This window comes from Coptis chinensis, chromosome 5 (genome assembly GCF_015680905.1).
Source record: "Coptis chinensis isolate HL-2020 chromosome 5, ASM1568090v1, whole genome shotgun sequence".
NCBI classification, from domain to species: domain Eukaryota; kingdom Viridiplantae; phylum Streptophyta; class Magnoliopsida; order Ranunculales; family Ranunculaceae; genus Coptis; species Coptis chinensis.
The window spans coordinates 58885539-59029717 of NC_141460.1; the positions used below are offsets into that span (position 1 = coordinate 58885539).

Below are 144179 nucleotides of genomic sequence, written 5' to 3' on the forward strand. Positions count from 1 at the left end.
CATCTCACGATGGTTCTTCATCTTCTGGCTCCAGAAGGCGTGAGCGTAGTAGACGTAGGACGGATGGTTCTGGACCTTCCTCAGCGCGTGGCTAGTTCATTTGTATTATTTTTAAAATATTTCCCTATTTTAGTTTATTTTTATTCCCAGTTGTAGTTAAGTAGTTAATATTGAATTCTGTGTTTGTTTATTATTTAAATTTAAAGTTGGTTTCATTTTCAGCATTTGCTATGTTGTTTATCGTGAATCCCCACCCTTCCAACTTGTTTGGGGGTGGCATTAATTATTTAGCAATGTTTTTAATCATATCCATGGATTTATTTTTTCGAAATATTATTGCATGCTTGATAAACTATCGGTTGTATACGCACCATGCTAATAGGAAATAGCTAGAATTAGATACTCTTGGTTTGTGCAACCTTAAGGTTTAGAAATTGGATGATTGTTATTTTTAATTCCAACCGAAAAGCTATCGGTTTGATTTCCAAGGTTGCCTCTCGTCTGTTTCTATTATTGGTTTTAGAAAAGTTTTCTTTTTCCATCATCTTGCCTTCACAATTTGGGCAACTTGCGGAACATAAGATTAAGAAACTTGTGTGATATAAATACGTGGGTTGCTCTACACTTCACACTGCACCACTATTTTCTATCACACAAGAATTAATCAAAGGGCGCACGCCCCCTATTTGCACTAATACAGAGCACACCGCCCTCGTGTCGGTTCCCGCAATTTTTTCTTCGTCGAGAGAGGCGTGCCCATACCCTCGACAAAGGCTATTACAAGCGTGCATGCGCCCTCACCTCAACATACCACCAGTTCTTTTTTCTGGAGTTTTCTGCATTCACTTCAAGGAGTCCAGTACTATAATTGTTGATATGAAATTTCCTATAATCATGCCGGAGCAGTCCTTTGAGGAATTGCTCAATAGTGACACATATGGATACTGGTTCAGCGATAGGATTGTGCAGTCAGGATGGCAGAATCTACTGGTAAGTGCCAATGACTCTTATTCTCCTAAACTTATTGCTTATTTCTATGATCATTGTAAGTTCTTTTATCGATCGGATGGGGAACAAGTGTTCTCTGTCACCATTGATGATATAACAATAGATTTCAAAGAAATTTTTGGTAGCCTTTCCTGTTGGGATGCATATGCCTGCTCCCCGAAACTCATAGGGCTATATGTTTGATAATATATACCTCTATAACTATGAGTATTTCCAAGAGACTTATGGGGCAGGGATTTTTCGTGTAGAGGACCAAGGGCATCTTAATGTAGCCCTTGGTAGCCTGTCCCTTAACGTAGGCATTATCATGTTTTTTATCATGCTGAATATCTTAGGGGAATGGTAGTTTTCTTCTGCGAATAACGTCGTCGGTGATGTCTTCCTTGCTTTAGCTGAGGGACGTATGCTATATGACATTCCCCATACCTTAGTGTCAAGTTTAGCACGAGCCCATAGTATGAAGCATAAGTACCTTCTTATGTATGTCTTAGTTTGCCACATCATGGTATGTTTCTTTCCAGATTTTGCATTCCGCTACACGGATTAGGTTGGGGTTGATATTATGCGACCCACCAATTGCATTATACGATATTTTGGTACTCATTGGGTTGCCCCTTACACCACATCAGACCGAGTAACACTTAACAGGTTAGTAAGGGTTGATGATACATGGCGTAAGGCCTAGCAAATTATCATGGCTTGGCAGGATGCAAAGGAACCTCATTTCTTTATAGAAGAGGAGGACAACGTTTAAATGATGGATATGAGGTAAGTTTTATTTTTTGTTAATGTCTACTTATGTCCCAAGCAATTTAATTTTTGTTATTCCCATAACGGATGGAACTCATATAGAGTTGCGTCTGTTTTTCTATATCTATAGTTGTATGTTCTAATTTGTTTTGCAGGTGTTCTAAAATTTTCACTATTTCCATGGTATTTTCTATCCTTCTTATTTCTATACTTTGATGACAAAGCATGTTTTTGTTTGGGGGTAGCATAGAAACACGCGTAACTTAAGGTACCTATTAGGATATATATATATGTATAATATGCACTTGTTTTCTAGTAAAAAAATTAAAAATAATAATAAGTATTTATACTATGCAATTAGGAATATTGGTATTGTTTCTTTTTCTGTAATGATAGTAGTCTAAAAGTTTCACTTTAGCTCTTAAATTAGAATAGTTTTTAGAAACTTAGGTTAATATGTAGGTAATAGTCATTGCATCTTTCTATAAATATATTGCATATATGAGCATCTATGTTTGTATTGGCAGCAAGTTTCTGAAATCTAGGCTAGAGTACTTATTCTACAAATCCTGTGAGAATATAGCCTAAAAGCCTTATGAGTGAAATATCTGAGTAATGACACAAGGGAGATGTAAATTCCGAATAGTAAAATCACACGTACACTTGCTTGATCACTATACCATATCCTAAGCGAGAATTTAGGCCCTTTTTGGATTGATATAGCTAAAAATTCAAACCTATAAGAAATTATTTTTCGCTAATCACCCCTCTGAGCCTTTCTTCAACCTTTTCATAAACCACAAATCATTTACCCTTTTATAAAAACAAAATAAAAATAAAATCAGCCAATCCATTTTTTAATGAGTCTGGGAATAGAGATGAAATGAAGAAAAGAAAAGAGAAATACCTGTGGAAAACCAAGAATTTGTTAGTTGCTTCAAATAAGAAAAGAAAAGAAAGTTTCCATCCAAAGAAAAAATAAATAAATAAATAAAATAAAAAGTTAGAACTCCAAAAAGAGAATCAAATGAGTCAAAAGCTAAAAGAGAAAGAAAGAAAATGGCTAAGGATGGAAACAAAGTGTAGAAGCAAAGTAAGAACAAGGTTTTCTCTAGTTACATATTTTGAAGACTCTATTATCTCAGACTTGTCCTTTTAAATATCCATTTATTTCCTTCTTAAAACCATCACATAATCCCCGCAACACCTAATAAAGTCCTCTAGCTCAATTAGGAATAGGTTAGTGTGATAGTAAGTGGCAGATGTGTTTAATCGACTTCAGCTTCCTTGTACGTCATTGAGATTGTAAGGTAAAGTGTGCACACTTTGCACTGGAGTGAGCGAAACTTGAGTGGAAAAATCATAGTGTTTTTGTCTTGATATATTGGTGTGGACTTACTTAAGGACGTTATTCCAAAAGTTCAGAAATGGACATGTTATTGCATTTCATAGCATAGTTCATTATATATATGTTTATCCATAGATGATTGATTATTATGCACGTATTAGCTTAGGTTTTGAATTGATTATTCTGTATTCATTGCTAGTGAGATGTATAGATTTCTGAGAATAAATAAGGAAACAGTAATTTTATTTCTTAGTCGTTGTAGTATAAAGGAAGTTTGTGAGTATCTTCTCTAGAAAACTCTCACGAGGGTATAACTCGTCTACTAGGGAATTCCTAGTGGTTTAAGGCCTTATTGCATATGGTCAATACAATCACACTTGGTGAAACAAGATTAGTTAGAACTCCATTTTTTGTCACTTATTTTAATTTCTCATATTTGCTTGAGGATCATCAAAATGCTGTTTGGGGGTGGTTTGATAAGAGCCCAAAACTGTAGTTTTAACCCCTTAATAATATTATATTTGGACCAATTATGTTTATAATAAATAATAGTTAGTAGTGTTTACGTACTTTTGTGTATTTCAGGCTTGGAGTCAAATACGTGAAGAAATATGTCACTTTTGCAAGAAAAATGAGAAAAGGTTGGTTGCTAAGAAGTTCTATGGTTAAAGCCCAAGTTTCAAGGAGAAAAAGCATTTTTAAAGCCCAGTCAAAGCTGAAAAGTCAAAGTTAACGCGGGCAGAAATCGAGCAGAAAAGTCAATAGAACTTCCGTAAGCCGTATCTTTGGACTCAGACCTCGAAATTGAGCATATTATATGTCAAAACGACTGGCTGGGAAAGAGCTTTCTAATGTTCTAGGCCTTGATCCAATCAGAGGAGTAAAAGTAGATGAAAAGGCTATTTCAGTCATTTCTAGCAGAGAAACCCTTTTTGGACTTAAGTAATTAGGTTTTGGGCTTGATTTAATGGCCCAAAACATAGCTCCAAAGCCCATGCACGAAATTGTAAACCTAGCCCTCTCATATATAAAGAGGAATAAGGCATAACTCTCAATATACTTAGTTTTTATTTCTTGAACTCTTTCCCATTAATTAGCTCTCTCTCTCTCTCTCTCTCTCTCTCTCTCTCTCTCTCTCTCTCTCTCTCTCTCTCTCTCTCTCTCTCTCTTTAGTATAACCTAATTATTGTTCTAAAACCTAGCCTCCATTAATAAAACCAAGTTATTGCTATTGTCTTCATTATGTCTTATTCTTCTTCTATTAATGATAGTCTAATAAATCTTAGCTAAACCTCCATTAGAGGGGTTTGATGAAGCTTTGATGAAAACTTAATATGTTAGTTAGAATTATTGCTTATTCAAGAGTTTCAATCTAGAGGTTAGTTTATTCACCATGAGAATGGGTTAAACTTCCTCTCATTCTAATTATTATTTGGTTAGAGATGCCATGAATAGTTAGGGATCAAATAATTAATCTTTATTGGTTTGGGTTGCAATAATCCACACTAGCATATTAGGAATTTATCTAAGTGAATTTCAAATCCCCCTAATCCCTTCTTCCCATTTAAAATCTTCGTAGTAATTTGCCTTAGTATAAACTAGACCATAAAATCTTCGTAATTAGTTATTTTTATCATATTAGTAAAATTACAATCAATTGCTCTCATAGATATACGTAGAATTGTTAAAACTATTGAAACTGTTACTTCTAAACAACTATGAGTGAAACGAAATCTTTACTCCACATATTGCATGATAAACGAGAGTAGAAACTTTGATCTAAGACTAGAATAATAGCTTTTATTTCTTCCTAGTTTAATTAGCTAAGTAGGAGTAAAACAGTTATTTTTAGATAATCAGAGGCACCTAAGTGTTGCTCTACTTGATAAAAAAAACATTCATGGAGATAAATGAAAAGTAGAACTTATTGTGCTGATGCATAATAGGACTTATTGTGCTGATCGAGATTGCACATAGTTGACACTCTAGACACAATCACACACAATCACACAATGCAGTAATGCACACTATAGACGCCATTTCATTTTTCATAAACCAACTTATATATTGATTAATTCACAATGCATATCTCATTTTCAAAGTTGGTGTTAATGTAGGCAAGTTGATATGAAACTGAAAGGGGCCTTCAATTAGGGAAGAAATCAGTTGAGAGTAGGCATGGTAGCCTAAAGAAGCAAGGAACTAATGGGGTCAGAAGAGAAACACCACAAATTCCACGAGAAGTGGGGTGATTTTAAAACATTCCAAATCTGAGGTGTTAAAAGCCCTGCCTCATTAGATTTAAGCAACCTTTTTGCATTTCTTGCTGAGATCCCAAGTCGTAAAGTGTGGCCGACAACAAACAACCAAAAAAATGTCGGAAAAGCAAAGAAAAGAAAGACCACATAAATGATGCATGTTTCAGGGCTTGCTATGAGGCCTGCATGCAGTCTTAAATAAATATTGAATACATGTTCTCTAGAAAATCTCCTTGCCAAGTCTTCAAGTTATGCAATCAAACTGAATTTTAAATTAAATCTTCCAATGAAAATAGTATACCATACACACAATGTATCTACCAAACACTATTGGGGCACTACATATTCATCTTATTTATCACCATCCAGTTAGTACAGAGTTTTAATAATAGTTCAACATTTGACAAAACATCTCTGCCTTCCTTGAAAAAAGCATGAAACAAAATATGCCTACAACTTATAAGCATAATCCTCCATTCCTTCAAAGTTTTTCTAGCTACCTTCCACATCCGTTGTAATCTCTATGCAATATTTCTCTCAGAAAGCAAGCATTATAGTCAGTGAATGAATTCCTACCATACTTTATACCATATGTTTTTTGGTAGCCATTAAAATAGGTAAGACATATGCAATAAAAAAAATACTCAGTCCATAAGCATGCACACGGTACCCCACTAACCTAAACGCAGTAACAATTTTATGAGTCACATATTTCGAATACATAGTAACAATTAAAATAGGGTATGAAACAAACTCACAAATTGTTGAGCCGAAACTAAGCAGAAAAAAAAATTGAAGAGACAAAAAAGGAACATAACAACTAACAAAAAATAAGATAAAAAAAGATGCTCTAAAGAGCAAACCCAAGGGGCGCTTTTAACCTCTAAATATTGAGCTTGTCCTTTATCCTAATTTTTTCTAACAACTGTTAAGCAAAGTGCAAACACATTGCCATGCATGTCTTTCAAACTATGAAATGAAATATGTGGATGTGTTCTCAAATTACGGGCCGCATGACACAAAAATTCAAAATGGTTGATGTGGGTATATAACCTAGATGGATGAAGAAGCAAATGAAGTTCAAAGGAAGCCACATACAAATAATAGAAATTAAACCTTAGTCGCTAATTACAATCTCATGTAGTCACGTACAACCTCGTGTGGGTAATTAATACTATTTATCCAACCAAGTTAGTATTCATTAGTGGTTGTGTTCACTGTGGCAGCACAACTCCCACGAATGAAAAAAAAAAGGTATGCAATAACGGAAATACAAATAAACGTGCACATGAATCACAAATCAATTGTCACGTAGGTGTGCACCTATTGATACCCTTTGCAACCAGGTTGTGTTTCCTCTAGAGATGCATTTTTTTAGGGTTAGAAATCCTTCATATGGGTAGCAAAATTTGAATAAATCTCTACGCATCTCTATAGATGCTCTTGTGTAGTCAGTCCTAAATCAACTCAAAAAGTTTTCTTAATTCACGTATCATAATGTAATCTCAATTGAAGAAATAATTAACATGTTACTATAGCACGAATAGTATACATACCTGAGCATTTTCCGCAATTCAATTGCGAAATTGATATCATACCCACTCCTAATGAATTTCAACTACTATTTGTTGTTCCATAATGACTATAAAATTTAAAGAATAGAAACCCAAATTTAAGAACATAATCAACATGAAGAACATTGATTTTTGCAGTTAAATCGAGTAACTTAGAATCGCTCGCTTAAAAGAAATAAATTCAAATTGTACTACTTTAAGGGGGAAATTACTTAGATGATTATTACCTTTCCATATACTAAACATCATCCAAGCTTTATTCAACCTGCAAATCATTTGGCAAGAGTAATAGCATAGAATCTTCAAAGAAATGAAGCAAACTTTAGGGATATAAAGTAACAAATTGCTTATGAAAGTTTATCCCTCTAGAAAACTGATGTCCTTGAGTCCAATTCAAGACCGCTTACTATTGTTATCACACCTACAAAGCCTATTATCATCCAAACCCAAGAATGTCGATGCTGAAAAGTCCAACTGAGACCCCTTACTATTGTTAATATCATTCCACTTTTTCTCAAAATTCCATTATGAAACCATCCTCCCCATTTCAATATCAAGCTGATAAAGCCCAGTCAAATGAGAACTAACCTCATAATTAGAAGAGCTTTTTTCGGTGTCGAAACTAAATGGCCAAAATGTGAACCAAATCTAGAAATCCCATTATCAAACTTCACATAAACACCCTTCCATTAATCCCATTACTAAAATTCTTAACAACCTTAACACTAGAACCACCAAACAAAAAACAATTCTTCAAAGTAGCTCATGCCAAACTCTGTATTCCTCCTCCTTGTGCTACCTCCTCATACTCCTCCATCAAATTCTGAGTAGCCTCGCCGACCCACCCCCATCTTTTACACCCTCCCAAATCGAAAATCATTCGATACTCTTCTCTATTTAAAAAACTTCATTGCCTAAACACCCAGACACACAAAATCCACCCTACATTGATCACCAAACTTTTTCAACAGTTTCATGACGACGACCATTACTAAACATGCAAAAAAATGGACTAATAACATTAAAAAAAAACAGTAAGAAACGAAGCAAAACTTCATTTCGTCAAGCATGGTCGACTAAGGACGCGTAATGTAATCTGTAATGTAAAACTTACCTGAGACTTTACTGGTTAAGACAGAAAAGTGAAGCCCAATTTAACTTTACTGGTTAAAGCACATTTTACCATAAGCAACCTTTCCAATTAATGGTCAAAGTCGAGTTTTGATTACTGGACTTGATCAGCTGCAAGTTCGTCATTGGACCTGTGTTAATAACAAAAAAGTTACTTCATTGAGGCATTTTAAAAAACAATATTAAAGATTAGAATATAAATACTTCTATTAGGCACTTCAACAAACAGTCTGGGAAGTTTAATTCTAATCCCATATATTTAGTAAAGAAAACAACAAATTAGAAATGAAGAACAAAACCAAAAGATAAAAAAAAAAATTGCTTAGCCAAGAACAGAGCATGTGATTCAAGTGAATTGTAAGACCCCTATTTTATATTTACATTATCTGCGTACCAATATTTAATATTTTCTGTATTTGACTGTATTTTCTGGTCAACGTGCTAGCATGTGGAATACCAAATAGTTAAGGAGGGAATACTAAATAGAAATTTCGAATAATGATAAGATAGGAAACTAGCATTTTGAATTTTGAATGGGGGTAATTTATCTTTAATTTTTGGTAAGCTTTAAATAAAAAGGAAACAAGTTATTAACTTAAGGAACATAATATATGATGATTTGTTAATAGAAATAATGTTTCCATAGTTAGGATATAAGAATACTTAGTAATTTGGAAGTTAAGGAGAATATAGGGTGTCTCCGGAGAAACTTGTTTTTCTGGAAAAACCACAGACAACACACACAAACTTAAAACGGAGAAGAACGCGGATTTTTGGCGAAGCTGGGATTGGTTCTCTTTCTTTCTTCGATATTTTTCTGTTGCCGATAACACGAGGTGAGTAGTTTATTTTTGGTTTTTCCGTTTATGGACCACGATGGAATGCGTCAATATAAAAAAAAGCTGATTACGCTTCATATTTCGTTTTCATATTTGGTTTTACGCTTTTTTCTCTCAAAAAGAGTATCCTTTATATGAATGTTTAAAACCTTAGTAGATTGGTATTACTGTCAACACCATTAGGTGGTGGGGAAGGGAGCCCCCCCTAACCCTCCTCCTCAAAAAAAAGCATTTAGGCCATTTAAGTTTTATTTTACGTGTTTGAACTGTTTTGTGGTATGGTGGGTTGTTGGGTTGAGGTATGGTGGTAGTAGAGAGTTTGTGGGGGGTTGGAAAAGCTCCAAGAACACTAAGGGCGGTCGGATCTAAGAATTTGAAGTGTTTTAAAACTGAAAATCGGTGGTTGAGTGGGGAAATAAAGTCGTTAGGGTTTTTCACCCACATAATTTTAATTAATGGGTGGTGTGTGAAGGCTTTTGGGGGTGGGCTGGAAGGAGCGGCTGTTGCTTCTGCGGAAGGGATGACCGAAGCGATCAAAAGTTGTTGGGACTTAGGACTAATTAGTGGTGGGCGGACCATTTTTTGGTTGGGCGGTTTACAAGATTTAGGTGGGCTGGTCCTAAAATTTGAATTAGGTTGCATGGGATCTAGTTAAATTTCTAGTTGGGCCGGATCGGTTATGGGCGGGTTAAACATTTAGCTAGTCGCTTAGGACCGGGTTCAACTCTTTTTAAATATGGGTTTGGGTGAGGACCGGTGGAAGGACCACCGGTTAGGACCGTTGGACCGCTGGGTTGATTTGTTTAAAAAAATGTTATAGATGGAATTTATGGACCCATCCGATGATAGGATGTGGGTGACTCTTGTATAAACTTGTTTGTCGAATCTAATATAGATTTGACATTGATCTTGTGTAAATATTGCACGTGAAGATAGAGAGATTTTACGGTGAATATATATACCCTTGAATAAACTTCGTAATAACCTAGCTACCACAACTCATGTGATTTGGCCCTTTCCGGGCGTTTGATTAATCCAATGGCCTTCGGCGACCCTTCGGCGTTTGATTAATCAAAAAAAAAAATCGCAATTTTATGCCGAATAGTGGCATTACTTACATAATTGCTTCCGTGTGAGGATTCACTTGTCAGGCATCATCCCGGTAGTTTACGCACGAGTGGTTCATTATGTAAGGGGAGGCATGTGGATGTACATGTTCGGCGTTGGGTATTGTGGTAGCCAGAAAACTAGGTAAAACATAGAGACGAACTAGGGACACTTGATAAATGTTACCGAATGTTATTTTTTTTTCCTTCGTGGATAAACCAATTTATGCTATGATTATCAAAAAAAAACTAATTATTCTTGCAGAGAGGACCCACTCTGCGATAGAGCATGCATTACGGTAAGTATTAGGATGTCATAAGTTATTTACTCATAGTTAGAAGCTAAGGTGCCTTTATGAAGGAACTAACTACCTTAAGCTAAAGTAACCGATGGAGGAACTACCTGCCATGTAAAGAATGAAATTTTATGTATATCTATATGGTTTTCTAAGGCTAATACCAACATTATTTATAATGTTGACCCGATTGCATGTTTGCTAATCGGGTGTGTTCTTATATGAACATAGTCGATCGGCCGACAGGGGTTAGGCTGATGTTAATGGTGGCGGGCTGCTTTCGGGATTGATGTTAGCATTTATTTTCAATAAGATGTTGTTTCATTTTTCCTCGAGAGATGTAGTGGAAATTTGTTGGGGACATATGTTTAATTTATTTTTCCGTATTATTATTAAGTGAAGAAGTTGTAACTTAATTCTGATCACAAGTATTCATAATGATAAGTGGATTGTTTTGAGTATTTTATTATATTTGTTTTCCGCATGTGTTATTATTCATTAAGGGTTATGATATAGTTTGGGTTTTGAGGTTGTTGTCACATCTCGGATATCGAGGAGTCGGATATCATTTATATTATCTGATTTATCGAAATTCGGGGTGTGACATGAATAATCAAATTAAAGTTAAACCAAGGGTACTTAGACACGAAAAAATTATATCTGAAAGGATATCGTGTTGATCGAGCTGCACAACTTGATATTGTTCTCACAAACAAATTGGCTAGGTTGCGTAGCCAGGAAGATGAATGATCTAGAGAACAACTTTTTGCACTTGGTCATACATCGTGGCAGCTGTTTTTATCTTTGGTCGTTCAGATTTTGTTTCTAAATCGTCCTTTAAACTCATGAGCTGATTGGACTTGATGTGAAGGTATTTCTAAGGTTGACGAATTAGCACTTATGATCTCTCTCTCTCTTCTTGTGCGTTAAGCCAACTTGTGCTTAGAAGGAGTAACACCAAGCAGAGTTGACCGTGGAGGTATCTCGACAACCTCATGAGCTAATTACACTTTCATGTAACTGTTTGTTCATAACTTTTATTTTGTAATCGGTGAAAAGTTAAATACATCACAAATTCACAATATTAACGTAAGTAGAAAATAAATATTGTATAGATTGTGGAGTTTTACAATTCATGTAAGAATAAAACGGAACCAAAGGGGAAAAAAAAACCTTGAAAAAATACCTCAGCAATTGCAGCACGATCATTAGTAGAAGTAGTTTGTGTCTTATCCATGCCAAGAAGAAAATGGAAAACAATAAAAATTTTATAAGAACATGGCAAACTACAAAATATTGATAAGCAATAACTTGATGAGCAAAAAACAAAATAAATATGATTGCAAATAGTTAAAGAAGGCATGCACTTAACTATAATTCTCTACTAGTTTGATATTTTCCTACTTAAGTTTTCACCAAAAAATATGATAGAATCACATGACTTTATCAATTTGAATCAATAGCTCAAATAGATAACCCTTGCGGCTTTGCTTATTAGAGGACTTTAGCAGGAATAATGAATTGCAAGGGTTGATATTTTGATGTTATCTGAAACCAAAAACAATCTATCTAATCAATAAGTAAAAAGAATTTCTAAAGTAACGGTTTCCATTTCATAAGTTATTTTTATGTTTTAGGCTTATCAATTGAAGTTGTTGGCATATCTACACAATGTAAAAGCCAATGTAATACATACATTTTCCCTAATAAGCTTTTGCTGGTAGGTTTGATACAATTCATTACATGATATTGTGAACTATATAAATTGTGTAGATATGCCAATAGCTTGTTACCACTAAAATCATTAACAAAATAGTTGAGCCCTACTTTAAAAATCAATAAAAAGAAGAATTCACAACATGTGAATATATGATGAAAAGCTATGTTTCTTTCATAGTGTACAGAAGTTGATATCCAAAAAACTCATTCCCATTAACACCTATCAATATCAATTGGAGATTGGGTAAGATATACTACCCGTTCAACAAACAAAACAGATCCTTTTACTTGTAGTTAACTTCAAATTCTAGACCAAACCAACCTATGATGAGATTAGATATTTATATAAGCAGTATTGATAATCAGTAATTTAGGGTTTTGTTCTTTTGAGTCCAAAGTCCGTAAAATGTCCGATTAGTCAAGTTACCTTACTCACGTGTAGCATAGGCCGAGTAAGGGATCGTCCAAACCTTAGGACTAGGCAAGGTTCACAACTGGATTTACAGCTTTAAAGGATTAGTGAGTAGGATTTTAGTTTATTTCTTATGTTGCTCAATTTAAAACTTGGAATGCAAGTTAACGTAAAATTACAAAAATTGTTTTCTAAATAAACTAAATAGAGAGAGAGATATAGGAAGAAGGTTAATCATAATCATGCAAAGTCAGTTACAAAAGTTTAGAGTACCTTATCACTACAACTCTAATCCGTCTCGAGTTCGTAGACAACCCGAAACGGCATCGAGTATCGATCCCTAGTAAGATGCACTCATCTCTGAGTTCATCTCACTAGCATGAGGAGTTGATTTAACATTCCATCTCTGGAATATCACTTCAGCTCCTGGTTTGATTATACACCAGCTGGACAAATCAGAGGGCCAACTGCCACCATAGGGTCTCGCACGAGACTTGACCTAGTGTTAACTGGGTCGCTCGTGAGACTAGTCTAGAGAATCAGCACTCCAAACTTGGTCAGACTCAGTCATTTTGGGACCGGATGTATAATCTAAACCTATTTCCTAAGGAGTGATTCTTGACTACTAAATTGCAGCATGATCCTCAATGAGCATCATTAACCCTCCTCTTGGGAGGGTTAATGAAGAAATAGATGGTCCTAGGATTGATTTGATGTATTGTATGTATGAACTGAAAAGTGAAAGGAAGTAAAAGAAGAACTGGAATCTAACTTGAAGAAATAGATTTTATTAGAAGTTAATACTTCCTATACCAACCTAATATAAGCTTCAAAGAAAGGAAATACTAAGCATGAAAATGTAAAAACCAAAATGAAATGCAAGAATGAATGTCTCCTTTCTCCAACCTCCCAAAATATATATACCCCCTCTCTCACGTAAATCATTCCTACATTTATTTCACATTTGTCTTTTTGTTTCCAAAAAATCCAAACCTTTTTTCACAAGTTTGTCTTTTTGTTTCCAAAAATTCAAACCTTTTTTTTTTCACAAGTTTGTCTCTTTTTTTTTTCTTTTCAACAATCAAGTCATGCATTTATTATTTTGTCTTGTCTTTTCCCTGCAAGGTGTCACCAAAGTTTCCATAACTTGCCACTTGTCCATGCATGATGACTCATCATTTCTTGTGGGCCTGCAGAGTGGGTCCACGTGCTGTGTCTAGTGGCGGCCCAGATTTTGGCATTTTTATAACTTTTTGTTTTTGCGTAGAACTTGTTGCCCTGGTCGTTCTGGCAGTTTACTTGCCGAAATCGGAGTCCAGGTTTTAAAGATGTGAGCTTCGGAAGTTTGCTACTTCTTTATACGTAGTCCCGTTCTGCACTGGTTTTGTCCCTTTGGAATCTTTGGCTCTAGTCAGATTTTGTTGGGCTTCATTGGGGCAGAGTAGTGATAAGAGCCCAAAACTATAGTTTTAACCCCTTAACAATATAGTTGTTAGACCAATTATGTGATTAATAATATAGGTTTATTACTAATTACATGATTTTGAGTATTTCAGGCTTCGAAGTTGAATAAATGTAAATTTGTTACTAATTAGGTGCTAAAAGGAGCTAAAGTGATTGCTATGAAAGTTCTATGAAGAAATCCCAAGTTTCATGGAGAAAAAGCCCTTAAAAAGCCCAGGTCAAGCTATTAAGTAAAAGTCAAATCGGATTAGAAAGCTCAAGAAAAGTCAATAGAACTTCAAAAGGCCAGACCTCGGATTTGGGCCCATTTTATATCAAAATGACCGGCTCAAAAAGCTCTTTCTAATGGTCTAGACCTTGACTCGATCAGAGTAGTTATAAGTTGGTGAAACCTTGTGCTACAGTAACATGACCAGAATTGAAAGTCTTGGATTCAACAAATTGGGTTTTGGGCTCGATATTTTGGCCCAAAACATGGCTCCTCAACCCATACACGAATTTGGGGATCTAGCTCTTCTATATCAAGAGACAAAAGCTAAGGTCTTAAGCTATCTAGATTTAAACCTAGTTCTAGTTCTAGTTCATAAAATTTAGTTTTGTAATATAGAATTAGTTTTAATTCATTAAATTAGTTTATATATATTAATCTAGTTAGTTGTCAATTTTATTAGTTGTTAAAACAAGAATGAATATGATTAATTAGCTAGACCTAGATTAGAAAATAAATTAGCTTAGACTCCATTAATTAGTTTTATTACCTTGTTTTTAATTTAGTTATTGAATCATTGATAATTCTTCATTAGATTAATAAAAGTCAAGTTATTGTTCTTCATTATGTTTTCTTATTATTCATATTTTAATGATAGTCTAATGAATTCTAGCTAAACCTCTATTAGAGAGGCTTGATGAAGCTTGAATGAAGACTTGATGTGTTAGTTAAAATTATGTATTTAAGAGTTCACTCTAGTAGGTTAGTTGAGTCGCCATGAGAATGGGTTGAACTTCCTCACATGCTAATTATTAGTTGGCAGAGATTGTCATGAATAATTAGGGATCACAATTAATCTCAATTGGTTATGATTGCAATAATCTACACTAGCATATTATAAATTTATTTAAGTAAAATCAAATCCCCCTAATCTCTTCTCTATATATTCTTCTTTATAGTTTATTCGAATCACATTCAATTGCTTAGTTAAATTATTATAAGTTAAATTCATATATTAGTTTCATAGTATAAATTCACATCTATAAATATTGCTCTCATCATTATTCCCTTATGTTGATTAATTAAATTCGTTTAAGTCTAGATAGATTAAGAGTGGAACGATTCCGTACTCTATATATTGAATGAATATATATGTGAGAGTAGGAAATAAATAATTGATACCGTAAGAATAAAGTTAGAGTAATCTAGTTGAGTTTTTACATGTTATCAAATGGCGCCGCTGCCATTTTAGTTCCCTTTAGATTTGTGTTCGTTAGCATTGTTAGTCTTCCCAAAGTCCCATTAAACCCACCCACTCGTGTTTGATTCTAACTGTGGTTGTTTGTTTCAGAACTGAATTTTTCCTTATAGGAATACACGGAGCGCACCCCGCACCTTTGGTAGGCAAAGTTTGAGCGCCCCCCGCGCTAAAGCGCCTGGAACTCGAATTTTACCTGAGCGCGACTTGCGCCCTACCAAGCAAAGTTCGAGCGCCCCCCGCGCTAAAGTGCCTGGAGCTGGAGTTTCACCTAAGCGTGACCAGCCCTCGTAAAAAGCAACGAAAGTTTAACCAACGGTACCCAGCTCCCTCTTACAACCGCCCAATTTTCATTGCTTAGTATAAACTTCCATTACTTAAAGTTATTCAATGTTTCTAACTTGTTACACACAATGAGCTCGCGTATACAAGATGATATTCATAAGCAAAGCAAGGAGGCATTCAAGTACTTCTTTCTTCCACTCCTCGCATCTCCTGTTAGAGGTTTATACTAACATATCAGGATTGTTTTGAGTGTTGTAGTGTTTAGTTAAGATTGGTCTTAGCCTTGCATGAGATTAAGGTCAGGTCGAAGAAAAACGTCTAATGTAATCAATCGTCAACGTCAACACACATGCCTATCTAGTATACCACACGTCTATCTAGAAATTTATAATTAGAGTTTCGTTTGTATATTAATTGTCCTAGAATATCAACAATTATGGCATATCAATATGTAGACGAGCAATCATGTGATTATTATGAAAACCCTTCACCATGTTCATGCTATGGTAGTCCTGACCATTGGGCTTCTCATTGCCCATTATATCAAGAGTTTGAGCCTACTATAGGATATAATAATAATTATGAGCCTCAATTTTCAAATTTTTATAGTAACCCATACAATCAAGAGTTTTCTAGTCATCCAAACTATTCATGGAGTTCCACCAATAACAATCAACCAGCCATTCAACCTCAACCTAACCCATCTAGTTCGCCACCCTTCCCAGACCAAATTTCCCAAACTATGTTTCAGAACCTAACTATGCTTCAGAACATAGCCCAGATGATTTCCATGATCTCCTCACCTAACAAAGAACTTTCAACCTTGCCAGAGATCGACACACAACTAGAACAACCTTCCTATGACCCTCCCATTAACCATTATGTTGACTCCACACCCCACCTGAATGAGGAAATTCTTGAAGACGACTCTTTAGGACATGTTTTGGATGACCACTCCAATTTGAGAGATGCCACCGAGGAACCTCCCATTGATCCATCCGAAGATGAATATAATGATGACACATTAGAAGATATTTATAAGTGTGTGACAGAGGAAGAATTTGATAACTATTGGCATTCTCTTAATATGGACCCTCCTATTGAGCATGTCCAGGACTTTGTGTTTGCTAACCGCACTCAGCTGGATGATTCCTTGACACATTCGAATGATGCCATTAAGGATACTTATACTGTTTTAGAGGAAGAGAGTGAGAAAATAGAGATTAACAATTATAATCTAAGGCATGAACAAGTTAATGTGCAAGAAAAAGAGGAAATTATATCTTTAGAGCAATGTGAATCTCAATTTAGTTTGGCAGCTGAGGAAATAACAATGGAAGGAATAGATGACTTTCTTAAGGATAAAGCCACGAACCACAACCTTGTGGATTCAGCCAAGCCAGATGTAGAGTTCTTAAGAGCGTATGAGGATCCACCAACTGATGAACCACCAATTGAACATCTACCACCTGAGTTACCACCTCCTATAATCCAACCATCTACCACAACTAAGCCATCCATTCACCCACCATTTAAGAGGAACCTCGAATTTGCACTTAAGCCTATTGCCTCAGAGATTTTTTCAACCCTCACAGTGAAGAGTGTTTGCCTAGCACACTATGAGTACACCATTCCTTTAGTTGAAAGCCAAGCTTTGACCGAGTGTAGTGAGAAACCTAGTTTGTCTTATTTTTCCGTATCTAAGCCTCATGAAAGACATCAGGATCCAAACTTCATTCCTTTCTCACCTAAAGTATTTCTAAGTCATCTTTTGGGTCATTCAAACTTTTTAACACAGCTACAACATGATGGTTTGCATATGTTTTTTGAGGGGTTGCATAAGTTTTCTTTTATTCTTCTGCATGATTACTTCCAATTATACAACTTCATTCTGTTTGAGGGTGTATTTAGTATCATGTTTTTGTGGCTAGATCCCAAACTCTTTTGACTACTAGTTTATAGTTGACCACACATCATCTATTCTGTGCCAACCCAGTTTCTTGTTTGTTTGGGGGTGTGCACCGTCTAGGGGAATCTGACGTAAAATGACCCCACATTAAGTCTACGAGAATCTGACTTTAAAAGACCCACGTTTTAAAACAAATTTTCAAACCTATTTTCAAATATTTGTTTGGGGATGGGGTGTTTGGTTTTTCCATTCTTGATCACTCAAATTCCTATTCTTATCCCTTCCTCATCTCGTAGCTAGATTTCTTGTTGTTTGTTGTGTTGATGTCGTTTTTATTGTTTTTAGTAGTTTGGATGTTAAGTTGTTAAATTTGAATCCGGTAGTTAATTATTATTTGAATTTCTATTTTAATTTAATTTTGTTCTTGTCTAAGCATGCGATGATTTTTGCGTTAATCCCACCTTCCCGAATTGTTTGGGGGTGGTATTATTTCTTTTAGCATTGTTTTTATATGATCCACAATTTTAGTAGTAATTTTGTGATGATTGTTGGGAATGTTGCCGATATTGGCATGGCTATGATTAGATATTGTGGTAGGATGAAATTTCAAAGAGTTAGGAAGTTGTTATTCTAAATTCAATCTAAAAGATATTAGGTTTGTTTTGGAATAATGCATATGGGTTGTTTCCGTTTTAGGTTTTGGAAATACTTTGTTTCCGACAATTGCCTTAAAGCTTTTTGGCAACTTATTAATTCGTTTTAGAAAATAAAACCCTATATAAACTTCCTTCATTCTACACTCACAACCCACACTACATCTCACTTTCATCTCTCACCTTTCACTCCCAAGTTTCCCTTTTTATTCTTCACTTCAGCACTCCAGCTATACGGAGCATGCCCTGCGCCTTAGTGAGCGCACCTGCGCTTGAACCGCCTGTTCTTCAATTTAGACCTGAGCGCACCCCGCACCCTCACAAGACCAAATCCAAGCGCGACCCGTGCCTAAGTGCCTGGAACTCGAACATAGCCAGAGCGCAACCCGCGCCCATACAAGGCATAGTTTGAGCGACCCCCGCACTCTTACATCCGTAGGCACGAAAAATTCCGATTTTTTGTGGGTTGTTCCAGGATCGTTTGCAGCAATTCTAGAGTGCATTTATTGAAATGAACTCTCCTGCATTCATACCAGAATAGTCTTTTGAAGACTTGTTCCAAAGTGACACCTATGGTGCGTGTTTTCGCGAGGTAATCATACAAGTAGGCTAGGAACCGCTAATGATAAGACCTGATGAACTTTATTCTCCTACACTTACATCATATTTTTATGATAATTGTAAGTTCTTTGATAGACCGGATATGTTCTCCATCACCATTGAGGATGAAATGATGGAAATTACCAGGTTCTTGTTAGCCTTTGCTCTCGGACTTGCTATGCCCGCTGAAATACAAGACTCATAGGCCTATTTGGTAGGTAATATGTACTTCTATTACTATGAGGATTTGCATGAGGATTATGGGGTAGGAATCTTTAGGATAGAGGACCAAGGGGACTATAACGTAGCCCTTGGTAGCCTGTCCATGAACGTGGGCACTATTATGTTTTGGATAATGCTAAACATTATAAGGGAATGCCGTTATTCTTCTGCGAATGACGAAACTTGTGATATTTTCCTTGCTTTAGCTGGGGGACGTATGCTCTATGATATTCCCCAGACATTAATGTCTAGTTTAGCACGAGCCCATAGTATGAGGCATAAGTACCCTCTGATAAGGTTATATACTAAAAGCATTACTTTTGTATTAACTCTAATTCTTTATATTTTGAATGAGAATCATATGGACAAATGTTATGCATATTATATATGCTATTAGTTATATGCATGTGTCTAATACTTTATGTTGTAGATGATATGGTGTGAACACACAGAAGATCATATCATCAGTACCTTATAAAGTATAAGTAATCGTTCACAACCTAGATGGATTTGGACAAACCATTAGTACGGTTGTAGTATAATATGGTATTAGTCTATCTTGACTATAGGATTATACTAGTACACTTTGTGTGTATTGAACAGGACCAAGTGAGGTTGTTTCTCTTTATACTGATTATATAAGAGAACAAATGCCTCTGTTATTATGGATGTTTGTCCTCCTAATCCGGATATAATAACAGGCACTTACATGCATTGTACATTGCTTTAAATCATCAATGAGTGAGATTCATTTGTGAATCAACAAACTCGATGGATTGGGTAATGACATTGTATGTAAGGTATGATGTTGATTATAGAAGGAATCCGTGTCCCGCAAGAAGTCGGGTTGATGATGTCCCCTTGAGGAGCTCAAAAAGATTGTCATGTAAACCCTGCAGGTGGATTTATTCCGACATGACAATGAGGTTGAGTGGTATTACTCAAGGACATAAGAAGTTGATTAATATAGTTGTCAGTAACTTGACTTAATCAACGGATATTTGATATCTTAAACACGGGGAGATCAACAAGCATATAATATGGATCCCATAAACGCTGACACATAATTTGCGATTAGGGCGGTAGTGCAACAATAGCCTTTAGTGGAATAAGCCATTTGTTGACGGACTTGGGCCGTGTGTTCTGGGCGAACATGGGAAGCCCAAGCCCGTCAGGAGGCCCAACCCTAATTTCTCCTCATGGTCCCTGTTGTAGCCTATAAATAGAATACTTTCTCTCTGGCTGAAATTCACTATTCACTGGTTCTGACAAAGAGGCAAGAAAAGTAGATCTGAATTCATTTCTGATCTTGAGAGAAAGAAGGGGATTGGTAGATCGTTGTCCACACAATGACCAATCTATTCTAAAGGAATACAATAGAAGATCAAGGGGTTGATTGTTGATTTGGATTCACAAAGCTTGGATTCTTAGAGTTATCAAAACCGGATCTAAAAGGTATGTTTTCCAATCACAAATCGTGGACATCCATTAATTCCAATGCGCGTGGTGTTCGCGGTTTGTAGAAATAGTCATTCTGAAATAACGGTTCCTACACCTTCTTATGCCTGTTTTAGTTTGCCGTATTATACTATGTTTGTTCCTTGTTTTTTGTGCCCGTTTCATGGATTGGGTTGGGGTCGACATTGTGCGACCCACCAATCACTACACCATAACAGGCTATTTGCAACGGCAAAAAAGCGTTGCTAATAATTTTCGCAACGCTTTTTAAGCGTTACAAATATGGCGTCGGTAAAGTGTTGGAAATATTTGCAACGCTTAAAAAGCGTTGCAAACAGAAATTTCCAACACTTAAAAAGCATTGCAAACAGAAATTCAAAGCGTTGCAAACAGAAATTTCCAACACTTATTATAACTATTTCGTACACATATTTAAAACATTTGCAACGGTTTTTTATTTCACAAACGCTTTTTAAGCGTTGGTAATTTGTTAAAATTTTTACCAACGGTTTGTAACCATTGCAAAGTTGTTAGTTAATTTTTAAAAAAAATAATTTAAAATTCATTTGTAACGGTTATAAACCGTTGCTGATGGGTTGCTAATAAAAAAATAATAATTTCTCATATTTTGTAGCGAGACCAGCTAAACCTACAATAACCAATGAATACAAGAATGGTTTAGACAAATATATATATATATATATATAGCTACAAACTCACTCCAAACTGAAGCAAACAAAATTAAGGACAGAAAGCAAACTTCCCACGAAACAAACCACCTTTGCTTTCAAAATCTTCCCTTCACTCTAAGAAGTCCTTGGCATCTTCAAACCCAAAAAGCTCAACGCCTTCGCATTCCCCTTCCACGGCCACAGAAACCTGCCCCGCCACGCCCTCAACCCATCGCTCTAGCAGTAGCATCTCCTTGTGCACTCTCCGACTAGATTATCAATACAATGAATAGCCATTAGAAAATAACAATGCAAAGAAAAATTAAAAACACTGTGACTACCAAGGATGGCACTGTGACTACTAAGCGAAAAATACAATACAAATCACTTGTAAACACCAAGTACTTCAATTTTCCAAGCAAAAAAGTACATTACATTATGCTTACAACTAGCTAGAAAGACTGGTTTATGCTTACATTACATTATGCTTACCAGGATCAAATAAAGACTGGTTTAATAGTAGGAGCTCGTCATCATCACGAAAGTCAGATGTTGACTTATCCTCCTTCTCACGAAGCACTAGAGATTTCACTGCAGAAAAACTTAACCCTGCCCTCTCTTTGATAGGTGAAGAATTTCTAGATGATGCCAGGAGATCTTTCATTGAATTAGACTTTGCAGATCTGTCAAACAAATAGAAACGGAAAAAACGAAACTATTAACTTACAGAATTAGCAGATCTTAGAGACACCCTCTTTTCTTTTCTTGATAGAGATCAGTACCAAGGCAGCATAGTATACTTTACACCAAAACATACAATAAGACACAATACAAAATCTCCTACATATAATTAAACGGACACATGACTTGACGTCTAAAGGGGGAGAAACACTTACTCAATTGTTGTTGCCAATTGCTTAATGATAGTTGTAGAAGGTATCACATCCATGTTTGACGCATTTAAGTCTTCTTCTATGTCGGGAAAAAATACTCTTTCTGACCCCTAAAACCATTAATTAATGTCTACACACCATTGACTACAATCTAGCATAACATGTACACGATTAACCTTTTCGAACTGATTCTAGCATAACATGTGCTAGTTAAGTGTAACACAAACTTTAAAAAAGAACAATGCTAAACATGTATATATTCAATTTCATGTACATATGATGCTCGGACAGGACAAAAAAAACACAAAAAACAAAAACAAAATAAGAATAGACATGTAGCTAAAAGCACATGTAAAACTCAACTTCAATAACCAAAACTGGAAGACAAATGAGCTTACCTGACTTTTCTTAGTGGGAATTGTAGTGTTCCTGTTGATCAACTTTGTGAAGATACCACCCGAGTCTCAAGACCTAGGGATAGAGGTGTGACATCCAAGAGAAGAAGCTCCTTGACATCTCCACGGTATGCCACCTTGTATTGCAGCACCACCCATAGCAAATGGCTTCATCGATTCACTCCCTTGCTTGGAGCCTTCCCAAATATCTCTCACAAACTCTTGAACTTTGGGAACTCTCGTCATCCCTCCTACAAGAAGTACCTCACCCCCACCTCCTTGGTAGTAATACCAAAGATCTTTCAAGCAGCTCGACATGGGTTTCTAGTCCTCTCAATCAAGTTGCTAACCAAAGTCTCAAACTTTGACCTAGTTAGTGTGATATTCAAATGTTTTGCACCCGATGCATCGCAGTGATGAAAGGCGGGTTGATCTCGATCTGTGAAGTGGATGAGAGTTCTATCTTAGTTTTCTTAGCTGCTTCTCGAGCCTCTAGAGGGCCAACTTGTCTTTTGTAAGATCAATAGACTCACTTTCTTAAACTCATTCACCAAATATTCCAAAGTAAGGTATTGTCAAAGTCCTCCCCACCCAAAAAAGTATCACCATTTGTTGATTTAACCTTGAATGAGAAGAAATTTTTTGTGAGACTCAACTTAAAATCAAGCATAAAACAATTCCTAGAAAAGATAACGACTTAGAACCCATACCTCAAACACACCATTGGAGATTTCCAATATGGAAACATCAAAAGTACCACCACCAAGATCAAAGACAGCTATAAGGCTCTCCTTGTTATTTACTCCATAGGAAAGTGCAGCCCTTGATGGGCTCATTGATAATTCTCTCTACATTTAATCCTGCAATCCTTCCCGCGTCTTTAGTCGCTTGCCTCTGGCGTCATTAAAGTATCTTTGAAACTGTAATTACAGCTTTGGAAACCGACTTCCCCAAATAAGCCTCTGCGGTTTCCTTCATCTTTGTCAAAACAAAAGCTCCAATCTAACTTGGTGAATACTTGTTGTCCATTGGCCTCAACCCCAAGCATCTCCATTTGGAGCCTTTACTATCTTGTATGGAACCATTTTCATTTCTTTTTGTGTCTGTGGATCATCAAACCTTCTCGCCAATCGGGCGCTTAGTCCCGAGACTATGTTTGTGGGGTTTGTTACAGATCGACGGCTTGGTAGGAGTGCCAACGAGAAGTTCCCCTTTTGGTTGAAGGCTACCACTAATGGAGTGGTTCGAGCACCTTCTCGAATTTTCAATCACCTTTGCAGACCTGCATACATGACAAGAACAAATAAGAAACAACCTTAACTAAGTAAACTACTGGAGAATTGACAAGTCTTATACCTTCCCTTCCATGACAGAAACACACGAATTGGTGGTACCCAAATCGATACCGATAATATCATTTCCAGCGGGCTTTGAACCGCATAAAAGTCGAAACTTAGTTATTTCATCAAAGAAAGAATATAGAAATTAAAGAATAGTTGTAGTGGATATCATAACAACTCTCTCTTATACCATCATGGAGGTATAAGCGTATAACCCGCCTTTACTCTGCTTCAGGTATAAGTGCACAAAGCAGGAAAACAGAGGAGAATTAATTAATTAACGTGATCAAGCCAATGATGTTCATTTAGTTTGTAAATTTGTGACGCCTCAATCATTTTCTTTCCTTTGCGAATCAAATATGTTTGTGTACAGAACAAAAATAATGTGTTGCATTTGCGGCAACTTGAACGAGAGGAGCTAGGGAGGGTGTTAAAGAAAGCATCCATGGATGATAGAACAATCATTCTAAGTTCTAACCACCCTGAATAAAGCATGGGCAGAACCAGGGTCCATGCTTGACCTCTTTCTTGAGAGTTTTCGCATAGGTGAAGGGACATCCGGACTCTGAACCACCTAGTTATTGTAGCCATGGACCCAACCACGTTTTTTAGATGCAAGTCCGTACATCCACACTTTGTTTCTATCTCACAACTCCCCGGTGTTGATTTTTCCAAAGATAAGCGGTTCATGTCCGAGGACTATCCGAAGCTCATGTGGAGGAGGATCGACTTTTTGCGGTAGTTCTTGAACTGGCTACAACTTTGTTTTCACGGTATGGATTTGTTTTTTCAATTCAGTCTTACGTTTGATCGAACGCACAAACTCGCATTTCTTCATAATCGAGCCATCGATGGACTAGACCGACGAATCAAATTCGGTTTTTGTCACTCATAATCTTGACCCAAATAAAAGGATACACGTCACTACGTCGGTGGTACACCTTAATTCAGATCTATCTTCATTTGAAGTATAACAGTTGCCCGCCATTGCGGGATCTGCGATATAATGTGGCTTAGGGACCCATTTCCCCACTTTGACAATGGATGAAATTTATATTGCATGTGATATCTACCAAGGCAATTCAAGTGACAAGAGGAACATGGCGAACGGAGGGTTTAACTATGTAAAATCAGTAATGGCAACCATAGAATTCTACAAATACTGGTACATGGCAAGACTCCTCCACGACAAACAACATGACCAACTAATCAACTAAAGAGAAAAACTCAATTGCATGAACATCAATGAGCTGAAAATTAGAACAAATACCAACTATTCTTCAAATTCTCTCTAGTTTCAACTCTTTCCCCAATAAGTGAACACTTCGTAACAGAAACCAACAACACTTCAACACTAACAGTAAATTGAGATCGATGTACCTCAACAACACACATTCCATCATAATCTAACCATCCATCAATCTAAAAAACAAGCTTAAGCAATTCAAACTAAAAACATAACAAAACATTAAAACAAAAGAAACTCGATTACCAGAAACCCACGAAAAGCAGTTTGAATCCGGATAGCAACCCATTCTTGCCTCACAACCCCCGAAATTTTTAGGTGGAGCCACGAACTATAGTAACAACAAAGAAATTAAAAGCATCGGCAGTTGAAGAACACTAAGAAGTCTCTCAAGCGGCTCTATGATGACTTCCTTTTGAAAACCTTTTCCACCACAGACTCAAATCTCCCGATGAGCTTCTCCATAGTTTCCACTTCTTGTTCTTATTACCACTAACCTTCTCCTTCACAAAACAAAATATCCAAACCTTAAAACTCAGTAGACAAACAAAAACAAGAAGAAATGAAACAAAATGAGAGTTTTTTTTTCCAGCTTACTTGGTCATCTTTTTCTGGTTTTTTCACACCAACTATTGATTTTAGGCATTTCCCTGAAGCACCCATTGTTAAAAATCAGTTCTTTGAGCTGATTCCACCTTCAAAACTTCAAACAGAGAGAGAGTGTGTGTGTCCTTTCTCTTCGACCCGACCCTTCTATATATATATAACACGAGATTAGTCAGGAAGTAAGAGAAAGAAAATAAGAAAGGGAAATTTCAAATACCTAACCCGATTTCAACATAAAGTCGAACAATCGGAAGTCTCGATTAATTACGAGCTTTCACGGCTATCGTCCCCTTTCTCAATTAAATCAGTAGCATCTTGAAGCGTTATTCTATTCTAGGCACATCTCCTTTTTCTTCACCAGCAAAGATAAAAAAACCCTAACCTAACCCAGCGGCTGTGAGAGAGAATGAGAGGTTTTCTATTTTGACATACCGACGGCGATTTCTTTTTTGTTTCCCTATCTTTGAAATTTCGAAGTTGTTTTGGTTTTTTGGATTTGTAACACTTCTCCAACGCTTTTTAAGCGTTAGCAATTAATTCCGAAAATTCACTCAAATAAACCAACGCTTTACAACATTGCCAACGCTTTTTTAGCGTTGGCAATTTACTAACGGTAAATAAACGTTGCAAAGCAAAAAAGGTGCGTGTTGCAAATATCCTATTATGGTGTAGTGAATTGTATTATTCGATCTTTCCGTGATATGACTTGGCCGGGATGGCAGGTGCAACCTTATTGGGTTACCCCCTACAACCCCATCCGACCAAGTGGCGCTAAACAGGTTAGCAATTATAGATGATAAATGGCGTGAACCCTGGCAAATCACCATGGTGTGGCAGGATGCGAATGAACCTCATTTCTTTATAGAAGAGGATGAGGACGACGCTTAAACGCTGAAGATAAGGTAAGTTTTTAGTTTCAGTTAGTGTCTGTTTATGTTCCAAGCAAGTTGATTCTTGTTAACCTCATAACGGCTGGAACTCATATAGAGTTGCGTCTGTTTTTATTTTTTCTATATTAGTATGTTTTAACTTTGTTTTGCAAATGTTCTATATTTCACGCGTTTCCATGGTATTTTTCTACCCTTTTTATTTCAATACTTTAAGGACAAAGCATGCTTCTTGTTTGCGGGTGGCATAGAAACACGTGTAATTAAGGTATCTATTAGGATATATATATGTATAATATGCACTTGTTTTCTAGTAAAAATTTCAAAAATTCAAAAATAAATAAAAAGTTATGCTATACATTTAGGAATATTGGTATGGTTTCTTTCTCTATGCTCTTAATAATCTAGAAGTTTCACATTAGCTTTTGCTTTAGAATAGTTTTTAGAAACTTAGGTTAATATATAGATAATAATCTTTGCATCTATCTATAAATATATTGCATGAGTATCTATGATTGTTTAGCAGTAAGTTTCTGAAATCTAGGCTAGAATACTTATTCTACAAATCCTGTGATAATATAGTCTAAAGCATTATATGAGTGAAACATTTGAGAAATGACATAAGGGAGAAGTAAAATCCGGATAGAGAAATCACAAGTCCACTTGCTTGATCATTATACCATATCCTAAGCGAGAATTTAGGCCATCTTGGATCAATATAGCCAGAAATTCAAACCTTATGAAATTATTTTCCACTAGTTGCCCCTCTGAGCCTTTATTTAGCCTTTCATAAACCGCAAATCCTTTAACCTTTTACAAAACAAAATTAAAAAAAAAAAAAAAAAAAAAAAAAAAAATCAGCCTACCCATTTTTTGAATGAGTCTGAGAATAGAGATGAAGAATAGAAAAGAGAAAGACCTTTGAAATCAAGAATATGCCTACGCTTCAAATAAGAAAAGAAAGTTTCCATCCAAATAAAAAAAATAATAATAAAGAAATAGAACTCCAAAAATAGAATCAAAGGAGTCAAAAGCCAAAGAAAAAGAAAAAAATGGCTAAGGATGGAAACAAAGTGTAGAAGCAAAAGTAAAGAACAAGGTTTTCTCTAGTTACATAATATGAAGACTCTATTATCTCAGACTGGTTCTTTTTGAATATCCATTTCCTTCATTCTTAAATCATCACCTAATCCCCGCAACACCTAATAAAGACCTCTAGCTTAATTAGGAATAGGTTAGTGTGATAGTAAGTGGCTGATGTGTTTGATCGACTTCGGCTTCCTTGTGTGTCAATGAGATCGTAAGGTAAAGTGTGCACATTGCACACTAGAGTAGCGAAACTTGAGCGGAAAAATCAAAGTGTTTTTGTCTTGACATTTATGTGAGGACCTACTTAAGGACGTTATTCCAAAGTTTCAGAAACGGACCTGTTAGTGCATTTCATAGTATTGCTCATTATATATATATGTTTATTCGTAGATGATTGATTATTATGCATATATTAGCTTAGGTTTCGACTTGACTATTCTATGTTCATTGCTAGTGAGATGTATTGGTATTTGAGAATAAATAAGGAAACAATAGTTGTATTTCCTAGTCGTTGTAGTATAGATGAAGTTTGTGAGTACCTTCACTGGAAAACTCTCACGAGGCTATAACTCGTCTACTAGGGAATTCCTAGTGGTTTAAGGCATTGTTGCATATGGTCAATGCAATCGCACTCGGCGAAATGAGACTAGTTAGAACTCTATTTTTGGTCACTTATTCTAATTTCTGATATTTGCTTGAGGACAAGCAAAATGCTGTTTGTGGGTGGTTTGATAAGAGCCCAAAACTGTAGTTTTAACTCCTTAACAATATAGCTGTTAGACCAATTATGTGATTAATAATATAGGTTTATCACTAATTACGTGCTTTTGAGTATTTCAGGCTTCGGAGTTGAATAAATGTAAATTTGTTACTAATTAGGCGCTAAAGGTGCTAAAATGAGCTAAAGTGATTGCTATGAAAGTTCTATGAAGAAAGCCCAAGTTTCATGGAGAAAAATCCCTTAAAAAACCTAAGTCAAGTTGTTAAGTGAAAGTCAAACCGGATTAGAAAGCTGAAGAAAAGTCAACAAAACTTCAAAAGGCCATATCTTTGGGCTCAGACCTCGGATTTGGGCCCATTTTATATAAAAATGACTGGCTCGGAAAGCTCTTTCTAATGGTTAGACTTTGACTCGATCATAGTAATATAAGTTGGTGAAACCTTGCACTACAGTAACACGACCAGAATTGGAAGTTTTGGATTCAACAAATTGGGTTTTGGGCTCGATTTTTTGGCCCAAAATATTGCTTCTCAGCCCATGCATGAATTTGGGGATCTAGCTCTTCTATATCAAGAGACAAAAGCTTAGCTCTTAAGCTATCTAGATCTAAACCCAGTTCTTGTTCATAAAATTTAGTTTTGTAATATAGAATTAGTTTTAATTCATTAAATTAGTTTATATAGATTAATCTAGTTAGTTGTCAATTTTATTAGCTGTTAGAACAAGTTTTGAATCTTAGAATAAAATACTTAGTTTATATTTCAATCTTTAATTTCAAATTCAATCTTGCATTCATAGATTTAGTTGTTTTAAATTGATAATTAGTATTCATAATCTTAGTTCTAAATTAGTTTAAATTTCAATTGTAATCCATTTTGAATCTTAGATTATTGTTAATTTAGATTAAGAAAGTTTAATTACTTATTCAATAATGACTTGTTTTTACTGTTCTTGGTTTAGAAATGATAGTATGATGATTCAAGGCTAAAACCTCAATTAGAGGGGTTTGAGGAAGGCTTGATGAAAACTTGATTTTTGTTAGCTTAGAAATCATCGTGATAATCTATTCAATTCTAGAAAGTAATTAGTTCACCATGAGAATGGGTTTTATTGCGTGACATGCTAGTTATTATTTGGTAGAGATTACCATAAATAGTTATGGATTAGATTTACCAGTTTGTTATGTGAAATCATTAAAATTTGGATTGCGACATTTCTTTGTTAGTTGATTAAGTCGAGTTTGTATGAACCGTTATTTCCATAATGAATATTTCTACAAACCGCGAAAACCCACGCGTAGCGGAATTAATAGGGTTCACGGTTTTGGATAGAAAATCATACCTTTATATCAGCTTCTTGATATCTCTGAGAATCCAATAGCTATGAATCCGAATCAACAATCAACCCCTTGATCTTCTGTTGTATTCCTTTAGAATAGATTGGACATTATGTGGGCAACGATCTACCAACCCCCTTCTTTCTCACAAAGCTAGATCCAATTTTGGATCTATCTCTCCTTGCCTCTCTTTTCAATCCAGTGAATAATAATTTCGGCTAAGAGAAAAAGAATTCTATTTATAGGCTACAACAGGAACCATGAGGAGAAATTAGGGTTGGGCTTCCTGACGGGCTTGGGCTTCCCATGTTCACCCATAACACATGACCCAAGTCCGTCAACAAATGGCTTATTCCACTAAAAGTCATTGTTGCACTACCGCCCTAATCCCAAATTATGTGTCAGCGTTTATGGGCTCCATATTATATACTCGTTGATCTCCCTGTGTTTAAGATATCGAATGTCCGTTGATTAAGTCAAGTTACTGACAACTACATTAATCAACTTCTTATGTCCTTGAGTAGTACCACTCAACCTCATTGTCATGTCGGATCAAATCCACCTGCAGGGTTTACATGACAATCTTTATGAGCTCCTCAAGGGGACATCATCAGCTCAACTTCTTGCGGGACACGGATTCCTTCTATAATCAACAACACACCTTACATACAATATCATTACCCAATCCATCGAGTTTGTTGATTCACAAATGAATCTCACTCATTGATGATTTAAAGTAATGTACAATGCATGTAAGTGCCCGTTATTATATCCGAATTAAGAGGACAAGCATCCATAATAACAGAGGCATTTGTTCTCTTATATAGTCAGTATAAAGAGAAACAACCTCACTTGGTCATGTTCAATACACACAAAGTGTACTAGTGTAATCATATCGTCAAGATAGACTAATACCAGATTGTACTACAACCGTACCAATGGTTTGTCCAAATCCATCTAGGTTGTGAACGATTACTTATATTTTATAAGGTACTGATGATATGATCTTCTGTGTGTCCACACCATATCATCTACAACATAAAGTATCAGACACATGCATATAACTAATAATATATATAATATGTATAACATTTGCCCATATGATTCTCATTCAAAATATAAAGAATTAGAGTTAACACAAAAGTAATGCTTTTAGTATATAACTCTATCAGAGTTAAGGTGGAATCAATCTCCGCCTAAGTCCTTATCATATTATCAATTTAGTATTCCGTAATTAAAATATCATATCTTATTAGTATAATTCACATCGTAGTATAAATTTCCACAGTACTCTCATTGACTTTGGATAGACCGATAATCTTAGAAAATGCTAATTCTAAAGAACTAGGAGTGGAACAAATTCTCTACTCCAACTCTATTGCGATAGCACCGAGAGTAGATAACTTTGATAAACCTAGCACGAAAATAGCTTTAGTTTTAATTGCGTTTCAGTTTTCGTAACTTATTCGTGGGTAAAACTATTATTTTACTGTTATCAAGTTGGAAGACTTCAAGTATGCACAATATTCCCATACTTTAATGCAGGTTTTATCATCATATTGACGTTAACTGCGAAAACCTGCAAAAGAATGAAAATATAATTATTTCATGATTATTAAACACATAATTAACCAAAATATTATGTCTCTACGGGGTTTAGTATTACCGTTTTGAGTACTTATCAAGTATCTCAATAGTATATTTTGGATATAATAAAATATTCTTACTGCTTTTTGCATCAAGAAATTCATACTTTTAGGCTTATAAGGATTGATTTTGTTCAACATGCCTTGTATTTTAGCTTCTTTTTCATCCTTCTAGTTTTGTTTTGAAATGTTCTCATTGCTACAACTGTTTGAGCATTCTCTCATTCAATATTACGCTAATCCTTGCATCTCCTTAAAGCATAACCCTATACACCAATATAATATATTCAATCACAAACCAGCAATGAGATTATAAGGAGAAGCACTAACCTTGTAACTTGCTAATCCATCTTTTTCGTCACACTGTTTGCTGCCGCATATGAATTGCCTTGCCAATTAAGTGCAATGCAATGAGTCACTTGATCTTTTGGAAGCACTACTCTTCAAATAAAATAACTAATAAAAACCACACTGTAAGTTTGATGAGAAAGAATGGGGTCCACAAAAAGAACATGAAAATAATAAATTACCTTTACCAGATATAACTTCCTTCTCTATCCTCCACCTTAGCCCAATCTATCAACAAACCATTATAAAAAATTCCACATAAATAACAGTGATGGTAGAAAATCAATGCAGCATTGACACATTTTATATATAAGGAAGTGAGGCATACCTTTCCCTTTTTGTATTTTGGCATGTCAGCAATGCAATATCTTCAACAGATTTAAGGATAAACTAAGACCCTTCAACGAACCCTCTCTCTTACAACACAGTATAATAATGATTTTCTTCAGTAACCCTCTATCTTACAACACAATCAAAGTGAGCAGTCAGTGTTGAGGAGTACGTCAGTGGAGTTTGGCCTCCAGTTAATAGTAAGTTGATTTTAATTAGGACTCAAAACCCTTCATCCGATGGCCCAACTTTTGTACCCATGATGCCAAGATTTGATCAGATGTAGACGCTTTCATAACTCCTTAACAAGTCAGATCAGCTGAGAAGAACAAAGAAGTAGTTTACGCGACTCGTGAACGTGTTCATGTAAGCGAAGCGGTATGGTTCGAGGTTTATATAAGAGAAGAAAAGGTGTTGAAGGGGATTTTTAGAAAAGATGATGAAGAAGAATGGAAATTAGAATGTGAATGTGCATTGGAAAGAGAGTGTTTCAACACGATTAAAGAGGCGGAGGTTTCTGTATCTGCAGGACACGTGGGGATAATTGAGAAGGTTGATATGAGGAAAAGAATAGCGTGTAGGAACTAGGAATAAATGAAATACCATAAGAAACTAATTTGGTTTATGGATTTTTTGTTTTTTCTTTTAAATTTGATGAAAGTATGGAGTTTTTGGGTTTAAGAGAAACCGAAAGTCTTAAGAGAGTTTATTTGGCCTTGTTCTCTTGTTTTGGGTTTTAAGAGAGATGATAATAATTTTGACAAAAACGAAGGAGAATTAAACAAATACAGGGAGGTGTTTCTAATTATTAGCACCTCCTTTTTGTTAGGAGTCACTAATATTGCTTGGATTGGAAAATAGAGCGATATAGTGGTCAGAGAGAATATGCGCGAGTTTATATATCGAGCAGGTTCCATTTACCATACTTTTTATACTATAGTTTATACTATACCCCACAACTTCACCTACAACACAAATTATAACATAGTTTTTTATAGATGTGTTCAACTAACCATGAAGATCACCTTTATAAAATTTCAACTCATTTGATAATGTTTAACCATGTCAAAAGATGATTGCACAATCGAATAATCTGAGCCATTAAAAAAAATTCAAATTTGACAATGATTTTGAACTAGGTTAAAGATTTCCAAATAAGATGAATTTTTGTGTAGATTAGTAGATCATATCCACAAAGTATTAGTCCTTAACTCATTTTGTAGGGGGGGGTGTGGTATAAACTATGGTATAAAAAGTGTGATAAACGGAACCTGTTCGTATATATATATATATAACTATTCCTTACATCATCTTCTCCAAACCCATCACTTTGCTTTTTTCCACACTCAAAAGTTTGAGTCCAATACAGAGAATACAATTACACTTAAAATTTATCATTATAGTCAAATTTGGGTTTCCATTTGTTTTGGGTTTGTTTGTTTATTTGGGAGTCCAATATAAAGCATGAATTCATTTTGATTGTCGAAGCAAAGTGGGAATCCAAATAATGCCATTGTTGTTTCTTCAATCTTCATCTTTTTTGTTTTTTCAAAACTGTTTCTATTTTAGTTTTTTATTAATTAATTAAGGTGGTAACATGACTTTCAAAAACGGGGTCGTTTTAAGTGACACGTGCTTAGCTGTGGTTAGGCCCGAAACAAACTAAGCATTCTGAAAATTGTAACAAAAATGGACTCGTACAAGAACATATGCGTATTAGCGTATAGCTATGGCTTATCGAGGGGCCTTGGATGGAAATACCCTTGATCATTTTGGACAGTTGTAGAGATGAGAGATGTGTTGATAGTGATAATGAAGAGTTAGGGTGACCATTTTGACATCCTTAGTCTATGAGTAGGTCACACCGTCACACACCCACATGTCTAATTTAAGCGAACCGTAACATCACTTTAGCCCATGGACCAAAATATCGATGATATATCCGATATATCGTTGATATATATCGGTATTTTGGTACAACGATATCGATATTTCCGATATATATCCACCGAATATAGTATTTTTTTCCGATATAAAAGTTTATATCGCCGATATAATCGATATATCCGATATTTACGATATATATCGTTTGACTTTTTGACAATTTTTTAATATAAATCCGATATTTTCAATATATTTATTTCCGATATTATATATCTGATATTTTTGATATTTTAAATAGTTTGGACTGATTACCAAAAAAATGGATATATCCAATATATATCGGTTTTTGAGTACACCGATATATTCATCGATATCGATATTTTGAACCTTGCTTTAGCCTACTTAGCTACTTTCGGCAACCAATTGTCCGCAATACTAGTACAACCAAATCGAATTTGTATTGTAAATATGTGTTTGCCTAAAAGGAAAAGAACAAAATTATTCCACAATGACACTAATGTCCACGACCCTAATTAAGAATTGTATGATTATCTGTATATATATATATTTAAAAGGTATACTTTAAAGTTTAAAGTAATGATACTAATTATTATTCGATTATTATTTGATTCCCAAATCCCCATTTTTATTATCTTTTTCCTAAAAAGAGGGCGTTCTTCTAATTAAGCCCACACATTTTTTCTTTATTTCCCTTTCTACCCTTGACTCACTATTCCTATTGTTACTACTACTCTTCCGTGCATGCCCCATCATTCTCTTTCACATTTGAGACTTGCTCTCATTCTTTGGAAAAAAAAGTAATAAAAATCAAAACTTTAATAATGTCTGGTGAAGAAGAAAGTGGCGGGGTTGTTTCTTCTGCTAAATTGGCTCCTGATTTATCTGTTAAAAGGCCAAGAGAAGAAGAAGAAAATGGTGGTGGTGGTGGGTCTGTTTGTGTTGAAATGGAAGATAACAATAAAGAAGAGTTAGCTTGTTTCTCTTCTTTGATACCTGGGTGGTTTTCTGAGATTAGCCCAATGTGGCCAGGTGTGTTTCTTTTCATAAAAATCTCTTCTTTATTATTAGTTTTTGTTTGTTTGTATTCACTTTTTACTGTTCTTATATTGGTTAAAGAATGTATAGTTTAATTGTTTTTTTAATTCATTTTAGATGGATTGTTAAGAGTTTTCTATAGTTTCAGAGTGTTCATATTGGTAATGTTTCATTGATTGGTTTTGGAAGAATCAGAAGTTGTTTACAGTAGATTTGTGTGGGTTTTGTGGTGATGGCTTGGAATGGATGAAAGAATTTATGTTATAAGCATTCTAGAGTACCCCCTGCGCACCGGTACGCATGAATCTGGGCCCTTGCAAAGTACTTCGTGACAAGTACTTCGTGATGCAATACACACGCACCTCTTGCCGTGATGAGTGGCCTCGATTCTTGCCACACCTACAGCCTGCGTACAGTAGATTTTCTCTTCTTTATATTGAAAATTTGCAAATAAAAGTGCTAGTGCTATGACCAGTCCATAAATTATTAATGTTTTCATGCAATTTAAAAGAGTGAGGACTTTCTTGAGTGCCTAGCTACTTGGCGTTTCCTGTTTTTTCTTCTTGTTGCTTATCTTGGTCTAAGATAAATCGTTTACCAGACATGCTTATTTTCAGAAAGAGCACTCAGTTATTAGATGAAGTATGTATTTATCTTTATATTAATCAGCCTAAAGCATTTCTGATTTTGTACATCTTTTATCTGCTCCTTGTCTATATATATATCTGTATCTTCAACTAACTCACAAGTTCAGTTTTGAAGCTTTCAGCCTAGTTTAGCTTTAATATTGAGATTTTATTGTTAATACTTATTTTATTCATAGAATCAACTCCCTAAATTGTTGTCTTTCCTTATTTGTCTATAGAATTAAGAGAACACTAGCTTGTCGAATTGATAAAACTTCGTTCTCTTACAGGAGAAGCACACTCTTTAAAGGTAGAAAAGATCCTGTTTCAGGGGAAGTCCAATTACCAAAATATTGTGGTATTTCAGGTATTGATGATGCTTTCTAAGATGTCAAAGATTTATTCTTACACCTTATAAAATTATATATCATCTAATGTTGTCGGTTTTCTATTTTTACTTTTTCTTTTCAGTCATCAACATATGGGAAGGTGCTTGTCTTGGATGGAGTCATTCAAGTTACCGAGAGGGATGAATGTGCATATCAAGAAATGATTGCTCACCTTCCACTATGCTCCATACCCAACCCTAAAAAGGTTATATTTTCTTCTTTTATGAGATAATGATCTGATTACATCATCTGTCTGTGTGTGCGTGTGCGTTTTTTAACTACTTGCTTTCATAAATTTGTTATTGTTGATGCAAATTTGAATACCTTGATTAACTTCTATAACGATGGGAGTCTAGCTTGATCAAATACAATGCACAGAAATCCTCAAAATCTGATATAAATTGGCTCCCAAACTTGCTTCTTCAGCTCCGAACACTTCATGAATTAAAGTAATTTTACCTTTTATATAACAGGGCTGTGCACATTGAGTTTGTCATGTTTGAACATGTGTTTAGAAAATAGGGCCGCTGATTTATATAATAAAGAAAATTCAGTTTGTATAAAATCAGAGCTTCAGCATTGTTTCGTGCTACCGCATCTACTATAGAAAAATTCAAACAAATTATTCGTCATTCAAGTAATTTCATTTTCTGTTATTGTTTTGAGGTTCTGATGCATATACTTGTTTTGATAGTTAGAACTTTATTCAAGCCCCTTAAATTCCCTTTTCTCCAGTTAAGGGTGGGAATAAAACACATGACCTTGGGACCAACTTTTTAATACTTGATCAGCAGGCCACTTTCTAGCTCTCATGCATAGCAACAAATGGATGTTAGAATGTAGTCATGTAAACTATTGTTAAATATAAAACTCATCAAATAATAACTTAGATTGCATGAACATGTTACAGATTACCTACTCAAATGTTGGCATCCTACTCAAAACCAATTGGCAATGAGTGGAGTGGCCCCTGGAGTTTATACGCTTGTTGGCTAGGCTTTAGACTCCCGATGTGGGTGAACTTTGATTTTAGCGGGCGAAGGCACACAATGGCCTTTATGGCCAAATACTAGAATAGCATTGCTCTGATACCATCTTAAACTTTGGAGCTTCCAACTCAAAACCATTGGCTATGATTGGAGCGACCCCAAGAACTTATATATCTATCATCTAGGTTTTAAACGCCCAATGTGGGACGAATAATCTCAAGAAGTTCTTGCATCTGTTAGTGTTGGGTATTTATCCTCGTTTCCAAAGAATGTCCCAGCTTGTTACTCTAGTTACCACTTGTAAATTTAATCAAAAGATTTTTTGACTTGCATCATGAGTGTTCTTCTAAAACACTATGGTACAGATAAAAACCAGCTTAACTTTTTTTTTTCTTATTCAAATTAATATGGTGGATGTAATTGATGTTCTGCATCAATAACTGTCTAGATAATGTTAATCAGCATGTCCTTTTCCTTCAGGTGTTGGTTATTGGAGGAGGAGATGGTGGTGTTTTGCGGGAAGTGTCTCGTCATTCTTCTGTCATACAGATTGATATATGCGAAATTGATGGGATGGTTATTGATGTGAGTAATAGAATTCTTTCTGATTTCCTTTTTTCCCTTGCTTTCAAGTAAATGGAGAACTCTCTTGCTCATGGAAGACTGAAGGCATGCCTAGTTGATAAACTAAAACTTTCCTCGTCTCAGACACTAGAAGATATTGATAGATCTTTGATATTTCTCTTTTTTCTCTCCCTTTCTCGTTGCCAACTAGAATACAATTACGGACTGCATGTGTTCTTAGCATGTATGTTTATTACAACTTACCAGCAGTTACTGGTGTTGGAAGAAAACTGAGCAACTTGGTGTTCGTCACAAATCGTGATTTTGTTTCTTCTGAGCCAGGTGTCAAAGCAGTATTTTCCAGACCTAGCAGTTGGATATCTAGATCCCCGTGTAACCCTCCATGTTGGCGACGGTAATATTTTCTCTCACAAATTCTCTTCTACTGCATATAAATTTGCAATGTTGCACACTCTATCTGTTTCTTTATTTCCTTGTGTGCCCATCCTGTCAACATTGCAGGAGTTGCGTTTCTAAGGGCTGTTCCTGAAGGTACTTATGATGCCATTATAGTGGACTCCTCTGACCCAATTGGTAATGTTTTCAGTCTACAACTTACTTCATGTTTGCACTTACATAAGAGCTTTTCTTATATCTTACCTCTTATGGATGTCTTCAATCAGGGCCTGCACAAGAGCTTTTTGAGAAACCCTTCTTTGAATCAGTGTCAAAGGCGCTCCGCCCTGGAGGAGTTGTCTGTACCCAAGCTGAAAGCATATGGCTTCATATGCATATCATTGAAGATATTGTTGCAAACTGCCGTGAGATATTCAAAGGTTCTGTGAACTATGCATGGACTACGGTTCCTACATATCCGAGGTGCATAAATTTATAAATTTATCATATCTGGCATTAGAAAAAAAATTCAATCAGTAATAGAAGAGTAAGCTATTGTTGATGGTCCTTTTTATTGCAGTGGTGTCATTGGTTTCATGCTTTGCTCCACTGAGGGGCCACCAGTTGATTTCAAGCATCCGGTGAACCCCATAGATGAGAACGGAAGCCATACCGATGTAAAAGCACCCTTGAAGTTTTACAACGCAGAGGTGATCTGGCTTTCTTTCCATTTTGGCTCTTGTCTATTCATTATCCCGCGTAGGTTTTTCCTTTTCTTACTTGAGATGGCCTTTTCAGATACATTCTGCTGCATTTTGTTTGCCATCTTTTGCAAAGAAAGTGATCGAAGCGAGGCAAATGAATTGTAATGCTTGGTAGTCATCATGCGGCTCCTGTATGACCAGTGAAGAGAGATTACTTATTCACGTCTCAGATGAATGTCCAAATTAGCATTCGAGCAGGAAAATAGGTTCCCCATAAATTGTTACTGTCCCTTAAATCTTCACATCTTTCTTTCAAGAAACTTTTCTAGTTGAACTATCTTCTGCCTAACAATTGTCTGGAAATTATGTCTCGCATACAAGTTTGCTTAGAATTAGGTAAATAATCTCCAAATTCTAGCAAATTACCAAATTCATTTTAATCTATGGGGCTAGCAAATTACCCAATGGCTGAATGTAGCAGAAAAATCATAATTATTCGCCATTGGGAAATAATCTCAACCCATCCACTTTTAACATCAAATACGATCAGTCAGGTGTAGGGTTTGGGAATAGTGAATCTCAACCTTGTGTGTGCGCGTTTAACTTTCTTGCTCAATGTGTCTGCAAATCGTTTGGCCAAAGTCTACATCGATTGATTGTGAGATACACACCATTCCTTCTTCTCCCCTCAAATAAGTAAATGCAACCAATAAAATGAGGTTGATGAAGGCATCTTCTTAAACGCGTGCTCATCCAATCAAATTGAGGTTCTGAAATATTGATGACGGTATATTCTTAAACATGCACAAATCTAAATTTGCGAAACTGAAGGAAGAAAGAAGGGTGACCGAAGAAGGTACATTAGGTTGGTTAAGCTTATTAAGTTCAAAGAACTTCGATTAAGTGTCTTCCATGGAGCTGAGCTGAGTTGTCAATCCTTTTTTGGAGGGCCAGAAAAAGAGCTGAGCTGTCGATCTTGAAGATAGTGATACTCAGTTTTTTTTTTGATAAGAATTGACACTCAGGTGGCGAGACTAGAATACCAAATTGCAGGGATATACTTGCTTCTTTTTGGGTCGGTCAAGCTTGTTAACTGAACTATATAATAACCTGAGCCCGAACGGATTCTAAAGCTCGCTTAACAAAATAGCTGAGCCTGAGCACCCAGAAGCTCGGCTAGCTGCGATCAGAATCAAAACCTATTTACTTGGATAAGTGCCGAGGATATACATACTCAGTTATAAGTGTGGATAAATGCAATTTATATAACACCTCAGATAATCATACGAGTTGTGCTGGTTTACAAGCTCAAAATGAGCAAGGAATTTATATTAATCGATCCAATTTACAATTTTTTACAATGACTCAGATTAGATACTAAATACAAAAATTTCCTCTTGGCATCCTCTTTTTCTGTCCACGTCTTTGCCGAACCCCAAAACCCAAGAAAAGGGAAACTTACAACTCTCAAAAACATGCATCAAACACCATGACATTGCCCACGACATGCATCATGAAAATAGCGAGGTTAATAAAAGTCCAGTGTGCCAGAGATGGTGATTGGTGGATCAATATCGATTCGAGTTGCTTTACCTTCTGTAAGCAGTTGAGGCAATGTATTGGCTTCCTTGGCTGCAATTCCTTCTGCAGTCCAGATGGTGGCATGGGGCCACTGGTTCTTGGAGATGATCTTCTCGCCAGCAACTGATCCGGGACGGACTTCTAGTGCCGCCAATTTGTCAGAGAAGATCAAAGCAGTAAGATCAACTGGGACATTTTGGTTGCGGTACACACCATAACTAGCAACAGCTGTAACACCGTGAGCTTTCTTGTGAGCAAGAGTTACATGAGCTTTTCTGAGATAATTGTTCATGTCCTTGCCCTTGAGAAAATCTTCAACAATGGTGTTCTTCCGGCCAAACTGTATAAAAAGGAGAAATTAAGAGATTACAATTTCATATGCAAAAAGGTAGAGTGAAAAGAAAAAAACATCTTGTTTTGGAGAAAAGACAGAAAGACAGTTTCACTGCGTACACTTTCAAGGAATGTCTTGATTTCTGTTACGGGTAAAGTTACTGCAGCAAAAACAATGGTGCCAAACTTCCTCTTCTCAGTGCTAGGTGTTGAAATGCCACCTTTAGCAACAGCTCTCAGTTGTTCCAGCACTTCGTTTACAGCAAGATCAAATGGCACCTGAACAGAACGGGATCAATGAACTATAGTGACCACACAATTTACATCCATTATCTTCTTTTCTTTCTTATATCTTAATCTGTGTGTCTTTGTAATCTAAGGTTTGTTTGAAACATAGGCATCAGATTAAGCATAAATGCTAATCAGTATGCATCACATATGCATCCACCATACTTTACAATATGCTTTAGTACTTGCAACAAAAAAGTTTAAAAAGTTTTGGGCAAACTATTGTTTTTGGTACATCAAATTAACTAAACTAGCACAAACAGTGACAGGAAGCCAACATCCTTTGAATACTGACCTGAATAGCATTGAGATACTCAGCATTTCCAGATAAAACCTCCTGCAGTCGCTTCTCCCAATTAGTCCACTCTTTTGAGTATGATCCTTTTGTGGATTCCAATCTAAGTTCCAAGCAGATTTGTCACAAATAGCAAAAGTGAAGACGAATTCAACAAACTATAGCGCAAAAAGATGCCAGAAAAAAGGATAATATATATAAAGACCAAAAAGGGAACGATAGGAGTACCAAAAATCTAAGTAGTTTCAATATGGGATCATAAATCACATGGGCAGCCTGCCAAAATAGAAGAAAAAGGAAATGGTGGACCTACCTCATCCAACTATCTACTTGGAAATCACAAATGAGTCAGTAAATTTCTAGTGATAAATGACAAGTAGAAAAGTACTGGAGCAAGTGTACTGCATATATAGTATTTTCATTAATTTCAGATGATTATTTAATAATCTTTAGTACAAAACCGGCAGTTGAAAATTCCGATATTCCTGATATGGGGGCTGCTATTTATTCGCTCAGATCTAATTAATAGAAGCATTCTGGAAATAAGAAGAGTAATATGCTTGTATTTTGATCATTCTACTCTTAGTATACAATGTTGTTCATAATAAATAGTTCACTTAGGATACTCAACTCATAGTCCGGTTCTAGGGTATTCACATTACTAATTATTTCAGAGTAGTGCGGGATTGAAATCTATTAACATCGAAAAGGTAAATTACTAAATCTCAGTTCACAACATATTATCCTGACAAATTTGTGAAATCTCAGATAGATACATTTGATTCAAAGATTCTGACACTGTACGCATAAAAATCCCAATTTCTGTAGATTGTTTTTTTTTGGTTGAAAGTCGAAACTACTTGGAGGAGGGTCTTTATGTATTTTAACCCCATTCACATACTACGGTTATGCTCTTATCTGTAACTTCTGTAAGAGCAACGCTGTATTTAACTGATCTAAGATTTATAAATATAACGACGACCTCGTCTTGAGGTTAACTCTTCTCATTTATTTCTTTTTGGCATCAGAGCCAGCCTAGCGTTTGTGTTCTCTACTCCACAACACTGCTGATGGCACCACAGCTGCTGCTAATTCCTAAAACCAACACCTCCACTCACGTTTGCCTCCGTGCAGCAACCCCATCAGGGTTCTCTGACCCATTCACTCCATACAATGAGGTCATTTCAAGTTCAATAGAACTTCTCTTCTACTTGTGAAACCTTGCTTGTTGCGGCTGGTATTGATCATTTCTTTTACTTTTCTGCCGCTGGTCCTGAGAATCTTATAAAGCTAGTTGCTTCTTGCTTGGGCAACTACATATTGCTGGTTAGTGCAGAAGCTAGTATGCTACTTGCTGTTTTCATGCTTGTGCCAGATTTTATTAGATTAAATCCCTCAACAGGTCAATTTAGTTCCTACTGTTACTCTGAACACGTACTGTGTGATCCTATTTCTGCTATCGTGTGCACCGATGTTTTACACACTGCTATTTGGTTCAGCTGTTGGCCTGCTGCTAACAAAGTTATGTTCTTCTTAATTCCTTGCTGGTATTCATTTCTAGGTATAATTTTTCCATATTTTCTGATTCAATATTTTGTCTTCTTTTTCTGGTGACCCGGACGTAATGGAAGAAATCAAAGCAACCGAAAAAACCGATATCAGAAGAATGACAACAGAGATCTCAATGATAATCTGAATTTTTGAGAAAAAAACCTCCATTTCTCCGAATCAAGATTTGGTCATTAATCACCTCAATAGACGGGACTGACACCAATACTCACACTGACACCTTGGAAATATTTCTAATTTCCTTTACTCCAATAACTTCCTTATCTGTTTTGAAAACAGTATCAATCAGTTTCTGACTTACTTCTATCAAGTATAGATCCAGCTTACAAATAGTATCAGTAAAAGCAAAGTTTGTTAAGACATTCTAATATAGATCTAAATTAAGAGTGAGTCTATATCAACGGCTCTATTTGATTCAAAGAGTTAAGATCCCGGGAAAATAAAGGGAGTTTTGAACAACATACAGATAAGTGAAATTATGGATTTATGGGTAGAGAGTAAACACTTTCATGGGTAGAATGTAAAGAGAGGACACCAAGGGTAAGATATCCAATTAATGTAGTACTCTTTCAGAAAGACTGGAACGGGTGGAGTAACTTTCTCTTCTTCCCTCTTTTCCTGTGCTTCTTCTCTCATTTTTCAAGGAATCATGGGAACAGCCCATATAACAGAAAAGACCAACGTGCCAAAAGTTTCATGCAAACTCAATTCCAGTATGTGATACAGTAAAAGCAACCATGACTTTAAAGTGTTAGAATTTTCACAAAAAATGCATGCTTATGATTGTATTAAACACATTAACATTTATGCTGCCTGCGAAATACATTTGTGTACCTACCTTCCATGTCTTCTAGTGTGAAGCTTGTATAGATTTATGCCTTCCTCTAGTACATGCTTCAAAGGACTAGGCAGAGAACTCCTGCAATGCAAAGTAGTCAACCGTGAGAACATATGAAATAAAATGGCATCCAAAGACAAACGCTAATTTATTTTAAGCTATTTACTAGGAATCTGCCATCAGCCTCACCACACAAATCAAAACCATGCCGACACACTTTAAAATGCTCTGTGTATTGTTGAGAAATATGACTACTAGTAAGTTACAGTATATGTGGTTGCTCCCTCATTTCCCAATGAATTGAGTTGGTAGGAGTCAGAGTAGGTGTTATATTCCTATTTCAGGACATTGAGTCTATGTAAAAGTATCTTAATTGAATAAAATATTTCCTTTTCTAGAATCTAAATCGTATCATGTTTATATTTCCTTTTCTAGAATCTAAATTGTATCATGTTTGCTAGTGTCACGTCTCATGAGTCATTAAACAGGCTTAAAGAGGCTTGAGAGGGAAAACTAATGATCACCCCAAGCTTACAAAGCAAAATCCACGATTCACAAACTCCAACAGAAAAATATATGCATAGCAGGAAGATTCCTCTAGCAGCACGGATCTATCAAACTGAGGACAAAAGTGATGACACAGGTATTGAACGGCTGTTGGTATTAATATACAACAGTGCCAAGACATGATATAATTCCATAGCCAAATAATTAATGAATTAAACGGACCTCAGTCCAAAACACAGATCAAAATTTTGCTGAATACCCAAAAAACTGGCGTCAAACATAGGCAATGAGCTAAGCTTGGTGAGTCGAAAAATCATCATGTATTGCTTCCAATATGGAACATAGTAGGTTCGGCTTGGGTTTCACCATTCCCAACCACATACTTAGCAAACACAACATGCCAGACCAGCCCCAAACCAGGGACAATCTTCAATCCCAAGCCCATCTATAAACTTGCTACAAAAATGTGTACCAGCACTAAATGGCACTGTTTAACCCGAGGAGGTTTGGGTTGTCGTATCAGGAGACACCTTTTCAGACTCTTTATTGTCTTTAGCAGAAGCTTTTCGCACCCAACCTCCCATGGATGACCCATAGTTTAAAGATAAGCACCAAGGCTTACACCTCGAGGTGGGCCTCAAGCCTCATAGACACAATACGCACTGAGACTATAGCCTTTTTGTTAGCTGAAGAGACTTACTCCTCACGCTAATGAGACGTAGCTTCCATACCTTTGCCCCAAGGCTTAAGCCTCAATGCAGCCCCTTTTCCAGCTCTTACTTTTTCATTCCTTGTGTTAAAAAGGAAAAACTTATTTTATTAAGCATAAAGATAAAATATTAGTCCAACTCTATTTAGGGTAGGTTGGCCTAAACCGTTAGTTAACTCACAATCATCCCTAAAACTATCTCTTGCTTTCTTCAAGTTTTATAGGGTGCAGCTCATCAATGTCAGTCGCAAGGTAACGCTTAGGCATCAATAATGTTTAGGCTTGTTTAAGTAAGTTTGTTCACAATATACAAGGTTTTCTATTTTTTTTTATTTATATGTATGTTTTCTAGAATTTTTCAAACATTCCCTTTTTCAAATTTAAGGCTTACACCTCTCAGACTAGCCTCAAGCCCTGAGGCTTAAAGGTCTCTTTTAAACCTTATCCGTAAAAAGTTATATTCATTCACAATAAAAGTGTTACAATCAAGATTAGCAAGGAACTAGAGTAGGTAACTACATTCCCACATAATCTTGAATCAAAGATTACAAAACTAGTGTATCCCAATTCCAAAATGAAATCAAGAAATCTCAACTCCCGAAAAATGGAGACTCTCTTCGACCAATCATACATTAGTTCCTTATTATCCACCAAAATCTTGTGCATATCCTTATCCTTGTTCTCAAACGTGCGTTCCAGCCATATGCCCCACACTATTGTCACCACCAAGAGCCTCTCTAATCCCACCTGGACACCACCAAGGTTTATTATAAAGATGAGATGAACACCTCTTGTATAGACCCCCGCTTTGTGGCTCATTAAGCCCACGGATCCAGCCCAAATCAATTAAGCCCAAGGGCTTAATCCTAGCTACACCCAATAACTGGTTTATTTAAGAATATGTCCAGGTTCAATATTGTAGAAAGATAAGGATAAAAGTTCAAAGAGATAACAATTCTTGTGACACAAACAAGCACAGTCCTCTTAGGACTCAACCTCTTCATTCATATAAAAACCATTTTTTCTCATAATATGAACTACGTTGAAACTTGATCCCTAGATAATAGATCTTGGGTACGTAGGCCGCCATTATCTTGGTTCAGTTTCATCTCCCCCAACATCAAATTCTTCTGTTTCTTAGTGTGTTCTTTATCATTTTCTCTCGTTGTGTTGAAGCAGGTTGTTGCCGAAACATAATTGGCGCCATCTATGAGTTTTTTAGAATCCATTATCACGTGAAACAATCAAGATGGTAAGCACAAGAAGCAGACCAAATAGTCAACATATTCCTCTTGCCAATAGGAATCGCAACCCTAGAAATTGAAGTCGGCCAATGCAAAAACCGTTGAACAATCGAGTTGCTCCTAGTGGTAGGATAAATTCTCAACATCCAACCGCATCAAATAAACGCCATCGCAAACGACCCAAGATAAAAACGCCACCCACCCCTAACAGTCTTGCAACAAGAAAACCTACAAGTCAGTAATCCTCTACGCGGTCCGCCATTCGTCCATGTCGATCCTTCAGTTGACATGGATATGGACGTAGACATTACTCTCACACCAACTAACGGAAAAGGTGATAGTAACAGCCAATTCACCCCTAATACGGTTGAGCGTGAGTTACGATGAGTCAAAAATTTAAATAGGAACATAAGAAGGAAGCTGGCAAAGAGGCAAAGGCCGGTGGACAATGTTGCCAATTCAACAACATCAAGGCAACCACGCAGGGACGCAGGCCATTCCAGTGTATAGGACCGTCTTAAAGATCCACTTCATCGTCCTCAGCAACGTGTTATTTCTCAAGCACAATCAAAAGGAAAGGAAAGCTCCATAATTTTTGTTTCTGATTCTTTCAGCTGCTTTTTTTTTGTTTATGTTTTAATGGATTATCTCATTTTGAGAATCAAAAAATGGTTTTTTCTATATCCAAAATCAATTATGGAACTCATAATACATTATTTGTCATATAATAGAATATCATAATAGTTGCCAAATGGCCCCTAGGATACTCTTCACGTTAGTGCTTACCACCAAAAGTTTCTAAAAACTCGTATTGTGGTTGTTATAAGTGAGAGGATAAACACAACAAATGTATGTGGTCCTAGAACATCGAATTGTGAACATAAAAATATTTCTTTAATGATTATTAATGATTGGTGTGTTCACATATGAGTTCTCACTTACATCTTGAACATCAATATTGTAAGCTATAAGAACAAATTCATAAAAGGATGAATTTATGTATAACTATCAGTATAGAAAAATCCCATATTATTACATGGAAGTATACCCACAGTACTTGTGTCCTAATTTTTAGGATTTGCAGCATATTGTATCGGATACAGTGTTAACCTATATCCATGCTTCCTAGACTATAAAGTATAGCTATTTGCCAGACATAGTACCTTTACATTACAAATCTAAGAGAAAGTATCTTTACCTCTCAGCCTTGATTAAAGGCATTTTGATAACTGTTCCAAAACGCTCCACCAATTCACTCTCAAATTCTCGGCTGTTCTGAAAATTTAGTCAAAAATAGAAAGTTACTAAGAAGACAAGGCTGGTCAGTGCGCAGAGACACTATAAAAGTAATAATGGAGCATTTGTACACGTACTTTTCCTTCGTATAGGTGGTAAAACATTAGCAATACATAACCAGCATTTGGAGACATCTTGTCGAGATTTCCCTTCAAATATGTACAGCACAAGAGAAAAAGGAGCAGCTTTATTAGGTGCATACGATTATATGAATCACAGATCAACCATACACGATTATAAAAGATAAATATTTTACCGGGTGATTAACTCGCTGAAGTACACGAAACATGAAAACAGCTAATGCATCAAGAGAAAATGGATTTGAATCAGTTCCTGCATATTTGAAAACACGTACATTAAAAGCTTAATACAACAGAGGGCATGTCAAACCAAGCACAAATCAGTATCCAACGATACATGATTAATCTCAACCTTATGAAAGTTAATCAGTCACTTGCTAGTGAAGGAATAAAACAATCACACAGCCAGGTAAATACATGATAATGGCATAGTGATGTACATATGTTAGCTCAATATTCCTTTAACATATAAACTTTAACATAACAAAAGAATTACAGTGTTAGTATGGCTAAGAAGAAAGATTGTTAGTCAAGTATGAGAGTGTATACAATTAGCCCTAATACACTGAGATAGGTGGCAACAGACTCAAAATAGAGCTCAGCATGTGTATGCATGTTGTATAGGGCTGTCAACGGGCCGGACTTGAATAGGACTTACCTATGTACAAGTCCCATCCAAATTATATTTACATTTAGAAGGTCCAAGTCCCGGTCTAGGTCCCGTTGGACATGATCGGATTCGGGCCTGGCCTAGGTTCAATAAGGTTACATGGAAATAGTATAAAACACTGAAATAGAGTGTAGTAAGACTCAAACCCAAGCCTTATATGTGGCACTACAACACTAATCCATCAAACCTCTTAACATTTTATGTATACTAGTAGTTACAAATGTAATACTACTTATTTGAAAAACTAAAAAAATAACCTTAGTTTTCAGGCCGGGATATTATCGGGTCGGACGGAGATATGTCCATAACTGGCCCAATAGTCTTATCGGACAACATTTAAATTCTAAGTCCCTATATTATCGGTTCGGATTCAATCGGGCTTCGGGCCTAGCCTGGCCGATTGACAGCCCTAATGTTGTATCACCTTTGATATGCCTAAGCCATACAAGTCAAACTTCGTTTTTTCCTCATATGTACAAGTTAAAAGTTAATAAAATCAGAAAACTGGTACATTAAAGAGACAATGGTAGCACAAAGCTACCTCCTTAAGTCCCAATCCCAAGGCCCCATACACCCGAAAAGAATCTACACCCAACAAGTAAGGAATAAGTAAAGAGAAGATAGAAAAGGCAAGCTACACATAGTGAAGCAAATTAACATCCAAAGATCTAGCAACATCACCATCATGTCCCCGCACTCCTCAAAACCAACAGAAACACCAGCAGTCAGCAATGAACTGCACCAAAACAGATTTGATTCTGCTTCTATCTTCGCACTGCTCTAGAATTCCCCTTCTTAATCCTCTTTATCCTCGTCTTCCTCATCTTCTTCTTCGGTACAACTGAATATCAAAGATCCAGCTCGTCATCCTTGCCATCTTCCCAAATCCCAATTATCTAGGTTCACCCCCCATCCGAGCTGGCTGCCCATGTTTTTGTCTTTCTCCATTCTTCTCTTTTACCACTCCAAATGCACCAGCCATTTCTCAGAGTACAATGGTGTTCCAGAAGTGAAATGGGAGACCGGTTAAATACACACATCTTAGCTTCCTTTGATACCATTCAATTGTTAAACATTTTCATCAGAAGGCTAGGGAAAACCATCTTAACCTAATTTAATGATTACTAATCTGGGCTATGAGGTCAAGTTATAACAGCTCTACAAATTGGAGCAAGCATCTATCTGATTTAAAAGACATACAATCACAAAAATACATTTCATAAACACAGGGTACAAACCTGGAGAGTCTGAAATCACTGGAACAGCAGAGGCTCTTGTGCTACGGCACATATCTTCAATCTGCAGTATCATAATGTGATTATAAGAAGAAACTCTAGGTAGAATTACAAGCAATTACTAGAACAGTATGTATTTAGTATTTACCTGTCTCCAAACTTCTTCATTTGGCGCATTTTTATCAGCAAGAGTTATAGCATATGGTTTTCTCCTGCGTTCGTCTGCAACCTTCGGCCAATATTTTCCTGTCAAAGGTGCAAGAACTTGGTAAAATATACTTGCATAAAATATCCTGGTAAAATATGTTTTTAGTTTTATTTTGTTTCTTTGTAATAGTAGGCTTTCTCGGCCTACTTTCTTTTCACTTTTAATGAGATTTCAACTTTACCGAGCAAAAAAAAAACTTCTAATAATTGCTTAAAAATACATGTCATCGCCCAAAAAGTAATTCAGTCTTCACAAACTTTAGTGGAAACCTAACACTACTACATGAACACTTCAAAAATAACCGTACCGTATCATACATACAAAATACATTCTTATCATCACATTCTTGGCTTAGATCAGCAGATTTTAACATTAATAGTAAAATTGTATTGTTGTTAATAGAGAAGAAGTTTGAAGAAAAAAAGGATACAGCCTTATTAGTTTTGACCTTGTATCACTTCAATATATATATGAAAAATAAGGGTTTACAATAATAGAAACTGCCTAAAATATTCAGGTCGGGGGGCTGACCCCGAACCCCCAATGGGCCACCCGCACACAACTAAAGTTTCTATTAATACTACAGACGCATTCAGATGTAGAAAACTGCTAAATTACTTTCTTGTATTACAGGCAAATAGTTCTCTACCTAGGATCAAGGAAAGATCCTAATGTATAAAATTGGGTAAAACTCACGAATTCCATAATAGAATATGCGTGGTAATATGCAGAATGAAAAACCAAAAAACAAAAAAAAAAATCATACAAACAAGGAAAGCTCCAACGTTTGTCGTTCAAACATAGATAAAGCTTCTTCACGCATGCGGTACAGCAGAAATCCAGCTTCCTCCAAAGCAGCAAGTTTGCAGAGACAGAAGTCGTCATTAATTATAATCTGTGTACGTCTTTGACATGGTTTTGAAATGAAAACACCTAACTGTAAAAGAGATTCTCCATATATTTGGAAAACTAATCAAAGGGTCAAGAGAGAGAACCTTCTCATACCATATGGTCGCTACATCAATTTCATAATTGTAATTGCCTTGTGTTATTTGCAGGTTATCGAGTGTAGCTCCTAGAGGTCTAGAATGGCCTAATGAAAATGTAATGGCTCAAGTATAAGTGGCTTTATCATTTTGAGAAGCGATAAAGCAACTTATCTATGTCGTGTTAAGCATACTCTACAAATCAATTCACTCTAACTAACACGACATACTGCAAAATTTTAATCCTATCATTATCACAGGCTACAACGTCTCCAAATGTTTTAGCTTTACATTCTTCAAATCTTGAAAGTGTCACAATCAGTGATCTTCAAGCCAAATGTTTTCATGCTTAATGATAGTTGAAAAAGACTAGAAGATATAGATGTGGACTGAGGAAAGAGAAGACTTGGAGCCTCGTGCATCAGCTATAAGATAAGGCTCTCATTAGAACCCCGAAAGAGGGAGAGAGGAGAGGGTGGAGGTGTGGGTTACTACAGATTAAATGTTCAGACAACAGAAATAGAAATGGATTTGAATGCTTAAGCAATCTTTCCAAAACAAAGTTTGTATACAATTTTCTAAAGTCGGTCATTGCTATTCCTTGTACACAGAACAACAGTTCTATCCAGCAGAAAAAGTCAAAAATATAATTATCCACTTCAAGCCAACAAGAAGTAACAACTACCGTTATACGGCAAAGATGTCTGCCTAGGACCTAGTAAACCAGGCCCTGAAGTGAAAATGCATAACAAACATAAACTATTTGTTTGGTTTTGGAGTCCAACCACTACACAGTTACTTGCTGAGAATCAAAATATGATAGTTCACAATGCAAATAAGATAATAAGACTATGTATTTACGAACCTTTTATAAGGTCACCCATGAGACTATGGACAGGTCGGTCATCTCCAAGTCCACCGGGAGCATTTAGTATTTCCTTGCATAGAGCAGACTTGGCACAGCCTGGAATTCCTGTATACAATTGCAAAGTGATATTATAACATAAGAACTAAAATTATGGACAGGTCAGTCATCTCTAAAAAAAAATTCAAAACAAGGATGAAATCATATAACATAAAAACTAAAATTAAACATATAAATGGGAGAAAATCTACCAAAATACATTTATCAGATAAACTGAAACTTGTCACTAAATATTAAATAAAACAATATTAACTTTGAGCAACGAACTAAGGGTAGACAACTTGCGGGGAGCAGTCATGGTTGATCCAGACCTAATTTGTTCACTTGAGAACTCTCCGTAATCAGACTTAATTTAACACACCAGATGATGTTTCCACCCGGTGAGTAGATGGAGAATGGAGGGTCAGATACAGCAATTATAGGCACACCATGACCTTGGGACTATTAACATACCACCAGCAGTCCCACAAGGAGCTGCTTGTGTCACTTCTCACCTACCTACGGCCACCACCCCTCAGGATGACATCTTGCCAGATTGTGTCATCCATACCCTCTCCATACAGAGAAGAGTAGACCATGTCTGTGCCGGCTAGAAATCTATACTAAAAAGAACATAAACCTCCCCTATATAGAGGTTCTTAGATCGTGGGGTCCCAACTGTCCCTTAGAAATCTAACAGTGATAAAAGAACAAAACTCACCCTCTATTTTTTAATATATTACAATACACTCACGGAGGTTACGAAGAAGTACCAGCAGTAGAGCTGAGAACTCTACGACAGGAACTTACCAGGAAAGAATACAATTAAGCCCTCATCTTTTGGAACTACATCCATGACTGTAGAACTAGGGCTTGATGGAGACGCTGCGCGTTCTGCTTCAAGGTCACCCTCTTCATCCCTTCCTCCTTCAATAATGACTGTGAAATCTTCAGCCCTAACAAAATTTCCAGCGGAACCAATCAGGGCCTGATTCTGTGGGCTGCGCTTTGCATACTGTTCAAGGAAAGGTTCAGCTTCATTGAGGTATATGGATGATGAAAGCTGCTTGTTCCCACACTTCCTTCGTATATAAGCAGCCCTTCATAACCAGTGAGTAGCAAAAATTCAGAGCTAATGTCACAACAAAGAGAATACAGAGGGTACATTTATAAAGAGCAGATGCATCAGACTGGCATAAGCGGACAAATAAATTACCACTCATCCAGTATCTTGCTAAGTTCCCTCTGCTTCCCAGCTGAAGTGTTCCACGTTTTCATTTGCCTGTACATGCAATAGAGTTCATTCCATTATCAATAATTTATATGGGACAACACTACAGGGAAATATCAATGTCAGGCAGTGGATATGAAGCTAGAAATGAGATTTGAAGAGCACAAACAAGAAAGAGCATTTGACAAACAAATACTTCTATTGGACACATACCACAAGAGTTAGGACTAAGGAAAAAAAATCACAAAATAAGAATTATTAGTCACTTCATGACAAGGCTCTCATATTAGACTGAGAATTTGTCTCATTTATTATTGGAATCATACATCTCCCAATCTTGTTCTACCAAATTCGTCCTATTAGAACATTCATGTAATTAAACTTACCTTAAATAGTAGGCTTTGTATGCTGCTGGACCTTCTTTGAAGAGAACTGACAAGCCATTGCGAATCAAAAATGTCCGTAACTAGATGAACAACCAACAGTCATAATCATAAGGTGAGTATCAACATAATTTACTCAGCAGGTGCAGATAGAAAAAAACAAAATGATAAAACAAATCCCAAGACCTCAAGAATTCTAATCAGTATCTAAGCCAAGCAATAATTACATGCTTTTGCATCAAATCCCAACCCAAGTAATACACAAATTTTACAGATACACTTTCAAGAATTCTCAAAAGTCAAATATGAAGTCGTCACCACGTTGTGAATGTTGTCCTTCCATTGTTGACCCAAGTACTGTTTTATTTTTCCCCACATAATCATATGTTTTGCATTGAGTTTTGCAGTTTTACACAAAGGCAGAGGACAAACATCACACCATCACCAGAAAGCAGGACAGACAGCAAAACACGGACTCAACATCCCCAGAGACCCAAAAAACAACACCACCACATCCTAAACTATACTTTTTGCTAAGGGTACCCTTTTGGTAGGACATGCTTTTTGTCTAAAAAATACATTTTTTGTTAATTGGTAGGACCATAGGACACATCCTAATTTTAACCACTGGCCCCTCCCCCGTCCTCCTCGTCTCTGGCGGTGAAGGTGAAATTTGATCCCAATACCTTGGATTTGGACCCAGAAGGCTTGACCAGAAAGACAACTTCACACCTTGGGCTGACTTACAAGTATTACTGCAACTATTTGGGTCCTTATAGCTCAGATCAAAACTGTTTACTTCCTTAAATCATAGAAAGCATTAATACTTTCAAACAACTCCAAACAGCTAATTAGACTGATCCACTTGACCACTTCCATAGACAGTGAACCTATATAAGCTTCAATATATCAAACAACTCAAGTCATATTTATTCATATATTAATCATGCGAACCTTATATGTGAGAAATTTTAGCTTGATCATCAAATTTGCATCTTCATCTGCTAAGCCTTCTGTTGCTGACGTACTTATGTTAGAGTGACCATTGACTTTCATCACTAGTACATTGCTTCCTTTTGAAATTTCAACTGCACTCTCCTTGTTTGCTTTGAATAAGTTTATGTCTACAAAAAAACCTGGAGAAAACAGGAAATATCAGCAACTAAACCATCTATAATGAAAGCTTGTAAACCAAAATAATACATGATGCCATTCTACATTTGTTTGCTAAAAAAAAAAGGAGTTCTATTAGCAAAAAGAAACAGACAAAATCCTGATTTTCAAAAAGATAGGAATTCCATCTATTCTTAATCTCTGAGAAGATCAACAAGAATGGTTCCAAGATGCCAAAGGTCATTTCACAGTTAGATCTTGCCATCTTGGTATAATGCTATTATAGGTCCACTCTCTAATAAAGCCAAATGGTTGGCAGATCATCTACCAAAATGCTATTGTGTGGATATTAAGAAGAAACATGGATATTGAACTTTTGAGATGTTTAGTCCGACATGGGATATGCTAAGCCACGTATAAAAATATATAAATCCTAGGGCTTCTCCACTTATCACAAATTGGTTTCAAGTTGGATTCCCATTTTTAATAGTGTAGTAGAGCAGGCTATTGATGTTGGCCCAAAGGGCTTGTTGTTTACTCCACGTCACCTAAATATGTTTGTCAACTTGTTAGGCACAAGTAATGGCACACGTGAGGGGGCGTGTTGAGATGTTTAGTCCCACACAAGATATATTAAGCCATGCATAACAGTATATAAATCCTTAAGCCTCTCTACTTATCACCAATTGATTTTAATTGGTTTTAAGTTGGATGTCCATCTTTAATATCGTATTAGAGCAGGCTATTGTTGTTGGCCCAAAAAGGGCCCGTTGTTTACTCCACGTCACCCAAATATGTTTGTCCACGTGTTAGGCTCAAGTAATGTCACACGTGAGGGGCGTGTTGAGATGCTTAGTCCCACATAAGATATGTTAAGGAAATCATAAAAGTATATAAATCCTAAAGCCTCTCCACTTATCACCAATTGATTTTAAGTTGGATGTCCGTATTTAATATGAACAAAAGGAAAAGGCGGTGCATATCTTGGTAGGGGAAATCTAGGAGCTTCTATTTGATTGAGCATGTGCTACATAATTGTTAACGAGTGTAAGATTTGTTGATTTCATGTGCAATTCGGATTGGCTAGTAAGATGAGCGAGCTCTTTAAAAGGGAATTGGGGAAGTTTGAGTGTGGTAGCTCCTTGCTAGTTGGACCCAAAACATTGTAATCTTTATGATCATTATTATTAATACAACGCAAAATCTACATAACAAAAAAAAAACTTACTTTATCCTTACTATCCCTTGAATATTTATTTGGAGATCCAAAATTCTTTCTAGAATCTTATTCTTCTCTTGGTGTGTTGTGTTCGCAAGATCCTAACTAGACAACCTCAGGAAAAGAGATTGCTCATTATCTTATGCATCTGGGGAATCGGTTGCTCATATTCTTATTTTATTGCTCCTCCTCTTATGCCATTTGGAGTTACTTCCTTTGCTCGGCTGATATACATTGGGTGGGTCCTACCTCCTAAGTTAGCGTGTTATCTCTTGTTTATGTGGCCCAATTTATGTTCACCTACAGGGACTAAGAGAGTAAGAGGCAGACGTGGACTATTATTCACTTCGGATATACTATGGGCATTTTGTTGTAGCATAGTTGGAGACATTTTTAGGTGATTCCACAGATAATTCTTATGGTAAGTTTGACATCAGAGTACGTGCATAGAAAATGATTTTCATATGGTGTAATGTAAGTTTGACATCAGAGTACGTGCATTACTTTCTTTTCATGTTGACCACAAAGGACGTAGTTTTCCAGGAAGCACACCACAAAAAGAAACTACACGAAAAACATAAAACACAAACAAGAATGGAACTTATAGAAGGATACAATAAAGTTCAGCAATGGGTTGGCAGGGATTGTAAAAATTGGGTTGCAGCTTCTTGTTCTGCACCATTGTATGTTGTAACCTCTAGTCCTAAATGTTCTTTCTTGTACTGTAATGTTGCCAATATTTTCGCCCGTTTGTCTCAAAAAAATTACCATCGTCTAAAGGCTTTTGATCTAATGGCATAATCGTTGGCCATACATAAAACGAGTAAGTCTAATTATCACCATCATAAGAAAAAAGAGTTTACCTCTATACAGCGGCCAGAGTCCAGTATTGAACCTGAAGCACATCAAATCTCCATCAGAAAAATAAGATCCAAGCTAACAGTATAGATGGATCCAATATGCAAGGAATAACCTTGAGCCTATTTCACAAGGGAAAGTTACTCATAAAATCAGAAAGTAATTATAGGGTACTCAAACAACACCTCATCTCTTTCTGGTACCGCCTGAAAGTTGAATCACTGTGGACATGGATTACCATCTTAAAGTGAAGGTTATCACTTGTCATAGAGGAGAACTTGTGGAAGTTATGGTAACACTTGAAAGCAGCTGGAAAACGTTTTTCCTTCATTAAACGGATCATTTCCTGGTGCAGTTGGGGAAAAAACATATTTTTATAACTATAGGACAATTACGATCAATAAACCACCCAAAAACATATTTTTATAACTAGAGTTTATCTTTTATTCTATTTCTATTTTAAATCCTTAGTTAATTAGAATTAGACTAGCTTCTAGTTTAGTTTCCCAAGTTCTATTATGATTAGGATTTGTTAACTAGTTCTCTATATAAGCAGATGTAAACCTTAAGATTTTCAGACTTGATTATTATTATTGAATTAAGAGAATTCGTTTTTATTCATTAAACCCTAGTTTTGGGTATTTTTATACATTGTGTATCTATTGTTCTTGCTTCCGCGACAAAGATACATCAAATTGGTATCAGATTCCAGCAAATTTCTTGGTTCTTTTGCTATGGCAAATCAAGAACGAGATCGTGGTAGACCCCCCGGAGTTAATACAAGGCTGAATCGAGTAGAAGACGCAATTTTGGATATGCAAACGATGATGCAACAGATGATGCAGAATCAGAAAGGCAAAGCAAAAGCAATTGAAGTTGAGCAGACTTTAGAGATTGAAAAGGTAGCAGATGACAACTTAGCTACCCACGACTCCAATCTTGATACTGACTCCGCCAATTCCTCAAGCTCCTCACGCCCTCAGCTCTCGCATCGTTGCCATCATGCACCCTCACGCCATAACTCTTCAGCTAAAGCTGTCGATTTGGGTGTTTCTCACAACCCCACACAGCAACAATTAGACATTCAAAACAGAGAGGAATCACCTTTGACCCCATCATCTCCTATTCGAAAAGATCGGCGTCATCTTCCTCCTATTATTCCTTTTCAAGGCAAGGCCTTGGAATCTCCGACCTATTATCAACATGGAGGTGGTGATAGAAATCTCCAACCATCGCTGCGAGTTCGCAATCAGAAGCACAAAGGTGGTTTGCTACCAACAACTCACTATCTTCAGGGTCGACATACGTCTCCTACTCATCAGCATCGTGGTTTGACTCCATCCCGAGAAAGACGAAGAGAAACAGTGAAACCAGGAAGAGGTGTTCGCAGAGATGATGACTCTCTCACTCCTGATGGTCGGGCTCAATTAAGGGATACCCAATGGGCTTCTAACCACCCAGCCCACAGACGTTTTAAAGCACCTAATGGGTCTGGTCCAATTGCCCACCCACACAATTTGAGGCCTCCCAATCAGTATGTCAAGGGCCCAGCAACTAATAGGCGTGGCCAGCAGGATGCACCTTATACACTTGATACGTCTGATTCTCCACTACGTACACCGCAAAGAAATCGCCACCTACCACGTCGGTTAGCACCAACTTTTGATCCTCCGGACCCTTCAGATTCTCCATCTAGTCCTTCTCCACCAAGGCACAATAGGCGCAATCAAAGGCTTGGGCCTCAACAAAATGTGCACCATAATGCAAGTAATTTTGATATTAATCGTTTATTGCGCATTTTAGAGAAGAATTAGATGGGTGATATTAAATTAGACGTGCCTGAATTTAATGGAAAATTACAGCCTGATGCTTTTGTCAACTAGTTAAATAAAATTGAAAAAATATTTGATTATAAATTTTTTGAGGATCCTAAGTGTGTTAAATTAGTTGTGACTAAATTAACGGGCTATGCACTTGTTTGGTGGGATGAACTTCAATTGACTCGTGCTAAATTGGGTTACAATAAGATTACTACATGGGATAAGATGCGCCGAGAGTTGAAAAAAGAATTTATTCCTCATGACTATGAAAGGGATTTATTCATGCGCCTCCAAAACTTGAAACAACGGCTTCAAAGTGTGGCTGGGTATACTGAGGAGTTTCTTTTGTTGTGCACACGGGCTGATTTGTCTGAATCCGTCGATCAAAAAATTGGGCGTTATTTGAATGGGTTGCGAAAACCACTTCGAGAGGCATTAGCTTTCAAAGATGTTTATGATATGTCCGATGCTATTAAATATGCTCTCAAAGCTGAAGATTTGCTTCGCTCATCCCCTTCAGCTACTGCTAGTGCCACTTCTACCCATGTTCCTTCGTCATCTAAACCTCCTCCTACCAGAGCAGGTCCAATCACATACTATGAGTGTAAGGAAATTGGACATGTTCGTACTGACTGTCCTAAACGCAAACGCGTGGGTTTAACACAGGATGAAGAAAATCTCACCCATCCGGAAGAAGACGTCACTGAGATTGATGGTTTTTTAACTTATGCAGATTCCGGTTGTCCCCAATTGATTGTTCGCCGTTCTTTAGTTACTCCAGTTATTAAGCATGATCCTACGTCATGGCTTCGTCATAATATCTTCCGTACTCGCTGCACTTCGAATGGCATGTTGTGTAATGTTATCATTGACAGCGGTTCCAGTGATAATATTGTTTCTAAAGATATTGTGGACAAGCTGAAACTCAAGGATGAGCCACATCCTGAACCTTACACTATTTCTTGGTTATAGGATGGTGCCACAGTCAAGGTTACTCGCCGTTGTCTAGTTTCGTTCTCCATTGGTCCTAAATACATGGATGATGTTTGGTGTTCTGTTGCACCTATGGACGCATGCCACTTGTTACTTGGTCGTCCCTGGCAGTATGATCTCCTTGTTATTCATAATGGGCGTGAGAATACTTATACTTTCACTTCTGGTGGCGAGAAAATTGTTTTGGCACCACTGACTCCATTTCGCCCACCTTCCGATACGCCCACCGCTGAAACCGGGTTTTCTAGCGGGCGGACGTCATTCGCGGTATGTTTCTTGCTCTTCTTTGCGTCATTTCTTGCAAACCCTACTACTATACCACGTGTTTACAACCAATGCTAGATTCATATTCTATTAGATGTTTGTACTAAGCCCGCTAATGGAGGATTGCCCCTTTTACGAGATATCCAACATGCTATTGATCTTATTCTGAACTCCTCCCTAACTTACCACATTATCGCATGGCTCCTTCCTCAACACGCCGAAGTTACGAGGCAAGTTCTTGAAGTTATTAGCTAAAGGGATTTGTCGGAGAGTATGTCCCTCTTGTCTTTGCGCCCGGCTTTTACTTACTCCTAAGAAAGATGGGAGTTGGAGGATGTGTGTTGATAGCGGGGCTATTAACAAAATCAACGGAAATATCGTTTTCCCATTCCCCGCCTTGAGGATATGCTTGATTCATTGCATGGTGCTAAGGTGTTTTCCAAGCTTGATTTGCGATCTGGATTTCATCACATTCGTATCCGCCTTGGAGATGAATGGAAAACTGCCTTTAAAACAAAAGACGGTTTATATGAGTGGTTGGTCATGCCCTTTGGTCTTTCTAATGCTCTTTCTACCTTCATGCATCTTATGACTCAGGTTTTGAAGCCTTATCTAAATAAATTTTGTGTTGTCTACTTTGATGATATTTTGATTCTACGTTCTTACGAGTCCAACATATCAAGCATATTGAGATTCTTTTGGGTGTTTTCGCGTCGAGAAACTTTATTTACAACTTAAGAAATGTTCTTTCATGGTTGACTCTGTGGTATTTTTGGGTTTCGTGGTTTCTGCCGATGGTATTCGTGTTGATGATTCCAAAGTCCAGGCTATTATTGAGTGGCTTGTTCCTTCTACAGTGACTTCGGGTTAAGTAGTTTTCATGGTTTAGCTTCTTTCATAGAAGGTTCATTCATAATTTCGCAGATATATGGCTCCTTTTAACCTGCTTTGACGTGTGAGAAAGCTTTCAAATGGACTCTTGAAGCTAACGAGGCATTTGACTTGATTAAGAAGAAGATGACTTTTGCTCCTGTTTTAGTTTTGTCAGATTTCACTCAACTCTTTGAGGTAACATGTGATACTTGTAAGTACGGCATTGGTGTTGTTTTGAGCCAAAATGGCAAGCTTTTTCTATATGTGTGAGAAACTTCATCGGTGCTAAATTGAATTATTCTACATATAACTTGGAGTACTATGCAGTTGTCCAAACTGTACGACATTGGTATCATTATCTTATTCATCGTGAATTCCTCATAAAGTCTGTCCATGAAGCTCTTCGTTATCTTAATACTCAGAAGGATGTTAGTACTCGACATATCAAGTGGAATTCTTTCTTGCAGAAATATACTTTCCACTTACGGTTTAGTTTGGGAAAGGATAATCGAAGTTCTTCATGCTTTTTGAGTCGTCGTTCGCATCTCTTGGTTACTCTCCGTACCTCTTTATTTGGTTTTGACGAGTTACGCAACTTATATGCTCAAGATGCCTATTTTGGTCCTATTCATGCCGACTGTTTAGTACATCATGGTGTATCTGGTGAATTTTTTCTCCATGATGGTTTTATATTTCGGGGTTCACAGCTTTGTATTCCCGTTTCTTCCCTCCATGATCAGATTATGATTGAAATGCATGCTAGGGGGTTGAGTAGTCACTTTGGGATCATAAAGACCATTGCCTCTATCAGGGTGAAGTACTTTTGGCCTACTATGCGTAGAGATATTAACCGGTTTATTGAAATGATGTTATGTGTACCGGGGCAAAATGAAAGGTAAGCACACTAATCTTTGGTTTGTATACTCCACTTCCTATTCCCGACAAACCTTGGGTTGATGTCTCCATGGATTTTGTGTTGGGTTTACCACGTTCTACACACGGAAAGGATTCTATTTTTGTGGTTGTGGATCGTTTCTCCAAGATGGCTCATTTCATTCCCTGCACTCGTACTACAGATGCTGCACAGGTTGCTCATTTATACTTCCGTGAGAGTTCGTTTGCATGGTTTACCTCGCACTATCATTTCTGACAAAGATGTCAAGTTTACTAGCTATTTTTGGAAAACATTATGGAAGCTTTTTAAGAGTAAGCTCCAATTTTCTACAACTTTCCACCCACAGACTGATGGGCAGACTGAGGTTGCAAATCGTAGTTTGGTGACCTATTGAGGTGTTTGATTGATGATAATCCCAAATCTTGGGAGTTTGTTCTAGCACAAGTAGAGTTTCCTTATAATAATTCTGTCAACCGTTCTACAGGCCTTTCTCCTTTCATGATTGAAACTGGCATGACACCTCTTACTGTTCTTGATCTTGCTCTTATTCCATCGACTGTTCCTGTTTGTGCATCTGCAGAGGAATTTGCTTCCCGGATTCACCTTATTCATGAGGATGTCAAGAAGCGTTTGGAGAAATCTTATGCCATGTACAAGACTAATGCATACAAACACAAGCGCTTGGTGACTTTCGAGGTTGGTGATTTGGTGATGGTTTATTTGAGAAAAGAACGTCGGCTTTCATCTACCAAGTTAATGATGCAACGATTTGGCCCATTTCCCATTGTCGCCCGTCATGGAGAAAATGCTTATGAATTGGACCTCCCTCCCGAGATACGTATATCTCACACTCATAATGTAGCAGATCTCAGTCCTTTTGTTGGCGATAGTATTCCACCTATTCCCCTACCTATAGATCATAGTGTTGTTCCTGCTACTGCTACAAATCGGATTGAAAATGTCATTGATGTTTCTACTACTACGACTCACCAGGGTACTTATGATCGTTATTTGGTGAAGTGGTGTGACCGTCCATTCTCAGAAAATTCATGGATTTCTGATGTTGCATTTCAATTCATGGATCCTACTTTCTACCAAAAGTACAAGGACTTAATCTCGAGGACGAGCTCTTCTCAAGCGAATAGATTATCATGTGCACAGCACATGCATAATGCTACAGCTAGAGTTTATCTTTTATTCTATTTCTATTTTAAATCCTTAGTTAATTAGAATTAGACTAGCTTCTATTTTAGTTTCCCAAGTTCTATTATGATTAGGATTTGTTAACTAGTTCTCTATATAAGCAGATGTAAACCTTAAGATTTCCAGACTTTATTATTATTATTGAATTAAGAGAATTCGTTTTTATTCATTAAACCCTAGTTTTGGGTATTTTTATACATTGTGTATTTATTGTTCTTGCTTCCGCGACAAAGATACATCAATATGTTTGTATATGCAGTGGGAAATCAGTTATCACTTGAGCCATTGGGTGCCGCTAGCGCTCGCTTCCGTGTTCACAACAGAATTACAGTTCCAAAGAACTGCCTCACTCTGGCTGTCCAGAATAGTAACCGGGAATTGCCCTCCGTTGTTGATCCTTTAAAGCTAGATGAGGGAAACACCATGAGTGATGCCATGCATGACCAATTGTTCCTTGAGGATTCACCAGATGTTCACAGCAAGATGGTTACAGTGAATTGGTTGGTAAAGAACATGGAAGAAGTTGTGAAAGTGGTTGGGTTGTCCTTTGCAGATTGGAGAGGCGAAGCAGCTAAACTTTTGAGCTCGATAATGTGTAAGGGAGCAGGAGAATTGAGCCCGGACAGAGGACTGGTTTCATCGAGTGGGTGTCAATCTAGTTTGTTGAAGAGGGATACTAGGGAAGGAAAGAATAAACTTGCTAAGGAACTTAAGAGATTGAATTCGTCTATTAAATACGGTGACGAGAATTCTGATAGTAGTATTAGGAGAGGGAAAAGTAAGGTGAACTCATGAATCATAAAATCCTATGTTGGAATGTGAGAGGTTTGGGGAGAGATCAGAAAAATCCTTCGGTTAAGGATTGTATAAGGAAATCAAGAGCAACTGTGGTAATTCTTCAGGAGACTAAGTTGGAAGAGAAAACTAGCGTTCTAGTTGCGGATATTTGGGGGATTTTGGATGTTGGGTGGCATTTTCTTCCTTCTATTGGGACTTCTGGAGGGGTGTGTATTTTGTGGGATAGTAATAAAGTTCAAGTGTTTGAACACGCGATCAGGTCTTTCACTGTTACTATTCGTTGTCAGTTTTGTGGTGAGCAAATGCACAAAGTGATTACTGGGGTGTATGGGCCTTCGTGGAGGGATCCGATGAATTTTGGGCAGAGTTGGATGATACTTTTTCTTTTGGTAGTGGTTTCCTGTGGTGCATTGCAGGTGACTTCAATGTGATGAGGTTCTCAAGCGATAGGAAAGGAGGGTGTAGGATTGACACTAACATGAGGCTTTTTTATGAGTTTGTTGGTCGGTGCGAGTTGTTGGACATTCCTCTCAAAAGCGGTCGGTATACTTGGTCCGATAGGCATGATGACCCGACTTTATCTAAGCTTGATCGTTTTCTTGTGAACATAGACTGGGAGGAGAGTTGGCCTAGACTCTCCCAATCTATTGTCTCTAGTCTAGTTTCTGACCATCATCCTATTATACTGGATAGCGAGTGTGGTTCGCAGAGACCTTCTCCATTTAGATTGGAATTAATGTGGTTTGACGATCCTGGTTTTGGGGAGAATATCAAGGAATGGTGGACTTCTTTTTCTTTCGAAGGCAGACCGGGGGTGATTTTTTCTAAAAAATTGAAAGTTTTAAAAGAAAAAATTAAGGTGTGGAACAGGAAGGTTTTTGGAAGGATAGACAGATGGAAAGATGAAGTTCTTACTGATATTAGGGAGCTTGACCTCAAAGAGGAGGTTGATTTTCTTTCGGATGAGGAAAGGAAGTTAAGGGAAGATCTTAGAGCTGATTTTGTACGTTCTACAAGGAGAGAGAAAATCTTTTGGAGACAAAAGGCTAAAATCAGAGTGACAATTGAAGATGAAAAATGTACAAAGTTTTTCCACCCGGATGGCTAAAATTTAGGAATAGAGTGAACTACTTGGAAAGTTTATGGATTGAAGGCAGAGATGTGAGAGGGGAGGAAAACCTCAGAGATAGTATTGTGGATTTTTATACTAGACTATATTCTAAGTCTTCAGATGTAAGACCTTTCATGGATGTCATACCTCTGGATGGGATCTCTTGTTTGGACAAGGAGATACTAGAAAACCCGTTTGGAGAGGAAGAGATTTGGGAGGCCATCGAGAGTTTGGCAGGAGATAGAGCCCCTGGGCCTGATGGGTTCCCCATTGAGTTCTATAAGAGGTGTTGGGAGACCATTCGTGTTGATTTTATGAGTATGGTCGAGGATTTTTTTGACACCGGATTTTTAGCGCACCATCTAATTGACACTTTCATTGCGTTAATTCCCAAAGTGGCTGATGTCGACAATATAAGTGATTTGAGGCCCATAAGTCTGGTTGGGAGTGCTTACAAGATTATTTCCAAGTCTATGGCCCTAAGGCTTAAGAAGGTTCTGCACAAAGTGATATCTCAAGAACAAGGAGCGTTTATTCATGATAGGCAAATTCTAGACGGTATCCTTATTGCGAATGAGGCAATTGATGATAGGCGGAGAGGTGATAGCTCTGAGTCGTGTGTAAAATAGATTTAACCAAGGCTTATGACCATGTTAACTGGAAGTTTTTGGATTATATTTTGAGGAGGACGGGGTTTGGTGTGAAGTGGAGAAAATGGGTTCGGAAACTCTACAGTGTCTTTTTCTGTACTTTTTAATGGGATCAGGCAGGGAGATCCAATTTCCCCTCTTCTTTTTATCTTGGTTGTGGAAGTCTTAGGTAGGATGATTTCTAGAGCGAATTCCTTGGGGGTTATTGATGGCTTTCGTGTTGGGAATGACAGGGTTTGCATCTCTCACCTCCAGTTTGCTGATGATACTTTAGTTTTCTTGGGACCTCAGGTGGATCAGATTAGATGGTTGAGAGGCATCTTTTGTTGTTTTGAGGTCGTATTCCGGGCGCAAGTGTGAACTTGTCTAAGAGTAAGATTTATGGTGTAGGCAATGTTTACGGTCTCGATGATTTAGCTTCTGGTCTTGGGGTGTCAAGCTGATTCCTTCCCTTGTACTTACTTGGGGTTGCCTCTTGGAGCAAATTCACGGGCTAAGTTCATTTGGAACCCGGTCATTGAAAGAGTTCAGAAGAAATTGGCAAGTTGGAAGTGTAGATATTTATCAAAAAGGGGGCGGTTAGTCCTCATTAAAAGCACCCTGGCTAGTCTCCCTGTCTATTTTATGTCTCTTTTCGTCATTCCCAAAGGTGTTGCGAATAGGATTGAAGAAATTGTGAGGAACTTTCTTTGGGATGATTTGGACGAGCAACATCACTATCACTTGGTAAGGTGGGAGTTGTGTTGTTTGGCTAAGAAGAATGGGTTTAGGTCTTACATGAGTAGTTTTAATCGACATGAGGGTAAGTTTTTGTGGCGATTTGGAGAGGAACTTTGTTGGGTAAGAAGTGATTGTGTCCCGCCGTGGAAACTCATTTGGATGGGATAGTGGTTCGTTTGTGGATGGTTGTGGGGTTTGAGAGGAATCCTTAATGTTTTTCCTATGTTTTACGAAAGGTGTCCCAGATAAGTTAGTTAGGCATGGTGACAAGATTCTCGTTGGGGAAGATAGTTGGTTAGAGGTTGCTAACGGTTATCCCTTGTTATTTGGCTTGTCTAGCTTCAAAAGTATCTCTTATGGTTGTGGAGTTAGGAGAGGAATCCTTAATGTTTTTCTTATGTTTCTGAAAGGTGTCCCAGATAAGTTAGGGCTTGGTGACAAGATTCTCGTTTTGGGAAGACGGTTAGAGGAGAGGTTCACTTGCTAACGGTTATCCCTTGTTGTTTAGCTTGTCTAGCTTCAAAGGTAAACCGTTACTGATTGCATGGTCGAACCGAGGTTTGGCATATCAAGGAACCTAGGTCTTGTTTATCTGAGCTCTAAATGACCGGGAGATTGATGTGTTAAGGAACCTTCCCCTTATGGCTAATGGCTGGGAGCTTGATCGCTTATCTTAGGACGTGGAAAAACTATGATAAGAGAGTGTGGTACCCGAGCAAGAAAGGTACTTTTTCTATTAAGTCTTTTTATTTCAACATTCTACTTGGTCAAATTCTCATAATCGTTGTGCTCTATTCCCTCTTTTCCCAGTCTAGTCATATGGGGAGCTAAAGTCCCCACCAAGATTTCTTTCTTTGCTTGGACAATCTCGTTAGAGCGTATTCTTACCATTGATAATCATAGGAAGCGTAAAAAAATTATTGTTAACTATTGTCAATTGTGTAGGAAAGATGGTGAATCTGTAAATCATGTTTTGTTAGGGTGTCCTTTTTCTTGGAACATTTGGTCTTCTTTCCATTTAGAGTCTTGTTTTTATTGGGTGAGTCCTGGGCGAGTGGTGGATTTGTTGAAGGGTTGGGGTCATGGTCCTTTTACCTCATTAGGCAATCGTCTCTGGAGCTTATTACCATTTGCTATTCTGTGGGGTATTTGGATTGAGCGAAATCATCGACAAATGAAGGCGTTTCAGCATCTAAGCGAGGAGCTTATCATATCTATTAAGGCTCTATTATTTCAGTGGTCTAAGATTTTTAAAGAGTTTAGGAGTATCCCTTTTGTGTATTTTGCGGTGAGATGGGATAGGCTTTTGTATTTAGAAGTAGAATAATTTGTAGTTCTCGGGTTAGCCTCTTGTGCCTATGTTTTTAGTTTTATTTTGTTTCTTTGTAATAGTAGGCTTTCTCGGCCTACTTTCTTTTCATATTTAATGAGATTTCATCTTTACCGAAAAAAAAAAAAAAAAAAAAAAAAAAAACTACAGATTTATAAATTTCCATTTCCATATCAGTGAACTGAAGTATGTACAACACAAGAATTTGATACTTGAGGGAAAAAAATGTGATTTCTACATTGGCAATCTGACCTGCAGTCTGGTAGTGGAATAATCAGCAGGATGAGCTTGCAAAAACTTTGAAACAACAGACCTATCAGCATTTCTTGAATGTGCATCTCCACTTCCAAATCCCAACCAGTCTAAATGATCAGGACAAAAAGAGGTTCCAACGCTATGAAGAACCGCATTTATTTGCTGCCAAAGTAAAAGTTGACATAATAGGATGATAAAGATCATAAACACATCAAACTATTGACATATACTCATTAAAATAGATATAAAGTTGTAACTATTTAAAATAAAAAATTTATAAACAAATAAACTAAACATTGAAATAAAATAATCATTGAGATAGATAACTAGACAAACTTTATACTGCATAGATTAATAAAAAAAAAAAAAAAAAAAATACAGAGGCAAAACAGACGCTAAAAATACCATAATTTAAATTACCCACCAAACAGTCTTACCTGTTTCTCATCAGACCTGTTGGCAGCACATACTTCACGCAGGCTCAGTCCCATATCATGCTCAACTGGCATTCAAGTCAACATTAAGTAAAGTTAAAACAGATGATAAAAACAGAAAATTGATTGGGAAAGAGGGAAACAAAAAAGAAAACAAAAGAAAAAAAGCAGCGCATCCCACAGGCTTGGCCAGAGCCTGTAGTCTGCAGGATGCAGGATGCTAAAATCAACCTCCAAACCAAGCTACTCATGTGACACCTTGAAAATATGTACGTTTTCCATCAGAATATGCAATAAAGTGAACCTTAAAACTCCTAGATATGAGAGAAATATCTTTATGGAAATTCTATCACAAAAATTAAGAATTATACCACCAACTTTTGTCTATATAAGACCTCCTAGAGAAGAAAAAACGAAAGCTAAATGGATCGCAGAGCATCTTCCTAAGACAATAGTGTGGGGAATATGGAATGAACGCAACCGGAGAGAGTTTGAAAACAAGAAGAATGAGGTTCGTAAGATTATGGTGGACATCAAGAGCTTCTATATGATAGGTCAAGGAGAGTCAATCTTTTTAGGTAACTTATATATCAAGATTTGATGTGTAATTGTGATACTCTAGTTTTGTAAGACAATTCTTGTACTTGGGGTGTTTTGTGGGGATTGTAATTAGCTATCATTAGCTAAGTAGTTAAAATCGGTTTTCGGAGGTAATCGGTCTAGGAGTGATATGCGATTCATCGGTTAATCGATGATTTAATCGGTCAAATCGGTTTTATATTATTATATATAATTATACTTTTAAATAGTCCAATTAAGAAACAATTCGGTCAAACAGGAGTTATAACTTCTAATATATTGATCCCATATTCATTCAAAGTAAAGTCAAAATAAATGTAGTAATTTGCAAGTACAAAATAACAAAAACAAGAGTGTTTGGTTTCCATCATCAAGGTGCGAGAACAAATCCATGAACAGCCCACGGCCCATTCCTAACTACTACATCTAAAAGTCTTGGCTTTTGTGAAGTTTGGAATAAAAAACGAATCATGCCTTTTGCCACGAAGAGCACCTTGAAACTGTAACCTCCATTGTTTCTCCAAAGTGTGAATGATTTCATCATGGTTGATCGACGGTGGAGCAAACAATTTCCGAAAGACTACCAAGTTCCAATCTATAGAGTAGAAAGGTAAAATCAGGCCACAAAGTTGCTGCTTTTTCGGGTTGGCATTATGCGGGGTTCGATGATTGTAAGAAGTGGATGAGAACTTGTCCTACTGATAAGTAGTTCAAGAAACACTTCAAACACTAAGGAGCTACACCCTAAACAGGGAAGTGCTTAAAGTGAAGCTTGCTTACTAAAGAGTATCTAGTATTCCTCTAAGAAACATATTACAGAAGGGGGGGGGAGCAAATGAAGTTCGGGGAATGGAGTTGAGACAGGGAGAGAGAGATTCACCAACCATGGTTTATTTCATCATGGTTGCTCGCGCAGATCTAGCCTTTTTCTTCTGTTTATTTCTATTTAGTTGTTTGGTTCCGATAAAATCAGTGAGATTTTTCTCTCATTTGCCCGAGAAATCAGTTTTCTTGGTCGAGATGGCTGAATAAATCGCTCACTGGATAACAACTGAGAAATCGGGATTCTCCATATCGCTCAACCACTGATACCCAATTAGTCGCGATTTAATCGCGGATTAATCACGATTTTAACTGCTTAGATCATTAGCAACTTGCTAAGGTTTATGATGAAACTTACTCGCGGAAGTGGGAAATAAGATGAACACCAATTGAAATTAACAAAAGACTAAACTTCAATTTAAAATTTAAAGAATAGCACTAAACAAGCAAAAGTAAATAAACTCAATTAAAATAAAATCAACCCTAAAATCATCAATAGGGGATAACGGGAATTCAAGCCTCAAACACTCGAGTTTGTAACCCACATAAACACTAATGAACTCTATGGCTTAAGGCCCTATTTATAATATCCTATGGTTTCCAAATCCAAATGGGAAACAGTGAAATTGTATTTATGTTAATGGAGAAGAAGTTTGGAGAAAAAGAGGATACGGCCTAATTAGGTTTGGCCTTGTATCACTTCACTAATATATATGAAAATCGGGGTTTACGATCATATAAACTGCCTAAAATATTCGGGTCGGGGGCTCTGCTGCCCCCGAACCTCCAATGGGCGCACACGACTAAAGTAGCATTATGGGACATCTCCCTCAGAGGCGGACTGGGCCTTCAGCCCTAACACTATAATTGGCAACTAACAATAAACCTATGCCAAAATGGAAACTAGAAACCAATTACTAAAATAATTAAAACAACTAATTTAGAAAACTAAAATAAGAGTGGGATATTTCTAAAAAGATGTGGCATGGCTGGAAGCCTGGAACATATGGAGTCATGCCTGTGATGATGTCATATGGTGACATCATTGACATGTTTATGGACCGCATCAGTTTAGCTACTATGCAATAATTTTTGGAATGGATATCTTCTATTGAAGAAAACACACACACACACACGAAGAAGAAACAAAATTTTAGAGCATCGTGGGAAAAGGTGTGCTCTATCTCTTGCCCACTTTCGTCTATTATTTTCAGATTACAGAGGAGAAGCAAACAAAGGAGGGGAAAAAAACAACGTCCAAGACAAAAGGAAATTCCTAACTGAGAAGGAGGAGAAAACAGCGCAAATGTGACAGAGTTTGCCAAATCTTTTGCAACCTCCATAATCTCAAAAAACCGATCCAACCGTTTATAGCAGATTACGATCCCAGTGTTTCATATCAGTTATGAGATACACAGATAATGTCTGGTTTTGTCTTTGCATATAGTAGTCTTAAAGACATTTCTCTCATTTATGAGCCTTGGGAACTATAATATGGTTTCTTACAGCACATGCCTATCTAGAGATGTAAAGTGGTGGATCTCAGGCAATGTCCACGATGTGGTCGGAAGGAGTATCACTACTACGCACACAAAAGCAACTGAAGAGTCTGATATCATTGCTTAATACTGTTAATAGGTAAATCCCTGATTCAGTAGTGGAAACTTCTTATGGTTTTGAAGGCATATGTCTCTTATACTTATTATGCACTCACTAGACAATGCCCTATTCGCGACATTCCCCTTAAATCAATTCATGTTGCAACATACACAGCGCACAACAAAATGTCTTAAACCAAGTATTGCAATGCATAACAAGCCGCGCACTATCAGGTGGATACCGTCCCCACTTAACTACCCTCATAATAAGGTGTAGGGTTCCCTTAAAGTCCTCAAGACTAATACAGTATAGGCTCGGCTCATCCTCATAATAGCCTAAGCCACAAACAATCTCTTTTCGATGTGGGACTTAAATATATTGGGAACTGTCAAACCTACCTGGGTTGTCTTTCCAAATCAATCCTACCTCACCAACAAGGCGACAAGTGAGCCGCCCTCCTATACCAGTTGTAACACATTGCCCCAAATTAGGTCGATAGTATCCCAACTTAGCGACCCTTGACAAGGTGGGTTTTGTTAATATGCCAAGACAGTGGCATTACTGGCATAGTCTCAGCTGATCCTTATGGGGCGACTTGAACATTCCCTGTCCAAAACGGTACTAGAGTACGTGGTGCAATCACCACCTGTATCTAAGTTTTCCTTCACAAAATAGCCCCTTGATGTAATAGCACGAGTTTTTACTTGTACCAAAGCCAACACAGTACCTTATTCGCTCTCCTCCTCCCCCACAATCCCTTTTCCTTTTATTTCTTCCTTTCCAAATCGAGTAGCAACATCCTCATTGTCATAAGCATACCCCTCTACACCACTGTCTTCTTTCCCTCATTATCACATCTATCAAGTAGCAACTTACCCTGTATTGAGTAGATTATAAACTATGCAACATCAACACTCCATGTTTTTTAAAATATTCAAGTCGGATACGTGGATACGATACACATACATATTGAAGGTTATATATAGCTCAAGCTCTGGTATTTAGCCGTATCAGATAGTTTGTACCCATTGTTGGATACCGATACACATACCTGAGTCTGTACTACTTACGTTATAAGTTATATTATTTCAAATTTTCATAATTGCATGTGTAAGACTGCCCATCTGTATTACTGGGGTTATTCTATTGGCTTATGACTTGAAATCCTTCCTCTACAACAACCCTCCATCAATGACCAACCTTCCACTTGAGAAATTCTAGTCACCATTTATATTCTGTTTTGCTTATGACTTGTACGATATACAACTCGGGTTTACGCCTAGGTTGAGACATAATGTGGCACAGAATAGAGGCATTGATGGAAGGTAATGAAGAATGTAGAGTCGCTGGTGAGAAGTTTGGGAGGGGTTCTGAGGGTACCAGAGACTCCGATAAATCTCACCCGGGAAGTCGGAGATGAGCATTTAATTGATTATGCCTACTCTGAAGACAAAAACTACGAAAGGGGCGAGGAACATGGGGAGGGGTTAGGGGTCTCTTTTTAATTTTTAACAGTCAACCCAAGTTGACCGCGTGTTTGGGGGGGCGGGAGGTAATGCTAGTTAACCCTAATTTTTATCTTTCTTGTTTTGTTTTTGTTTTTGTTTTTTTTCTTTTTTGACCGGTAAAATTCACTTTGTAAGTTTGTATTAACAATAATACAGATTACAATGTTTTTGGGCCCAAGAGTTACTCAACCAAATTCACTCTTCCAATACCCCTTACATTCGTGTTCCCGTTAATTAAGTCTTTACGTTTTAAATAAAGTTGCTGAAAAATGTTCTTTTACACCATTTGTACCGTTTAAATCCCATAATTTTCTGTTTTAAATCCAAAGTAAGTTTTATGCTTTTTGAGCTTTCTGTTTTAAACCCATGTACTTTGTTAAAAGCCTTTGTGTTTGTATCATCATAAGTGAAATCTTTTTGTCCAATGGAATCCAAAATGTCTTTTAGTTCCTAATGGTTTTTCAAGTGCTAAAATTTTCTAGAAAGAAATTTGGGAAATAAAGTTGTTCAATTCCAGAGCTTCACACTTATACAGCAATCCAAACAATCTAATGATTTAATGTGCTCTAACTTTAGGTACAATCAGCTCATCATGTACAACATACACAACACTCTTGAAAGAAAAAAGAAAAAAGTACAAACTAAAATGAAAGGAAAAGACGCAAGCTATCCTCTTTAAAAATCCCAGTTACTTCAAACTAATCGAACTTTTTAAAAAAATTCAGGTCCAGGAAAGTTGAAGAAGCTACCTTATACTCAACAGTCACAAAACACTTAAATCAGTAGGGAAACCGTAACACAAGTAAGAGTATGCACAGTCTATTTGAACATAGATGACATATTAACAAGTCAGACAAATTAGTGAAAGCAAGAGACGGGCATAGTGGCGACATACCGCAGGCAATGAAGGCCCCATAGCTGATTGAAAACTAGAATTCTAATACAGGACATGACAGTTTACCTCCTTCCAGTGGCGGGGGAGGAAATTCTTTCAAAACTTTCTCCATATGTTCTGAACTCTCATGGCTGACTATACGGGCCACAAGCCCCTCCAAGATTTCTCCTTGAACCTTTATGTGGTCTTTTGATCCTGGACACGGCATGAATAATATTGCGAACTTAGCAAAACCTTTAAGATAAAACACATCTGATACACTCTGCCACACTACAGTGACGAGAAGTAGTGATTGATAAAAGAAAAAATTGATGTATTGTACCATGAACTTTGGTCGATTTATCACTTTGGGCCACGAACTATTTTTTCAAGCAATTTGGGACATCAACTTTTTTGGACGTTTCCCTATGGGACACGTGTTTTTCTATAACAGAATGTGCTTATGTGTGCAAACGGATGTCAACGTGTCGTAACGGAAGCTTACTGGCGCTGAAGTGGACATCTGTGAGGGCTACCATCAAAATGTTCATGTGGCATCATCTTGAGCTGTTGAGACTTATCTAATCTAATGACCACTATGTAAGTAAATCTCCATCTTCTTCTTCCTCCCAACCACCACCCCCATCATCTCACCACCACCTCCTCTACCATTACCATTAGTAACTATAACAGCCCACTTGCAAGGAGAATAGAAAAAAATAGTCAAAAGATTGATTGAAAACACCCATGAATTGAGTTTACCCATTATTTCCAGTGGAAGAGATAAATTGAGAATTTGATGCATCCATTGTTAGGGTTCTACATCTTCAATTGATTAAATCTAAGCTTTCCCAAACCATTAAAATTCAATCTATATTTGTTAATTTTTAAAAAACCACAAGGAGATTCATGGTTAATGGACTTAGGGCGGAAGTGGTGGTTAGTGACGGTGGAGGAGGTTGTGGGGTGGTGGTGGGAAGAGGAGGAAGAAGATGAAGGTTTCACAAAATACTTGCCGTTGGATTAGCTACATCTTAATGGCCTAGATGATGCCATTTTTTTTTTAATTTTAACTTTATTAAATACTGGCCCTTGGATTAGTGACATAAGGGTGCCACATCAGCTGTTGTTAGGCATCCACTACAATTGCACCACGTAAGCTTCAAGTGGGACACACATACATCCGGCCACCCACATAACTACATAAGCATATTTTGTAACAGAATGGTAACATTGGCTTAACGTGAAACGCATCCAAGAAAGTTGATGACCCAAATTGCTTGAAAAAATACTTCATGGCCCAAAGTGATAAAAAGACTAAAATTCATACTACATAACATCAATTTTTTCTTGATAAAATTACTAAACTGACACTTATGAAAGTGAAAATAAACAAAAATAATAAAAGCTCAACTTACAGGAAAACTAACTAACTGGACTATGGTATACCATAACAACAGTCTAAGTTTTTCACCATAAAATACTACTTAAATAACCAACCTGGTATTGATATATCAGCAACTTCGTCAAGTGCCTTGCATACAGTTGAAGCAGTTCCTTCCTCACATAACGCATCATAAGCAGCAAAGAAGGAAGCCACGGATTTCCTTCAATAAGTAAAGTGATACATCACATATAATAGTGTGGTAAAAAAATTGCTTATAGTTTAATTGGTTGAAACATATCACTGATTGGGACCCAAATCCTAGATTCCCATCAGAAAGTTTTTTTTTTTTTTCTTTTTTTAGGGTTGGCTTATCTAGAAAGGATATACTTCACGGATATAAAAAGATCCTACTCTGCAAAATCTCAGCAGAAGATATGCATCAAGATGGGGATAAATCAGCTACTCCCCCTAATGTTCCTTCTTCATCCCAAGTGATCTCGACCTAATTCTGGTACGAGATCCAGAAGCCCCACTGCCCCCCTGCAATGAAGTTCCAAAGTCCCTCTACAAAAACAACCCACCTTTTACCCCTAATTCTCAAGTACACACAAGGTTTCTGATTTAACTCCAATTGCTGCGATATTTGAATTTTATGCCCTTAAAAGTAGATGCTCCTGCCGCCCAATAAAAGAAAGAGTCCTTGATCTAAAATTACAGTTTGATGAATTTCACGATCTTCTTGATCAAAATCTCCCCATGTAACATACACAAAGGGTGTCACTGGTTGTACCATGTAAGTGAGATTCTCTCTCACATTTGTACCTTTTCTACAACCTAATCAATAAATTTTACTTATCAAAAAAACATCTAACATACACTAAGGAGAAATATTTAAAATCAATTTTATTTTCCTAAATGGTTATAGATGGGAAGGATTTTGAACTCTATACTTAGCATTTTCTCTCTTCAAATTAATTCCCTTGTACCACCTCAGAATCCAGCCAAAGCACACACTTCCCAAAAATATTTTCCCATCGGAGTCCCCAAAATTTCATTAGGGCAATGCGCCACTGCGCAAAAATCTCGCTTTTTCCAATAGTCTTTTCCTTGGATTGGCAAATTCTTCCTACTCTGCATTTGATGGAGTCCTAGTTGGATCGGTCTTGACGTCAAAATAGCATTAGTTCATTGGGAGGCCAGGAAATACAACATGAAGCGGCTAACGTTGAAGTTTTTATGTGCAACAAGGATGCTAATTACTATTAGTGTTATTGAAGATGGGGCATCCAACTTAAAACCAATTGGTGATAAGTTGAGAGGACCTACCACGTGTGGCATTACTTGAGCCTAACACGTGGACAAACATATTTGGGTTACGTGGAGTAAACAACACGTACTTTAGGCCAAACATAATAGCCCGCTCTGATATCATATTGAAGATGGGCATCGAACTCGAAACAAATTGGTGATAAGTGGAAAGAACCCATGATTTATATATTTTTATGCAGGGCTTAACATATCTCATGTGGGAATAAGCATCTCAACAACTGAACTTGTCGTGTATTGATTTCTTGTGGGTCCTAGGGTTGAATAAGTTACCTTAAGTGTCTTGCTAAGAAAGCAAGAGGAGAGTTTTCTCTGACGTTGATGGTCGAGGCCATGGTTTGTTGAAAAAAAACATCAACAATTTATGTTGTATCATAGAGCTGCCAACAAAAAGGCGGTTCACATTCTTTAGTTCTTGCATAGGGGCCACGCAATTGTGAATGTTAAGTTGTCTGGGGATTGAATTTCTTCAATATAGGCAATCCCGACATAGAAACCAAAGAATATACAAAATATATATTCTCCTAGGCAATTAAATAGTTGAGTACTTGGCGAGACGCCAAGACCACTGGAGGCCTAAAAAAACAAAAAAAAAAAAAAAAAATATCTGATGGGAATCTAGGATTGGGTCCGATCAGTCGAACGACTGACTCCGATCAAAGTGTGTCTGTGTCTGTGTGTGTGACCTATTTTCGATGAGGAAACTAAAGCTTGATGGAGGATGATCACGAAGGGTAAGGAGGTTCCAATAAGTAGGTAACCTAGTAGGTTCATGAAAATGTGGTTAGGATCAGCAGTTATTGAGATTATCATACGATAGTAGTTTCTAGTGAGGAAATACAAAGGTAAAGCTCGAGTTGGGGGAGATATATATATATATATATATATGGGAGGGATAGAGCCACTCCATCGACTTACACATTGAATTAAGACCCCATTTTTTGTGGATATGATCGTCTCACAATGGATATCATGCCCACAAAATTTCATCCGATTTGGATATGTCCAACCTTGCGAAAACTAGTGTTCAATTTTGAACATTTATATAACGGTCCAGAATTTTCCAATTTCATAATAACATTTGATTAAGTTAGACATATTTGAATGAGCCAAAATTTGGTGGAAATTTGGTGGACATATTATTCATGGTGGGGAGATCATACCTACAAAAAATCAGCCCTTAAATCAACTTGTAGGATGAGATATTGGCTTTATACGTTTTGGCTACAAATGAGATATCCTTTAGTACAAGCTACAAAATACTAAGAAAAAAACATACAAAATTCTATCAACCAGAAAATCATGGACTCCCATCTGCACACGAAAGCGTCGAAAGGGATGTCTCGAAACTCGTCGTGCACTTTCAACCAGAAAAACAAACGTGTTTTAATAGCCAAAACCACTTTCCCCATAGACATCGTAAAAGCATCAAAATGTCTATTATTCCTCTCCTACCATATACCCCATAAGATTGCAAAAGGAAACATGCTCCAAAGACGGCAACCCTTCCAAGAATGGACACTCAAATTCCATGAGGTTAAAACCTTCTTCATTGAACCAGGAAACACCCAAGATACACCAGACTCAAACAAAAAAGGAACACCAGATTCTACAAGAGAAAGGACCCAACAAGAGAATATGATTCACAGACTCCCCATCTCTCAAACACAAGGGGCAAAAATTAACAATCACCTCTTTGATGTGTCTTTTTCTGAGGTTGTCTATAGTTAAGATCTTACCTAATGGCACACACCACAAACAAAAAAAACAACTTTCAAAGGAACTTTGGAACCCTAAATAATCTAACTCAGAAAATTATGAAGAACTTTCAGACCCCGATGAGGAATAATGGAATGAAGTTTAAAGTAAAAAAATCTACAAGAAAATACCCCTTTCTTGTTAATACGCCAAAGTCTTTTATCTTTTTCCGGTCTAACAAAAGGAATAAAGTCTAACTACATTGTGAGTGCAGCCGCACTTGCTACATCCCTATTCGAGAGAGCATCATAAATCCCAAGGTTCCAAGCAACATAACCATTATCTACCCTCATGAACCAGCAAACTGGCTTATTTTTAAAGTCCAATACGGCATACAATCGTGGGAAGACCTGCAACAAGGGTCTCTCCTCCAACCAAACATCCTCCCAAAAACGAATATTTTCTTCCCTGCCCAAAACATATCTAATATACTTGTGAAAAGCCTCCCCTACTTTATATACCTTTCCACACGCCACACCCATAGGGTATGTTAACAGGACACTATAACTTTCCTCCAAAGGCTCTCTTTTTCCTCCCCAAACCTCCAAAGTCATTTATCGAGCAACGCAATATTAAACTCATGCAAGCTCCTGATACCCAACCCGCCTTCCCACCTCGACTTACACACTCTCTCCCAATGAACCACATTCTTATGCCCCTTCATCTGCTAAGATTCTTATGATATAAACCACATTCTCTCCATCATAACTATTTCCTACCTCCTTAAAAATATATCTGCAGTTAATAGGAAGCTACGCAAACCAACGGTAATAGTTAATGTGACAACCTAGTTATGATGTTAGGCATCAGGGTTGCCTCCTCTGATTAGGCACTTAGGCCTGTGGCCTTGCCTTTTGTAATTTTCATTCTAACAAGAATAATAAAAAAAGTCCTTATGGCCTTTTGCTAAACAAAAGAAAGAGAGAAAGCATTTTGCATTTATATATAGGGTAGGGTTCAAGGGACATATATAACTTGGCACATACAAACTCATGATTAAAGTACCAATATCTCTCCTATCCAACATTCTGGACCCTCTAATATTCGATGTTTCACTCTGATATTGGATCCTAGTTGGTAAGGAAAGGTTGGGCAAGACAAGTTCTCTAGTATTTTTCCTGAAATATTTCAAAAAATATCAGTGGTAAAAGGAGGTTACTAAATATCCATAAAAAATCAAAAATTTATTTAGCCAATTCCAATCCACTCTCATTCATTGTTGTTATTCCACATTTGGAACATGTCTCAGAAGCAATTACAGAAAATTGAAACCAACCAAACAACAGATTGATCCAACCTGAACTTTATCGACCAGAGCATCGTTTCGCTGGCTAGAGAACTAAATCTTGTCACTTCAAAAGAAAAACCATCAGATTCTCTTGATATCCCTGAAAATTACTTCAATCTCTTCACAAAATTATCATCATGTTATGCAGCTTCTTTCTTCTTTCAAACTTAAACTTAACTGGAGGTCTCTCTTTCTTCTTCTAATCACTGTTGTTTGTATAATGGAATAACAAATGAGATCCTACCCCACTTAGCTATGATGCACGGATACGGGTATGGATACCGATATGGCAACACCGGTACGGGGTACAATACGGCTTTTTTGAAATATTAGAATACACTACGGCCTATGGGTATGGCTAATTAATATGAATATTTTAAAATATGTATATTCTGAAAATTATGTTAGTAGTTCTTTGAGTAATGTTAGTTAGGAACATGTGAAAAACTATTATAGCACATGTCAAAGTCAATACAGCTTGAAACCTCGAGAACAATTTACATTTTAACGGAGTAGAATTATCAGATCAGGTCAATTTCTAGGATTCCAGTACCCTAGATGTATCCAATACCCATATTGATATCGTACCTGACCGATACGGGTGCAATGACATTTTAGGAGTATCCGTGCATCATAGCCACTAAGAGCTTTTACTATAGAGAAAAGTTATTATAGAGAAGAAAAGGCTTAGTCAAGTACGAGGCCTTTGTCAATAACGAGGATACTTATCTTTGAAAGAAATTAACTATACATTGGCAAATTGCTCATTTCTCACATCTAAAATACTATAAATGAAATATCTCAATATATCATGATACTTTAATGATAAGTTCAGATTCTCTTACCAGGACGAAATTGACAGAGGACCAATAATGCCAAACACCCAAACCTAGCCGATTGCGCAAAATTACGAGGCATTTTGTTCTAATCGTTAGTGCATGTATATATTTTGACTTGGCGGTAATTTTTCATATATATATATGATCTCCTCACTAACAAACACATCCACCAACATCAGTTTATTCTGAAATTTCTAACTATGTATACTCTCCACTTAACAGTGAAAATGGTCATCTATAATTCTTCAATTTGTTAATTACATTTGATGGCAGTAGATATTTCAGATCTGAATAATTTCTAGTGAAAATGCTGTATAGCATGAGTAGACCATTTCTACAAAAGACATAGCCTAATATGACATTTCTAGGTGCACCAACATTAACCATTTTAAATCCCAAACTAAATGGTGCACGCTTGTTGTAATGATAGTTTTACACTTTTACTGGATACCATGTACCTCCACTTGATGAGAAACTGTCCAAAATTGTCAAATAGGATGCAAATGGGATGGTGTATTTGATGATTTAAATATATATAGGTAGGAGTCTGCCATCTCCCTAACCCTAGCTTACATTTTTTTTAAAGAAAAAAAAGCAGTAACGATCATGAGTAATAAGAATTCACAGACAATAGATACATCAAAGATAGTTCTCTTTTAAATACGCTACTTCCCTAATATAAAAGACAAAAATTATATAATAAACTCACCTTGTTGAGAACAACCAAACATGATTTGTTGGTAGACGCCATCTCCTACAGAAAGCAATAATGTCTGGGGTAGAATAAAACTTTGGTTTTCCGTTGCCCAATTCAGTTACTGCGGTCACAACAACTGCCGAGAAGCAAGATTGTCAATAAGTACTGTGATAAAATTTTCAGCACTTATCTTAGAGCAAGAAACTAAATTAGAATGTCTACGGAATCACATAGGAACCATTTCACCGAAAGTATATATTGATAAACATTTCTGAAAAGAAAAGATTCATAGAGGTTTCTCCTCTGTTACCATAGAAAGATGGAGAGGACGATAGGTGAGAAGAAAATAAAGAAAAAGATTATCAGCAACCAGACCACCACAGGCTAAATTGGGGTTGGGGTTTGGGGATTTAGGATATCAAGATTTCATTTTGTTGAGATGTTTAGTACAGTCCCACATGGAACATTTAAAAGCTTTGCAGAATACTATGTAGTCACTCATGCTGCTCCAGTCATTGCCAATTTTTTGAGTTGGATGCTCCAAAGTTTAAGACATTTGTAATTGGAATTCTCTTGTGGGATAACATGCCATGCTAGTTCTTTATATTGGATTATTTGGTATGGAAATTAGTGACTTGTTAAATCCTACCCCTGAGGGATGCATTGGTTTAATATGCAGCTATTTGGGCCGCTAGGATTTAAAATTTTATTGATTAAGACAAAAAAAAAATAAGAAAAAAAAAAAAAAAAAATTGTGGGGGTTATCATGCGATGTGTCAAAAATTTACACTAAAGCTCAAACACACAACAATATATTTGTTAAGGTTGCAGCAGAATATTATGATAAAAACAAAACTAATAAAGAACTTGCTATTGTATAATCCCAAACACTGACCAATCATTGAAAAAAGATAAAGAAGCAGTACAAACACTGGACATTCATGGCATATAGACATATATAGCCTATAGTTAACCGTCAAATTCAATGAAAATTCTTATGGTTTTTTGTGATACATTTTTTTACTCCATTTGCTAATTGTCATGGGATTCAGGTCTAGTGTGCTCTTTAATTGAGAAAAAAAGGGGAAGAACCACATACCATAATCCTCGCGAGGACGTTGTCCATGGTCCCCTAGTACAGCAGTTACCAACTCCATTGATATGCACATACGGTTCTCCTGAAAGATGGTAAAAGATATGTCATCCTCTTCCGAGAATGTTTGACGAAGTTACCATTGCAAACATGTGTTTATCAATAAGAAGTATGTACGTGACGTCCAGTCAATACGAAGTTCTTTCTTTTGCTCGTACTAATAATGCAAAGTAAGCCAAGTAAGCCTACTGATATACAGAAAAAAGTAAACAATACAGCCAAGCAAGCCCTACCAAGTCTCAACCCTTCAGCTAATGTCCAAGCAAAACAAGCAATCCCACCTATCTACGCATTGCCTTTTATGTATATATATAATTAAAACTGTTAGCGGTATTAGTATTATGTCTTAAAGGGCAGTTTAGTCTTTGTACCTATTTTAGGGTTTATATAAATAATATATGAGGAGGCCAGCTTGAAGTTAAGTGGTCTTTCTCTTTTAAATATCTCTAATTGATGCTCTCAATTCTCTAACTTGGTATCGGAGCAACTTTTTTTTTTTTTTTTTTTTTCTCCTCTTCTCTTTCTTCTTCTTCTTCTCTCTTTTTTTTTTTTTTGGGTTGCAATAACTCTGCTGGTTTGGTGGAAGTTTAGAGAGACTCTCCACTTCCTATGTGGTTTGTTGTTTCCTTGTGTGTTTGTGCACCCTAGATGAGTTGAAATCGTTAGTATCTAGGGTTGTATCCAGTTTGTAATTGGTGTGGCCTTTTTTTTTTACTGATTTGGTTGTTTTCTGTGTGGTTGTTTCTGGTATTTTCTGGTGTGAACAATGGATGACGCAGTGAATCCTAAACCTGACTCTAAACAGTCTTTATATTATGTCAACGATGATCTCGGTAAGCCCATTACTAATTTTCGTTTAAATGGGAACAATTATCTTTCATGGAGTTATGCTGTTGAACACTTTATTCGTGCGAAAAAAAAATCTAAAATTCTTACTGATGATCCTCCGAATTCCAATGATTCTACTTATGAAGACTGGATGGCTTCTAACTCTATGGTTTTGACTTGGTTGTGGAATAGTATGGAGCCAAAAGTTCTTACTAATGTGCAGTTCTTACCCACGGCAAAACAAGTATGGTCATCATTGAAGGAGATGTATTCCCAAGAAAATAATCTATCTCGAATTTATAATCTGTTTGAGTCTTTGTTCAAGACAAAACAGGGTGATCAACCTATTGATGAGTACTATAGCACTATGAAAGGACTATGGGAAGAGCTCTTGCTTTATCAACCATTTACAGTTAATTTGGAGAAGCAACGAGAACAGCGTGAACACTTTCAGGTTGCTTTGTTGCTGCATGGGCTGAATTCTGAGTATAGTGTTTACAAGGATCAAATTTTAGCAAGTGAAACGGTACCCTCTGCAGACCTAAGCTTTTTCGCCTTAAGAGAAAAGCGTTTGGAGCATGGTGAGTTTGTTCCCTGTTGCTAAGGAGTCATCTGCCTTACTCTCTCTCAGGTAATCGTCGTGGTGGGCGAGGAGGTTTTGGTGGTGGTCGAGGCTTTAATGGCCGTGGAGCTCGTGGTAATTCTGGTTTTGGCAGAGGTAACCGTGGTGGTTTTGGAGGGGCGCCGTGGTCGGTGGGGATAGGTATGATGGTATGCGGCGAGAGGAAGTGCACATATTGTGGTAAGGATGGTCACACCGGAGCCATTTTGTTGGGACAAACATGGGAAGCCTGCCTATGCCCATAATGCTTATGATCAAACTTTTGGGTCTTCTGGCTGGCTTGGACCTTCTAGTGCTTCTCCTCCTTCTGCTTCGCTGAAGTTTTGGGTCAAATTTTGAATCGTCTTAATCGTATTTACGTTTCCTTCACGCAACCCACACGGCTACTATGGCAAGTTCCGTAAGTCCGCTAGTTTGGCGGTACCATCTTCCTCTTGGATCATTGATTCAGGAGCTAGTGCTCATATGACCGGTAATCCCTCTTTTCTTTCTAATTTTGTGCCAACTAAGACTAGCATGACTTTAGCTGATGGGTCCTCCCGTCCTGTTCTTGGTACCGGTGTTCTTCGTCCTACTAAGTTCTTAAATTTGCGGTGAAGAGTCTTTATGTTCCTCATCTTTCATTTAATCTAGTCTCTGTTAGTGAACTTACTAAATCTCTACACCGTTACGTAACATTTACTCCCTACCGGTTGTGTGTTTGGGACCTCAAGACGAAGATGACGATTGGTTCGAATGAGCATGATGGGTTATATGTATTGGATGTTGCGAAATCAAGTTCTGTTTCAGCTTTGAGTGCGTCTGTGTCTCCACTTCAGTGGCATCGTCGTCTTGGTCATCCCTCATTGGTTAAGTTGCGTCAGTTACTTCCTAAGTTAAGTCCAGTATCTGTTTTAGATTGTGAAGCATGTCAGTTGGGAAAACACCATCGTAGTACGTTTCCCAGTAGGGTTGATAAGAGGTCTTTGGGTCCTTTTGATGTAGTCCATACGGACATTTGGGGTCCTTCACGAAATAAAAGCTTGTCTGGTTTCTTTTATTTTGTAGTGTTTGTTGATGATTTTTCTAGAATGACATGGCTATATTTGTTAAAGGATCGTACTGAGCTACCTCGTGCTTTGTTCAATTTTTACAATGAAGTTGCGACTCAGTTTGATAAAAAAATTAAAATTATTCGCTCACAATGCCTTAGAGTATACTTTCGGTCTTGTGTACCTACATTTTTGTGAAGATCGAGGTGTTATTCATCAAACCACTTGTCCCCACACCTCTCAATGAGAATGGAGTTGTCGAAACGCTCGTCATTTACTTTCGATGTTACTTTCGCACTATGATGTTTTGCCATGGGGGTTTCTAAGCCATATTGGAGTGATTACGTTTCAAATTATCTCATTAATCGTATGCCATCGTGCGTTCTTGATGGTCGATCTCCTTTTGCATTGATGTATCCTACTCGGTCATCTTATGGTTTGCCACCTCGAGTGTTTGGTTGTGTTCATTCATGGTCATGACAAATTAGATCCTCGGTCTATAAAGTGTGTTTTTGTGGGTTACTCACGCACTTTCAAAAGCGGTATTATTTGTTATAGTCCATTACTCGTCGCTATTATGTCGGTCTTTGATGTTACTTTCTTTGAGTCTACTTCCTATTTCTGGAGGGCAGTTGTTTGATCCAAATTTAGTGTCTTGTCGTGAGGGGAGTTACTTAATCTGCTACCCCCAACCGGTTGTTCCCATTCCAGTTGTACCTTCGAGGAGGTGCCTCCCGCGACCTATTATGCCCCAATGCGGAGGAGGGCCTAGTCGCGTGTTCCTATTACAACCGTTAGGGGGTCCATGCCTATTTATGCTCAATATCATCGTATTTTTCCTCGAAGAAAGTTACTAATGTTGAATCTACCCCCGTTACTCTTGTTGAACCAAAAAAAAAAAACGTCATCTTCTTTTAGAGGCTCCTCCGGTTCGTGTTGTACAACAACTACGACTCGAGTTGAACCCATTGCTAAACGGACCGTGTCTAAGTCTCCTTATCCTATCTCTCGGTTTGTTTCATTACATCGTGTTTGCTCCCGGTTTTCGTGATTTTGCTTTGTCTGCGTGTCTTACGTTTTACGTTCCTCGTCCCTACCCAAGCACTAGCTTCTTACTTTGGACATTAGCCATGAAAGAGGAAATCTCATTCATGAGAATAAGACTTGGGACCTTATGCCTCTTCCACCGGGAAAGAACACACGCTTGGATGTAGGTGGGTTTTCACAGTGAAGTACCTCCCCGGATGGTTACGTTGAGCCCACGAGGCACGTTTGGTTGCTAAAGGGGTACACTTTCGGACATATGGGGTTGATTATATGGAGACATTTTCTCCTGTTGCTTTCGGCTTAACTCTGTTAGGATTTTACTTTATTCAGGGTTGGCCTCTTTATCGGCTTGACATTAAAAATGCCTTCTTGCATGGTGTGTTACAAGAAGAGGTGTATATGGATCAGCCACCCGGGTTTGTTGTCCCTGGAAAGGAGAATATGGTGTGCAAGTTGAAAAAGGCTATTTATGGATTGAAGCAGTCACCTCGTGCTTGGTTTGATAGGTTTAGTTCTGTGGTTATCCAGTTTGGTTTTCATCGATCTGTCTCTGATCATTCTGTGTTTGTTCGACATTCCGCGTCTGGCACTATTGTCCTGATTGTATATGTTGATGATATCATTATTTCTGGTAGTGATGCAATAGGTATTTCTCATTTGAAACAGTATTTGGGGCAGCATTTTCATACGAAGGATTTAGGTATCCTTCGGTACTTTCTTGGGATTGAGGTTGCTCGTTCCAATGAAGGTATTAGTTTGTCGCAACGTAAGTATGTGTTGGATCTTCTTAGTGAGGCGGGGCTTCTTGGATCGAGCAGTGTTGATACCCCCATGGATCCTACCGAAGCTTCATCATGCCGAGGGGGAGGTGTTTTCGATTGTAGTCGGTATCGTCACCTTGTTGGTCGTCTTATCTATCTTCGCGGACTTCGTCCGGATATTACTTATCAATTGGAGTAGTTAGTAAGTTCATGCACGCTCCCATATTTCTCATCGAATGTTATTATTATTCTAAGATATCCGGGGGTTCTCCGGTAATGGACTTCTTTATCGCCTTCCGCATACACTAGATATTTGTGGGTTTTCGGATCTTGATTAGGCGGTGATCCTACGGTCGCAAACATTGTACATTTGTTGGAGGAAATTTAGTCACTTGGCGCAAAGAAACAAAGTGTTGTAGAGTTCGGTCCAATGAAAGCGGAGTATCGCTATGGCTCACACGGCTTCAGATGATTTGGGTTCGGTCTCTCTTGTTAGAAATGGATGTTCATGCTCCTTCTCCTATGTATTTATGACAATCAAGTCAGCGATCTATATAGCTAGTAACCCAAAGTGTTCCATGAGCGCACCAAAACATATCGAGGTTGATTGTCACCGTTAAATGATTTAATGATGTCCAAGCAGATTGTTACTCCTTATGTGAAGTCTAAATCACTAGGTGATATTCTTACCAAACCTTTGGCTCGACCTAGTTTTTCAACTATGTGTTCCAAGTCGGGCATGTTTGACTTGTATGCTCCCTTGAGGGGGGAGTGTTAGCGGTATTAGTATTATGTCTTAAAGGGCAGTTTAGTCTTTGTACCTATTTTAGGGTTTATATAAATAATATATGAGGAGGCCAGCTTGAAGTTAAGTGGTCTTTCTCTTTTCTGCTCTCTCACCATGACTCTTTTTCTCTCCTCTCTCTAATTGATGCTCTCAATTCTCTAACTAAAACTTTATTCCCATACACCCTTAAATCCCCTTTTCCCACTAAAGGTGGGATTTGATCCCAAGACCTTAGGCCAACCCTCCAAAGGATCAACTCCTGAACTCTCTGAAAACTATAGACCACTGAAAACTATAGACACGGTGACATTCCCCTGTATCACCAAGACTCAACAAAGTGTCATCACTCTCGATCTAGCAAAGACCAACAAAATCGCTAGGGTAGTAAACTTTATAGCCAGTTTCTGGAGCAAGTAAACGGAATAAATTCCAAACAAGTAAGCAAATTCAACAATCAACCAAGAAATCCAGGAGACTCGACTTCGCGAAGGACAACCTAACAAAACAGGAGTCAGAGATTCTGCATATCTCATGCACAGATGACAAATTTTGATTGTAATCTTTCCCTACCTTCTCAAATTATTTAAGCTGACCTGACTATGATCTTTTTAAACACTTACAGTTGAAGATTTGAAGCTCATTGAATGGTCCAAGTCTTCCTTTGGAAGGTTTTTAAAATCAGTTGGATAAAACAGAATAAATCCCTATTAGTAGAAATCAGCAAGAGAGGCAACCTAAAAAGAGAGCTTGAAAACTAAATAAGAAAAGAGTTCTGACCACAACAGCAGGTGCAAGTCCCTGGGAGCATTGTGTTGACCACTCTTCTCCGACATATCTATCTTCAATACTATTATCCTCCTTTATCTCCAAATCTACATAGAGAAGAAATGTCCCCTTGCGCGAGAAGCTCTTCAATGCCCTAGGGGTTTTCATAGGAGTTCAACCAACGCAGGTGTAGAGACTAGAGAGAGCAACTACAATTGTTTTCTTATGTATTATGTACTACAGAATGCATTAACTTCCCAATAAATTGTACACCTTCTCAAAAACCAGTTTCCTTGGATGTTATTGGTATCTCACTCCCCCCCCAACCCACACACACGAATCAGAACCCACTAATGGGTTCATAACTGCTGTACTCTCATTTGCCACATTCTTTCTTACGCCAGGAAAGTTGAATGGGTTCATAACTGCTGTACTCTCATTTGCCACATTCTTTCTTACGCCAGGAAAGTTGACATCTATTACCATCATTTACCTCGCCCTCAGGAGAAATGGAGACTCTTCCTTAACTAGGAGTAACTTTTGTAAATCCCAACGCTCCCAGTCTTGTTGGCATAATCTCATGTAGGAAGACCTTAAGAGAATAATCAAAATAATTTTCCATCTGTGCGGCACGGGCAGCATCTTCGAGAGAGGAACACAAGCACCACTGTCTGCTATGTCAATGCATAACTTTTGTTCACAAACCCCATATTTCAGATAATCTGAACCTTTTTCAGCACCCATAGAACTGAAAAATCCTAGGGTTTCAACATTTCATTCATCCTTCAGCAAATCAAAAGAAGCAGCCAGAGAAACCAGTGCAAACTGATTAAGGGAAGAAAACCAAAGCAGGAACAGTCTACAGAGAAAAAGGAAAAGGCTAATAACGATTGGAAGAAGAAAGGAGGAAACTATTCCGGAATTTAAGGCCAGGGATAACAGAGTAAAAGGGTGTACAAACCACGATTTACAGAGTAAGAGGAAACAATCATCACTCAGAGGATGAAGGGTGTAACTACTTGAGGAATGGAGAGGGATAATGGAGAAAGGGAAGAGGTCGCCTGAAAGCGGGTCGTTCAGAAACCAGAAACCATGATTTATATTTCAAAATCTTTAGAAATATTTTCATGAGACCACTCAATACTATAAGGTAACAGGGTTTGGCCAGAGAACCACAAGGTCCTATTGAATAAAAATGCAAAGAACTTGAAAATGAATACGCAATCCTTTACACATATTGATGTAGAACATGAGTTTGTTTCTTTCAAGGTTCGGTGGTCAAACCCATGGTCGTGTAGGAGTCCATTAGCTAGTTGTGGACACATGTCTGTTTTCTATTAGTTTCTAGGTTTAGTATAAATAAAAGGGCTTGTAATTAGGGTTATTCAGTGTTGAAGTTTATGAGTTGTGAGATTCAATAAAAGAGAGATTTTTAAGTCTTCTTTGTTTTGTTTAATTCAAGAGTAGATTTAATAAACTGAAGCTTCTGCCAGTTTAATCTACATCACATATGTACATGCAACAACACCCTCTCCAAGGCAACGGTAAAATGAGAACAATACTTACATTTCTAGCTCTATTAATTTTGATCATATGCCCATGCATTTTAGCATTCTTCACAATAATTGTTGTTCTTTCCGATACCCATTTCTTTAATTTACAATACATGTCCACATTGCATATTGACCTAGATAGTTATTGCTTGTCTAATCATATGAATTGCAGTACACAATCAAACATTATTATGCGGAAAAAAAAAAAAAAAAAAAAAAAAAAAAAAAAACACCATGAAAATAATCCCTAGTCTCAAAAACCAAACAATCGTACAAAAATCAACATCTAAATTAACAATGTCATACAGTATCCAAACAAGTTAAGTCCATCAAGAGTCTAGAATTATGTACACTGATGTCGATAAGGGCCTTGGACAAGGGCATCTACCAATGATGTCGACAATTTAAATGTATAACAACAGAGTAATAGGTTATTACCAATGTTTCTGTCAGTTTAAGCCTGAAGCGTTATAATTATTAGTTATCCTGTAAACTTGGTTGTAAAGTTTTCTTTTCGAACTGTATATTTCAGGAATAACAGTTAATAGCAAAAGTAAAAGGCTTAGAACAAAAGTTATATCAAGTTACTAATCAGATTTGAGTAATGCATTACATCACTTACCTCAAGAAACTTATTGAACTCGGCTTGCTTTTTAAATGCTTTGATGCCCCACGCATCGCGAAACATTCTTCCAAGAACAAAAACACCAACAGCTGTATATCTGCAGTAACAAATACTGTATATTAGCTCCAAACTCCAATGCAGACACTTGCACCAGAGCACAGGCAATCATGTGAAGAGAAGTGTGAACAAATAAATGAAGTTCACACAGCCAAAAAGGGAACAAGAAGAAATGAGGATTTAATGAATCGAACGTACATATTTCCAAAGCTGTTCTTGGCATATGCTCCACCTTCATTCCCCGCATACATAAAGAGCGACCCGGAGTGTTTGAGAGATACCTATAAGAAAATAATGCATCAAATTACAAATAGCTCAAAGATAATCAACCAAACAGATATATTCAACATCGAAAACATTTCCCACAAAGACTACCTAAACAATTGGCCATATATACATTAAGTGTGGACCCTTTTTATTTTTTCTTGGAGATGATTTCCATGGTATGGAGAACATATTCCTAGAAAATCAGTACATAGTTCATTGTGTAGGTTGTAGATGTCAAGGAAGCCTGACTATATACACTCCACAAAGAAGCATCAAATGTCACTTGGATAAATGGAGAAAACATAGGTATGAAGTTCCAGGCATAACGAAGCAAGAAACGCCAAAGTTCTCACAGGCATGTCAAGCCAACTTACCATGACGAGACGATAGCCCGAAGTAAAAGCAATCAGGTAAAAAATAAAGAAGTGAGAATTTTAAACCAATACCTCCATGGTAGCCAAGCCCTTGGAGACCATCTCTATCATCCTTGTCCTGACCTGTAAACAAACAGAAAATCACCAATTAATAGTACTAGTTGACGCGGTCAGCTCAAGACCAAACCACTTTTGAACTAGGAAAATAAAAAATAAAAACCGAAGAGCATGTATGTTTACCAAATTATATTGAATACTGTTTGCAGAGACAGATACTACAAATGACCATGAGCTGAGAAAAAGGGGCCAGCCAAGGCAAATAAATTTAAACGAGAGAGTAAATGGGTTAAAAGTTCAAGTAACCTGATTCTGTCAAATTTTCTAAAAAGGTATCATACTGAAACAAATCTTACATGCCTAGACTTCATAAACAACACTATTTTTGCAAGATACACAATAAGACAATGAAAACCAAAAATTATTGAAGACCCAGAAGAGAACTCTGGAGGAAAACCAGTAAGTAAACTGGTTAGAGCGTCATTGTTGTCAAGCGTGCTGGTAATCGCGCAGTCTTCGGAGGTGAGATGGGTGGAGCCAAGGCAGTGACTCTTGTTGAAAATCAGGGAGGTCAGAAAAGCAATGTTAATCATACGCCCCAGCACCTCAACCACAAAAAGAAATGAAAGTGGTCTACCTGCCTAATGCCAATCTACTCCTAATGAAACCATCCGGCAAACCCATTAATAAGGCTCGATAAAGATACTAAAGACACACACATTGTACTCCATCTCCTTCACCTACACCCACATCCCATGTGTCTCATCGCACATGCTCATAAACTACAGTCAAAACGATTTCACAAACTACACCAGGCATGCCACTGACCTCATCTAAAACCCGTGAACCTTATAAACAACACATTGCAAATAATCATATACACATTACTCACTATCCTAAAACTGCACAAAGGGGCCACTAATAATTACATGCAATAACATAGTAGCATTTTCACAAACAAGTGCAATAAACATTACATTGAATATACATGTATATAAAAAGTATAAAGTTACCTCATGGTCGGATTTCTCATTCTCAAACTTAGGATAAAAGGTAGCTCTAATTTGAGAAGAAGTAAAAGCACAACCATCATCCACATTAAAATCCTTAACAAATTTATCCACGTCATCATTCCCTTTTTTACTATTAATATTCATATCATTAAGCTTCATTGTTATATCTACTTCTTTCCATTTCTGCCCTTCGTTAGAACCACCGCCACCTTTCCCCTGTGTGTCAAAATATACAAAATATATTAATTTAACTAATTAATATTATTATTATTACGTATTGTTATTATTATTATTATTATTTAAGTACCTGATGATTTGGCATTGAATAAGAAGAAAATGAAGTGAGATGAAAAGATTTTGGAATAGTGAGTTTCTTGAATAAAAATGAGGTTATGATTCTTTGCCTGACATTCATTCGGTTCAATTTTTTATATACTCTTATTATAAGAACCAACGTGGAATGCAACTTATAAGTCGGTTGTTGTTGGCAGGCGGTGGGTAGCGAGAGTGTGTGTGGGTGTTGTAATGGACTTTTTTTTTTCGACGATGAATAAACAGTTAAAATGTTAAATGGTGCCTTTCGTTTGGTATGTCTTCTGTCAGTTTTGTGGCGTGGGCAGATATTTTACATTTTCTTTCAACTGCCCGATAAACCAAAATAATATCAGGCGGTCTAGGCTGCAGCCCCCTAGTTTTAGCCCAGTAAAAGGGCCCCCAACGAGTTTTAGCCCAGTAAAACAATACGGAGTCGATAGGACACCCAGTAAACATGTATATACAGAATTTGTGGTATACGATCATTATTTTCAAAGTGACGGCTAATAATGATCTTACAAATATGTCATGTTGTTCTAGAAGTGTAACTTTCAAAAATCAATAAAAATAAAAGAAGATATCGAAAAAAATGTTACATCTATTCATTATAAATTACTAGCAAAATGCACGTGATATGCACATGATTAGTATTGAAAAGTAAAGAAAAAGCACAACGAATATATCTGTTTTAGGTGGATAGTAGACCGTCTATACATCATGAACACGTATGCTTGGGTCACATTATAGATTTGTTGCATCTTTTTAAAATAAGAACACGTTGATGTAATATATCTTTACCAAAAAAACTAAGCTAAATCTATGGTGCGCGAGATGTACCGAAACTAATAGTACGCGCGTTTTCTAGCCACACATTTGTGAGGATAGAACCGGAACAAACTGAGTGAACAAGTTAATGCAACAAAAAAATCACATAAACTACTATTCCGGGTGAACAAGTTAATGCAACAAAAAAGTAACATAAACTACTATATGTTACAATCAATAACATAGTTTGATGTAAATTATCGTTTGTGTCTTCTAGGGTGCGCTTGTTTTCATTAATGAATGTAAGACATGTTTACAAAGAATACGAGATTAATTGAGAATATAATCATATCGCTATCTCTAATCTTATTTTTCACTATATTGACAACAAAGTAATAACCAATTCCTCATTACTAATCCTCCATTACTAACAACACAATGTGTGTGAATGTTTTGATTCCTCTAAGAGTTGTTGTCAATCATCAAAAACAAAAGTGAAAGAGTTGTTGTGGGTGCTAGATTCGTTCCAATAGGCTCACCAAAATTTGTCTAGAATCCAAATTCTCTTGGTTTTTCTACTGATTCCTAGTTCGATTAAAATGACTTATGTTGTCACTTCCAACATAGTTATTACATTTTAGTGCCACGAACAACATACAAGAAAAATATGTGTTTAATGGATATATATAATATATTATGGTACTAATAGTAACATACTATAACAATTGTTGTTCGTTCCAATAGGCTCACCAAAACTGGTTGGATTAAAATCACTTATGTTGTCATTTCAAGGATATTTGGCACATTTCGCCCCCATGGACTATATACAAGATCGATGTCTTTAACGACTATATATTATGCATTATGTTACTAATAGTTACATACTGTAAAGGTATGGAATAATAAGTTATATAAGTTGTATATTTTTTATAATTTGAATCACTTCTAGCATATTTGGCACATTTCGCCTCCATGAACGACATACAAGATCGATATGTCTATAATGACTTTATATTATTCATTATGTTACTAATAGTTACATACTGTAAAGTTATGCAATAACAAGTTATGGAAGTTGTATATTTTTTATAATATGAGTCATAGGATTGGAGCCCTCGAAGAAGTCACACATTTATGTTGTTTTTTATTGTATAATACATTTGCTACCTTTAGTATATTTATAATGTCAAACCACCACTTAAATTGAAATCGCTTGTCAGCTTGTGTATTCATCGTTTTATTAGCAATATACTAATGAGTCTTTATTCTGTTTAAATTGGTGCCTAGAATTAGAGTCCCCTTATAGATCTAAACAATTGTGGGTGTAAGAACTAATTCTACTCAACTACTTATGAGGTGGCAGCTTACTAAAATCTGTCTAGAATCCAAATTCCCTTGGTTCTTCTACTTATCTCTAGTTCGATTAAAATGACCTATGTTGTCACTTCCAATATATCTGTTACATTTTAGTGCCACAAACGACATATAAGAAAAATATGTGTTTAATGGATATATATAATAAATTATCATACTAATAGTAGCATACTATAACAGTTGTTGTTCGTTTCAATAGGCTCACCAAAACTGGTTGGATTAAAATCATTTATGTTGTCACTTTCAGCATATTTGTCACATTTTTCCCCAATGAACGACATACAAGATCCATATATCTTTAATGACTCTATATTCACTACTAAAAAAAAAGGTTTTAATCTCGGTTTTAAAATTATCCTTTATCTCAGTTTGGGCTATGAGCGAGATAATATGTCCCATAAATGAGTTATTGGCTATGAGTAGAAATATGTTATCTCGATTCTTACCTGACTGAGATAAACCGAAATATATTATCTCACATGGTGTGACACTGATATAATAAGAATTTTAAGTTATCTCGCACTCAATAGAAATAATTGATATTATTCAAAATATCTCGGCACTTCATTGATATAATTGACCTTATACCAAATATCTCCGAATAGATTTGCAAAATAGAAAATAGAAATCACCAGAAAATGAGGACACGATTAGATAATAGAAATCTTGCCTCTCACACTCTCTCACACACCGAGAACAAAATAATTTAATAGACAGTTCCCTAACTTCACCCCCACCACCACTTAACTTTTCTCTTTCCCCTTTTTTTCCTTCTCTCTTTCTCCTTCTCACATCTCAACAAGGTAATTAAGGTAAGTATCGACTTTTTTAATTGCAAGCACATATATTTTTTTTCTAGGGTTTTATTTTAAAATTGGTAGAACATATTTTTTTCAATTTTTTTTCTCGATTTTTTGGCTTTTAATCAAATATTAGACGAAGAGGTTAGAAGGTGTTGGGTTTTGCTCAGTATTAGAAGTAGCTTGTACCCTTTGATTATATTTCCCTCTTTATGTTTACTCGTGGATTATGTCATTCTATTTCACGGTTCAATTCTCCGTCATTACCTCAATCACCTTAAAATGCGGCATTCAGTTTTCTTCATCTTTCAGCAGTGAAAATGGCACCAAAGAAGGAGAAGGCACCACCCCATCATCAAAACCAGCAAAGTCTGGTGGTGGAAAGCAGAAGAAGAAGAAGAAATGGAGTAAGGGAAAGCAAAAGGAGAAGGTGAATAATATGGTTTTGCTTGATCAAGCTAGTTATGATAAGCTTCTTTCTGAAGTCCCAAAGTACAAGCTTATCACTCCTTCCATCTTGTTTGATCGTTTGAGGGTGAATGGATCATTGGCATGGAGGGAAATCAAAGATTTGATGGCTAGAGGTTCCATTAGGATGGTATCATCTCATGATAGCCAGCAGATATACACCAGAGTCACCAACACCTAAGGGATTTATCTAGGCTTGTTGGTTTAGATGTTGGGCAGTTCTTTTGTCTTTCTTTTGTTCTAGTATTATTGGGATTTTGTCTTTATGATGAGATATTTTGGATAATGCATTTTTCTTTATGTTTTCATGATACTTGTACTAGAATATGTCTCCGTCTTTGATTTTGTTAAAAAAATGTGTAGCTTAATTCTATTCATATTAACATTAAGTTTTTTTTTTTTTTTTTTTTTTTTTTTTTTTTTTCTTTTCTAGTTCGGGAAGTGGTTTTGCAATTGAAGCCTTTACTATTAGAAGACAAATTTTTAGTGTCTATTGCTGCTGGAATATAGGTTTGCATATGAATTTATGCCAAGAGGACCAATATCAACTTCTCACAGTTTGTTGTTATAGACTCTATTTGTGCACAATGTGATCTTTAAGTGCACTGATGGCACGCATGAATATTGTGGGATGCTTAAAGTCTAAAGGAAATAGCTTAGGTTCAGGGCATTTTACATCAAGTGGCGCCACAGTAGTTTTGATCTCTTGGTATCATAGATTATGTGCAATTTTCTTGTTGTCCTCTAATAGTTTGTGAGTTTCGTTTTTTAGCTATTTTTGTTTTATGTTGCTCTACTTCAATCTCACTTACTGCGTCAATCTCACTTTCAAACTCCTTAAGGTTGAAATATTAATGAGCAGTATCGATCTATTTGTTACACATGGCCTTTGGCTATATGGGCAATGCAGCGAGCCTTGTCAGCACCAAAGCTTTTCAATGAGGCTATTCGTGGAGGAAGTTCCAGCACAGCTACACTTCACAGTCCCGAGGAATGTAAGTCTTACCTGATTTGAGTTATTGCTCAGACACTATACTTTTGTCCAAAGGTTTACCAGACGCACTATAATTTTAATTTTATCTTGGTTAAGGGGCAGCAGGCAATGCGAGGCTTTGGAGAACATTTATATGACCATATTAATTTGCCCTCTAATTTCTTCTCTCTTCTGACTTTATCTATATATAATATCATGTGATGCATATCTTTGTTTTATCGTTGGGAGTAGATTATCACTTGGTATTTTTTTTTTTTCATTTTTTGGAGAAAAGCAGTAAAGTTTAATTCAGTGTCAAGTATAAAGACACATTTTTTATAGAATATGTTAGCTGCAATGAACCCGTGATGGATGGATGGTGCTTGGGTTATTCAAAGCTTCTCATATTGCATCATGTTCGTTGGTTAGATCTGAGCATGTATAGATTAATTTGCAGAAGTAGCTGAATGACAACTTTTATAATGAAGAACTAACAAGATTCATGAACTGAAACTAAAAGGACTAAAAGAGTATCTTTTTCTTATTTGACGTGGTAGTTTTCTAAAAGGTTTGGTGATCTATTAGGCAACTCAAACATTTCTAATATTTATTTCCTTTCTGTTTTTGTTTTGTGATTCTTTGAAGAGTGTGTGTTTCCTATATGATATAGACTGTGTGCTTATAATTGGTGTGAACTGTAAAGTGTATAGCGTAGTTTTTATTTGCTGTATATGTGTGTTGCGTTCTCATGTATCCTTGAAATGTTATTTGCCTCGACCTAACGCTATTTTTTCCAATTCATTGGTACTCCAATAAGAAGATAAATGTTTCTACAATTCACAACAAGACTTCTAATATTGTTGATATCAGGCGTGTGATTTACCAAATGAAATATAAAAGACGGGAGCGGCTGATTACTCTACCCTGCAAACATGTCTACCACACAGATTGTGGAACAAAATGGCTTAGTCTCAACAAGGTCAGCTGATCAGAGCCTTCCTGTTAGCTAAATATTTCATACTAAATTACCATTTTCCTTTTACGCATGAAGCCAGATTATCTGAGCTGCAATAATTTTATATACCCTATATCTGTTCATACTTCATTTTTCCCCATATGTATTTTGAACTATGTTGTTCATCACTGATTTTGTATGTCTGCCTCACAATAAGTGATTTACTAGCATTTAGATGGTTTTCCTAGTTCCACCTTTTTCCAATATAATCCATGAAATACTTATCCTAGTTGACATGCTTAATTAAACTGGGATTTTTCGGGTTCTTGTCTAGGAATGGGCAGCAAGCAACGTATTGTTCTGCACCATTTCAAGCTCCTGAGCGGTGGGATTGCCCAAGCATTGCGGAAGTAGATGAGAGAACAAATACTTAGTCACTGGGATGCACTCTATATGCAACAAAGTAAGAACTGTTTCTCTTGTTAATTAGTTTTTTCTGGCCATTGTAATTGGAACTTGTACGCTTTTCATTAACATTTTGATCCTGCACACTTGAGTTCTTCTATTACTTTGACCTATAGGAGATTTACACGTTGGTCCTGCAAAATGAGATCCATGTGCTAAAACATAGAACTTAAGTTTGGAACTAACACCAACAATAACAATAATAACACACGAACACCAATGACAATGATTAAATGCTACTAGTTTGATGCACCTTGATATATTACTAGTTTGATAAATTAAAAGATTGTTTGTTGGAAAGGGTACACTGTATGCCATATGGAAATTGTTTGTCGAAAATTATTTCATGATTTGTGAAGATGGAAATGTGTGCAAACAAGTTAGGGTGAAGTCTGTATACCATGACCATGATATTTCCTTTTACGTATCACTTGTGGAATGTGTAGTTTGAAGAAGTTCACTCATTCCGAGCTAACAGGTATGGCTTGACTCACATTTGGTTGATTACTGATTTGTTGTCCACTTGCTAATTCCGCGTCGGGGGAGGGGAGGGGGGTGTCAAATGGGTGCACCTTATTTTAGTATTTGTTTATTTGTGCTTTTTCATGCATTTCCATTTTTTGTAGTGTCTTGCCCTTGCCTAAAACATAGAGTTATGTTGATAGTGATGCAACATATAATTAATGAATGGTATATGTGTTTCTATATTGGATGTAGACATTTTGTCAAAGACTCAAGAACTCTACACTATTGTTTTTGCTACTTGGCATTTGGATTCGTTTACTAATTATATCTCACTGTATAATACCGTACATGAAGTTAGTGTATCTGGGAAGGTTGTTGTCCATTGTCTGGTACATGAGACGTCACAAGCTTGACTCTATCAAGCTACTCCTGGTTAAAACAAATCATAGCTATTTGAGCAATAGAGGTTGTTCAGTTTGTGGAAAGCTATGCTGAAATGAGGCATGAAAAGAAGTGAAAAAAGTGCTTTGCAAAGACCCTATATGGTTTTGACTTTATTGGTCTGCAACATGCGCCTCAACAATCTGAAAATGGTCCCTCTTTTAACTCAGATAATGCACATTCAATCCTTGATGTGGATATTAAAATGAGCAGAAAAAGAGTCAGAGGTCAAGTTTTAGCGGATAAGGGAGTCAAAGGTCAACAATGAGATTGATGATCTAGATGTATAAATTCCTTTAGTGGCAGGCACTCTTTATTTGCCTTTGGACTACCTGGTGACATAGGTAATCAAGAGACAGAGACATCATATTAGTTTTCGAAGATTAGTTGATACAATACTTGAGTTCTTACCAATGATTGATCAGTAGTATACTTTGGAAGTTATGTTCATGTTCAACATTGTTTATTGAATAAAATCATATTCTTCAAAGAAATTTACTTATGTTGGGTTGTTTTTGTTTATTGGTGTTGATGTCTATGAATATGAGAGGGAATGTGGTTTTTATTTGCAGGATGTCATAATTAATTATTAATTGAACAATACCAGTGCAATTTAAAAAAAAATGACAAAATATATTGGCTAAATAAAAAGGTGAGATAAAAGATTGTACATATGATCACGCTTTCCATAAGAATTTATCACGGTTTACTTTTATATTATCTCGGTTTCAATTAAAAATGATCTCAGTTTTCTTCTATATTTATTGGGTTCAATCACAATTTATCTCGGGTTTATTCTATATTATATCGGTTTTATTTAGAAAAATGAGATAATATATTTAGATAAGATGTCAGACTTCTGAGATAATTTAGTAGTTTATTATCTCGGTTTTATAGAACTCTATTACCTCAGTGGATTTTACCTCGGTTGTTTTTTCTTAGAAAACCGAGATAAAAACTCTAACATCTCACCTTTTAGCTGAGTTTATAAACCTTTTTTTAGTAGTGATTATACATTATGTTACTAATAGTTATATACTGTAAAGTTATACAATAGATGGATATGGGAGACCCCAGCCCAACCTACAAGCCCAAGTTACCCCATCAACAAACCCAACCCAAAAAACCATCGACTCTCGATCTCCAAAAATCAAAACCCTCAATTCATACAGCAAACTCAAACACTCTCTCACCAACACTCTCATTCCAAATAACCAATGACTACTCTCCCTCTCATTCTGTAACATTCTCTCTTCACATCATCAATAATTGGTACAGATTTCTTATTCCTTACGTATTTCGGTTTAATGTTAAATTGATTATGTGCTTATTGAGGCAAAATTGAGTTATACATTAACATTTTAAGGTATTAGTCAGTTTGAACCCCATTAGGAAATCTAAATGTAACTTAATGTAAAATTTGATTTATGCATTATTTTCTTATTTTTTATTTGCACGGGTTTTTCTAGTATGTGGAGTTTGAATTCTAAACTGCAGTTTTTCATTTTGTAATTATTGTTTTGATGGGTTGTGGTTTTTTTGTAATTGAAGTTACTTTTCTATATTGTATAGCTTATGGAAGAGGCAAGGGATGTAGAAAGGGGGAATATGGAAATTGATTCTACTACAGAAAGGTATGAGGAGAATGCCAATGAAAGTGAAGATGCATATATTGGTGAGGATGGCAATGAAGGTGAAGTTGGAGGTGATGGTGGCAATGATGGGGGAGGCGTGAATGGTGGAGATTGCAACTAGTATGGCGGTGGCCCAACGGATCGGACTTGTCCCTTCTGTATAACTATTTTGCGCACGTGGCTCGCAATGTTTGGAATGGGAATGTAATTTCGAATATATGTACTTATTTATTTAGTATTTATTTATGATTACTTAACTTCATGTGCAATTTAATTTTGTGCGTTTTATTGTTTTAGGAGTGTGGTCCACTGAAGTGTATTCAACACAATAAGAAGTTGAATCAATGGAACATAATGGAATAATGCAAAAGTTTTAGATCTAAGCTAAAAAATACATGCTTGTATGACTTGGTGATTGGTGTAGACCAGCACCCTTTGGATTTCGTGACTTATCTCAGCGTTCGTTGAAAGTTGGCATCAAGAGACTAATACTTTCCACTTGCCATTTGGAAAGCTGACCATCACCTTGGATGATGTGTCCCAGATCCTAGGTGTGCCCATTACTGGGAAAAGTGTTCATGGAAGTACCGATAAGGACTTGAAGAAAATGGAGGCGAAGCAACTGCTCCATGAAGTTCTTGGAATATCGTTGGTTGCGGTGAAAGAAGAGTTGGAGAATTTTAGGTCTATGAGTGTGAGGTCGGAGTTTATTAGGAAATAGTTGGCGGAGAAATGCAAACCAAAGGTCAAGAAGAAGTGGGGGGGAAGACCATTAGGAAGGGGTCGAGTAGAGAAGAAATCCAATGTACAATAAAGGGATATCTATTTTATTTTTTTGGTAGTACCCTCTTCTGCGACAAGATGGGACATGCAATTCACATTGTTTATTTGAGGTTGCTTAGAGTATGGAAGGAGATCAAAGAGTATGCTTGGGGTGCCGCCAATATATCTTGGCATGTCTCTATCAAGAATCGGGATTGCAACATGTGCCGGATGTGAAATCAATTTTTATTTTTATTTTTTTTTAGTTTTTTATTTTAGTCTTAGTTTAAATATTAGAAATGTTGTTTAAAAAGTATATATATATATATATATATATATATATATATATATATATATATATATATATATATATATATATATGCCACTTTGTCTAAATCTGCCACTCTAAATCTCTTATCTCACACTTCTCCTCAACCGTCCGATCTCAGGATGAGATGATTAGATCTAATTCTGATAAAAACAAGAAATTTCGAAATGTCGGAAACCAAAAAACGAAAAAATGCGAAATTTTTTATTATCTCTCATGGTCTTCTTCTTCTCCACTCTAGAAGCTCAGACGGTTTCAAGGCTGGAAATCAACTAAATTTTATGTTTCTTGTACAAGACTGGAAGAAGTAATGAATCGAAATCAACTTGTTCAACTTTCACACTTTTTATGATCTCTCTTGGTCTTTTTCTTCTCCACTCCAAAAAAATTTCGAATCTACAAATGAACCATCTACAGAAATTCAACCCCCGTTTCAAGTGCCGATGAAGAAGGATTCAAACAGGTACGGTTTCTCTCTCGATCTATTTTCTCTCTCTCTCTCTCTCTTGAATTTCCAAGCCTTTTAAATTAAAACACCTCTCTAAATTATGATTTTCCAACTAAACTTTATATTTATAACAATCACTTGTTCACTTACAAAATTTAGATTGCTTGGTTATCATATTGCTCAATTTTTTTGATGCTTATGTATTCTGTTTTTCTTGTATTATTATGACCTGTTACAATGTTGCGTATGAATACTATTTGGAACTTTTTGATCAGTAATCGTTCTGCTTCATTTTATTGTAGTCTCATGTTGCTGATGGATTAAATTTGTACAAGGGTTGGCCAATAGTACGACATCTTATAATGGGGCAGTTACCAAGCATGAAAGTGAAAATTTGATATCCACCGAAAAATTGCCTTTTTCAAATGGAAACAGTACTTCCCTTTTAGAAGGCAAGGAAAGCACAAAAATTGACATTTTAATTATTGACGTCGACTCTTCTGATGCAAGGTGACCACAGTTTTTATATCTGTGATGTAAACTTTACTATTTGATTATCAAGAAATAGGAAGCTATAATGGTATTGGTGTGTTCCTTCCTTTGCAGCTCGGGATTGTCATGTCCCATCGACTTTGTGGAAGAGTCTTTTCTCATGCCTGTGAAGAAATCTCTTTCTGAAGGAGGTCTCTTTGTCATTAACTTGGTCTCGAGGTCCACAGCTATAAGGGAGACGGTTGTTTCAAGAATTAAAACAGTAAGAACAGATTTTGTTTAGCATCAATATTAAAACAGTAATGATATAAGGGCGTCGGGCCATGCGTCTTCATGATTCACAGTGCTTTGCTCAAGCAGATCCGCCAACACAATTGTGATCCGCACCGCCGAGTAATCGGGTCAGTAGTGACCTAGACTCAATTTGTTGGTTCCACCCTGAGATTCGGCCTTTAGTTTAGTATCCATGGAGCTTCCCTTGGGAATCACATGGGTTAAATGCCCTTTCCTCTCTCTCGCCTCTGCTCGCTTAAGCCGAACAAACTAATTTTTCTTTCGACTTTCGAAAGCAAGAAACATATATTACTTGGTCAAGGCGTATCGGAGCAGCTCTACTTTTATATTTCTTAAAAGTGGTAGGTATATATTTACTTGGTGCGTAACTTATTTTCAGGTCTTCAACGACTTATATTGCCTTCAGCTCGAGGAAGATGTGAATGAGGTTCTTTTTGCCCTTCCCATGGCCCTCTCTGTCGATGAGGCTAGCTCACCCGATGCTACTCTTCAACTTCAGAAGCTGTTAAAGTTAACTCACTCCCAGAAGGGCGCAGATGAGGCTAAGCTCACCTGATGCTACTCCTTGACTTCAAAAGCTGTTAAAGTTAACACTCCCAGAAGGGCCAAATTGTTGTAGATGCCTCAAAGAAGATTAAATATTCAAAGTAGGACGTCTTATGTCTAAGTTACTATAACTTGATTTTTGATAGTGCTGGGCTCCTGGCAATAGAAGAATTCAAGAATTCTGTTGTAAAATCTGTTTAATTTAAGGTCGTATTTTTTGTATAGTTATTGGCCTCCATATTTCTGAGGAAGCTTGGGGACTGCGTATCAGAGTCTCACCCAAAAGTTCTTTGCACGGCGTGTTATGTTGGTCACTTTGTGATACTATGGAAATTATATTTCAAACCTTTCTATAGTTCTTTCCACTTCTTGTTTCTACTCTTGGAGAAACCATTCTCAGAGGTTGGATTGGTTCAATGAATTGGCTGCCAGAGTTTTATACAATGTGGCTTGAATTTTATACAATGTGGCTGTCAGTCTTGGAGACTTTTTATGACTAGTAACAAAGCTTTGAAGCTCAATTCTTCCACCAGAAGTCGCACCACCAAAAAAAGAAGTTTCAGAAGAAGGATTATCATAACTGTTGTAACCATTGGAAGTGTGAGAGAGATTGTAATCATTAGCCGAATGCCGAAAGACCTGTCGACTACCCAATGGAGTCGAAGAAGCCGCCCATGGACAAAGCGCTGCACCAAGATCATTACGACCATCTCGCCACCCCATCGGTTCAAAGGTCCATGAAATTTCACCTTGCCATGACATATCATCATTGCCACCAAATGGAGTGATTGGAGATGGATGGTATCTACGCCCACCTGGAATACCTCCAGTTTTTTTTGAACCGCAAGACACTGAAAACTCCCAAAGTCCCCACAAAAAATCCTGATGCCATGCCAATATAAAACCAACTCATTTCGAGATCATCACCTTCATCGTCGTCCTTGCTAACGACATGAGCTGGAGTTTGAGATGGCTCGTCCCTCGGCATTTTTTCTCAATTGGAGGTCCACAGAGTTCAGGGTTGCCTTCGTAAATGGATGTATCTTCAAAGGTTTGGAGCTGGTTGCCTGATGGAATTGGCCCTGACAAGTTGTTGTAAGACAAGTTTAGATGGCTTAGACTAGACAATGCTGAAATGCTTTCTGGAATTGATCATGAAGAGGTCGGAAGCCAGAAGATGTTAAAAGAGTTTTCCGCTGATTGCTACGAAATTGTACCATGGTCCTGTAGGGGAAATGCAAAACAGAAATCCAGTCTCAGATTAACGTCAAGATCACCCCTCTCATTTTGTCATGCAGTTTCATCAAGTTTAAGTTTGGAATAGCACCTGAGCAATTCTTTTAACAGTAGCAGTCAATTTATTACAGCTCACATTCTTCTTCTTTTTCCCCTAGGTTAGTTTCTTGAACAAACATCAAGAATTTGCTCCATGGAATCTTCAACCAACAAGAACGAACAAGTGTAAGTATCGACATTTAATTTGGTTTCCTTTTTTCATGTTACAGCTGAAATTTGTCATGGACAAAAGAACAAAAGACGACATCATAATGAAAGTCATTTTTTAACATGTTAGGCATAGAGAGAAAATCTCATGCTTCATGCTTCACCAGATGCAACTTTTCGAATCTGAGTTTCTGAAAAACAGCCACGAGCTAAAACCTTCAAAATTCTTTCAGCTCTTTTTTCTCAAATAATTGAACAAGTTGATTTTCAATTGGAGATTTAAAAACAGAACAAACAGAGAGTTAAATATAATTGAACAAGTTGATTTTCATATCAGATCTAAATAATTTTAAAAAGAAGAAACTAGTTCGGTGGTAGTGAGAGTTGAACAAGTTGATTTCAATTCATTACTTCTTCCAGTCTTGTACAAGAAACATAAAATTTAGTTGATTTCCAGCCTTGAAACCGTCTGAGCTTCTAGAGTGGAGAAGAAGAAGACCATGAGAGATAATAAAAAATTTCGCATTTTTTCGTTTTTTGGTTTCCGACATTTCGAAATTTCGCGTTTTTATCAGAATTAGATCTAATTATCTCATCCTGAGATCGGACGGTTGAGGAAAAGTGTGAGATAAGAGTGGCAGATTTAGAGTGGCACTCTAGACAAACCGATATATATATATATATATAACTGTAGGCTAATCATTTCCCTAGGTTTAGGCCCCACTATAACCTAAGGTATAGCTTTGAGTTGACACGTGTGAAGAGGCACTCAAAATCCAATGTGCAGTATGAGGACTCGGCAATGTCTTTGCAGTGGATACAAGTGATGTTGGATAGGATGGAGCCAGTCGAGGTAAGCATTGGGCTTTTTTTTATAGCTTCGTTTAATCTCTTTTGGGGACGAAAGTTTTATTTTCGTAATTTATTTTGAAGGTTTATTGGGATCCATATGCCGATGTTAGAGAGTGGCGCCAGGTAGATGAGATAGTGTTTTATGAAGGTTGTATATGCTTCATGGATATAAATGAGCATTACAACATTAGTAGAGTAATGTGCTAGGTTGGTTATGTGCAGAGTGTACCGAAGCACCCACCAAGACCCAACAACACCGTGGTTACTGTTTCCGACAGTGGGTATAAGGTTCAATACTCTACTGCAATGCGGTGTTGGGATTCGTGGAACAATCATGTGTTAAGCTTTCCCCGTCGAGGACGAAAAGTAAAGTATCCATCAGAGTACGACAATGAGTATTTTGCGTGGTATCCCTTCGTAACCCACCTTGTAGTGATGAACCCTGAGCATTTGGAACCATTCAACATTGAGGATCCGACCTACGAGTTGGTGAGTTTTCTTTATGGGGAGCCTTTCTTTATTTGCTTTATTTACTTATTCTTCATTATTTAATCAGTTTGCATTATTTATTTGTTTTTCCTCTTTTCTTAATACCATTCTTAATTATTTTGCAATATGACGTTTTGGAAGAAACAGGGCGTATGATTCAACGCGGTATTGATGTTTGTGCTGATGCAATTCCTGTGGATGCTTTGAGATATTTTCGAAGGGCGTATCAGATGACACAGACAAAGTTCATTCCTGCTGGAGATTGCGATAATGCTTGATGATGAAGCGTAAAATTGTCTAGTTACGTTGGTCTTATTTCTCATTTGTTAAGAGTCTTTTGCTTGTCTAGGACTGCTTCTCTGCAACTACCAAACTTGTTTGTTTGCATTGTGTGTATCTGTGTTTTGTGTATTTAAATGTCATTATAAAGAAGAGCAGCTTATAAAGAAAGTGATTTATATGTTGATCGATCAGTGTTCATCTTGTTTGTTCAAATTGAAACATTAACAGAACAGAAAAAACGGAAGAAGAACAACAAATTTCCACCAACATTAACAAGACCACTTTTCACATTTGGAATTGTACTGCTGAACAGACACTGCTACATGTAAGTCACCAATAGTGTCATACTCCAATTTCTTATTTGGATCTGTTTTACTCTATAGTGCCGAACAGAAGCATTTCAACATATGTCATCAATAGTGGCATCCTCCAACAATAAGCCTTCACACTTCCTTTCAAAGCATTCTAGCCTTCATTTGCCTTGCGCAATTTTTGAAGCCCCTTATTATTTTGGCGTCTTGACGCAAAACAATCACATAGCTTATGAGGATAACTGGCACAACCCAAGACAAAATGTGTAAATTACAGATGAATGACAAATTATCGATATGTCTTAGACAGGTCATTCCCCAAGTCTATATAGTGCCGAACATAAGCTTTTTGATGTACAAGGCCCAGACAAATTATGTAGAATATGCAGTAGGTATATGCTACTTTTTGTAGCATCACTGGATTATGACAGAGATTATGTAATATTAGACATTTTTTTTATGCTTTTCTCATTGACATACTAGATTTTGGTGAATGTGAGTAGTGGCAACATTCATTTTTCTTGCATTTAACAATCGAGGAACAATAACAATGATGATACTTTTCTATACTTTCAGAGCATTAGAAAACCAATTTAGTTGTTTGTCACACCCCTGGATATGTTTCAAGTCTATCCCACATACAAAACCACTTACATCACACAACTCATATAAAGGACGAAAAGTATATATTCAAGCATCCAAAAAGCAAACTGTAAACTTCCAAATCTTAATGACCTACTTTACAGGTCCCTTACATATAACATATATATCTTTGTTCTAGTTACTCTAACAAATCGTCCTGCTTTTTGTACATCTTCTACACCTTGGTCCAACTTCTTTCCGTTATTGTTTTGGGCCTCAAAAATTTAACCTCTTTGTGGTCGCTGCACTGCCAGATAATTAGATCCATTAATATGAAGACTAGAGAATAATAGAGCAATGACCATTCCTAAGTTTCATTGCCAAAAAAGACATAATGGAAATTCAACAGTTTCAACTAAAGGTCATTCTCATTACTAATATAAATTCATCAAATGGACAGGACATCACAACTCCAATAAAGTGATAAAGTGTCCAAGCTAATTATTGCAAGTCGAGTCCAAGTAAACGGTTAGTAGTTAATCTTACTTATCAATTTTGTTTACAATCGTTATCTCACTGTTTTTATTGCTCTACTGATCACTAGTTTGCAATGTTTTGCAACATATTAATTTTTGAACATGAACTAAGTAAAATACTTTACTCCAGGTAACTAAGTGAAGTCATAACCATGGAAATTCCTGCTTATGAAGAATCTTGAGCTACACCTAATGCCCTAGTAGGCCTAGTAGGTCTACGGTTTAGCGAATCAACATTTATAAGAACATATGAAATGTGCGTGTTTTGAGTTAATAGTAAGAGCTCACCTACACCTGATGCAAAGACAATAGTGTTAAGGTATCACAAATCTAAATGCTACATTCTATTGACTTGTTCAATAACCCTAAAAACCTAATACAAATATATACATACCCCCAAATATATGCCCTGCAGTTGATTACAATACCCTTACAGAATGACCTAAATATCCTTATTATCGTAACAAATGTAATGCAAGTAAAGATGCAAGCAATAAGCATTTCAAGTTTTTCTGATTCCATAGAGATGGAGGTAATCAGTACAATGCTATGATGCAAAGAACACTCATGCAAGCAATTAAATTATGTTGAGAGCGGTAAATGAGAAAGGCTTAGTCAAATGCAGTGTTAAGAGATCTGACCTCTTATTTTCTTATAGTTAACTAAACTGCAAGAAATCTGAGCAACACAGCAAGCTCCAACAGCTTGTGTTAAGAAGTGTGAACTCAGTAAATGTATTTTTTTTTTGTTATTTTTTGTTATGAAAAGGTTAGGGGTTCAGGGCGACCCAAACCTGCATTCAATGAGTTGTATCCCAAGACAGTCTTTTTCCATAATACATTGTAGGCTTTCATTCAGTGGAGGAGAGTAGAGTACAAAATTGCATCCCCAGGCATACTCAAATACATTACAAATTGAAAAAGAGATAAACAATATGGAAGATAATATTTATAAGCAATATTGAGTATTTGATAGTTTAGCAAGCGTGACAATAGAACATTAAAGCTTATTGTTTTTAATACCCATTTTCTACCAATGTAGAATCACTTGCCTTTAGTTAGAGCTATACCAAGCAAAAGACCTGAGCTAGATTGTTCCCAAAACACTAACCTCCAATGTAATCAATTTACCTTTTAAGTCTGTATGAAACCCTAGCTACTCTAGTAAGTTAGCCACATATCCCAAATGATGGGTATGAGATGCTATGAACTTCCCAAGGATTAAAAAAAAGGTAACTTAAGTTAAATGTACATCAAAATCAAGAAATTTAGATACAATCCAAACAAATGGGAATATTATATCCAACCATAATTAGGTCAACCATCCCAGGTCTGTCTCAATTGCTTCGTCTCCCACATTCTTTTCTTTCTCTCGAAAGAGGCAACTCACTAACAAGACAATTAAACAAACCTAATCTCATCTTCATTCACAAACTTGAGACGTGGCTATATGCAATGCAACACATCCCGTGCACCTACTATAAAAATGTTTGGTGTGAGAGTGGTATTGTATCTTGACATGGATATAACACCATAACATAACTGATGTGTACCAGTCCAGTCAACATAGGGGATATGATTGGGGTCAGCTGTAGCAATGAAATCACATAACATGGAACAATCTATTTATTTTCCATGACTCTTAAGCCTAAGCAATTTATGCGTCATTTATATAGAAAAAGTTATCAGGGTCCCCTTTGGGGCATACTGGTTGTGGAATGCACCTGTGGTGACATGATGACACGAGTCCTCCGAACAAGCCAAGTTGCCAACCCCACAACACAAAAGATAACACAAGTGTGAAAGCTTTGTAACAAAACTAAACACCACTGTTTCATCGAGTGATGCCATTTACACAAGTTAATATATATAACAAACTTAAAGAAACTACAAATTGTCCAAAATACATGATGAACAACAACAAAATTATACACGACCAGAATATTTAATGTAATCCTACTCTAATTACGAGAAGTACGGTCGAACACAGAATGAACACCTAAGTGTAAACACACTAAGCAAACATAGATGACCAAGTGAAGTAGTCCTAGTCTGCATCGGACTCATCCTATATATATATATTTTTTTAATTATTGGCTAAATATTGTAGATATTTTTGGTAGTACCCTATGCGGGTTGCATATTTATTTTTGGGTTGTGTTGCTATGTATACTTTGGACAAATTTATCTAGTTTTCATGGAATTTAAACCTTTGTACCATATATGTAGAATATATATGACATGATTTGGTCAGATGGTGAATTTTAACTAACTTAAATACCCAACACATTTTAATATATATTTTCTTTACTATGGGTTGCAAGTGAATAAGTATTTGGTTCTACTATCTTGAGGCCTTATTCTTGTGAGTGAATAGGTCTGTTCCAGTACCAATGCTCCAAAGTGGGACGGATAGCTCCCCCCACCCCACCCCCCCATTATTACCATGTAACTTATTTAAGTTCCTGATGACGTTCGAGCACCACTTGGACTTCATTATTCACCAACATCACAAAATATATAATATTGTGTTTAGACTAAAAAATACGTCCAATTTACTAAAGAAACAAGACTTTTTTTTAGCTCTTTTTTTTTTAGAGTTTATGCGGAAATTGAAACATCCCCATAATTTCAAACGAAATAAAATCATTATGAAGTAAACACCCTTGAACCAACCAAAATTATAACAGTATGAAGATACTAATTTCAAACAAATAAGATAAAAATAAAATATCTTCAAACCAAGCAAAACCGGAACAGTATCGATATATTAAATTCATATCAATAACTAACAAAATATAAAACATCCTCATAAAACATACCTTTAAAGCAAGAAAAATCAAAGCAGAATCAATGCAAGCAAAATCTAAGCAACATAAACGAAAAACCATAAATTAAGAGAGAAGAAAAACAATTTGTTAACAATTAATGGAGAGATGAGTGAAGTATTCTACTTACCCTAGCTAGTTTAGAATATCGCACAGCAACAGTGAGAAAAGAGTGTGTACTAGCCAGTGAGGGAGAGAGGAGAGAAAGGGAGGTTTTGTTTCCTCATATGAGCGGGGATTTTAAGGTTTCCAAAAGGATCCAAAATAATGATAGAGCGGGAATTTTGGTTTCCAAATTTTCGGGTTGCTTTGGTTTCCCTCTTTCGCAAAATTTTGAAATTTGTATTGACAGTATGACCCTATGAAATTTGAGTATTTGACTAAATTGATTTCGTCAACCTTACTCAATTTGGGTCAAAGTCAAAATTGATTTTTTGACCGGATCAGGTTAGACCACCGGTTCAAACCACTAGTTCAAATAAAACCAGAGCGATTATTTGTTAAGTAAAAATCGCGCGCCTTTAGTTTTGGTACGCCCGCACACCGTAGATTTAGCGATATCATTATAACCTGTAATTATAATTGAGACTACTAAAGGAAGTGTTTGGTTGAATCAACTCGGCCGGGTTGATTGAAAACTCCCAAGTTAAACACGTTTTTTAACATTCGAACAATCGAGTTGACCGGTTCATAACTTGAATCGGGCAGTTCAAACCATAGTACAAAATATCAGGATATGAGTGTTTATTGATACTCAATTAATTTCTTGATATGTATCGTGGATATATCCCCATCTTTGGGGACATTTTACATTGTTTGATACTAGAAATTACTCGTGTCTTCAACACGATGCCTTTTGACATCCTGTTTTTGGGAAAACATTTTCGATATATATACCTACATATTCTTATGTTTTTTTAAGTATTAAAAATTGAATAATGCTCCTTGTCTCCCTAATGTTATTATACCTACATGTTCTTATGTTATCCTAGCGTTGTTTTTTTTTTTTTTTTTTTAAAGATTACGGGGTTAAGGCAGACCCCCACTTGTACAAGATCCCAAAGGCTAGAGTATGTATGATTTTTAAAGGGGTACATCTCCTCCCTAAGAGAACTACAAATCCCAAAGAGTTAAGGCTATTAGCCATACAATTATGAAACACTCATGAACATAACCCACTAGGGTGCACATAAGAATAACAACACAAACATCTATCTACCACCAAACAAAAGTTTGTCCCTTAAGACCGGATGATTTTTCCTTTAGATGTTTCTGTGCATTCTCAAAATCATAGAAAAAAGTCCCACATTCACAACAAGCATATGTTATGCTCCTTGTCACCCTATATGCCATAGAACCAAGAGTGTCATACCAAATCTCCTTAATGTATCCATCAAGGTTTTTACCTTTGTATTTTCCCTTGGATGCTTGCTTCATCATAGCTAAAGTAGGACTAATTTCACCATGTAAGCGCCCCTTAACCGCATTCGGAGAGGGTTCTTTACTTGTCCTAATGTTAACGTTCACATGACTCGATGTTTATGCTCCTTGTCACCCTATATGCCTAGTATACATGCATATATATTTAGTTGTTGTTTGTGACTATGTTTCATGCCATTTGAATCCATTTCATACCCTGTTCAGCTGAGATACATTTGAATACCGTAATATCAAACATGTTTGAAGTTCAACTTTAAAATTAAAATTTTCACTTGGTAGTAATAGAAATAAAAGAGTATATTTTTCTTTTTTTTAATGAAAAAATAAATGAAGTTTCTTTTTGGTACTAAATGATTTTAATTAATATATAATTATAGTGTACGGTATTAAATGGCATGAATTGGCTATTATAGAAATTTATGAGTTATTGCTATGTTGATAATATAATTTTTGTTGCATAAAAAGGCAAGGTTTTAACATATTTGAGGAGGTTGTGGTTTTTTTATTATTATTATTATTATTATTTTTTTTTATTTCCAGTTTTCAGTTCTAATTAAATGTACTCCTATTTTGTAGGACTTCAATTCCTAATTAAACTCTTATTAAATTCTTTTTTAAGTATTTAATTCCTTATTAAATTTCTTTAAAATAATACAAATCTTGAGGCAACGCCATCACAGTGTTTTTGCAAGATTTAATCCAAACCACCACTTAGCACCAGTCCTATTATGTTATATTGATGCAAATATCGTAGATATATCTAAAAGGTTATATCGACAAATATTGTGGATATTGTGGATATCTTTTGATATTTCACGATATATCATTTATATTTATTTGAAATATGATGGTAAATATTAAATAAGATTGTTATTTAAACTAAATATCTCCAAATATCGCAATATATCCTAAAATATCATAAATATCATCGAAATATCGCCGATATTTACAATTGTATATATCTCTAAACTTATCATGATATTTATATATCTTTTGCTGAAATCTCGATATTTATCGCGATATTTTGTACTATGGTTCAAACCATCAAAAACTCATTCAACCCGGTTCAATAGTAAAAAGTCAACTTGGGGAGTTTTGAATCCCGGTCAAATAGGGGGAGTTGTAAAACCATTTTTTTTTCAAAATAAGCTGGGGTTAGGGCAGATCCCCACCTATATATAACCAAAGTTACATTCCACTCTAAGAGTATGATCATTAGAGGGAGCAACCATTACAAACTAGTTAATCTACTAATCCCTTATTAAGCAAGCCTAACAAGTTACATTATAAGAATAATCTTAAATTACCAAGCCAAACCCAAAATCTGATAACCGCCTTACGGTTCAGCTATTGTTGCAAAACCAATAAGGATTAGTCCGACCCAAACTTCACCATCTTAACCCACAATTTCATGTAATCATCCATGTCTACCAACTAGCTTCAAACCCGATTTTGCATCTACACTGTGTAGAAAGTTCGTTGGTAGAGATAACGAGTTTTCAATCCAACGATATCCTTCTCTGACCGAAAAGTGCAACTATAAAAAACACAACCCAAATCTGCAATTTCTTATATTGTTTCAAGCTGATTTGAAGTAGATCAAATCCCAAACTTAAGACCATGCTTACAAGTAGGGCAGGGAACGAGTCGGGTTCGGGTCGGATATGGCTATATCCGAATCCGAACCCGAATAGTTTGACAATATTTGAACCCGAATCCGAATCAAACCAAAATTTTCAATCCGAACCTGACCCGAACCCGAATCGACCCGATCGGATAACATTAAAAATTCAAAAAAAACCCAAAAATTATATCTAAACCCGAACCCAAACCTGAATAAATAAACGAATATGAAAATCGATCCGAACCCGAACTATTCAAATTCGGGTTGGGTTTGATTCGGGTCAAACTTGACCCGATTCCCTGCCTTACTTACAAGGGCTCTATCAACCCTTGCCAGCATTCCATGAATTCATAAGAGATATGTACAGATCAGAGATGATGCCTTACTTACAAGGGCTCTATCAACCCTTGCCAGCATTCCATGAATTCATAAGAGATATGTACAGATCAGAGATGATACTAACCATGATGTGTATTGGTGTAGATTTTACAATTCATTATGTTTGATTAAAAAGGTTCGACTAATTGAATTGGATACACAAAATGATCACATTATACTTTTTAGCTTTTTACTTTTTTTGGATACACAAAATGATCACATATACTTTTTGTTTTTTTTGACGTCGTGTGATACAGTAGCCCAACATGGTGGTTTGGATAGTAGTCACTATGGTTAATTCTCTCATTCATGTCTCTCTCGCTCAGAATGAAACAATTAACATCATGTCAGTTTAGATGACGAGATTACTATTCTTAATCGTAAGATAGGCTTAGTCATAAATGAACAACATTTTTTCGTGTCCTATTTGTATGTGATGGTGTTGGTGTTGTAAGTGATACATGGTGGGTTTAAACTAATAAAACAAAAACAAATAAAGAAAATAAAATAGATGGGATAACAAATATGAGCAAACAAATATATATATAGTAAGCGCTTAAGTTGGGAATGCGCAGTTAAATTGTGATCAAGAATTAAATTGTTAGTCGGGTCAACTAAGCAGCGAGTACTTAGGATGGTAAATGAATAAACATGGTAGGAGTCCATAGCCCACTCATAGTTGCTTGGGATTTGCATCGGGTTATTGGTCTTGGGCCAGGCAAAGCCAAAATTTTTTGGGCTGGGCTTGGACTTTGTTTCCGGTTTTGGGCTAAATGTCGATCCGAACCCTACACCAAATAACCCGAAACAAATTTTGAAATTTCATTGAAATTTCAAATCTATGCATTACAACCCGCGTTCTCAAACTCAGAATTCCCCTCGCTCGACTTAACTTTCTAGTAACTCCTCCCTCAACTACTCTCTCCCTAAACTATTCCAAGGTAACCCACAATTCTTTCTCTCACACGTTCTCCTCAATAATGATCCGCACACATAGTTGAAGTGCATTTTGACAGCACAACTACCTTGTCTCCACACTTCACTCACTCTCTTCTCTTCAGTCTCACTAGATAAAGGTGTTTCTGTTGAAGAAGAGCCCGAGGTTCCTCCTTAAATGGTTGAATACCCCCGGATTGAAACTCCCTAAGATATGCATTTGGTGATTTGAGATGATGGGTATAGATAATTTTGATTGTTAGCATTTCTGATGTGTCATTTCTCTAAGATCAGTAATTAGTAATATGTTGGTCATCAAATGTGAAAGGTAAAGAAAACTTGAATGGATTAATTTTCCAACATATGGTTAAAAACAAGCATGTTTTGAATTTACGTATTGCGCAAACACAATTAAGCTGAGTCTCGTGATGGTTCATCTAATTGTATAATTTACTACAAGTGACTAATTGTATAATTTACTACAAGGTTAATGAATGTTTCTGCTTTCTATAGATACATTTGAAGTTTCTTGGTGCACACTACTTTCTTATAGTACTCTGTCCAATTTATAATTCAGTTCAATGAAATATATACAAATTTATACACTAAGTTGTTGTAGACAATGTTTAGGGCCCCTTAAAGTATTAACCTCATTGAGACTAGATAAACAAAACTAAGGGACCATTAAATGATGTTTGATGTATTTTGTCTCCTTCTCCTTCAAAAGGTTATTGGGGCCATTTTTTGAGTCTCATGATGGTTCATCTTCTTTGTATAATACCTTAGTTAGTATTTTAGATTCTCATCGCTCATCGCTCACCTGTCATCTGGAATGTAGTATGTACCTGACCTTGAAATAATTGGTGATCCTAATAAATGAGTGAAGTTCTTGGTACTATCTTGATCGTTCATGAGACAAGCAGTGTGGTAGGAGCCATGTTACATACTCGGTTTGTAGTCGATGGATACAATGTGTGTGTGTGCTTGAATAGACAAAGCTTTGTTAAATTTTGTAATCTCTATTGATGTAGGTGCTATTAAATCTCCATGGATAGAGTGCCAATAAATAGGTCACATTTGTATATGTAGGATGACCACATTTCTTCCTTACTCTTGGCTGGAGAGGTAACTATCCTCAATTAATTATTCTTATTATTAGTTTTTTAGTATTTTCAGATTGTTAATTTATTTTTGAATCAGTAACTCTTCTAATTGACTAACAGCCTAGACCAATTGTGCACATACATGACCACAATTTGAAACTAAAGCTATGGGAGCTGTCGAAGACCCAAGAGGAGATGATCGAAGATATGGGCTTCAAGTAGCTGAGGAACGTTGGGCATTTTCAAGCAGATAAACACCTTGTATCTGCTTTAGTAGATCGTTGGAGGCCGGAGACCAATTCTTTTCATTTTCCTGCTTTTGAAATGACCATTACGCTTGAAGATGTAGCGTATATACTGGGCTTAAATGTGTTTGGGAAAGCGGTGGTCAGGAAATCCAAATTGTTTGCAAGTCGAGTGTGTAAAAAATATTTGGGTGTACAACCTCCAAAGACAGCAGTAAGAGGGAAAAGTGTTAAACTATGTTGGTTGACACAAACATTTTCCACAGTTCAAGATGGTTTAAATGTTGACGAAAGATAACGCACAATAGCGTATGTGCTCTTCCTAATTGGAAGCACAGTTTTTTTAGAGCCCGGAGGCCATAATGTACAAACTAAGTACCTACCTCTCCTTGCAAATATGCTCAAGTGTATTGGTCAAGATGCTTGGGGCGCTCTTGTTCTTGCATTCCTATTCAACGCACTTTGGAAGGCATCACTTCGACGTGAACCAAACATGCATGGTCGAAGAAGTAATTGTATTTTTTCGAATCTGTGTGGCTCTTCTACTCTGTTGTCGGTAGGTATTTTTTGTTCAAAACTTAATCGTTTTAATTATTAACTGTGTATTGATGAATTGTTGTTCCCTAATGAAATTTGGTTGTAGTCATGGTTTTATGAGAGGTTTAGCAAATGGCAACCGAGGCGTCAACCAGCGATTGTATTCCCTGCTGCTTGCCGATAGAACAACTCCTTAAACCGACCTTGCAAGCACACATATGGATTTTTGAGTGAGGAGTTGGACAAACTTTGGGAAAATCAGGTTAAGTTGTGTGTTTGATTCTCAATTCGACTTTTTAGCGGTCATGTGAAAAAGTAGTTAATAATATGTTTCGACCCCCACCTACGTGGCAAATGTCCATCGGTAGGAGTCTCCACTTTATTCTTTTAATCAACAGGGCTAAAGTCCAATTTGTAATATCATAGATCAATGTATATGCCCATTAACTCATGTGTCTAGGGCTGAACCCTAGCCACATGGCTTGCCACTTACATGCATTAATTTATGTCTAGATTCATTTCTTATCAAAGAGATAATTATCAGTTGAGAGTTATATTCTATCACAATTACTCAAGCTACGAGATTACTTGAGCTACAAGGACTCTCTACACTACCTATATAAATACCACATTATTTTTCATAAGGAACTACGTGGAAACTTGATCCCTAGAGAATAGATCTTGGGTACGTAGGCAGCCATTATTTGGTTCAGTTTCATCTCCCCCAACATCAAATTCCTTTGTTTATTAATGCGTTCTTTACCATTGCTCTCGTTGTGTTGAAGCAATTTATTGCTGAAACATAATTGGCGCCGTCTGTGGGGAATTTAGAATTCATTATCACGTGAAACAATCAAGATGGTAAGCACAAGAAGCAGACCAAATAGTCGACATATTCCTCCTGCTAATAGGACTCGCAACCCTCGAAATTCAAATCGGCCAATGCAAGAACCGTTGAACAATCAAGTTGCTCCTAGTGGTAGGATTAATTCTCAACATCCAACTGTAGCAGCGCAACCGCCACCGCCACCGCCACCGCAAAAGGCAGTACAACCGCCGGCACCAACCCTAACAGTCTTGCAACAAGAAAACCGACAAGTCAGTAATCCTCTATGCGGTCCGCTGTCTGTCCATGTCGATCCTTTAGTTGACATGGATATGGACGTTGACATTACTCTCACACCAACTAACGGAAAAGGTGATAGTAATAGCCAATTCACCCCTAATACGGTTGAGCGTGAGTTACGACGAGTCAAAAATTTAAATAGAAACTTGAGAAGAAAGCTGGCAAAGAGGCAAAGGCCGGTGGACGATGCTGCAAATTCAACAACATCAGGCGACCACGAAGGGACCGTCTTGAAGATCCACTTCATCGTCCTCAACAACGTGTTATTTCTCAAACACAATCAACCAGTGCACACTCTAAGAGTAATGACCCTATTACCCGTACTTATGGGGAGAATCGGATTGGCAGGGATAACTACTACCCTAAACATGTTCGATCTCAAAGGGAAGATTTATCTCTGAGAAGCAATTTCAGGGAAGACCGCCATCCGAGATATGTCCGACATGACCGGAAGGCGGGCCCGCATAAAGCAACAAAACATGGAGAAGTGGTATAATTATACCGACCACCCGCCAAGGGTGACTATCGCCTAAAACAGTCGGTTCTGAGGGATAGACAAAGACAATCACCGGTCGGAGCTGATCGTGCATACCGCCAAAGATCTCTAACTCCAATAAGAGATAATGGAAGGTATCCTTCTCCACATGGGCACGACCGGGGGCATCCAGTTGTTCGATCCAATACTTTAACTCTAACAGAACAACAGTTGAAAGAGTTGATTGCAAAATAACTTAACGATAGAGAGTCAAGGGATGTAAAAATGAAAAACTTGACAGTCAATGATGGCGTACTTGAGAAGTTTTTGCTCTACATTCAAGAAGCTTACCACCATCCTGACTTCAAACAACCCGATTTTGAACTTTGTGATGAGTCAGAAGGAGATCATGGCTTGCATGTTCTATCGTTCAAAAATAAGTTGGTGTTATGGGGTGGAGATGATCCGCTCATATGTAAGCTCTTTCCATCAACTCTAAAGGGAGAAGCATTACACTGGTTTAGTAAGTTGTATTCAAGATCAATTCATTAATTCAATGAACTAGAAAATCAGTTTGTTAATCGTTTTCGTCACAATTGCAAGACGCCAAAGGATGTCGACTCACTTTTGAATATTAAGCAACAACGTGATGAAAAGTTATGTACTTTTGTTACTAGGTTCCGGAAGGCAGCAACACCGCCGCCGCCGCTGCCGCAAACGGCGGTACAAATGCCTCCGAAAGAAGGCGTCGCGAAAGAAAGTATAAGGAAAACCTTCATCCCAGACTGGACCGACCTGACAGGGAAGGCCGACCTCACAAATTTGAGGAAAATCGCCATCCTAGACAGGTCCGACCAGGCAGGGAAGAAGCGACCACGAAAAAGTATAAGGAAAACCTTCATCCCGGACCGACCGACGGACAGGGGAAGGCCGACCTCGCAGATTTGAGGAAAATCGCCATCCTAGACAGGTCCGACCAGGCAGGGAAAGAAGGCACCACGGAAAAAAGTATAAGGAAAACCTTCATCCTAGACTAGACCGACCTGACAGGGAAGGCCAACCTCGCAAATTTGAGAAAAATTGCCATCCCAAACAGGGAAAGAAGGTGTCACAGAAGAAAATATAAGGCTTACCAATATTCCAAACAAGATTGACCTGACAGGGAAGGCCGACCTCGTTGACCTGAGGAAAATCGTCGTCCTAGATAGGTCTGATCCGATAAGGAAGGAAGGTGTCACATAAGCAACTAGAGGGAATACCACAATCCCAGACAAACTACCGACCTAGATAGGTTGGCTACACGCAAAGAAAAAGACAATCTCCAGTCGGACCCGAAAGTGTGTACCGCCTAAAATCTCTAACTCTTGTAAGAGGTAATGGCAGTGTCATCATCTTCCACATAGGCTCGACCGGGGCGTCAATCTGTTTAAATCTTCTGGGTGAAATGGATTTCACTCTTCAATACAATTTTTTCCGATTTGCTGGGAAAAATAATGGAGGCTTATATCGATGATATAGTCGTTAAATCGAAGGATACGGAGGTATTGAGGCTAATCCTGATAAGATACATGTCGTTATTGATATGCCATCACCCAAAAATAAGAAGGAAATTCAACGACTTACTGGTTGGCTTGCCGCTCTTTATAGATTTATTTCTAAATATTTCGATCGTTGTCATCCCTTCTTCCAGACTTTAAAGAGGGCGGTGATAAAACATAAAAAGATAAATTTACCTACGAAATAAATGATGAAACTCAAAACGTAAGTAAACTAAAACTTTCTTATGTGCCTATATTTTATCAAAGATTCTACTCTCAATCCTATGAGATATAGTGGAGTAGATGATTCGTTCCACTCCTAGTCCTTCCGCATGTTGTGTTCTCTACGTATAAATAATCTACTTTAAAGTCTAATGAGAGATTTACGAAAAGGCAACTAGACTACGATGCAACTACCCACAAGATGTAACTAGTCGACTATTAGAACAACTACGGGAATGCTACGTCGATTCTATGATAAGGAGTTGAGGGGGATTGATTCCACCTTAACTCGACTTAATCCTACTAACGACGAAGCGTCGTAATCCGAATTGAATCGCCCCGCGAGAATATGGTTATTCCTAATCCCTAATTACACATGACATTTCTACCAATTCATAACTAGTATGTGAACGATTAAACCCATTCTCATGGTGAACTAATCGTTTCTAGAGTGGAAAGGAAATTACGGCGACTCTACGATAAATCGAATCAAGCTTTCATCAAGGCTTCTCAACCCCTCAATGGAGGTTTAGCCGAGAATCATCACGCTATCATTCCCAATGGAATTCAAACAAGACATGATATAAAGATTGAAACTTTGCTTGTTTAAACTCAATTCAAAACTACTAATGCAATAATTGAATTAAACTAATAATGACAATTACTTAAATCTACGAATTGAAACTAAACAATTAATGGAAATGAAACTAACTTATGGAGAACACTATTTTATTAATCTAATGAATAATAAAACAATGATTCAAATACTAAATTAATAATCTAACTAATCTAAGTCTAGCTATCTACGTAATAAGGGAATTTAGATCTACACAATTGTAAATGACAAGAATCGAAATTGACAAACTAGCTATTTTATTAATCAAATTAATTAAGAATAATGATTCTAAGAGTTTAATCTAAAACAAGAATTGAATTTAAACTAAACTTAATTTTATTACATGAAAACTAGATCTATAATTTTAGGTCTAACTATCTACCATTAACAAAGAGTGAAGCTTTGGTTTTTATACTTTCAGATCCAAAAATCGTGCATGGGCTTGGGGCCATGTTTTGGGCCAGAGAATCAGGCCCAAAACCCAATTCTTTCGGTCTAGAAAGGCCTCTTCAGCTGCAGTTGGCTTCAACAGACTTTTCATCCACTTCTGCTCTTATTGGATCAAGGCTTAGACCATTGGAAAGCTCTTTCCGAGCCGGTCGTTTTGACATAAGGTAGGCCCCATTCCGAGGTCTGAGTCCAAAGATACGGCCTTCAGAAGTTCTGCTGACTTTGAGTGTTGTTTCTGCCCGCGTTGATTTTTCAGTTTTTGACCGGGCTTTAGAAAGGCTTTGTCTTCTTGAATCTTGGCCTTTAATCACATAACTCCTTAGCAACCGACCTTTGCTCCTTTATCTCACTAAAGTGGCACATTTATGCACATAATGGACTTTGAAGCCCGAAATGCATAAAAACACGTGTCGATTAACTCTTAATTATTACTCACATAATTGGTCTAAAAAGTATGATTACAAGGTTAAAACTACAGTTTTGGGCTCTTATCAAACCACCCCAAACAGCATTTTGCTTGTCCTCAAGCAAAGATGAGAAATTAGAATAAGTGACCAAAAATGGAGTTCTATCTATCTACTCGTTTTATGAGTCGCGATTGCATTGACCATATGCAACAAGGCGCTTAAACCACTAGGAATTCCCTAGTGGACGAAGTTATAGCCTCGTGAGAGTTTTCCAATGAAGGTACTCACAAACTTCATCTATACTACAACGACTAAGAAATAAAACTATTGTTTCCTTATTCATGCTCTAAATTAACTATACCTCTCACTAGCAATGCATATAGAGTAATCAAGTCGAAACCTAAGCTAATATATGCATAATAATCAATCATCTACAATAAACATATATACAATGAGTAATACTATGAAATGCCTAGCGGTTCATTTAAAACTTCGAATAAGCGTCCTTAAGTAGGTTTTCACAATAATAGTCAAGATACAACACTCGATTTTTCCACTCAAGTTTATTTACTCCATTGTGTAGTGGGCACACTTTACCTTACAATCTCAATGACAACAAGGAAGCTGAGTCGATCAAACACCTCTGCCACTTACTATCACGTTAACCTATTCCTAATTGAGCTAGAGGTCTTTATTAGGTGTTGCGGGGATTAGGAGATGGTTTAAGAAGGAAGGAAATGGATATTTAAAAAGGACAAGTCTGAGATAATAGATCTTCAGATTATGTAACTAGAGAAAACCTTGTTATTTACTTTTGCTTCTACACTTTGTTTCCATCCTTAGCCATATTTTTTTCTTTTTCTTTGGCTTTTGACTCCTTTAATTCTATTTTTTTTTGGAGTTTTTATTTTATTTCTATTTTTTTTTTCTTTTCTTTGGATGGAAACTTCTTTTCTTTATTTTCTGAAGCAATTAACTAACTTTTATTTACACAGGTTTTTCTCTTCTTCTTTCTTCCTCATTCTATTCTCGGACTTACCTAAATTGGGTAGGTTGATTTTTTATTTATTTATTTATTTATTTTTTTGTTTGGTTTTGTAACAGGGTAAAGGATTTGTAGTTTATGAAAGGCTAAAGAAAGGCTCAGAGGGGCGACTAGCGGAAAATAATTCATAGGTTTGAATTTCTGGCTATATCGATCCAAAGAGGGCCTAAATTCTTGCTTATGATATGGTTTAGTGATCAAACAAGTGGACGTGTGATATCTCTATCCGGATTTTACTTCTCCTTTGTGTCATTTCTCAAATGTTTCGCTCATATAAGGCTTTAGGCTATATTCTCACAGGATTTGTAGAATAAGTACTCTAGCCTAGATTTGAAACTTATCGCTAACAATTATCGATACTCATGTAATATATTTATAGATAGATGCAAAGATTATTACCTACATATTAACCTAAGTTTCTAAAAATTATTCTGATGCAAAAGCTATGTGAGACTTCTAGATTGTTAAGAGCATAGAAAAAGAAAACAATACCAATATTCCTAAGTGTATAGCATAACTTATTTATTTATATTTTTGAATTTTTGAAATTTTAACTAGAAAACAAATGTATATTATACATATCTATATCCTAACAGATGCCTTAATTACACCTGTTTCTATGCCCCCCCCCCCCCCCAAACAAGAAGCATGCTTTGTCCTCAAAGTATTTTAAATAAAGAGGGTAGGAAAAATACCATTGAAATGCGTGAAATTTAGGAATATCTGCAAAACAAAGTTAGAACGTACTAATATAGGAAATAAAACTGCGCGAACTCTATAATGAAGTTCTACCCATTATGGGGTTAACAAGAATGAAATTGCTTGGGACATAAGCAGACACTAACTAGAATGAAAACTTACCTTATCTCCCGCTTATTCATCATCCTGCTCATCATCTTCTTTTATAAAGAAGTGAGGTTCCTTCGCGTCCTGCTATGCCATGATAATTTGCCAGGCTTCCCGCCATTTATCATCTATTATTGCTAACCTATTAAGTGTCACTTGGTCTGATGGGGTGTAGGGTGCAACCTGATGAGGTTGTATCCTCCACCCTTGCCAAGTCATTGCATGGAAAGATCGAATAATACTATTTGTGGGTCTTACGATTAATCGGTAATCCAATCCGTGAAACGTGTACAAAAAATGGAAAGAAACATAGCATAATACGGGGGAAATTAGAACAGGCATAAGAAGGTACTTATGCCTCATGCTATGGGATCGAGCTAAACTAGACATCAAGGTTCGGGAAGGTCATGACACATACGTCCCGTGGCTAAAGCAAGGAAGACGCGGCTGCAAGTGGCATCATTCACGTAAGAAAAACGCCATTCTCCTAAAATATTTAGCATGATCCAAAACATAACAGCTTCCTATGTTCATGGACCCGGGCTACCAAAGGCGACGTTATATTCCCCTTGGTCCTCGATATCGAAAATGCCTGCCCATACGACTCATGCAAAAATTATAAGTGTAGACATACATATTATCTACCCAATAACACCATGGGTCTTGTATTTCAAATGGGCATAGCAAGTCCAAGAACAAATGCTAGCAAGAACCCGGTAATTTCCATTGGTTCATTATCAATGTTGATGGAGAACAAGACTTGTTCTCCATCCGGTCTTTCAAAGAAAATGCAGTTATCGTAAAAATAAGATGCTAGTGTTGGAGAATAAAGTGCATCGTCTTACCATAAAAAGCGGTTCCGGCCCTACGTTATGTGATCGCCACAAAACCAAGCACCGTAAGTAGTGCTTTGGAACAAATCTTCAAAAGACTGTTCCAAATCAATGTAGGAGATGTCATCTCAAAATTATGCTCTGAAATAGCTCACGAATGATCCGGGAACAACCCGCGCAGACAAACCGAATTTTTCTGGTCCACGGAAGTCGGTAGCGAGTCGCTCAAGATTTTGAATTCCAGTGTTTGAGCGGGTGGCGCTTTCACCTTGGGCAACGAAAAGCTTTGACAAAAATTCTGAAAAATGCACGGTAGCGAGTCGCCTTCCTCGTAAGCCTTGCGCATCTCGAGTCTTGAAAATCGGAAAATGAGACGAAACGTGGGAATCGTGGGAGTGAAAGGTGAGTGATGGAGGTTAGGTGTAGTGTGAGTTGTGAGTGTAGAATGAATGAAGTTTATATAGGTTTTAAGTTGCTAAAACGGATCGGGAAGTTGCCAAAAAGTTTTTACGGCAATTTCCGGAAATCCTAAAATTTCCAAATCTGAAAACAGAAACAACTCATATTCTTGATTCTAAAACAAACCTAGTATCTTTTAGGTTGAATTTAGGATAGAATCTACCTATTTAATCGAGATTTCATCCTACTATGATACTTATTCATAGATTTGCCTAAACGGCTATATTTTCACCCTGACTCCGCAATAACTTCTAAAACGAGGGTCATATAAAAAATCATCTTTGGAATAGATAACACCACCCCCAAACAATTTGGGAAGGTGGGATCAATATTAAACAACCACGCATTAATGAAAATAACCTCATTATATTAAAATTTTCATTCAAGTACATTTCACTACAAAATTCAAATTATGGAATTAAACTTACATTAAAATAAATAACAATAATGAAACTACAAATAAACATCAAATGATACTATCCCTAACCACTTCGGTCGGTAGCGGGAGGGCACACCTTCGAGAGATGGCTCCCCGAAGCTCCCAATGGGCGGCACCATTCGCCTTTTCGGCGACGGCGCTTCGTGCCTCGATGGTGTGTCCTCGGAAGGAGAATCCCCATGAGGTGGGAATCGTGCAAGAGCATGTCGGCCCGGGCGGGCGTACCGAGCTTCTAGCTCGGCCCTCATCTGTTCCCACCGCTCGTCCTCCCTCTAGGTACGGATCTCGAAGTTATGATGGATAGTAGCCTGTCGAGTCCGGAGGTCTTCGTAGATAGTGTTGAGTGAACATATGCCACGATGAATTACGGCCATGCGTTCTGTATCTGACCAACACCTCTCCAGGGCATCCGCATCAAAACAAGTCAAGTCCTCCTCATCCTCCAAGGCATTCTCATTTCCCCCATCCTCCTCGGCATTCTCATTTTCACCATCCTCCTCGTCCTCTACCCTATCCTCAGGCAACCTCCAAACTCATTGGACACAATCCTTATAGATGCGAGGATTTCGTTGTAGGGTGATGTAAGACCTATCGACGGAGTCGCTCTCAATTTCAAAGATGATCTTGGTTATCAACACAGGGAGAGGTGCAACAGCCTTCCCTACTCCCCTAATCATGCTAAGCAAAAACTCCAAGAAATAGAACTCGTACTTCTGCTCCTGGAGTATCCATAAAATGTGGAGGCAGTTCAGACCGATGTCGCTGACCTTCTCCTTGCCCAAGACGTTTCGACCAATCCACTGAGTTGTAGCCACCGGTTGGTTCTCGGGATGCTGGCGAACACAATGCGATCTCGCATTGTAGTTCCTTCGAACTGTCCGCGTGCATCAACGGCTCTACCCCATTATATTGGGACTCCTGTAACATGACATCATCGGATGGATTCTAGGCGAATGCCTAGAATCTCGACCAACAACCCATGGTTACTTCCTTCCTCCTATTATTCCACCATAACAAAATTCTAGTCCCATCCAACTCCCTCGTGTTGTAGAACCGTCGGACTAAGTCTTCGTGGTAAAAAAGGCTTCGGTCGAAAATACCACAAGCTATTCCAGTCTCTACTGATCATTTCGTCACCGTAAAACGGCGCGAAGTGGTCGCCAGTAAAAGCTTGCTCCGGCAAAATTCGACGTTGTTGAGCCATTTTAGTGTTTGGAATGTAGTGGGGGTTTAAATGGGATGTGGTGTTGGAATTTGAGTCGACCGACTGAAACAAACTGTGGTGGTGGCGCGGTGGTGGCGCGACAGCTTAAATTTTTTAATTTTCGTGGGTTTTTGGTGATGTAAGTTGGTGGATTTGGTGGTGGTTTGGTTTTAGAGAAGATTTGAAGTGGATTTTTGATGGTTGGCGTGGGTTTAATTAGGTTTCTTGTTTAATTTTTGGATTTAGGTTTTGAAGTTTTGGTTTTGTTTGATAATGGCGGTTTGAGAAGATGAAGGACTGTTGGGGCAAAGGTAAGGGCGCGGGTTGGGCCCAAGCCCAATTCGAAATTTTTGAATTTTTCGATTTTTCGCGAACTTCAAATCAAAATTGCCGCTTCGTTACCGGTCCGATTTTTGCGAATGAGATATGGAAATGATCAGGAGAGAATTTCCAATCCAATGATCCATAAAACACTCTATTACGACCATGGATGACATATAAGCTAGTGGAAAACGCCTCGAAGTGCGTGCATGACGTACGTTATGTGAACGACTGAACTCTAAATTCATGGATTATGTCAACCCGGATCGAAATACAATTAAACTTCCTAAGTAACTCTAATGGGACATAAAACATTCTAGGACAGAAACACGAACACCCCACCCCCAAACAAATTTTTTACAACAAAACTTAGAAAATTTGTTTTTTAGCAGTGGGTCTTTTAAAGTCAGATTCCCGAGACTTCCTAGATTACTATATTTATTCTTTAATATATATATATATATTTACTTTTATAATGAAAAACAATAAACAAGAAAGACATAATTCACCCCATAGAGAAACATGACTCAAAAATCCGAGAAAACATGCAAGAGTGGAAAACGTGAATTATGTTAAACGTGGACTTAGGATCCGGTACTTACAGCCACACACTCCATAGGGAGGGCACGGTTACCTTAATGGTGCACTCACCAATATATGGAAATGAAAGGAAATGCACCAAACACAAAAGTTGAGTCGTTTATAGTCAGATACTCGAGACTTTATCTAAACATATGTATGAACATGCAATTTATCATATATCAACAACCGAAATAGTTGTGGATCATTCCATAAATAAATATCACAGAAAACATATCCAAACATAATCAAGCACCAAGATTTCCTATGACGCAACCTAGTGAAATGAAAGCGAAGTCGGATAACCCTATTACGTAACCTAGCATGCACCTTCTTTTTCATTTTTGAACGAGAGGGTATTCTAGTGAATAAGTGTGGAAAAGTGAATGGTTGTGGAGAATATGGTGGATATGGATAAGTTGTAGAAGGAAAGCATGTAAACAATGAGGATGTGGGTTTAGCACAAAACTCATTCATGGTGTGTGTAGGGACTGTTTCAAGTCTGAAAATGAAGGTGTCAAATGCTTTGTTCTTCCAAGTATTTGTTTACTAGGTGGATTTAAAAATTATGAAGCCTGAAAAAACAAAAGGATCGAGTGCAAACTCGAGATTCCTTTGAAAGGGTGGAAAGAGGAGAGTCGAGGTGGATGTTGTGCAAAGTAGTTCTTGATAGGGTGAATCATCACCTGCTCTAAGAAACTCATCGAATTCCTCATCTAGATTGGTTATATCCACGTTACTATAATAGTCCTCTATATCTTTGAGAAAGTCATCTATCTCATCCTCAACCGTAATATGTGTATCGACTAGTGTAGGGATGAAAATGTTGGAGTCTGAACTTCCAAAGGAAAGAAATTTGGGCATATGATTATCAGGGAACGTGTTGTTGAAATAATCTCGAGCAAAGCTCTCGATCATGCTAACCTCCCCATCCATAGATCTAAATCGGGTAAATGTGTCTTTGTTTTAAAACATTTACTTCAACAAAAAGATGGCCAAAAGACATGGACATTGAACCATCCGCGGCAATTAATGAGCGCATTGGCGGTTGCCGCGAGAAAGGACGCCCTAAGATGATCGACAGAGTTGTTAGCGACTTACGTATCGAGGATGACAAAATCAGCCGGATAGTAAAAATCCCGAACTTTTACCAAAGACATTTTCGACCACACCCTTAGGATACTTAATAGACCGATCGCCTAATTGCAACGCCATTTTAGTGGGTTGCATCTCGTCTAGATCTATTTGTTTATACAAATAAAACGGGAGTAAGTTAACACTAGCCCCCAAGTCTAATAACGCGGTCGTTATAAGAATCTCCTAAGGTGCATTGTACGATGGGGCGACCAGGGGTCCTTGTACTTAACAATTCCATTATGTTCGATAGAGTTGGGAATTGTTACTTAAAAGGCGTCTTTTGGTATATTGGTCCTACGCCTAGTAGTACACAACTCCTTAAGAAATTTAGCATGGTGTGGTAGCTTTTTAATAGCTTCGAGGAAGGGAAGGTTTATAGTTAGATTCTTGAAAACGTCCCTCATCTCTTCATAATTAGTATCCCTAGTTAACACGGCTAATTTTTGTGGAAACGGTGGTTTCTGTCTATATTTAGCAATGGTATCACCTGGATGTTTAACCGTGGCTTTCTGTTTCTTATGTTGTGTTGTAACTGGTACCTCTACAGTGGTAGGCTCTTCAGTTTCTATTTCGGTATCTAGTAGAATAGGAGGTGTAGGGCTACCTACTGGTGGGGTAACTATAGGCATAGTTACTTTGTTATCAACCACTCTGCCAGAACGGAGAGTGGTGATGGCATTTAGCTCACCTACATTTTCATATTCATTACTCGTATTATCGATTACCTCAAAGGCTGTGTTTGTTGTTTTATGATTAGGTATTGCGTGACCTGGCAACACACCTTGGGTTGGGCTTTATCTTGGGCCAACTGTTGGGTTAAATTATTAACGGATTGTAGAAGTTGTTGGTTAGATTGAGCCATGGTTTGGAAAAGTTTTTGGCTCACTTGAATGAAGGTGTCAAGACGATCCGGTTGTGTGGGTGTAGTAGTCATGGGTGGTGTGACTGGAACTATTTCACGTGAATTATTTATGGGTGGATTTTGATAATTATTATTTACCGGAACGATACCTCTATTAGCATTATAATTATTATAACTACCTTGACCTTGTGCTTGACCTTGTCGAGGTTGCACTTGGTTGTTATAATTATTAAAATTACCCCGACCACGCCCTTGTCGTGGTGGAGCTTGGTTAAACCGTGCGTTGGCCTAACATATTGATTATTGTACCACTGGGTGTGGCGTGTTGGTTATTTCTCCAACCGGTTGGGATTTTGTCTCCAAGGGCGCAGGTTTACTATTAATGGAACAAGCCCGTTGTTCATAGGCTATAGGACGATTAGTCGGGATGCTCGTGGCTCCAAATGTAAACTACATGGATTTGAATTTACGCTCATGACGGGATAGACTTTTGTTGAATAGAAATGGGCTCTACCTTTTTAGTGAGTGATTCGATTAGAGTTTTAAGCTTGGGATCGTGTTTAATTTCAAACATACCGCGGCCTTAATCAGATTTGATGAACTAGCGAGCGGTGGATATCATCACTACCCCCAGTTGTTATTTAAAGCTTTAGTTTGATCCTCTAAAATTTATAAGCCTCCGAGGCTCCTTTGCTTAAGAAACTACCCCCATTCATTATGTCTAGGACTTCTTTATGGTGGTGTAGAAGTCCTTTGAAAAAGGCACGAACTAACGGTCTTTTCGCTAAGTTATGATGTGGACACTCTATAAGGAGATCGGTGAAACGATTCCAAGCCTCTAAAAATGATTCATGAGGATTTTGTCGAAAAGAAATGAATCTTGGAAAGCATCTCATCCGTCTTTAGGGGTGGGTAAAAATGATCCATAAACAAATTTGAACAAGTTTAGCCCACGAGTCCACGTAATTAGGCGTTTGGGCAGCTTAACCAAGACGCCCTTATCGGGCTAAGGTGAAAGGAAATACCCCGAGTTTAATTTGTTCCGCACCAACCGTAGGATGGTGGAATGTTGTTAGGACTTGTTCAATCCTACGACATGTCGATAAGGTTTTTCATGGTCTAAACCGTGAAAAACGGGTAACAAATTAAAATATTTGGGGGATTCGAAATCCCCAATGGGTCCGCTAGAACGATGCAAGATTTGGGGCTATCGCTCAAGGCTTTATAAAAGTCTGAAAGAGGAGTCTCTCCTTCGTTGGGCATTGTGTCAGGTGGTGTGTGTGAAATAGTAACTAGAGGTGTAGTAGATGGTATACTAGATAGAATCGTTTGTTGGCGTTGTTGTGTTTTTGTTCGACCAGACCTTAATATCATACAAGGCTATGACCAAATTTAGCTAAACACATCAACACTCCAAACAATTCTGATATACTAGTATAAACCTCTAACAGGAGATGCGAGGTGCGGAAGAAAGGAATACCTGATTACGTCCTTGCTTCGCTTATGAATAGCGTCTTGTTTACGCGTGTTCAGTGTATATAAATAGTTAGTACACTAAAAAAACTTGAAAAATCGGGTTCGAATCAAACCCGTTCGAATCAAACCTCGTGGAAAATCAGCTCAGTAGGCTGCCCGCTTTATTCCTTTGATCATCAAGTCAAAGCCATAACTTATTTTTCACTTATTTCTTATAAATTATATTTTTATTCACCGGTCGTCTAAAACCGCTTCGCGTAACTCCAAGTTACAAAGTTTTTTTAAAACAGGTAGGTCGTTTCGAGATGGGGCGGGTCCATCACTTGTTCAAAAGCCAATATTTTCATTTCCATATACAAGGTTCCAGGTAATAATATATTTGTTTGAATCTATTATAGAAATAATTTATGTTTATGTAATTTAAATGATAATATAATTATTTGTCTATGTATTTCAATGTTAAATGTAATTTTAGTGTTTTATATAAATTCAAAAACTTTAATTGTGGATGTGCATTTTAAATTTTTGGACATGCGCCGCCTTTATTCCTTTGAACCAAAACCCTTAAAGTAGTCTTGAAGTCGCCATTTTATTTAGTTTCATTTTTTCGCGGAACTTTTCAATGCTTGAAACGGACAACCACGGTATGAATCAAACAAGGGTGGGTGGGTTTAATGGGACTTTAAGAAAAGTACTTATACTACAAAAACAATGCTAAACTGAAACTAAGATGGCAAATTTTAAATTTTGGACTTATCCATTTGATAAAACATAAAAAGATAAATTTACCTACGAAATGAACGATGAAACTCAAAACGTAAGTAAACTAAAACTTTCTTATGTGCCTATATTTTATCAAAGATTCTACTCTCAATCCTATGAGATATAGTGGAGTAGATGATTCGTTCCACTCCTAGTCCTTCCAAGATGTGTGTTCTCTACGTATAAGTAATCTACTCTAAAGTCTAATGAGAGATTTACGAAAAGGCAACTAGACTACGATGCAACTACCCACAAGATGCAACTAGTCGACTATTAGAACAACTATGGGAATGCTACGTCAATTCTATGATAAGGAGTTGAGGGGGATTGATTCCACCTTAACTTCGACTTAATCTTACTTCGACGTCGTAATAATCCGAATTGAATTGAACTGAATTGAATCGCAGAACAATATGGTTACTCCTAATCCCTAATTACACATAGCATTTCTACCAATTCATAACTAGTATGTGAACGATTAAACCCATTCTCATGGTGAACTAATCGTTTTTAGAGTGGAAAGGAAATTACGACGACTCTACGATAATCGAATCAAGCTTTCATCAAGGCTTCTCAACCCCTCAATGGAGGTTTAGCCGAGAATCATCACGCTTATCATTCCCAATGGAATTCAAACAAGACATGATATAAATATTGAAACTTTGCTTGTTTAAACTCAATTCAAAACTACTAATGCAATAATTGAATTAAACTAATAATGACAATTACTTAAATCTACGAATTGAAACTAAACAATTAATGGAAATGAAACTAACTTATGAAGAACACTATTTTATTAATCTAATGAATAATAAAACAATGATTCAAATACTAAATTAATAATCTAACTAATCTAAGTCTAGCTATCTATGTAATAAGGGAATTTAGATCTACACAATTGTAAATGATAAGAATCGAAATTGACAAACTAGCTATTTTATTAATCAAACTAATTAAGAATAATGATTCTAAGAGTTTAATCTAAAACAAGAATTGAATTTAAACTAAACTTAATTTTATTACATGAAAACTAGATCTATAATTGTCTATAGTTTTAGGTCTAACTAGCTACCATTAACAAAGAGTGAAGCTTTGGTTTTATACTTTCAGATCCAAAAATCTTGCATGGGCTTGGAGCCATGTTTTGGGCCAGAGAATCAGGCCCAAAACCCAATTCTTTCAGTCTAGAAAGGCCTCTTCAGCTGCAGTTGGCTTCAACAGACTTTTCGTCCACTTCGCCAGTCTAAGTTTGAACGCTTTTACGCTCGCTTAGTTCGTTACTATCACTATAACAAAATCTGGCAAAGTTACCACATTTAGCTTCGTCAGTTTAAGTTTAAACGCTTTTACGCTCGCTTAGTCCATTACTATCGTTCCGACAAAATCTGACAAGGTTACTACGTTTAGCTTCGTCAGCCTAAGTTTGAACGCTTTTATGCTCGCTCAACCTATTTTTGCAAAGTTAAGTACGCATTGGGGGCGTTTTTCTCTACGTAGGGGCGTCTCGTTCTATTTCATTTCAATTACATAAATCTACAATATTGTCTGTTTTCCGCAGGTATGTTATCTGACACAACAACAATATTCAATCGCAAACCTATCTTTATTTTTATTTTTCATCAAAAGAAGTTTTAGCTCTATGGTATTACATTCACACAATTACCTAATCAATTGTCTTTGTCAATTGTCTTACGGTTGTTTGATTAAATTTTCATTTTCTTCTTCGAAATCTGCATTCGCTTTGCTTGACGCTTTCGGTTAACTATTTTCCGCAGTCATTCTTTTTTCTAAGGCATTGTGCCGATCTTTCTACGATAAATTTTCCGAGCGAAAATTTTCGTCAACTTCATTATTTTTTCTAAGGCATTGTGCCGATTTTTTTGAACGAATCTTTCCGAGCGAATTGAACATTTCCAACAATTTCATTATTTTTTTTCTAAGGAATTGAGCCGCTTTTTCTGAGCAAATCTTTCCGAGCGAATTACAATTTTTGAAGAGACACTAACTTCCAAATCTGCGGGTTGAGAGCATTTTTCCAATGATCTGGTCTTGCTGCTAACATATTGTTGCACTGTTTCAAATTCTAAATCTCTTGCGGTCATGTACAAATAAAACTATTGTCAAATTCCAGTTATGAACATCAAGGGACACATGTCATACACAAACACATAACAAACTCTTTAATCACTTTACCGAACAGTGCTAATCATTGCACTATCTTGGGTGTATTCTCACCTTTTTAAGCTTTAAATGAAAGACCCATACTCAAATCAATTAATTAACCGATCCAATATACCTTTTCCTTTCAATTTTTTGCTGTAAGTACCGCCCATGATAAAGATCTTGGATCCTAGAGCTACAAAAGTGCAAAATAAACCGATTACATTGTATGGAATTGTGCATACAGGGGCCATAACAGTACTGCTTTCGCTACTCTTGTTAGGATCGATCCTGTACCAATAAACAAATGGATGGAACCCGAGAGAGCGTGAAACTCATAAATAACCGATTCTCGTGTTCGGGGCAACTTTGAATCGGAAAGTGTGCTTATGCCTTTCTGATCCTCTTTCTCTTCTTCTCGACCACTTCGTAGCCGCTATTGCCCTCACAATCTTCTTTCTTCCCCAACTCCATTGGCTTCAAATTTAGATGAATATCGTTCCTCTGAATTCCTTTTGCTATTTTATAGAGACACACACCGCATGGGGACCACTGTCCATTTTCACTTCGCATTAGAAAACCCGAGATTTCTCGTTGTATTCAAGCCAATATCCTGTGCGATCTATTCTTCTCAGATATCATCTAACATAGGATTTTCTTTGAAGCTTTGACTAAATAAAGCTGTACTCAGATTCTTATCAAATTCAACCTCTTATCTTATCCAAATTCTTATTTAATCCAAACTCTTATCTACTCCAAATTCTTATCTACTCCATATTTTTATCTAATTCAAATTATTATCTAATCTGAAACCTTTGAATCTAATTCGTATTTAACTTCATTTTCTTCCTATTATTACTAGACTGCCTCTACATTTAATTTTAACTGTCTAATCCTAATATCACTATTTCGATAGCATGCGTCGTCGAACTCAATTTTCGTATTATTAGGTAATGCGTTATGTACAGTTTTGGCCATCAATTTCTTTTGCAATTTTTTCTGTGCATTTTCAGCCATCTTTTATTTAACTACATTGCGTCCCGTATACGCTAGTTTGACATTATTTCGTTCCCGATAATTCACGAATTTTTCTCGACAGTCCTATTGTTTACATTCACACGACCCTTTTGTTATACATTCCGCTCAATCTTTTCTTATTCCATATTTTCCTTGATTTTACTTCTCTTCTTTGCCATATGAACTTTGTTCACATGCCAAAGAGGGGGCGGTGTTTCGACCCCCACCTACATGGTAAATGTCCATTGGTAGGAGTCTCAACTTTATTCATTTAATCAACAAGGCTAAAGCCCAATTTGTAATATCATAGATCAATGTACATGCCCGTTAACTCATGTGTCTAGGGCTGAACCCTAGCCACATGGCTTGCCACTTACGTGCATTAATTTATGTCTAGATTCATTTCTTATCAAAGAGATAATTATCAGTTAAGAGTTATATTCTATCACAATTACTCAAACTACGAGATTACTTGAGCTACAAGGACTCTCTACGCTACCTATATAAATACCACATTATTTTTCATAAGGAACTACGTGGAAACTTGATCCCTAGAGAATAGATCTTGGGTACGTAGGCAGCCATTATTTGGTTCAGTTTCATCTCCCCCAACATCAAATTCCTCTGTTTCTTAGTGCGTTCTTTACCGTTGCTCTCGTTGTGTTGAAGCAGTTTATTGCCGAAACAATCAGTCATATTATATATATCTAACATGAAGCCATCCTTTATGATTATGAGTCGGGTATTCTTGAATGTGAAATAAATGTATACGTTAAATATAAAATAACGTGTATTTCATTAGGTAATTTCGCTGCCGTGGGATTCATGGGGGGATGCTCCTAAGTTAGCCCTGGATTCTTCTTGTATTCAACCCTTGTCTACATGGTTGATCCACTTTGATATCCTTGAGAGGTCTATGCCTGAGAGATGTTTGAGGCAGTACGAGTTACAACAACACATACCACATCCCCCACTTAGATGGAACTGGAAAGCAAAAGGAGCTGATATGATGGCCGCATGCACAGAGTGGGATTAGTGGCGGTTGTGGGACTGTGTCGAGGAGGAAAGTAAGATTTTTCGTGGCAACACAAGCAGCATATCTTGAATGGTATGAGATTCATAGTGTCACTCACATAAGACCATTGTCTAATCGCGAGTCATTGCTAAATGATAGACTAAACGAACATGTGATTCTTTTATAAATCTGCGAGTTTGTTTGCTTCCGGTACTTCTTTACTAATTTATTCAATAACTAATCGGTTATACAAAATCAGCGCTTAATAGTACTTAGTGTTGTGGTCAGTGCAAAATGTCCATATCATGTTCTGCTGAGTTCAAATTCGTAGAAGTAGTAAATGTTGTAGAAATATATGCCTTTGTGAGCAATAGTAAATAATCTCTTAAAACCTCTGCACTTTGTGTTCATCGTCAAATTGAATGCCTCATGATTTATTCATTTGCCTTATTGCCATAGTCTATTGATTTTGTATTGATTGAATGCCATGATTTCTTTTAGACCTGACCTATAGTTAATCAAACTTGATCATTCACGACTTCTGGGTTTAAGTCGTGAGGGGTCAATTTATATTTTTAATTTTTTTAAAATTTAAAATTTTTATTTATGGTATTAACTTGATCATGCATACTCATTATAGGCAATGGGCCTAGGCAGTAGGCCATATAATATGGCATAAATCAAGTTATATATATGTAGTAATTGTGATATCAGGTTATATATGTAGTAATTGTGAATGCATAATGCCATGCTTTTGTGATTTTATAAATAAAAATTGGATTTTGTATCTTTATAAAGCTTGAACTTTGGCACTTTTATAGTTAACCTTAACTACTTATGTGAGTTTTTCTTGTCCTATGGTTTATACCTTGCATATGTGTTAAGTCCCAATATCTTCATAACTAACACTGCTTATGCTTTGTAATAGAGTACTCGTTGTTTTCGCCTAGCAAGAATGCTTGAACCTATTTTTCAGCAAATCCCTGGTGTAATTATCCCTCAAGAGTTGCGAGACTTGCATAATAAAATATTAAGAGATGTGGCAGAAGGCGTGACAGTTGAAGAAAGTGGTTTGCAAACGGACCATCTGGAAGTGGATCCTTATGCGGCACCCGCTTATTCCTCCCCAAGTAGTGGTAGTGACACTGATGGACAGGCTGAAACCAACCGTCACCCAAAACCTTCCATGCGGTCACCACTTGAGCATGTCCATCTTCCGCAAGGTAAATGCAGTTGTGCATTAAACATGTTCTGTTCATTTCTAATGTATCTGATATTTTTGTGTAGATACCAATAATAAAGGCAAATCGATTGCAAGAGAAGCAGTTCAGGGGGATAATGGAATGGGTTTGTTGAGTGAGCATGGTGCTAGAAGGTCATATAGTGGGAGAGACCTAGAAGAAGACATTGATGAAGCTGGAAATGGTCAGTATATCTTTTTAGTTGTCAATACTTGTGTATATAACATGTCAGTCTAGATTGACTAGAGTCAATTGGACTTAAAGTGTTGATTACCAAGTTGATCCATAGTGTGTGAGCTATGATCCATAACTTGCCTCACACACTTGAACTTCCTAAGGCAATTAAAACTCTAATCCCTTGGTAAGTATAAATCTTAAACAAAGTTTAACTCATGTTCATCATAAGAAATCAATAAAAAACCAACATTTTTGTCTTTTTTTTTTTTTTTTTTTTTTTTTTCTTTTTATCACTAACTATTACAAACAAGTTCCACTATTTTCTCCTACTCTATTACAAAATCCGGGCTCGGAGTATAACTGCTCATCACAAATCAACTGGACTACAACAAAACTGGATACCTTTCACTGAAAGTGTCTGGGCGGTCGCCCCCGCCACGCTTGCGCGGTCGCCCGCCGGCCCCGGTGAAACGGTCATCGGTTTTTGTGTGTGTATTCAGCTCCTTTCTAGCTTCATTGTCCTGCAACCTGATTTGTAAAAAAATATCTCAGTATAGAGAAACAATAAAATAAAATGACAAAAAATTGAAAAAAATAGAAATGGAGAGATGAGAATGATGCTCCCGTTTTAGATTCTCAATCAATCACTCTCACTCCTTCAATCCATGACAGCAGCGCCATTTGAAGTTTTAGTAGTGGTTTGTATACTTCAAAAGAGTTTAGATTAGAAGTTGAGGTTCATCCTAAATTGTTTAGAGTTTGAGTGAGGGAGATGTGAAGAAGAAAGGTAGACTCTTTTAGGATTAGAATGGTTCTAAGCTATGAAAACTTGAAAGCTTTGATTGTTGTATTGAAATGGATTGAAAACATGAAGGGAAAGATTGATTAAAACATTGAAATAAAAGTAAGCAAACAAGATTGAAGATTGAAACAAAGAACAAGTAAACAAGATTGAATATTAAAACAAAGAACAGGTAAACAAGATTGATTGAAATAAAATAAAACAACAAGAAAGTAAAAACATGAATTGAAAAACAAGACAAGAAATTAAACATCCTAAGACAATGGATGGATTCTATCTCTCTTGCTTTTTGCTTATATACCCCTACTTTTGCCTTTTATAGATTTGCCCTTATCCATTAAAAACTAGACACCTCACATTTTCACTTTTACTTTTGCTTTCGCTTTTTGGTTTCTTTAAGACCAAGGTAGGTTTAGGGAGAAAGTCTACATAATTTGAGATAAGGGCCTCCATCTCTGGTCTTCAAATTTGAGGGCTTTGACTTTGACTTTGATCGGTTGACTTTGAATTTTTTAGCACTTTTCCATAGTAGCTAACTGGTCTTCATAATAAGCTTGATTAAGGCTCCTTTTGGTGCTAAGACACAACTTTTATGATAAGCGGTCTGAAATACTCCTTAACTTGAAAAAGGCAATAAAAGCTATAAGTTGTCTTTTCGTTAAGTGTAAGAGGGACTGTAATGCAGCAATATATGGGTAATAAAAAGCACATTTAGGAGTTGATCAGCCAACTACCTTCCTCACTCCCCACCTCCAGATTCACTGTGAGTGAGTTTCTTAGTAGCACACCACTTAGTGAAGTGATTATTTTACTTTTCTCAGCCATGCGGTAGATCTTACCTAGTTTCACGCCTAACTGTTCGTTTCGAACTGGGCGTAGTATCAAATCTACAGACTTTCAAAGTTTTTATATACACATTCAGAAAAAATGAATTTTTATTATTTATGCATCATCCTTGTTTGAGCATCCATGGCTTATCAATATGCATCGCAACCGTCATGAAATTATAATGCAAACCCATAATCTTGTTCTTGTTGTGGTAGTCCTTATTATTGGGTGTCTCAATGCCCTTCATATATCGAGTTCGAACCTACTATGGGAAACTCTTATAATTATGAACATCAATTTTCAAATTTCCCTAGTATCCAATACGCGCAAGAGTTTTCTCATCATGCAAACAATTCATGGAGTTCCACCACAAATAGTCAACCACCATTCATGCATCCATATGGTCAGTCAGAGTGCAGTTTCACACAAAGCCACATCACCATCCATGTCCAATTCATATCCCACTCTACCATTTATCACATGACAACTTTACCAGGAAATGGCCGAGCAATCAATACTAATTCAGCAAATAGCAACGACCTTATGCTTTCTCCAATCTGATTCAAAAGATGAGACATCTGAGACTAATATTCTTCCCACCAGTCCAGGACCCAACTGAAAAGAGAAACAAGGTGTTACTATAACAAAACCAATTGCTAAAGCCTATCCTGATATTAATTACCAATTAAAACCCATCACCATCAACCTGACTATCGTGTGAATTCCAAATCTTATGATGATGAATATATGCATGAGAAAACTCTGGTAGAAGAAATTCTAGAGCATGTGTTGGACTCGCCACACTTGGAAAATGACAAAAAGGACGAAGGAAATCATGTTCCAGGAAAAGAGGATATAAAATATATGGTGAAAAGTAGGTTTCAATTTAGTTTGGCCGTTAAAGACTTATCGATGGAACAAATTTTTGACATCCTTACTATTGCATATATGAACCACAATTTTGTGGATACGCCAAAACTATTTGAAGAATTCTCTGAGTCCTCGAGATCATGTGAAGAACCACCACCCAACCATCACCATCCCAATTTAACATCTTTTGAAAGTCAACCTCCATTCATAAAAAATCCACCCATTTATGAGGACTGCACCACTAAGCCATTTCAAACAAACCTCCAATTCGCACTTGAACCAATTGCCTCATAGGTCCTTCATAATTTTTTCAACCTTCCCAATAAAGAGACTTTGCCCAATTAGTGCCGGCCCTGACATTTTCGTGGCCCAAAGCGATGCACTAAAAATGTGGCCCTATATGCAGTAAAAAAAAACAACAAGACAAAACAAAATACTTATATTATTCAACTTTCATCTGCCAATATAATCCGGGAGGGGGGCAAAAAAAAAACCCTATAACTTAAAAATCATTCTTCTCGCATTTTCAGATGCAAATTCACTAATTACACTTGAATAGTCAGCTTTTTCAACAACAACTTTTTCAATAGATAACATCGCTAATCCATTCAATCTTTCTTGTGATATGGTCGAGTGAAGATAAGACTTGATCAACTTTAACTTGGAAAAACTTCTTTCACCAGAAGCACCTGTAACAAGTATAGTCAATAATATCCTATAAGCAACCCAAGCATTTGGAAAACAATGATCTCTTAATCTCAAATAATTCACCACATCAATCACCTTCTTTGTCTCCTTCGGCAAAATTTCTCTTAAGATTCTTAATTCTGAAAATAAATCTTCTCCATCAATATCAGAAACATCTTCGTGTTTTAGAAACACTTCAAGGTGCTTACAAGAAACCTTCAAACTGTTAGCATCTACAGAGTTTAACTTTTCCACATTAAATAAAAACCCAAATAATCCTTCATATACTTGGAATTGTTCAAACCTGCTTCTCAATGAGGAAAGAGCTTGGTCCAAAATAAATACAAAATAATGGACTCTAAATGATTCCTCAGCTGATAGTGGCGCCTCCTTGACAGCATTTTCATCAAACTGCCTCTTTCTACGAATAATTCACTTCTCACGGAAAATAGGTTCAATTTGCATAGAAGTTGCAACATCTTTAGCTTTAGCCTTGGCCTCCTCAAATCCAGCTTCTCTATACTTTTCAAATGCAGAAATAAGTCCCTTCAGTTGATCTATGGCAACATCAATGTGCATATCTTCAGCTTGCATTGTTTTACTAACATAGCTCACAACAAATAACAAATGATGCCAGATAACCATACCAAGCAAGAACTCAAAAATTTTCATCTCATGTGTTACTAGGGACTCAGCTTCACTTTTTGTTTTAGGGTCATCATTAGCATCTGCCAAGAAAATTAAAGCATCCCTTATCTTTGGCGCTTGATATCTTATTGCTTTAACACTTGCCACACGACTTTCCTAGCGAGTTTGAGACAATGACTTAACACTTAGACCTTTCTTACCTTTCTTTTCTTTGTATTTTACATGATCTTTGAAGACCTTCCACCACTTTGTAGAAGAAGAAAACAACGAATATATGTGTTGTACCACTCCAAAAAAAAAAAAAACACTTTAGAACAAGAGTTAGCCATATCACATAGAGCAAGGTTGAGACTATGGCAACCACAAGGCGTGTACATTGCTCTTAGATTTATTTCAAGCAACCTCTTTTGCACACCTTTGTGTTTCCCTTTCATGTTAGATCCATTATCATATCTTTGTCCTCTTATATCACTGATTTCTAGCTGAAAAGAGTTCAGTGCATCTTTGAGTGTGTTAAAAAGTCCCAATCCCGAAATGTCGTCCACCTGTAGAAACCCTAAAAAGAATTCTTTTACCTTTATCGGACTTGTAGAAACATCAACATACCATATAACAATTGACATTTGTTCTTCATGGCTTATATCTGGGGTGCAATCAAGTATCACAGAAAAATATTTTGCTTATTGGATCTTCTTTACAATGATACCTTTAGTCTCCTCTGCTAGCAAATGTATTAACTCATTCTGTATCTTGTAACTGAGATAGTGGCAATGAATTTATTTTCTTTGAATAAGCCGAATATGTTCTTGCATTACAAGATCAAATTCGGGAATCATCTGAATTATGCCTAAGAAAATACCATTGTTCTCTTGATAAATCTTCTCTTTTGTCCCATGAAATGCTAAATTATTTCTAGCAAGAGCTTTCACAACAAAGAATATCCTCAGTAATATGTGACCCCAACGTTCTTTCTCTTTATTGATCTGTTCTTGCACACGTTTATCAATCGTTTCATTCTTTTTCAATCTTATCTCTAATTCAATCCAACTGCTCATGCAGCTGATGTGCCTACTACTTTTTTCATGACTTTTAAGCCTCTGTGAAAGATTTCTCCAATTTTTAAATCCATTATTCGCCATATGAATATTGTTTCCGTCGTGCTTGAACAACTTGCAACAAAAGCAAAATACCCTATCCAAAGCATTGGAATATACAAGCCATCTTCTATCTTGTTTATCTCCGTTTGATAAGTGTCGAACATAATGAGTAGAAGAAAAATGCCTACCAAGATCATCTTTAGGAAAATCGACAGTGTTATCTCTTTTAGGGCCTCTTTCCACTAATAAATCTCTGTAATTTTGATCCATCTTATCCCAATTTCGCGAGTCATCAATGTTTACTGGCCTAGATAAGTTAGCCACATTTGTTTGTTGATTAAGTTATTCATCAACCAAATCCTCATCATCTTCATCCACCAAATCTTCATTGTTTCCAGCCACCAAATTTTCATTGTCTTCAGCTACCAAGTCTTCATGTGTGTCATTCATCATATAATCCTCATTATCATTGACAATTGTATGTTCCTCATCTACCAAATCTTCATGTGGTGCATCCACCAAATTTTCATGTTCTTCATTCACTAAATTTTCATCAGAACTATCTTTTTCTTTGCCACTAGAAAAATACTTATGAATAGCTCCTGTTTGAGATTGAATAAGTTGTTCTATTTTCTGCTTTTTTCTCTTTTGCTACTACCAGATGCATGCATTCTAATTCTAGGAGGCATGATTGTAAACAACAAACACTCCAATCTAATTATCTAAATATTTAACACCAAAAACCAGGTAGAGTGAGTGGAGTTTTGTACCTTTACGTCTTTACTTCTTGAACAGGCAAACAGTGACTGAGTTTATATCCTTTTTTTTTTTTTTTTTTTTTTGGTAGAAGTTTGGTTTTGGAAAAGGCGAACAAATTTTTTTTTTTTTTTTTTTTTTTTTTTTTTTAATGTTTCCGTAGGTGGCTTTTTGAGAAAATGTAATAAACTTCCTTTTTGTGGGCTTTTGAGGGCGAGTATAATGTAGCCCTTAAATTTGATACTGACTTGGTGGCCCAAAGCGGCGGCTTGGCTCGCTTTGCATCAGGGCAGGCACTGTGCCCAATATACAAACTCACGAGTCTATCATTCCAGTTGATGAGAACCCCGCTTTGATTGAAGTGCTAGAAAAAGTGGAAATAAAATCTATGGTGGAATGTGGATCCCAATTTAGTTTAGTCGTTGCGGACTTAATGATGGAAAAAATCGATGATTTTCTTAAAGATGTCGACACTTACTCCAATTTTGTAGATGCACCCAAGCTAGATGAAGAGTTTTTTTAGTTCTTGAAAGCATGTGATGATGAGCCCATCATTCAAGTGGTTGAAAAGCTTAGTATGTCATATTTTGCATCATCTGAGCTTCATAAAGAACAACTACTACCACACTCGCACTCTATTGGACAATTCAAACATGACAGGTTATTACATAAGTTCTGTGATAGGTTACATAAGCTTTCTCTTATCATTATGCATCTTACACTCTAAATGCATAATTTCATTCTGTTTGGGGGTATATGCTTTCATATGTTTTTCTATAAAAATCCCAAACTGTTTAGACTATTAGTATATAGTTAACAGCATATCATCCATCTTATGTCTTGGGAAATCTGACTTAAAATAACCCCACATATAGTCTTGAATATCTGACTATATAATATTTATATTATGTTTTCTTGGTGCATTCCATTCCATTCTTATATCATGGGAGTGCACCTTAAGGTAACCGGGCCATCCTCTTGGAGTGTGTGGTTGTAAGTGTCGGAACCTTTGTCCACGTATATCTCGCATTTTATTTGTAAGACACTTTTTACTCGTCGTTTGAGTAAGTGTTATCCAATGGAGTGAGTATACATATTTCTTTTTCTTTATTTTACATTTCTTTTTCAAAATAGTTGTTTTTCCCCGTTCTTATAATAGAATATTCTCTATACAACAATAGTGATGTGATTTTCTACAAAACAAAAACAAGGGCAATGGATTCCTGATACGTGTCCAATTATATCTATTTTTATATATCATTTTTGGGCCTTACCAATCTTTTTTTGTGTATAATTTATCAATTTAAAATAAAATCATGCATTTTCATTATTTCATTGTGAATTGCGCAGTTTTACGAGTTCAACGATAAATTTGCCTATTTTATATGAATTCTAGAAGTGGCTAATGCAATGCGATTTCGAGATATGCGTAATTATATAATTTTTCATAATTGCACCCTTAGTTTTGGTACTAAAGCCCATGCCGTTTTGATTAAATTCCAGCGCACTCTTTAATATTGGTGTCGAATATTAGTTGAGCCCAAGTGAAAATGGATCTATTTAAAGGCCTTGGTCAGTCTAAATGGGTCAGTCATTACAAGTTTGGTGGCAAGGCAACATAAGCTCCTTTATTGAGCACGTGACAAGAAGTGAATTAAGGACTTTTCCTTATTGCACTTGGCCCCATTCTAGCACTACTTTCCTTATGCATGGCTACTGTTTGATACTCCCTTGTCCTTTCCTTATTTTCTAGCCCATGTTACTCCATCATAATATTATTTTATCCACTTACCATATTTGTCCTTATCTCCAAAATAGTACACTTAAACCTTCCAATATTCACCACCACC

The 144179-nt window shown here is 36.9% G+C and overlaps 3 protein-coding genes, 1 long non-coding RNA gene and 4 pseudogenes across 4 annotated transcripts; 5 read left to right on the forward strand and 3 right to left on the reverse strand.

Annotated features, from left to right (window-relative positions):
* Positions 1–21101: 21101 nt before the first annotated feature.
* LOC147498144 (heat shock 70 kDa protein, mitochondrial-like) lies at positions 21102–25706 on the reverse strand (annotated as a pseudogene).
* An 8875-nt stretch (positions 25707–34581) lies between these two features.
* On the forward strand, positions 34582–38951 carry LOC147498145 (spermidine synthase 1). Its single transcript, XM_086560276.1, has 9 exons — positions 34582–34940; positions 35863–35939; positions 36044–36166; positions 37431–37535; positions 37857–37929; positions 38037–38108; positions 38198–38393; positions 38491–38620; positions 38709–38951. The coding sequence occupies exons 1-9, from the start codon at positions 34733–34735 to the stop codon at positions 38787–38789; spliced, it is 1065 nt and encodes a 354-aa protein (XP_086416402.1). The 5' UTR covers positions 34582–34732; the 3' UTR covers positions 38790–38951.
* A 910-nt stretch (positions 38952–39861) lies between these two features.
* Positions 39862–91740, reverse strand: RNL (RNAligase). The gene is made up of 27 exons (XM_086560275.1): positions 91432–91740; positions 91125–91340; positions 90127–90177; positions 89612–89694; positions 89354–89453; positions 81284–81362; positions 80197–80320; positions 74390–74496; positions 72977–73105; positions 67511–67575; positions 67071–67235; positions 56347–56507; positions 56167–56198; positions 53926–54107; positions 52975–53054; positions 52574–52639; positions 52168–52457; positions 51319–51426; positions 49408–49505; positions 49263–49323; positions 47531–47607; positions 47352–47423; positions 47177–47253; positions 43519–43599; positions 41112–41214; positions 40649–40807; positions 39862–40535 (listed from the first exon to the last, which is right to left on the reverse strand). Exons 1-27 carry the CDS (start codon positions 91537–91539, stop codon positions 40143–40145), a joined length of 3267 nt encoding a protein of 1088 aa, XP_086416401.1. The 5' UTR covers positions 91540–91740; the 3' UTR covers positions 39862–40142.
* On the forward strand, positions 58057–59090 carry LOC147498147 (uncharacterized). The gene has a single exon (XM_086560277.1). The coding sequence runs from the start codon at positions 58207–58209 to the stop codon at positions 58951–58953; it is 747 nt and encodes a 248-aa protein (XP_086416403.1). The 5' UTR covers positions 58057–58206; the 3' UTR covers positions 58954–59090.
* Positions 91741–94698: 2958 nt separating the features above from the next.
* LOC147498148 (small ribosomal subunit protein eS25 pseudogene) lies at positions 94699–95027 on the forward strand (annotated as a pseudogene).
* Positions 95028–101234: 6207 nt separating this feature from the next.
* LOC147498149 (uncharacterized) lies at positions 101235–103093 on the forward strand. The gene is made up of 4 exons (XR_015194221.1): positions 101235–101332; positions 101620–101827; positions 101924–102071; positions 102483–103093. It is a non-coding gene; the product is annotated as an uncharacterized LOC147498149 (long non-coding RNA).
* A 26486-nt stretch (positions 103094–129579) lies between these two features.
* LOC147498150 (small nucleolar RNA R71) lies at positions 129580–129674 on the forward strand (annotated as a pseudogene).
* A 9962-nt stretch (positions 129675–139636) lies between these two features.
* Positions 139637–141615, reverse strand: LOC147498151 (uncharacterized; annotated as a pseudogene).
* Between the last annotated feature and the right edge of the window lie 2564 nt (positions 141616–144179).

What these genes read in the sequence shown, in the direction of transcription:
- RNL (XM_086560275.1), bottom strand. Translation starts at nt 91,539, where the DNA reads ATGAATGTCAGGCAAAGAATCATAACCTCATTTTTATTCAAGAAACTC. An exon ending in ATTCAATGCCAAATCATCAG is followed by an intron (nt 91,341 to 91,431) that starts GTACTTAAATAA and finishes TTTGACACACAG; the next exon opens with GGGAAAGGTGGCGGTGGTTC. An exon ending in ACAGGTCTGATGAGAAACAG is followed by an intron (nt 67,236 to 67,510) that starts GTAAGACTGTTT and finishes TTACTTTGGCAG; the next exon opens with CAAATAAATGCGGTTCTTCA.
- LOC147498147 (XM_086560277.1), top strand. Translation starts at nt 58,207, where the DNA reads ATGCGCCGAGAGTTGAAAAAAGAATTTATTCCTCATGACTATGAAAGG.
- LOC147498145 (XM_086560276.1), top strand. Translation starts at nt 34,733, where the DNA reads ATGTCTGGTGAAGAAGAAAGTGGCGGGGTTGTTTCTTCTGCTAAATTG. An exon ending in AACCCTCCATGTTGGCGACG is followed by an intron (nt 37,930 to 38,036) that starts GTAATATTTTCT and finishes TCAACATTGCAG; the next exon opens with GAGTTGCGTTTCTAAGGGCT. An exon ending in ACGGTTCCTACATATCCGAG is followed by an intron (nt 38,394 to 38,490) that starts GTGCATAAATTT and finishes TTTTTATTGCAG; the next exon opens with TGGTGTCATTGGTTTCATGC.